At 38.2% G+C, this 134,733-nt stretch overlaps 4 protein-coding genes across 15 annotated transcripts; all 4 read left to right on the plus strand.

Moving 5' to 3' along the window:
* The first annotated feature begins 16,252 nt into the window (after positions 1–16,252).
* TLR3 (toll like receptor 3) lies at positions 16,253–49,717 on the plus strand. 5 transcript variants are annotated; one of them, XM_048941156.1, is made up of 8 exons: positions 16,253–16,318; positions 39,602–39,820; positions 40,957–41,189; positions 41,595–41,692; positions 43,929–44,377; positions 45,221–45,412; positions 46,971–48,799; positions 49,422–49,717. In XM_048941156.1, exons 5-8 carry the CDS (start codon positions 43,937–43,939, stop codon positions 49,648–49,650), a joined length of 2,691 nt encoding a protein of 896 aa, XP_048797113.1. In that variant the 5' UTR covers positions 16,253–16,318; positions 39,602–39,820; positions 40,957–41,189; positions 41,595–41,692; positions 43,929–43,936; the 3' UTR covers positions 49,651–49,717. The 5 variants fall into 5 exon arrangements, with proteins under 5 accessions (XP_048797113.1, XP_048797112.1, XP_048797114.1 ...); XM_048941155.1 differs by lacking the exon at positions 16,253–16,318 and adding an exon at positions 31,655–31,767; XM_048941157.1 differs by lacking the exons at positions 16,253–16,318; positions 39,602–39,820 and having other exon boundaries at positions 39,921–41,189.
* Positions 49,718–52,452: 2,735 nt separating this feature from the next.
* FAM149A (family with sequence similarity 149 member A) lies at positions 52,453–78,435 on the plus strand. Of its 4 annotated transcripts, none has more exons than XM_048941160.1 (14): positions 52,453–52,947; positions 66,563–66,673; positions 67,584–67,716; positions 69,097–69,239; positions 70,127–70,252; positions 70,396–70,572; positions 72,196–72,386; positions 73,119–73,264; positions 74,526–74,629; positions 74,875–75,102; positions 75,437–75,560; positions 76,151–76,276; positions 76,638–76,716; positions 77,189–78,435. In XM_048941160.1, the coding sequence occupies exons 1-14, from the start codon at positions 52,670–52,672 to the stop codon at positions 77,260–77,262; spliced, it is 2,040 nt and encodes a 679-aa protein (XP_048797117.1). In that variant the 5' UTR covers positions 52,453–52,669; the 3' UTR covers positions 77,263–78,435. The 4 variants fall into 4 exon arrangements, with proteins under 4 accessions (XP_048797117.1, XP_048797116.1, XP_048797118.1 ...); XM_048941159.1 differs by having other exon boundaries at positions 52,455–52,947; positions 75,434–75,560; XM_048941161.1 differs by lacking the exon at positions 52,453–52,947 and adding an exon at positions 63,809–63,939 and having other exon boundaries at positions 75,434–75,560.
* A 4,043-nt stretch (positions 78,436–82,478) lies between these two features.
* LOC125691634 (cytochrome P450 4V2) lies at positions 82,479–94,973 on the plus strand. Of its 2 annotated transcripts, none has more exons than XM_048941171.1 (11): positions 82,479–82,837; positions 85,020–85,132; positions 86,496–86,581; positions 88,267–88,457; positions 88,844–88,913; positions 89,264–89,390; positions 90,931–91,125; positions 92,404–92,506; positions 92,871–93,005; positions 93,202–93,381; positions 93,567–94,185. In XM_048941171.1, the coding sequence occupies exons 1-11, from the start codon at positions 82,621–82,623 to the stop codon at positions 93,794–93,796; spliced, it is 1,647 nt and encodes a 548-aa protein (XP_048797128.1). In that variant the 5' UTR covers positions 82,479–82,620; the 3' UTR covers positions 93,797–94,185. The 2 variants fall into 2 exon arrangements, with proteins under 2 accessions (XP_048797128.1, XP_048797129.1); XM_048941172.1 differs by having other exon boundaries at positions 82,482–82,837; positions 94,073–94,973.
* Positions 94,974–100,863: 5,890 nt separating this feature from the next.
* Positions 100,864–117,587, plus strand: LOC125691632 (coagulation factor XI-like). Of its 4 annotated transcripts, XM_048941166.1 has the most exons (15): positions 100,870–100,994; positions 101,387–101,445; positions 103,375–103,537; positions 104,167–104,273; positions 105,366–105,525; positions 106,125–106,234; positions 109,221–109,380; positions 110,183–110,292; positions 110,381–110,540; positions 110,624–110,739; positions 111,103–111,277; positions 113,149–113,324; positions 113,623–113,718; positions 115,489–115,628; positions 117,217–117,587. In XM_048941166.1, exons 1-15 carry the CDS (start codon positions 100,987–100,989, stop codon positions 117,370–117,372), a joined length of 1,896 nt encoding a protein of 631 aa, XP_048797123.1. In that variant the 5' UTR covers positions 100,870–100,986; the 3' UTR covers positions 117,373–117,587. The 4 variants fall into 4 exon arrangements, 3 of the variants coding, with proteins under 3 accessions (XP_048797126.1, XP_048797124.1, XP_048797123.1); XR_007376186.1 differs by lacking the exons at positions 113,623–113,718; positions 115,489–115,628; positions 117,217–117,587 and adding an exon at positions 111,871–111,977 and having other exon boundaries at positions 100,869–100,994; positions 113,149–113,238; XM_048941167.1 differs by lacking the exons at positions 113,149–113,324; positions 113,623–113,718; positions 115,489–115,628; positions 117,217–117,587 and adding an exon at positions 111,871–113,135 and having other exon boundaries at positions 100,869–100,994.
* The last annotated feature ends 17,146 nt before the right edge of the window (positions 117,588–134,733 follow it).

Here is a 134,733-nt window from a genome sequence, read left to right on the forward strand (position 1 = left end):
TCCCATCCCACACATAGCTTTCCCTTTGACAAGCTGACATATCAAATAGCTAACCAATGTAACTGAATTGTAGCAGTTTTAGTTTGTCACCCAGGCAAAAGCTAAGCACTTATTTGATATGAGCTTGGAGACTCAGCATGGTTAAGGGATAGTCTAATTTTCTACATCTTCCAGTAGCACTCAAACCAGCTGATGGTGAAAAATTCTGCAACAGACAGAAACTGCAATGACTATACACTGAATTTTTGACTAAAATTTCAGTTGTTACATCTATTTGAAATAATAATAACTGTAGTTCCATTACTATGATTCCTTCTCACTATTAAGATAATTTCATAGCCTGTCTTAAGAATGAGGAAATAAAAAGCCTGTGCAGAAAAGAAACGTTCCTAGAAATATCAAGAGAAAAATAAACTAGTTCTCGGAGGTCACACATTCGGGGTCAGGATGCAATCTAATTGCGGGAAGGCAAATTCATCTAGCAACAGCGTAGCATAAATGGTTTTGAACTACTTGTAATGGGTTAGCTTGTATGAAGCTAGGTCTGTTCTCTGAATGTATCCAAATGCTAATATATAATGCTAGAAGGTGCTTATTGCTATCAGTCTCAAAAGCACGCATGTTTTCAATCATCTCAATTCAGCAAATCTTTATTCGTGTTTTTATACCTTCTGAGTAAATCATTACATTTCATATGAAAGTTTCTCTCAATCTATTCCTTTTCACAAAATATGAATAGGCCAGACCAAAACTCTGAAAACAAGCCAGTTCCCACAATTTCTGATGTTGTCTCAGGTCTTCTCAGGGGAAAAGGTTTAATAGAAACATGAGAATATCAGTTTACTTCAGCACACAGCATCTTCTGTCCTTGAATCTGTATTCGTTAGTAATAAGCCTTTGCAACATTACATAGCTGCTTAAGGTAATCTGAATCCAACAACTCACAACCCACTGAAAGAAGCAAATTCTTTTCAGCCTCAGATTTTTTGTCTGTTTTTAGCTGATAACTGAACTAATTAGAGTACTTTAAAACACTGCTACAATCTGATACGTACATATTAACAAACATTGTGACACTTAAGTTCTGGCTTTTTGTGTATATTTTGTGGTCAAAAATCCTTTTCAGAACTAGACACATTTGTAGCAGACTGCAAAGTTATTTCTTTCAGATTGAAACATTTCTATTAGACCTTCACAAAAGGATTTTTTTTTCCCCTCATGACTGTAACTGAGTACTGATGGGTCAAGATACTCAACTTTTATCTTACAAATGGCACTAATAGTACCAGATGACAGCTCGATGTGTTGTCTAATTTTGAATTTACTACCAAGGCTCCAACTCTCTCTTATGGACTGTGAAGGCAGACCGAGGGCAGAGCGCTGAATGAGATGGCATTATAGCAAGTATGAGAGAATTCAGTTTTAAGTAACAAAGCTCTTTGTAGTTTTACATTCAAAAATCTATTGCAGAGATAGAAATGAGCTCTAAATTATCTTAGAGCATGCCAATCAATCTGTCACCTACCTGATCTTTGATTCTAGGATTCTAGAACAGGATTCCAGAACAGACAGTTTAGAGTATTTGATTTAAAAAAAAAAAAAAGAAAGAAAAAAAAAAAAAAGGGGGGGGGGGGGGTTTGCTCTGATGCACCTATTTATTGTTATCCATACCTCTTTATTTTTTAAACTAAAACTAAAAAATTCTGGAAAAAAGTTTGCATAAAATTCAGGTATAAAGATCAGAGCACATATACATAGCAATACGTAGCATATCGTCTTCCCTTTATATTCTGGTTTACTTTCTTGGCCAAATTCATCACTTAATATTTGGAACTACATAAAATGTTCACGTACATAAATAATGTAAATCCATATGTGGATGGATACACTGAATCATTTTGATGTTGGCATATCTAACAACACGGCTGAAGGGACAGGACATTAGTACTTTATTTATCTGCCTGCACTTCACAGCAACTGGCAAAAGGCCCTCGTCAGAGTAGGATTTATATATTTTTGCAGGCAGCATAAAGAAAATTATCTTCTTGGAAAATACAGAATAAACAAGCAGCCATTAGTTAAATGTCTGGATAACAAGATGCAGTAAAGCATTTACTATTAATTTTATAAGATGTGGTTATATTCACTGTCAGTGTAGAGCAAGTTACAGAATATACTTTCATGGTATGGATTCAGCCTATTTGAGCTTTTCCCAGCAGTGCTACAGGGATTGTGACTATCAGTAAAATAGTCATTGCAGTTATATTAGGAGTCTGAGCTAACCAAGTAGGATAACTCAGGTGACAACTCTTTATTTCAATGGAGATTGCTTAGTTCTTTTTTTGCTGCAGCAAATTGAGATGCGTATTAAACAAATTCCACCTCTTCCTTGCTCATCCTACTACTTCCTCAGCCCAGTCCTTGAATTCTAGCATAAGCTGCACCTTTTCTTTTTCACCAAGTTACTGTTACACCTTGTGTCTGTACATTTAATTTTTTCTCCATGCCATTTATGGCTCAGGACAGACTCACCAACTTTCACAAGGGAAACTTGAAAGAACTACTACACCATTCACCAAGAACACCATTCATTCACTACTCATCCTGAACGTAATTTTACCCTGCCAGTGCAACTGAGAAAATTGATCCAACAACTGAGAAATATTTTGAGAATCCCTAGACACAGATCATTTCCTGAACAATACTGCAAGCTTCCTCATAGTTTTAATTCTAGTAGGACAGCATTTGTATGGACTACTAAAGCCCATTTTTTCTTCTACATTCTCTTACACTTAAGTCTGCATGATACACCTATTTTCCTGTATATGGATAGTGATACTAATACTGTATTCCCGCAGTTATTGCGTAAGCCATTATTGAGGATGAATTTCTTGATATCTAAATGCCTTTTTGAGTTTCACTATTGTGGAACTGCTAGCACCAAATGCAAACAGGAATTTATGAAAGGACTCTCTGAAGCACTAGAATTCAAGGTCTACATAAATATTATTCACTCACTTTTGTGAAGTATTTAATATGTTTCAAATTTTCTGGCAAGGGCTACAAACTCTACTTCTCCATGTCTGTTGCCATGAAACATAGGGCCTAGTTTTCAAGCTTACATAGCACAACTGCAAGCATTAACTTCATACAGAAAAACAGCTTGGCACAGTATAACATAACAGTTGGAATTGAAACTAGTCATTCTGATAGAAAATGAACTCAATATCCAAATATTTTACATAAAATTTGTATAAAACCACTTCTGATCTTAAGTTGAATGAGCATATTAAAGCTAAAGTAATTTTATAAAAATTTGGCTTCTTAACTGAGCTCATGTGTTTATATTATAGCCTTAAGAGGCATATATGATAACAATTGATTCTTCAGTGATCCATCTACAGATTAATTCTCCCTTCCTGACATCAACCTTCCTACAATTTCACCCAAATAGTAACAGGATAGATTATGGAACCTGCATTGTTCAAGTCAAGGCATATAACAGAATTATTGTATATGATAGATAGTTACTCAAACATCTAAAATCTAGTAAATATGAAGAGTTATAAAGTAGCTATTTTACTCACTTATTTTTAAACACCTTCTAGTAGTGTCTTCCCTGAAGTTTAGCTATCATAAGTCAACAACTGAGATCCACAGCAAAGTATGTATATTTAATTTGGCTATGCAAAAACTTGTCAATGTTTACTTACAAAGCTACTTTTCTAAGCTTATTGCTTTTAAGTACTTAATATTACAAACTGACTTTAACAAAAAACTCAAAAGGACAAACACTAGGATCAGGACTGCAGATAAGTCTAAAACACAAGTTTAGGTGTTGATTTGAGCATATATAATAGATTTGTATTATTTACCAGCTTTGTGATGGAATCAAAATTCCCAAATATGTCTTATTTTCAGTGTGTTAAGTTTAATGATCACTGAAAATTTTCAACAAAAACTAGTATACTCCAGGTCAATCACTTCTTCTATATCCAGATTACTCATACCAAGTAAATGAACGGTTGAAATCACAGAATCACAGAATCACCCGGGTTGGACGGGACCCCAAGGATCATGTAGTTCCAACCCCCCTGCCTAGCAGGGCCACCAAACATACACATTCAGATCAGGTTGCCCAGGACCCCATCCAACCTGGCCTTAAACACGTCCAAGGACGGGGCATCCACAACCTCCCTGGGCAGCCCGTTCCAGGGCCTAACCACTCTCCTAGTAAAGAACTTCCCCCTAACATCTAACCTAAATCTTCCCTCCTTCAACTTAAAACCATTTCCCCTAGTCCTGCTGTTGTCAGCCCTTTTGAAGAGTTTACTCCCCTCCTGGGTGTAGGTTCCCTTCAGGTATTGATAGGCTGCAATGAGGTCACCCCGCAGCCTTCTCTTCTCCAGGCTGAACAAGCCCAACTCCCTCAGCCTGTCCTCATAGGGGAGGTGCTCCAGCCCCCTGATCATCTTAGTCGCCCTCCTCTGGACCCTTTCCAAAATCTCTATGTCTTTCTTGTACTGAGGGCTCCACACTTGGACACAGTACTCCAGGTGGGGCCTCACAAGAGCCGAGTAGAGAGGGACAATCACCTCCCTGTCCCTGCTGGCCACCCCTCTCCTGATGGAGCCCAGGATCCCATTTGCCTTTCGAGCTGCCAGAGCGCACTGCTGGCTCATGTTCAGTCTCTCGTCCATCAGGACCCCCAGGTCCTTCTCTGCCGAGCTGCTCTCAAGGACCACTCCTCCCAGCCTGTACAGGTGCCTGGGGTTCTTCCGGCCCAAATGCAAAACCTTGCACTTTGCCGTGTTGAACCTCATCAGGTTCACCCGAGCCCAGCCCTCCAGCCTGTCGAGGTCCCTCTGAATGGCATCCCTTCCTTCCACCGTATCAACCGCACCACTCAGCTTGGTGTCGTCAGCAAACTTGCTGAGGGTGCACTCGATTCCCTCATCGATGTCATTAATAAAGATGTTAAAGAGCACCGGTCCCAAGACAGACCCTTGGGGGACACCACTTGTTACCGGCCTCCACCTGGACATAGAGCCATTGACCACCACCCTCTGTCTGCGGCCTTTCAACCAATTGCTTATCCATCGGGTCGTCCACCCATCAAATCCACTTCCCTCCAATTTGGAGATGAGGATGTGGTGGGGGACCATGTCAAAGGCCTTGCTCAGGTCCAGGTAAACGACATCGGTCGCCTTCCCTTCATCCACCAATGCCGTCACTCCATCATAGAAGGCCACAAGATTAGTTAGGCATGACCTTCCTTTGGTGAAGCCATGCTGGCTGTCTCGGATCACATGCTCATTCTTTATGTGACCGAGCATGTTGTCCAGGAGGATCTGTTCCATGATCTTCCCAGGCACGGAGGTGAGACTCACCGGCCTGTAGTTCCCCGGGTCCTCCCTGCTCCCCTTCTTGTATATGGGAGTGACGTGACCCTTCCTCCAGTCGTCCGGGACCTCACCTGACAGCCACGACTTCTCAAATATGATGGAGAGCGGCTCGGCAACCACCTCAGCCAGCTCCTTCAGGACCCTGGGATGCACGCCATCCGGCCCCATAGACTTGTATTCATTCAGTCTAAGGAGGCACTCTCGGACTTGCTCTGCCCTTACAGTGGGGAGGGATTTACCTCCTTGGTCCCCACATAGAGGTTTGGGGATGCAGGGTTCAGGGACGTGAAAAAGACTAGAATCCTGGCCACCAGTGAAGACCGAGGTGAAGAACTCATTCAGCAGAAATGCATTACATTTAACTCATATTTCTACAGAAGCTAGATGAGTAAGATCTAGCACCTCAATGCAGAATTTTCATGCCCATCCTCCAGGGATTCAGCTTCAGTAATGAAGTCTAGGAACTCATCTAAGGAAATTATAATCCTATGAAGCATACAAGCCTTTCAAAAACCCAAGTGTACCCAGAAGCAGCCAACTGTTAGGAGAGTAACACCTTATGACTAGTAAAGAAGGATTTTTTCCCATCTCGTAACAGAAGCAAAATGTTATCCATCTTTTACCAGGAAGAGAAAGTTGATTTTATCCATCACTGAACTGAATAGAGGTTTCTCAGTATAAAGAATTTCTGTAGTAGAATTTTTTATATCATGTATGCATAGTCAGCATATACATAACACCATAATGAGAATATCATGGCATTACATTCAAAGGAAAGCAGAATTTTAAAATCTAGATAAACATAAAGCTTTGTGATGTCAGACATCTAAAGAAAACCCAGTGTAGTAAAATTTAGTCTGATCAGCTGCTTTATTTATACGTAAAACTGGCATTTCAGCAGACAACTAGTTTGCAGGACTAGTTACCTTGCAGCATCTTCCATGGGAAATGAATGAAAGCTAAGTATATTAAGCTATCCTAATAAAGAGAACCTTGAGAATCACTGACAGGAACAAAAGTAAAAATACATTTTGTTGTTTTCTTTACAGACCCAGAATCAAGCACCCAAAGCAACAAAGCCAAGAAAGATAGCTTAGTAAAGCTCACATAAGAACAAAAAATTGTTGTTTGATAAAGAAGCTGTATTTTCACTCTGAGGAACGGGTTAAAAAGAATTTGGTCATGACAATCACTCAGGAAAGTAATTAGTGAAAACTCCAAACATACAGGAACAGTCCATGAACTGAAGAGTCTGGAACTGGAAACATACACTCCTAAAAAGGCTATTATACTATCACTAGATGTACAGTATCTCTTTCACTAGCAAGGAGAAAGATCTGTCAAATTCCTTGCCTAAGCTAACTTAAAGTCCATAGATCTTCTGAATTCCCTGGAAGTGAAGAATTCAACATACTAATACCTGCTTGTGTATTGTAACCCTTAGAAAGAATACTAAGACAATCCTTGCGCCCATATTCAATGTTTCTGTACATATTTGAAGCAGTCAGTTTGCACAGAATTTTAATCTACATTGCTACAACATACTGTAGGACAACATGCCTCAACTCAGCTGTTAGTCATCAGTTGCTCTTTCACATTTCTTAAATATACTTATGTAGATCAGCAACAAGATACACTTTATTACCAGCAGCAGCTTCTTATATAAAATATAAGTAAAAGTGTCACATCCTAGCAATAAACAAAGCCAGGATCTAGGAAAAACAAGAATGAGAGAATCCTATGATTAACCAGCTATACCAGATTTAAGAGTCTCAGGAGATGAGATGAGTGAGGAGTTAACAGTTCCTCTAATTTAGCCCTTCAAAAACCTGTAGTTTGCACAGCAGAAATATTTCTTTGAAACTTGTTGTTTAACCTAATCCAGCAATATTATGACAGTCCTCATACCTCTTCTATTTTGAGTGAAGCATTCAAATATAATGAAAATAAATAATCCCTGGAAATTAAAATAGTCCAGCACGTCAGTATTGTAATCTGTCAAATACTGACAAGGTAATAAAGCAGCCTGTTCTTATATTCACCAGCACAGCCCCTTTCCTATCTAATCTGCATGGCAGCCTTCACTAGCCCATCAGGTATTCACAGAACATACAATAAGGCATAAACCAAATCTGTGACTCGCTGTGAAGCACCAGACCTTTAGCTCCTTGCAAGTCTGACCAGCCAGCTGCTGAGCTTGCTATCCCTGCCTTACCCTTCCGCTGGGCTCTCATCTTGCAAGGCACACACGTTCAGAAAATCGACACCTACAGGAACAGTGGCAGGCTAGCAAGAACTGATGTGGGGGAGGGGAGGTTCCAAACAAAGGAAAGCTTCTCAAAAGACTAACCGCTTTCCAAGCTCACGTGAAGACTAAACAAGGACAAGGCCAATAGAATCAACTAGCTTCACAATAGCAAGCTTTGTGTTTATATTCTCAAAACATCATAAGCTGTATCTGCTTAAAACAATATTGGTCAGATGGCTTCCAGTTTTAAGGCATGTTAGCATAATCAGCCTTAAATTAAAGCAGATGGGAATGACAGATATGTTAAGGTTATTAAAGAACTCGAGAGGATAGAGTTAAATAAGGTTACCTAATCCATCTTAGAAGGGTATTATGAATTGCATCACTTAAACAAGAATAGCATTCTTGAATCTATTTTAGATTTTACAGGACTGAATAAATAAAATTACCAACAACATAATTTAAGGTATACATGTAACATGTCTCTGTCTCTACTGGTCTGTTTTAGGCTGATGAACCACAGGTATGTTTCCTGATATTGACAGACATTCATAAGGACCTATTAACAATAAAGATGATAAACCTCCTTCTGATATTGCAGTATGTAACTCAGCAATGATTGTGGTTTATAAACCAGCATATTGTTATTTATTTAGAACAAGGAATCTGCCTCTAAAACTTCAAATATTCAGGTATAGATCTCTCAGAGGTTCCTCTACACCAAATCCAAGAAAAACCAAAGCCCCTCAAAGCGTGCTGCACATCAACATTTGGCACCTGCAACCAGCATGCAATCCCAAACTGAAGTTAATGACCTTCATACACACAACAGTTAATAGCAGACCTTTAAGACTTGGTTCTTGCCACACTGGCTATGTGTCTTTTTTTTTTTTTTTTCCTCAACTGATAGTTATTAGCTGAGATAAACAAATGCTGGAGTCCTGTGTACTGATGCCCTAATTCCTCTCTGTGAAATATTTTCCAGCTCATTTAGGAGATCTCATCAAGCAACCAGAACAGCTTATAGCCTACTAGAGTATGGAATTACAAAGTGGGAAATACAGTTAAGATCCAATGCAAATTGAGAAAGACGACAAACTACACGCATTAGTTAAACCGTTAGCCCACAGCAATCTTGCAAAAGCATCCTTATGTGTATTTCCATACCGAAGGCAACAAAATGTTTAAAAACTCAACCTGTGGGTGGTGTTAAATATGCTTTCAGAGCAGAGGTGGTAGAATTAGTTTTCAGGAAGAGAAAATTTGATTTTTGTTTGCGTTTTGGTCTGAACTGGTACTAATGTGCTTAGCCTTGCCAAAGCTGCAATTCTTTCTCAGTATGCGCAAAAAACATGATAACCTTTTTTAACCCTTCCTCCCTCTATAATCCCCAGACTAACAAATCCTTGTTCCCAAGGTGAACTGAAGATCAAGTAACAGCTGAGCTCTGACTCTCAGCGTCACTTTCCTGAATTTAGATGCCAATACTCAAAAATTTGTTTTGCAACCAGCTGGGAAATGATTTTCAAGTATTCCCAACATCATAGGAAAAGGTACATGAACAAGCTAATCCAGTGCAAGCACTCTGTATCTGAAGGGTCCAGATGATACACATCAGTTTTGAAAGCAAGATAGAGGATCTTTGAAATTCAACATCTCCATTTATGAAAGTAAATGGCTCAACACTCATTTTCAATGTATAATAATATTGGCATCTTTCCTACATTTGATGTATTGAAAAAGTCACAAAAGAACAATTTGTTTTCTCACTTGCCTTTTTAAGATCAAACAAAGCTCAACTACAAGTTACATTCAGCTACTTAAAGAAATTTATATATAACAAAGTTGAATTGCATCAACCACCACCAATTTAATATTTTGGCTACGCTGTCCTAACTGTAGGGCATCGAGAACAGCTAGGCATATTCTAACCATCCAGCAGGGCTAAAAGTAACCAAACTGAAATTTAACAGCAGTACAATTCACTAATCAGACTAAATTAAACAAGCACTCAGAAGGGGGATTAGAATTAGCACACTAAATCTGTTTTGTTAGAGTGATGTACTTTCTTCTCTATTCAGTAGAGAAAGTTGCAGTGCAGAATATGATATTTCCTCAGTGATAAAGCATTATGCCAAAGCAAGGCCATTATGTAAAATTTGAACGTATACGTCAGGTAGCACCAGAATAGATGGAATGGGAAGAAAACATCAGACTCAGTTACACGAGATAGATCAAAGACATTTTAAACATCAAAACAAAAACTTTATCCATAAAAACAAGATTTTTCTATAAAAACAATATCCATAAAAGCTATGTTGTAAGTTTTAGCATAGAAAGTCTTAGTACATCCATCTCTGTAAACTGTTAATTTCCACTACCATAGTTGAAGATTGTTTTTTTTTCCAAGCAGTTTCACAGACGCTAGAAGCTTTGGCCACAGGTATTTCCTAGTCAAGGTAGATATTAAGCAATTTAAGTTATTAGCACACTTGTATAACTGAGCTCTGATAAGCCACACCAGTCTTCCTCATGAAGTTCCCTTAAACAATAACAGTATCTTAAACCTGCTTTGTACAAAAGGAATTTGTTGAGTTCTGCAAAAACCTATTTAATCTTTGTACATGCATGGTGCTACCACTGTTTCTGTATTTTGTGTTAGAGCAATAGCTTTGAGAACAGCATCATTTGAAGAGATCTATAAACATATCAGATTCTGAAAGTACAGAGATAGCATGTCTCAAGTCACAAGAAACGCACAGCAGAAATAAGGAAGACTAGGTACTTAACTTGTACTATAAAAAACTCAACATTGTAAGAAACTATCAGCAGTTTTCCTTGTTCAAACAAGTCAACAGTTGGGAAGCAATAAGTCTGAAATGTTATGCGCCACCTTTACAGGGCACTTTTGTTTACATTCTCATGACAATCATGCAACTAGAAACTCCTTTTTAAGATTGAGACTGTCAAGTGATAGATGTTTCTAGCAGCTTTCGCTCTTGAAAAGAACCTGCTTCCAAATAAAGCAAGATCGATAATTAAACAAGTTGCTGAGTTGATACAAGAAATGATCAAGTAAATATTACAACTCCTTAATAGGAATGGGCTCATTTCCCCTTTCACTCTGCCCTGTGAGTCTCTACTCTTTTCCTTTAAAAATATCATATGTTATTTTGAAGGAGACTTGAGAAATACCATCTAATATGTTAACAGGTGAAAAGCTTGTGGCAGCAACTGGCTACTTCTACCTGGAGCTTCAGTTCTATATCAGAAACTAGTCCTGTTCTTTCTGGAGATCTATCAGAATATAGCGGGAAAGCAGCAGCTGAGCTTCAAGAAAACATCAACCTGCATCCCATTTGTAGTAGAGATTTAGTTGCTTCCCTTTTGCAATGTATCCTTCTCTTGTAAACTCAATCCTCCCAGAAAGTTTGTTCTCCAATACCTTTAGGTATGACTGAGTTGTATAGTTCTTACATGACAAGTTCTTCTAAAATAATTCTCACTTATTCTCATAGTGCCTATCATTAACAGTTTAAATAGTTATAGGGACTAGCACTCTACTATTAAAATCAGTGTTTATGTAAATTTTTCATTGGACTCAGCCTTAAAATAAATCAACCGTGGAGCATCCAGATTTCAACAGTGCTGGAATGCAAAGCCCTCAGCAGAGGTCTGGAGGAGTATATTCACATCAAAATGAAAAACTTCAGGAAAAACAAAAATAACCCCAAGAACAGTAGCTAATTCAATGAACAAAGAGAAAAAAAACACAAGTTTGAGGATAAAAAGAAAACCTGTGGAAGCATTCGTATATTTGGGGGTTGTCACTCTCTTGAGCCTGAGAGATTCTCATTAGCATACTTAAATGCAATACGGGAGCCTATCGAAGGGTATTCTGTAGAAAGCGAAGTTGATAAAGTTTTTAAACTCCATTTTAAAAGGCTTACAATCACAACATCCATTTATTTAATCTGCCAGAGTTTTTGCAAGAAATACAATAAAGAGGGCTTTCAGAGTCAACCAGCCAATCTGGAATGTTACTAGGGAAATATGATAGCATTAAATACATTTGAGTTTCTATTGGCAAAAACGCACTCATTTGAATAATGCTACTGTGCAAACTCACAGTTGTTCATGATATTCCACCACTTACTTTTAGTCACAGCTGAGGACTGTGTGGCATAAAGCAAGTAATTGTCTAAGGCAGAAAAAGCACCTATGTCTTCACTACATACTTCCAGAATGACAGAGCCTTGAAATGCCTTACAGGCTGCTGTCATCTCTGAAGGGATAAGACAGATTTCTGGGAGAGTTGTACTCAGAAAAACCTGCACCGTGCCCTAGAAGCATCTTCACCTCTCAATCCACCTGACAGAAACACCAGATCTGACACTTATCCTCCTCTCAGCTTTGCTTCTGCTACATCAGTTTTACCTTCTAAGAAGCTTTGAGGTTACTCTAGATATATTCCTGGTTAACCCCGGACATTAACTGCACAGTCAGTAGACACTAAACAGCATATATACTACTTGCAGTGCTTTATTCCTTGGTAACAAGTCAAGTGAAGCTGGCAGCCAGTTGTGTCAAAATTCTCTTTTATACTACAAAAGATGATTGGCATTTCTTCCCCCAAAACTGTGCATTACCTAACACAACAGGAGTAACACCGTTGAAGTGCAAGAGATTAAGAAAGTCAGTGTAAATATAAACTTTTATAACATTGAGTCATATTCTAAAAGAGATTTATCTGGATGGCAAAATTTGTTGTCTCCATCTTTACCTCTAAGTATTTTTTACACAAGATCCAAAGGCTTAGCAATAACTTCCTACTGTATGACCAGTAACTTGGCATTATATACTGTAGTTTTAATCCTTTATCTCCAAACCTGTAATTGTGTAGAATATACTAAGAAAATCCTAATTCCAAGTCTGTACCTCCAAAAAGTATAAGTTGGGCAACTAATTTTGTTGCAGAAGTACAATGAAATCAGTAGTTCTGGGAAGGAGTCTGGAAGTTTCAATGAAGCCACACATTCTCAGAAATACCTAAAAATACCTATGTCAAGTGCTGCTACAAAGGCTTTTCACCTATCAGATGGTTTTTGAAAGGTCACTTTTACATTTCATGGAGTATAAACAGTTTTATTCGTAGGTTAGCTTGGTATTTGATTGGCTTGTGGTTTTTTTTTTTTTGTGCCTACACTTCAAAATCTGCCCTGAAAGAGTCACTTTTTATCAGAAAAGGAAAACATTAAAGATGTAAGACTTTCTCCAGAAATTCAATAATAGATCTGCACCTCTACAAAAGCGAACACAGTCTTCATGAAAAATAAACTCCCCTCCAGCCTATGCAAATACATCTAGCTCATTCTCTACTCCACTAGGGTTTAGCAACTTCATTGCTAAATGGGCTGGGCTCTAAATCATTTGCCCTGCCCAGTAGCATTAGGCAAAGAAATTACACTGAAATCTTTCTGGGTGGCCAACTTCTATCTTGATTTATGAGCCAAGCATAGCTCAGAGTTTCACTAACTTGCCAGGGTAAAGTAGTTAGTACTTCATTTGTTTCCTCTCACTTTTGTTATAAGCAAGCATATAAAGCATTCATTCAACCATTCCATAGCCACGGGCAATAAGTGCACCTTACTAGCAATCATCAGCAAGTTTTAAAAAAATATTTGCCACAGAACAAACAACCAGTGCATGCAGCAGCAAAGCTAAACACCGTCTGCAGATTCTTTATCCAGCATCAAGCAAACCACTGATCTTATTACGACTTTTACTATTGCATTTTTTTTTTCCACAAAGTACAGTGGTTTTCTCAATACTAAGCACTTAATAGTGTGAAGCCTAATAATCTTGCTCTGTGCAACATTTTCTCTTCAATATTTACATAACTATATTTTGGTAAGGATCCAATTAGTGGTATTTTAGTTGACTACAACCCAGTATCATGAAAAGCAATAAAATATTTGGAAAAAGACTAGAAACGACACTGAAGCATTTCTTGTCCTTAATAGTATGCACATGAACTGTGCTTGCATTCAAAAATGATATCTCAACTATATTCTGAAATGAATTAAAAGCATCAATCACTAATTAGACATTGAAATGAAGACTCAGGTAGAAATTTCTCTGTGATTAGTCTCAACAGAAGCTTTGATAATTAAGTAGTTAATAGATCATAAGAGTAGAACCACAACAATAAGGCAAAAACTTAATATTATGTACTCTTTTTTATTTCTAACGGCCTTTATCCTCCTAAGGAAAAATAGGACTCTAAGCTCATCAGTAGCTTAGTAGGAAGTAGTAGGAAGGTACAATAATGAAAAGATACAGTGCTAAAATATATATCAGGCAAGGAGAACATGAAAAAAATCATGAAACGATTACCTCAGAAACAAAGCAGGTTTGATTCATGCACATAGCAGAATTTGCTTTTTATCAACAGCAAAAGATACATTTTTAATCATACCTTCTATTCTATTACAAAGTCCTGAATTTTTATGGATTCAAAATAACCTCTTAAATCTATCAGTGCCCTGGAACTTGCACTGATTTGTGGATATTACAGAGAAGATATGAACTAGTTTCTACAAGGAAGACATATTGCAAAGCTAAACGTTCTGCTTTATATGAGCCCAGAACAAGGTTTCTATTTTAATACTGTAATAGCACCCACTAACTTCCTATTGAGAAATTTCTCTAAGGGCTGTTTCACCTTTCCTTAAGGATAGCAAACTACTCTCACGTAATGAGCATTAACAGTTACACATAGCTTATAGAAATTGCTTTGGCCCTTCATCTCAAATAATAGCTGTAATTATAACACTGACTTCCTCCATATTTTTAACATAGTCTCAGCCCCTACTCATCACTGTGGGATTTGATCCTGTATAAGAGGTAAGAGACTAGGAAGTGAATGCTTTTTAACATAAGTCTTTAACCTTGAAATATGGCTCCTAAATAGACAACATAAAAGTTGACAAAATGAAAGAACCTATAAAATAAAACAGCATTTGAAATTTTCTGTTGTAAGATACAGTACCCTCCAAAATGAGCATTGACTCTCTGTCCCAATTTTTCCATATAGTTATGGTATTTTACAGTATAACAGCAGCTGAATAACAGTTATTCCACTCTGAAATTTTCAGACCTTAAATTTTAAGGGAAAGGTATGATACCTTAAGAGTTAACAACTAGGGCCATAAGAAGAGCTGAGAATAGAAAATAGTTTCATCACATCTTGCAATCTCTTATTATTATTATTATTTTTAAAGAACTGTAAATACACTGGAAATAGAACAAGAAAAGTCTTTACATACATACAAACACACATGCATTCAAACAGCCCCTCAATTTCTGCAGCAACCTGACCTCAAAAGGCAAAGAAAAATCACTTGAAAGGTATAGAAAATAACTGTTCACTTATGGTTATTTTTTTTGTTAATTGCAATTGTTTTAATTCAAATAAAAACACAATAATGTAAAATTGAGGAAACTATAAGCATTATTTCTTCAGTAACCACAAACGTGCTAGCAGAAATAGTTCACCTTTCTTCTAATACATGCAAAAAATAAAAAACAGGAGAAAAAAAAGCAATTATTAAATTAAAGCTCCATAAGTTTCTGTACTTACGCTGCTGGGGGGTCCAAACTCTCCCCTAAAATCTCAGGGTAAAAGTTAAGCTTCCCATAAAAATATAACCCTTCAGGGCATTTTGAACTAGTTGATCAGTCTGCTCTCTATATTTTGCATACCTTGTAAAAGGTTTTGTTAGAAACTGCAGCCTGATAGTAGTGTAGGAAGGGATTCTACCCACTTGAGGACCCCTGATGAAGGAATAACGTGGAACACCTGATGGCGTTTGCAATCTGAATGACTCATGTGCTGCAGCTGTCTGAGTAGCTAAGAACCTTCTGGAAAGTGACCGAGACATGAGGAGATTTTCACAGGTGTGAGATATCTGTGTGCGATCTGAGTTTGTTGTGGGGCTTAATGTGTGTGAGCAAAAGCATTTATAAGTGCAGTAAACCATGGTAATACAAAAAGGGAATGAAAGAGTGGAGCTTTATACAGTGATGGTGGATGTGTGAGTGATAGAAGAGGCAGGAGTGTGCAGTAGTAATGTAGCTTATGGAGTAGTGGGGTTAAAGAGCAGAAAATGGTGAGGGAAATCTTCACAAGCAGTAGCATATACCTGTGCATAACTTCCACGTACTGTAGAGGCTGCAGAATTGTGCAATTGTTATCGTGAGTGTTTTAAATATCTCATGTGTAAACTTATTGAGAAGGAACTTATAAATGGCATCTTGCAGAAAAGAAGCAACTCTCCTGTTTTCAGTTTGTTTGCTGTGGTCATGACAGGAGATTTTAAATTGCTGTTGTCCAAAAGGGCATATAACCTTTGTTTTTTTGTGTTTGTGTTTTATAAGGAGGGATGGTGCTATATGTGCTACTCCTGTATACTGTTGTATGGGAACTACTGAATCACAGCCTGAACCTCTGATTGATCACCCGAGGTGAGCAGTGAGTCAGCCACGTGAGCACAGGTGAAGGCAATTCACCTCTCCTAGACCCATTTAAGAGCTGACTACTAATGGGAAAGGATCTCTTCTGGAGATCCCTTCTCTGGAATTTTGTAGCTAGCCCGGAATGCAGGTAAGTATTCTATCTATTCTATTTTTGTTATTATAACCTGCTTAGCTGATCTTTCTTGTTTATTTCATAATTATAGCATCTTTACATTCATTGATTATGCAACTGTGAAGACAACCAAGCTTAAATGCCTCCTCTCTGAGGGAAGCTAGGGAAAAGTAACCTGTGTTGTGGGCAGAGCCTTCCTACAGATTGTCAGTACTTTTCTCATAAGGGAGAGGACTAGTTTTCTGAGCAAGTTTCTGGGTCAGTAGGCTGCTGAAGGGAGTGCTGTGTTGTCTAATAACAGTACATTTCTATGAGCAGTTGTAAATTGTTGTGGGGTTAGCAGGAATACTGTAGCTGCAATAGTGCTCAAAGGGTGTCTCATGTTTGAACAGACTCCGGGGATTTGTGAAGATACTTCATAGAAGCTGGTGAGGAAGCTTTACACAGAAAGTTGTATAGTGGTGCACACCTTTCACTGGGGGTAGATGTGGAGCAGGAGGTGAGAGGCTGTTTCCAAGTAAAGTTCCTGAAGTTTGAGAGGTGTTTGGAAGGGCTTAGCCTCCCAAGATAGGGACTACTTGGAGGGAGGGGAAGGCCTTACTCAGGAGTGGTAGACAGCTGTGTGAATTCCTTTTGCTGTTATGAGGGCAGCAGAAGCATGCAGTTGTGTTTGCCAGCTGAATGCCTTGAGTTTAATTGGACTCATGTCAGTAAAAGGCCCTTGTTGTGAGGAATGAATTCCTGCTGGGGTGGAGGGGTCAGGGGTCTAGCTTGGATGCTACCTTCATTTGTGAAGGTAGTGGGAATGTGTGTGGCTGCAGTGATACTCATGAGCTGATTAGTGTTTGTATTGACTTGTGGAAAAATGTTCCCTGCCAGAAAGGATTAGCCACCATGAGGAGGAGCAGATGCTTATATGAGTTTATGTGGTCTGTGAAGGCAGTGGAGCTGGCAGGAATGTGCAAAGTGCCTTGTGTATGAGAGGCATTTGAATGAGCTTGTGTCTCTGTGGGAGAGATCTTTAGGAGGAGATGAAGGAGGTTTGTCTGAAAGGAGCAGATGCCTTTTAGGATGGCATGGTAAAATGCGTGCTGCAGCAGCATGGTTTTGTGAACAGAGGTATTCAGGCAAGCTTGTTAGCTTGTGAGAAACACGTGGGGAGAGCAGCCTGCTGTAGGACTGACACATGCATGTGTGCAGCTTCCATATGTTGTGAGGGTGGTGGAGGAGGTAGGAGAGTGCTGTGATGATATTCATGAGCTTGAATACCTCATGCTTCACTGGATTTTTCTTCCAGGAGGACCTGTTATGGGGATAGGGTGCAGTATTGCCCTTGAGAAGCAGATGAGAAGCTTCCACATGTTCTGAGAATGTTGTGGGTTTGGCAGCTATGTGAGTGCATTTGGTGGGTGTTGGTGAAAAAGTATCCAGTGGAGGCTGGTGGGAAAGCCTGGCATAGAAGAGGCAAATGCTAGTGCATGTCTTCTGTTCTGAATTTGGGAGACTAAAGGGTATTATGGTCTTTTCACAATAGATTTCTTATGTTTGGGGGAAATTTAGGTAAACTTCCTGTGTTTTAGGAAGGAAAGAGCTGTGCCAAGAAGTGGGAGATATATTTGAGGGAAGATGGAAAGAAGAGGGTACAGAGGTTATAGTGTTTTTCTGCTTCATGCCTAGATGGACCTTTAGCCATGTGAAATGGGAGTCCTTGACCTGGGGGACTCTTATCCATGAGCAAATGCCTCCGTGTCTCTGGAGGGGATTAGTTGGCCCCAGAAGGGGCTGATGCCCCTATGTAATGTCTATATACTTTGATAGTGACATAGGTAGCAGAAATGTTTGACAGAACTGGCATGTGGAAGAAAAAGGAGTGATGATGGAGCTAATAATCTCAAAAGAGGGCCTCTATCAGCAGCTGAATCTTTCCCCAGGAATAGTAGATCCCTTTGAGAGGAGGAAATTCAGATCATGTAGTGACAATGGTGCTAAATGTCTAATGTCCAATAGTGTCTGAATTTTCCTTGTGAGAAAGGAAAGAGCCTTGTTAAGGTATAATTGCCAATGCACAGCTTCCTTTTGGAAGGGCTAGGTGCCTCTTGAGAGGGCAAAACAAGGAGGACGCTCTGTGTCTAGGAGGGGGAGAGGCTTTGAGGGGAGACACAGCTGGCATGAGCTTGCTTTGGTGACATTGTGAGCAAGAGGAAGCCTGTCTGAGCAGACTTTTGCAAAAATGCCATATTCTTTGGGGTGAAGAAAGCCTTCATGGAGTGACTGTTGTCACCACCTGCTTGCCACTTTCTGATTTTATGGACAGTAGGTATGTGTGGGTGTAATGGAGTTCATGAGCTCAGTGACTTATGTTTGGGGGTTCATCTAGAAAAAATCCCAACAAGTGGGAGTGGATGGTAATGGGTGAATGCTTGCTGAAGAATGACAAAGGCCTGTTATGATGGCGTAAGCTACAGGAGAGGTGACATGAATTTTCATGCTTGAGCTTCTTACTAAGGAATTATAAACTCACTGGGATTTCCCACATCTTAAGCATAACTGGGAAGAAATGACCAACAGCCAGAGTTAAAATGTTCTGTCATGCTCCCCCTTCTACAGGCTTTTACAGTGCTATTTTCCTCAACTCCCTTTAGACTGAGGAGGCTTTCTCTGAAGCCTTCCACCCACTCAATTTCCCCACTTTAAAACAAGTTCACAGCCAACCCACCTCAGGCTTTAGCTTATACTTTCCTATATTTCTGACTCCCTGATTCAGAACACCTGTGTTTAGGATTCTCACACTTCATCTTTTCTTTCCTGTCTATCTCTTCCTTATGCCTGGCATAGTTGCAAGCTCTATATTGCCCAATCACACCACAGCCCCTTTTAGTACCCACCTGTTTCCCATTTCTTTAACTCATCAGGAATTTCTGTTGGCTGTTGTCTTTATGCCACATTCAGATGGAACTGAGAGGATGAGCTTGATCAGTTAGACTTTTGCAAGGTGGCTTTCTGAATCTTCAAATCCTTGTGCTGCCTAGAACGTGCTATTAGTGCACAGTGGCCATAATTTCAAGCTTAGAAATCCTGTGGACCATCAACTTTAGAAAGCATGATCTTTCTAGAATTTGAACTGCAGTTAGTTTGGGTTATTGTTTAACTTGATTGGAATGAGATTACTTGCATTCCAAATATTGCCCATTGTGCCAAGCATACTATTATACTGGGGTATTCAGTCAGGGCAAAGGTGACTGATTAATGTTTGTTTGCTGTAAAGGGAAGAGGTGCTGAGCAGAAGTTGAAATAGAAAGGGGAAAAGTATGAAAAAATAGCATAGTACTTCAACATCTAAATTCACCCTATGAGATAAGGGCTTAATCTTTCAGAAAACCTAACATAATAGGTCAGGAGAAACTGTTTGTTACAAAGCATCTTTATACTGAAAGCTATAATTCTTAAATTGTCTGGGTTTATTTTGAAAATATCCTGCACGTGCTGTTATAACAGTTGCTTTAAAAATGCAGTGTTTTAGTTCATTTAGCATTTTTTCATGTCTCTTTAGGAATATCTTAGAGAAAACTGTAACAGTAGTATGATGTAGAAACAGATACAGTTGTGAACTGTCTGCTGTTATAATAATTGATTATAAGGAATGCTTCAGTGTTCTTCTAGTCCTACAGGATTATTTTGAAGGCTTCCCTCAGCCTAACTGGCCATCCTTCAGCTAAGCTGGTCTTGGAGACTGTAAATTGCAGATATTGTCTCAGATTACTGAAATATAGAACTCTGTCCTGCAAGCTGTTAACCTTGATTCTGCATGGTGTTGTGCAGTTTCTGGACTGCTGTGGTGTTTTCCAAGCACAGCTGAATTTTTGTCCCATTAAAATCAGGTTTGTCTTTAAGTGCCTGAAGGTTTATTATTACTAGCCTACTAGTCTAAGAAAAATACTTGAGTTAAGTACTTCTGAGAGCTATAATTATTGTAGTAATTTTACTCATATAGTAGGCCTGAGAGTACACCTACACATGTCTGCTCAGACAAGTTCAGTTGCTGTAGGAATATCTAATGAACCAGGAGGAAGATACGCAGTGATATAACATTAAAAACAAATGGGAGCAGATTACATTGCTTGTCCAGTGTTTAACGTCTGTTAAGGAGTGGAATGAGTGAAACAATCTGTCCCCTTTGTTGTATTCTTCATAAAGATTTTATTTAGACAGGTACAAAGCTGTGAGCCTTTAAGACAGACTGTTGAGAGTCCGCCCCTACATGCTAGGAGGCCAGCGGTCTACAAATGACAGCAAAGAGAAGTTTAGGGAAAGTAATATTGTTGCTATCAACAGTCCTTTCTCAGCAAGGAAGTCAGATGTGAGGTAAATGTGTTGTGTTGGAGGTGCTCAAATGCCTCATCTTTCTAAATAAATAGAGATTAATGACTTGCAACATCCCTTCCTGCTTCCATAGGCACAGAACTGTAGGAGCTTTTTTTTTTTTACTGCAGCTGCAATGAAATACAACTTAGAGAAGGCACTTTTAAACAGTTTTGAGATTTATAAAACCGAATGCAGTTTAAGTATCCATGCTATTTTTTAAGTGTATATTTTCTTCACAGGGAGGTAGTTTCTTATTTTTCTCATGCTGATGCTTGCTTTGTACTAACATGGCCTGTTTTGTCTTTCCCTGAAGTTATTTTAGTTTGTTGATACCAAATAAGATTAAAATAATCCTTTCTGACTTGAGTGATGTTGATTTTTGAGATTCTTTATATATACAGTAGTAGAGATTCCATGGAAAACTGCTTTTAGATGTCTTATACTTCAACTGAAAATTCTCTTATGTTTGGTCCTCTTTAATCTCCTTGCAGCAGTTGAATGCAAAGGATGATTGCCCTCAAGTGACAACTTGACCTTTCCATGCCACAACTAGTGACCCACCTGAAGAATGACTATTGATTACATGGCACCATGGCAATGCTTTTGCTAGCTTGACCTTTCAGTTGGTATGGTGCCTCATACACACAGTGTTATGATGGAGCCAATAGAATCAACAAGTGAGATTGAACTTGTTGTTTGTACTTAAGAGTTTGTGCTTGATTAAAGATCTTTGCTTTACAATTTTTTTTTGTATGAGTCATAACAGAAAGGAAGGGATGTGTTATAATTACAGATATAATCTGGAATTTATTCAGTTACACGTTTTGAAGGAAATTGGCTATTTGCTTAGAATTCCAGATAAGTTTTCTTGCCTTTTCTTGTTTGCTGTTGTGGGCAGTAATAGGAGAGATGCCAAAGGTACATGAGAGAAGAAAAGGAGAGTAAAGCAAACCTTTGTTTCACAGAATGGCCCAGGTTGGAAGGGGCCACGAAGATCATGAAGTTCCAACCCCCCCGTCACATGCAGGGCCACTAACCTCCACATTTAATACTAGATCAGGCTGCCCAGGGCCCCATCCAAACTGGCCTTGAGCACCTCCAGGGACAAGGCATCCACAACCTCTCTGGGCAGCCTGTTCCAGCACATCATCACTCATAGTAAAGAACTTCCCTCTGACATCTGACCTAAATTTTCCCTCCTTCAACTTAACAGCAGGACAAGGGGAAATGGTTTTATCTACCCTTTCAAGGAGTTGATTCCCCTCCTGTTTGTAGGCTCCCTTTAGGTACTGATAGGCTGCAGTGAGGTCACCCTGCAGCCTTTTCTCCAGGCTGAACAAGCCCAGCTCCCTCAGCATGTCTTTGCAGGGGAGGTGCTCCAACCCTCTGATCATCTTTTTGGCTCTCACCTGGACCCTCTCCAACAGCTCGCTGTCTGTCTTGTACTGGGGGCCTGAGACCTAGACACAGTACTCCAGGTGGAACTGCACAAGAGCAGAGTAGAGGGGGACAATCACCTCCCTGTCCCTGCTGGCCACTCCTCTTCTGATGGAACCCAGGATACCATCTGCTTTCCAAGCTGCAAGAGCACACTGCTGGCTCATGTTCAGCGTTTCATCCACCAGGTGCTTCTCTGCAGGTCTGCTCTTAAAGACCACTCCTTCCAGTCTGTATGGATGCCTGGGATTCCTCCGGCCCAAGTACAAAGCCTTGCACTTTGCTGTGTTGAACCTCATTAGATTCACCCGGGCCTACCTTTCAAGTCTGTTGAGGTCCCTCTGAATGGCATCCTTTCCTTTCACTGTGTCAGCTGCACCACTCAGCTTGGTGTCATTAGCAAACTTCCTGAGGGTGCACTCAATTCCATCATTGATAAAGATGTTAAAGAGCACAGACCCTTCTTACCTGTGTTCCTTTAGCTGTCTGTTTCCTTTAAAAGACAGTAGAAATTATAAAAGAGGCATAATGTTTGTTCAACAGCTTGAGTTTTGTATTTTAGTTAGGGTGTATCTAAAAATGGTGTCTTCAGCATTAAGTTGAAAGATATTTAGACTAATACAGTCAGAAGCTGGTCATTATGCACTGTACTCAAATCCTGTAAAACACTCCTTCAGGCGCAATTCTCATTTGAGGACAATATCTGAAATTACTAACTTTAAATCACAGTTGGAAATGCTGTCCTCAAAATATTTTCCAGAACAAAGCTTGACTGAGTATTTGGAGTGTGTTGCTTCTTAACAGTTTTCACAACTTTTTAAAAGTGTTTTATCTTTTTTTTTTCTTCCCAGTTAGAACTGAGATCCATTTCAGACTTAATATTGAATGCATCTGAGCACTTACTTGATGCATATGTAAGGTCATTTTAGGATAAGATACCCAGTATTTGTGTGTTTGTGCACAAGCAATCTGTTTCCCTGAAACTTGAGCAAGATTTGATCTGACATCAAACATTCTGAAATCTTATAAAGATAGAAGAAGCAGGTGGAATGTAACTCAATTTGGTACTTATGTTAATTTTTAAGTTAGGAAAGTTATTCTCTATTTTTTTGCTCAAAAATTTTTATTTGGTAGATGCTACTTTAAAAGGGAAGAGTCATGGGCCTTTGGAGTAATGGAAAGCAAAAGCTTCTCGTAAGCTTTATTACTGAAATCTAATATATTGTAAGTAATGGACAAATAAGAAAGTTAAGTACAGTGAAAAGTGAAAGATTTTTGTTAACTTTTACCAAATGAGCTATGCATGGATGTTTGTGTTCTGAGACTATGACATTAGAGCAGGCTGTGGTCCATAGCCTGCACAGCCAGAACAATTAATTTGCCCTGCTTCTGGCTCTGGACAATCTGAGAATCTCAGCCTGGGAAAGGAGTGGGCCAGGGATGGGATCAATATTCTGATGATATCTGCAATTTCCAGTTGCTATTTTGAGTGAGTTTTAGTTTTAACTCCCTGCCCAGAACTAAATGGAAATCAGGGAGTTTTGTGATCTGTGGAGTAAATGTATTGCCTCTGACAATTACATCTGTTGTATCTACATAATAATTTGTTGCAATGGAGTTATGACTTTGGTCTTCCTAAAAGGTAAATTTACTGGAAAGGTGTGTGCTCAGCCTTTTTGTAGGGCGTGAGGAGGGGAAGGATGCTCACACTTGACAGTGAAATAACTGTTGTTAAACATTTCCTGCTTAGACTAGAGTATTATCTTGAGCCAGACTCTTAATCTCTTTCTAACCTGGTAGAAGTCTATTTGAGTACTGGTATATGAACTGCAGTGAAGACTAGAAGCATTACTTTTAATCAGGATTATAGAGAGACAGATGCCAGGAAAGACTGCTGCCCTAATGAAGATGAGGAAGTTCTAAGGCCAAGGAAGCTGTGACTGCCTTTCACCTAATTCCATGAACATTTTCTGCTGCTGGGCATCTCTAGCTGAAGGCTAGAGCAATGGGGTACTAAGCCACAGGAAGGGAAGTTTAGTCTTTGTGACACATTATGTAATGACTGGAGAAACAGTAAATTTTAAAACAAGTTTTATCTTGTACTTTGTAACATCATTATTTCTTATTATGTAGAAAGCCTATATTTAAATTCTTGAGCAGGTCAGATTTTTCTCAGAATTTTCAGTAAAAAATACTGAATTTTTTTAATTTTAATGAGTTATAGTTCAGTCAACAGTTCAAAAATTAAGACATTTATGTTTGTCTGCTAATATGCTACTTTATCTTCTATAAAAGCATTTGTGAGCAATAGCTTATAGTAAAGACAGCTACTTCCATTGAAAAAGCAGCTATCTAAATTTTTTTTTTTTGCTTTTATTGCCTTTGCTGTTATACAAAGTTTTATTCAGTTACATACTCATACTACGTTTTCCATACTTGCCTCATTCTGGATATGTGATAATTATGAGGAAAATGTGAAAATCAAAGGTATAACTCAAAATTAACTTCAGAATAAATTTGCAACCTAGCATTTTTTTATTTTTACTTAAATAATAATACTCTAAGAGTCTTCTAATTCTGTAACATCATAAATTATTTAAATTTAATGGTTTTACTATACATAGTATCAATTTCCCTGTGCTTTAGGTGAAAGCTAAGAACATTGTTGGAAGAAATGCTTGTCTCCACACTTTTTCTAGTAAAAAGCAGATAAAGTAAGAAAACAGCAGGAGTTGTTTTCTTTTTTAGTGATAATTGCTTGTATTCTAAAATATCTGAATGATGAGTTTAAAGGCTTCTTTATGATGTAGTGTACAAGACAATGTTAATAGTGGTACACACTGCACTGTTCACTGAACCAAAGTTGTTCTAGGTAAAGTAATCTTGGCCTCAACTCTTGCAACAAGGGGGGTGGGCAGGAGGAATAGTTTTAGGTGCTTGAAGTGCTGAGTAGGTTCAGCACTTCAACATCTCTCTCTGAAATTGGCAGCATCTAACTTATTTCCTGTTTTTGTTCATTTAGAGAGATTATGTACTAGGTCATATTTCTAATTCTCCCCTGTTTGTAGGCTCTGGGAAGAGTTTTCCATCTCAACTCTATGCTACTAGGACAGTGGAGTATAAATGGAATGCAGCAAAATATCAGGCCTGTTTGGAGCAGATATTCAGGGTCAGTATCAGAGGATCCGTTCCACTGGATCTTGCTGGAGTATGGCCAACTGCATTTAAAGTCTAAGGGTTGAGTATGTGGAGAAAGAATGTCTTGGCACTACTTCTTTTTGATGGGCAGCAGTTTTGCATTAACTTCACTTTTAGATGTATTTGTTGACAGTGTTTCAATTTCCTTGTAGTGCTACGTGAAGCTCTTCAGCTTGTGGCCATAACAATATTATCACTATTAGAAGTTTTCCAGTATTACTCTTATGGGAAGCCTGAAACTGGTTTTTCTTGTACTTTTTAGTGATTTTTAGTCAGGTTGAAAAGCAACCAAGTGAAAAGCCATTAAGAAATAGTAGATTCGTCAGTATTTGCTGAAATAGATGATGTGAAGACTTTTTTTTCTTCTTTGTAATACCATATGATATCTGAAGTTGTATGAATTAGTCCAAGTGTCCTGCACAAAACGGGCTTACTTAGAGCTGTGGGCAACCTGCTCTACCATCCAGTTTTGAATGTCTCCAAAGGTGGAGATTTCCCTGCTTCTGGGCAGCTTGTTCCAGTGTGTCATCACCCTTGGAATAAAGGTATTTTTGTTTAAACCATTTCCTATATTTCATTTTGTGTTCACTGCCTCATGCTTTCACTGAATACTCCTGGAGTGATGGATGTAGGCTCTTTGTACCCTTTCATCTGATGCTTATGCACACTGAAATCTGCCTTGAGTGTTCTCTTATCCAGGCTGAATGATTATAATGCTCTCAGCTTCATAGTAAGAACAATTCCTTGATTATTTTTCATTTGAACTTGCTCTAGTATGTCCATTTATGTCTTCTGTGCAGGAAGCCCAGAGCTGTACACAATGCTCCAAGAGTAATCTAAACAGGACTGAGTGAAGATAAAGAATCATCCACAGCTTCTTAGGAATTATTTTCCTAATGCAGCCCAAGATAGATTTCTTTCTCCCTTTTTTTCCCTGAGCAGGTACATTTCTGATACTGGCTTGTATCAGGAATGGTGTAGTGAGCAGGGTTGGGGAAGTAATTCTGCCCCTGTATTCATCCCTGTTGGGCCCTCACCTTGAATACTGTGTTCAGTTTTGGGTACCTCAATACAAAAAGGACACTGAGGTGCTGGAGCAGGTCCAAAGAAGGGCAACGAGGCTTGTGAAGGGCTTGCAGAATATGGCCTATGAGGAGCGACTGAAGGAACTGGGGCTGTTTGGTCTGGGGAAGAGGAGGCTGAGGGGAGACCTTATTGCTCTCTTCCAATATCTGACAGGTGCTTACAACAAGAGCAGAGTTAGTCTCTTATCACTGGTGACAGGATGAGGAGAAATGGACTCAAGTTGTGACTGGGGAGGTTTAGGTTGGATATCAGTTGGAATAAAGGTATTTTTGTTTAAAACATTTCCTATACAGAAAAACTTTTTTACCCAAAGGCTTGTTGAGCACTAGAATACCAGGAAGGTGGTCGAGTCACCATCCCTGGATGTGTTTAAAAACCATTTGGATGTGGTACTCAGGGACATGATTTAGCAGAAGGTTGTTAGGGTAGCAGAGGGAGTTAGGGTAGAATGATTAGGTTGTGGTTAGACACGATGATCTTTAAGGTCTTTTCCAACCTGAGCAATTATGATTCTATGATTTGTGATTATTTCTGTTCAAGGTTCTTCCCTGCTGTGCTGCTTTCCATCCAAATGAGCCCCTGGATGTACAAGTACATGGTGTTATTCCTCAAGGTGCAGGACTTAACACTTCTCTTTGGAGTCTTAGATTTACTTTGGTTTATCAGCATTATCCTCAAGTACTTCTATTGCGAATCTCTGCTGTTCTCTGAATTTGCATTACATTTCATAGGCAAAATGGGTTAGACTTTTGGGAAAGATGGGAGTCAGAAAAATGTTCCAATTCTGAAATCTACAGCCTTAAGTTGAAGCATCTAGTCCACCTCCCCTGAACAGGGGATCCATAGTTCAATCAGGCTGCTCAGAGCCTGATCCAGCCTTGCCTTGAATGTCTTCAGGTATGAGGCATTAACCACATCTTTAGAAACATGTTCTAGTGCCTCATCACCTTTATTGTAAAAGACTTCTTCCTTATATCTAACCTAAACCCACCCTCTTTAGGATTGAAATCATTTCCCCTTGTTCTATCTCAATGGACCCTGCTGAAGAGTCTATCCCCTTCTTTCCTGTAGCTCCCCTTTAGTAAGGATGCTATCAGATCATGTCAGAGTCTTTTCTCCAGGCTGAACAGCCCCAGCTCTTTCAGCCTGTCTTTGTGGGAGAGATGTTCTATCCCTTGGATCATTTTTGTGGTTCTCCTCTGGATGTGCTCCAAGAGGTCTGTGTCTCTCCTGTACTGAGGATTCCACATCTGGATGTTATACTCCAGGTGAGGGCCTCACCAGCACAGAGTAGAGGGGCAGGATCACCTCCCTTGATCTGCTGCCCATGCTTCTTTTGATGCAGCCCAGGATACAGTTGGTTTTCTGGACTGCAAGGCCACATTGCTTGCTCGTGTCAAACTTGTCATCTACCAGCACCCTGGGTCTTTTTTGGTAGGGCTGCACTCAATCTTTTCATCCCCCAGTTTGTAATGGTAATGGGAGTTGCCTAAACCTGTGTGGAAGATTTTGCATTTGAATTTGTGAACCTTGTGATGTTCCGCTGGGCCTGCTGCTTGAGCCTGTCTTGGTTCCTATGGATGTCATCCCATCCATCTGGTGTGTTGACTGTGCCCCACAGCTTGGTGTTACCAGCAAACTTGCTGAAGGTGCACTTGATACCACTCTCACAGAATCACCGAGGTTGGAAAAGACCTACAAGATCATCTAGTCCAACCATCCACCCACCTATCACCAATAGTTCTCACTAAACCATATCACTCAATACAAAATCCAAGCATTCCTTGAACACCTCCAGGGTCGGTGCCTCTAGCACCTCCCTGGGCAGCCCATTCCAGTGCCTGACCTCTCTTTCAGAAAGGTAGTATAGATGTCACTGATGAAGATATTGAGTATCAGTGCTGAGACTGAGATCCCTGAGGAGAACTGTTTGTCACTGATCTCCATCAAGATGGGCCACCACTCTCTGGACTCCATCCTGCAGCCAGTTCTTTGTCTGTTGAACAGTCAAGTTCATATTTTTCCAATTTGGAGAGAAGAATTTTGTGGAGTACTGTGTTAAAAGCCTTACTGAAATCCAGGTAGATGATATCAGCAGCTCTTCCCTTGTATGTTGGTGCAGTGACGCTATCATAAAAGACCACTAGATTGTTCCTGGTGAGGCCATGCTGTTTCTCTCATATCACCTTTCTGTCTTCTGTGTGCCTTAGCATAGCTTCCAAGAGAATCTGCTCCATGATCTTTCCTGGCAAGATGTGAGACAGATAAATTGGTAGTTCCCAGGGTTATCTTTTTTTTCCTCTTAAAAATGGGAGTGATGTTGCTTTTTTTTTTTTTTTTTTTTTTTTTCCCCCCCCCCCAAATGCCAGGAACTTTACCTGATTGTAATGACTTTCTAAATAGCATTGAGAGTGGCTTGGTGATTATGTCTGCAAATTCGCTCAGGACTTTTGTCCTGTCTTTACCTATCAACACCTAAAAATATGTTCATAGGAGGGCTGGTATTTTTTGTACCAGAAGCCTTGCACAGACTTTATTTTCTGAATCCTCATTTGTATAGTGCTGTAAGAAGATGGAATTGTTAGTATATACTCCTGGATTCTTGCCTTGAAATCAATTCAAGCAATGGGGTTAAAGAAATGATTTTTGACTACTTCTTTCAAACCCACATGATGGACTTTTGGCTTATACAAGGGTCATGTTAAACTAATCACAAGGCTTAAAATGCCTAAGAAAACAAAAGTCCTTTTGCAACAGAAATGAATTTTAGATATCCAAAAAAGGACATCTACAGGCTGTCTGCTTCCAAACAGACAAAGCCTTGGACTACTAGGAAGGTACTGGTTGAATATGCCATAAGAACTCCTTCCTGTTATGACTGGCTACAGAGAATAGAATTTGCTTGTCATGAAAATATGTACTCTTATATTGGTTAAAATGTTCCTCAAACTTCTGTATAATCGTGTTTTCTTTCTAAGCTGCTGGTGGAATGTTGTATTTGGACTCCTTTCCTTAGTTGCTTGTTCTTAATGCAGCTGCTGGTCATGAGGTTAGGCTATTGCCTCTGCAAGGAATTACAAGCTGCTGTGTTGCTCTTTTCCCAACTTCTCTTTCCATAATTGTACTTGGTCCTGCCAAAAATTCTTGCGTACATGCATCTGCATAGTTTATTTTCCTCTCCTTTATTAGTGCTTTTCACAGGATAATACTTCATCTGGTTGTAGTCAGAAAATGAAATGTTGCTTTCTAGTTGTAAATGAAAGTGTTGTTGGCTATATGTCATTGTGAGAGCATCTGTAATATCAAAATGAGCTAAGAGTTCAAAAGTTAGCTAGTTAAAACAAGTCAAATTTCATACAAATGTGTTTGCAATGAACTTACACAACAATTTTGAGTAGATGGAGAAGACCATGTTTGTATGGCTGTTAAAGCATTAGATGAATTTGGGCCTTGTGAAAAGAGTAGCCCCTCTCAATGCATAACCTATTGAAAAATGTGGCAAACTTGATCAAGTAATTAGTAAGTATTTATATTATTAACTAGGTATATTATATAACTGTGCTTACCAATAAAAGACAGTGCAGTGCCATGTACTGCTGTCCAAAACACCAAAGAACTGTGTAGATAGCTTTGAAGTTGGTTCTGTTATGTAGCTCTCACTTGCAGGCAGACGTGGTCATAATTTCTTTAAAAGCATCTGCTCAAGACAATTATAAAGTAAAAAACACTGTGCAAAGAAAAATGAAAAGTTCAAGCAATTTTTAAGATGCAGAGGTAAAATTTTCAGATTTCTAACAAGCTAATGAGCTACCTTAGTTATGATATCATTTGCAGCATAGGACTTACTGTGATTATTTTCCAAAGAAGGCTAATTTAAATATTCTGTGTTTTGAAGTTTAGGAGGTGTAGTTTCATCCTTCTTGACAGCCTAGTGCTGTAGAATTTTGTTAGCATGAAGTGTTGACTGTGGGTAGTGGTGATCATGGAGGTTTCTCTTCAGCAAGTATCAGGAGCTTGTTGAAGATGACTGTATTTTGCACTACCCTAGCAGGTACTCCAGGGGGTCACTGCTCCTGGTGTTTGGCAGGCCAGTGTGATGAGGCAGCACAGAGTACCTATGTAGACTCTTTAATGTGGCTATACACTCTGCAGTGTCCTGAATTTTGCTTTCCCTAGCCGTGCTCAGTTGCCCATTAGTGAAGGAGTATGCCTTCTACTCTTCTTTCAAAGGATTCTTCTTTGGTCTGTATGAGGGATGCAGGCATAATTGTTCACAAAGCTGTGAAACAAGAAGTAAGTTCTGTCAAAAGCCAAAAAATACCCTCATATAATGTCAGGCTCTGGTGTAAGTTGTATCTGGATGCACACACTGTTCTAAAAAATTGGTAATTGTTATATACAATCCAGTCTTCTCTAGTACTTGTTTGCTTTTTTTTTTTTTTGGTACTGACTCTAAATAGCTACTGCATTTGCATTAGCCTCCTCACTGAATATCATTTGACTTGATCCAAATGAACACTCTGCCATAATATATGTGCATTCCTTAAATTAGTATTTAAAAGTGATTTCACATGGATGAGTGATGTAAGCTGATAGCTTAATGACTTCCAATGGTTAATGAATTTATTATGCAATAAAGGGATATATTAGGAATGGCAAAACATCACATTCTTTCTGGTTAGAAGAGCAGGGCATGTACTTGAGTACTAAATGTATGCATGCAGGGAAAATGCCCTGGGTTGCCCTGCATTCTGCTCACTATCATCACTACTGCTTCTTATTTGACGAATTCGAAGTTTGCTTTTTATCTTGGCAAATAAACATCTCTGTGCCTGGATTTTGTTGCTTATGTTTATTAGAACCCCTATACTTCTGCATAAATCATTAGGATTAATTTTAACGTAACCTAGATAAATAGCATCTTATTGTACATTGTAAGAGATTTCAAGTTAACTTCCTGTTCCATGAATACCTGTATTCATAAGCTATGTGAATCTAAAGCTGCTTGTCACACTCTTTGCTTTCATGTTTTCAAAGACAAGTTTGGAAAGGTATGCATGAGAAACCTATTGCTGAGACCTGGGGTAGCAAGTTTCCCATAGCATTCCTAGAATACCAGAGGAAGAAATATGCAAATCACTTCAAAACCAGACACTTTGGGCACAGCTTACAAATTAGTCTTTTCGGCATAAATCCTAGTTCAATAGCTTAATTATTCAACTGTAGTTTTGCACTCCTGCTACAAAAGAAAGGAATTTCAAGCACATTGTTTGTGAGCCGCTTACAAGCCCTCCTCTATGAACCTTGGACCTTTTTCTGAACTGCTGCAAAGCAGGCTGAGAACATACCACGGATCGGTATGCTGGAATAGTTTTTAAATGGTAATGAATAATATGATCACTTTATTAGAGAACTCTTCCTTGATGTGTTTCCAGGCACTGTACAGGAATGTATTTGTGCACACAGTGTTTTATTTTCTTAAGAGAACAAATTAGTTTTTTTTATATCCTTTAACCTCCTTTTTCCCCTTTTTCAAATTTTAAAGCTGTTTACATAATACTTCTGTGAAAAGGACAGGATATCTGGCAGAGAATGATGTTATAATGACTGCTGTAAGCATTTTTAAAGAGCCATGATATATTTTGTGTCCAAACAATTAAGGAGATCTTTCTGTGCAGCAGCACTAGTGATTCCTTCAATCATTTCCTTGAACTGTTTAGGAGCTCAGATACCTCATGTTTCTTCATCTCATGTTACATGACCAGAATGAAATGTGGCTGTAATTAGGAAGTAGTGCCCACTTTATGTATTTTAGTTCATGGGATATAAGTAAGCATAATCATATTGATATACAGTGATAAAGCTGGGTAATAGTCTCACTTCTGTAGAAGATACAGTAGAATTGGGGCTGGAGCTTTTCAGTTGATTTCTCTAAGTTGGCAACTTTAGAAAATATGCTGTGAATTAAAACTGCCCATCCAAGCAGCTGCAAAGTTTGTGACCAGCACTTAACTCAGCAAATAATTAATTTCATATGGACCTCACCGACCTTGTCAGCACTGCAAGGAGCATTGCTTCCGATGGGGAGAAACTGCTGTTTCTTTATAACAGGAGGCATGAGAGAATTTAAAAACATAAAAAATAAGACATACAAAAAAAAAAAAAAGCTTGTGTTTGTGGCATCTCTGATCCATTGCTTACTTGCTTATCTGCTTGATAAATTCATTGGATTAACATCCTAACAATAGCATTTTATCTCCAAGTTTTACTTCTGATATAAGGTCAATTTAAAAAAATCTCAGGTTTTCTAGGAATCCAAATAATGTTTATGTAACACTTACAGTTGATGTTACTTGTGAAATGTGCTGATCCATGCTGCTCTGGAGCAGTTTTTGTGAACTTACAGTAAAAAATATCTACTGAAAAAAATCTAATTTTTTTAAACATATTTAATGTTGAATCTCTACATTCCATAAAATACTCTTGCTTTTTTTGGTAATTATTTATACTGGCATAAATCACCCAGGTGACTTAATAGACAAAAGAGGTTTGAAACCTCTATTCTTTTTTATATATTTATTTATTTATATATATTATTTATTATATATATATATTTATTTATGGTCCTTTTCAACCCTAGCCATTCTATGACTCTGCGATTCTATGAAGCCGTTAAGGCTACAGATTTCCTTGTCAGTTCCTTTTTAATACAGGTGGAAAAAACATCATAGGAAGAACTGTAACCATAATGAGATTGTGGAACTGTCAATGCCTGATTGGATGCACAAATACAGCTAAAAATAATGCAGTGTATCATCTGCAGATACTCTAGTCCTCTATAAAAATGAAAAACAAGTTTTAGCAACAATAAAGAAAAAAAGTTTTGTAAAATGGCCTTCTCAGGCTTAAAATATATGGGAACATCAAATGATTGAATACTTTCTGACTTGCATACTGTTTGCCATGAAAAACTTGCTTTTATCTCCAACAATTAAACACAAATCTCTCCTACTACACTGTTTGGGACATAAGTATTAATCTCAGATTTTTCATTGCTTCCACAGTCCTTGTCTTTAAGTACAGAAATCTGTCTTAAGTCTAAGTCTGAAAGTGTTCTAATTTTATTTCAAAACAAATTACAACATTTCAGTCAAAATTTCCCAATTAAATGTTCTGAACAAACTTTAAGAATCAATGTAGAAGTCTAGATTCAAATAGTCTTCCAACACCTAGGGCTTTTCCGTTTGCTTTCTAGTTCTGCCTGCTTCTGTATCAATGAGCAAAACACTTCAGAAAGGATGAAGAGGTGACAGGCATTTATCTTCATGTTAGTAAGCAATGTATGAAGATACAGACAGAACTGAATCAGGAGGAGAGAAATGCTTACTTTGTCAGATGAAAAAAAAAAAAGCCTTAAGAGCTTACAGATTCATTTTTGCATCATTTTAATGAGTTGTCTCCTGGAAAACTGTTATCATAAATAGTTAGTAGACAGGCCTGTGGGAGATTAAGACTTGCATGTTAAGAGTAGAAAGGGATGTTTGTCAGGCATCTCGCTACTTTCATAGTGAATTAAGTTTGAATTTTAAGGAATTACTCTTGTGAAGCTGTTGAAATGCAGTTAGGTCCATATGTTACGCCTTATGTTATTTAGATAAAATCTGGTAAACTCAGCAACAGCAGGCCTATTGCTGGCACTAAACAGCTCAGAATTTTCAAGGCTCCAGAACTGACTTCTCTAGTTACAGCTGAATAAAATGATTCATTTTACATATGTTATGCATTCAGTTATTAGGAATATGAATACGGAATTTCTTAAATTTCACCGAATGTACTACAGTCACTTGGGCTGTAATATACTTTGCAGTGTAGATAGCCTTAATGCTCAAGCAGTTTCAAGTTCAGCCTTAAGGCTAGAAACGTTTTTCTTAAGGAGCTTTGGATGTTACGGTCTACCCTGAGGATGTGTTCCTACCCATGAATAGAAATCAAATGGCTTGTTTCTATTTTGAAGAAAGTTAATGCTGACATCTAGTGGTACCCTTGTGCATGTACGAAAAACTGAGAAATCTGATGGACTGCTGAATAAAAGACAGATAGCCCAACACTTCGATATTGCCATTTCAAAATAATCTACTAAAATGTGAGTCTGTTAGAAACAGTCTTTTCTTGTGGAATAACGTCAGTACTTGTAATAATACTGTGCTTCTCAAAACTCTCTTTAGTTCTCAGTAACATCTCAAATTAATAGTGAACAGCAGGCAGTGACACAATACACATTTTCAAACAGATATTAGTAGCTCTTTGGACAAGATTAAATCCTTGTGATGTCCCTCATGGTCGTTTGCATCTTTTCTGTGCTCCTGTCAGTGAATCCTTCCTTTTGATGGACTTGCTCAGCTGCTGTGGGGCAAGATAGCTTTCTGAGTCAGGATTCCTCTGTCTGCTCACAGTTCTTACACCTCCTAGGTTTGTCTGCCTTGAGAAAAGCCCAATTACCACAGCTAGGAATCCATTCATTAAGTGTGTAACTTCCCATACCTCATTTTTCATTCTTTGCATAGATGGGGGGGGGGGGGGGGGGGGGGGGGGGGGGGGGGGGGGGGGGGGGAAGGAGAGGATTTCACTTTGTCTTCTCTGTGAATTTATATCCTTCTCAAGTACCAGCTGATACTTCAGCAGATCAGTCTGAATGTCATATTGTTTTTCCTTTAAATTCCCCTCCGAGTCAAAATTACAGCCAAGTGACCAGGGCATAAGGTAATCAAATCCCCTCTCAGCATGGTTAATGGAGAGCAGCATAGTGATTAGCAAGCATGCGAGTATATAATTTGTGCGCAACTGTCCGTTTGTATTTGCAAACAAATGTTTCCAAATGTATTTTTATATGCTCAAAGCACCTACTGAAGTAGGAAAAAAATCCTCCAAATCTTTTGAGTCAGATCCCGTTCTTTTTTGCTGGATTCCATCCTCCTGTCTGAAATGGTCATATTTCCAATACTTATGTAAGAATTGCCTTGCAATTTAAATGAATTTTAACTGTGCATCAATTGTTAAATGTGTGGGGTTTATTTAGCTAGTTATAACCAGATAAACTTCCCTTTTTTTGTGCCTTTGTTCTGTCTAGAAGGAATTGAAAGATATTGTTCCGTATTTATGGATAAAAGATTTCACAATCTTAATTTATAAATAGCAATAGATTTTAAGTGCTGCATATGAATTTAATAAAAATGTGCTGATACTGATATTCAGTCCTCAGATTTGAACCTAATGAGTATAAAGTCTGGTAGTTTTAATAGTGATTATGATTGATCTTCCTTACTTTTCTTCCCCATAAATGTGGTTTTTGCTCCCTTTCAGCCACTTCTAAAGAGTGCAGGCTATGCAATGGCACTGTTGGAGAAAAGCCTGGAAGGTGGTTAGTTGGAGTCAAATGGCCATAATTCTAGTTCAGAATGAAGAACTGAGATGTAAATAACACTTGTAGAGCAGAAATTTCAGTTCAACAATGCCAGTTCATCCTTCGCTAATGTTCATCTTCATTTCTGTGTTATATTTGTTATATGTAATTTGTGTGGGGACATCTTTACCATTACAAAAATAAACTACTCCAAGTGTATTAAAACAAAATGGACATGTTCAAACAATTTGGTAATTTTTTCTCAAAAGTTTTGGCCAATTAGTTGCTCCTGTACAACACCTCTTGAAGTTTCTTAAGCAAACTAAAAACTAATTACCAAATACAACATGATACAATTTTAGGTAGCCTTAAACAAGTTAAATTTCTTTTGGGAGCAACATACAACCAGTGTTGAATCCTTCACAATAAAATGGAGTATTGCCATCACTTCTTCAACTGTAGGCAGAATATATAGAATTAGGATCATTTTTTTGATCACTGGAGTTACATAATATTTCTGGAAGACTAGCAAAAAAACATTCACTGCGTTTAAAAGCAAACTTTTGATGTGTCTGGCACCTTGTAAGTGAAATACATCACATTGAGTGCATGGTTGATATGAAATACCTGGTGATTGCTGGCATATCCTTTCATTACACTGAGATTTGATACAGTTGAAAATGCATTTATTTTGGAGACAAAAAGAGAACCTGAAGGATATTTTTTCTACTTGTACTATAATTTAATGACAGAAGCAACACTGAATTGGTGTGGGCATCAGATGTTCCTGTGGTCATTTTAAAGAAGTTGTTTTGCAGTTGAAGTAGACTGTCAGCACAGCCACATGTTTCTTAATTGTGAGGAGAAGAAGGGTGGAACGTGTGTGTTTGTCTTCATTTTCAGAATGGCAGAATGGCCCAGGTTGGAAGGGACCACAAGGATCATGAATCCCCAACTCCCCCCCCTCCATAAGCAGGGCCACTAACCTCCACATTTAGTACTAGACCAGGCTGCCCAGGGCCCCATCCAAACTGGCCTTGAACGCCTCCAGGGACAGGGCATCCACAACCTCTTCAGGCAGCCTGAAGCACCAGCACCTCACCACAAAGAATTTCCCCCTGATTTCCAACCTAAATCTTCCCTCCTTCAACTTAAAACCATTTCCCCTTGTCCTGCTGTTATCTACCCTTTCAAGGAGTTGATTCCCCTCCTGTTTGTAGGCTCCCTTTAGGTACTGATAGGCTACAGTGAGGTCACCTTGCAGCCTTTTCTCCAGGCTGAGCAAGCCCAGCTCCCTCAGCATGTCTTTGTAGGGGAGGTGCTCCAACCCTCTGATCATCTTTGTGGCTCTCACCTGGACCCTCTCCAACAGCTTGCTGTCTGTCTTGTACTGGGGGCCTGAGACCTAGACACAGTACTCCAGGTGGAACTGCACAAGAGCAGAGTAGAGGGGGACAATCACCTCCCTGTCCCTGCTGGCCACTCCTCTTCTGATGGAGCCCAGGATACCATCTGCTTTCCAAGCTGCAAGAGCACACTGCTGGCTCATGTTCAGTGTTTCATGCACCAGGTGCTTCTCTGCAGGTCTGCTCTTAAAGACCACTCCTTCCGGTCTGTATGGATGCCTGGGATTCCTCCGGCCCAAGTACAAAGCCTTGCACTTTGCTGTGTTGAACCTCATTAGATTCACCCGAGCCTACCTTTCAAGTCTGTTGAGGTCCCTCTGAATGGCATCCTTTCCTTTCACTGTGTCAGCTGCACCACTCAGCTTGGTGTCATTAGCAAACTTCCTGATGGTGCACTCAATTCCATCATCGATGTCATTGACAAAGATGTTAAAGAGCACCAGTCCTAAGACAGACTCTTGGGGGATGCCACTCATTACTGGCCTCCACTTGGACATAGAACCTTTAATAACCACTTTCTGTCCGTGTCCTTTCAACCATTTCCTTATCCATCGAGTGGTTCACCCATCAAATCCACATCCCTCCAATTTGGAGATAAGGATGTAGTGGGGGACCATGTCAAAGGACTTCAGTCCTTTTTTTGTTCCTCTCTTTCACATCTTACTTCTTTGAGCTCTAAGCAAATCTGGGCTTCTAAGATTTTCAGGACACTGAATATTGAGGAGAAGGTGCAGTGCAAAAAGTTTTAGGTATCTTTGAATACAGAAATTATTGAAAGGACAGATCAACTTCAGATGTGGTTCCTAAGTTTAAAAGCCAGCAGTCATGTTGCCTTTAAAAGCATAATCTTTAGTAGGAAAATATTTCTAAGAGTGATAGATTTATGCTAATGTTTGCTTTCCACGAAGTGTAAAGCAAAAACTTGTACTTTCTTACACTTTAAGGTTTGCTGTGGTCAGTGAAACCAATTGGTGTGGGGACAGTAGCATCTGATCAGAATTGGAATACAATTTATTTTTGCTACAAATACACTGTGAACACCTGCAGATAAAGGAGGAACAGCAAAAAAGGAAGGGATTCTGAAACCAGACAGTTAAATGCTGTAAGGAGATCCTGGGAAATAGAAACTATTGCAAATGAAAATTATTGACTGTGCATGCATGGTAAAGTTGGATAAGAATGAGATTTTAGGAATGTTGTCAACTTCAGTGGAATATTTTTAGAGACAGAAATTGCCATTTTTTTTTTCTACAACATGAGAATGCATGAGAGGTTAAAAATCCAGTCCTTTGAATACTTTGGTATATAAAAAGCTAAAATGTTTCATTTCAAAATATATTTGAAAAAAAGAAATGAAGTTGTACATATATGAAACACCAACACTTCTTCGAAAGTGGAAATACTGAATTGATGCCTTTTTACTTTTTGTAACCTAGACTAAAATGTTAATCTTAAAGTGCCCCAGGCTTCTCTGGAATTAGGATTCCCTGGGTAGGAAGTGAAGTGCAGTTTGTCCTGTGGTAAATGTGATTTACTCTGCAGTTGCAGTTGATCTTCAGTCATTGCAATGCATCAGGAAGGAATAAACCACTGCCAGAGCTGGTTAGCAGATGCTGCAGAATTTCCATGTCCATTGTAACTTGAATTTAGAGGTGATAAGTAGTTCAGTCATATCTACTGCTTACTGCTGGCTACTGGGTTGCTTAAGTCCCAAACAATGGCAGAATTCTCAGCCACCCACCCAGGTAATGTCTTCAGCTGGGAAAAAGAAATGCATCAAAATATTCTCCTGTCTTCAAATAGCACCCAGGAGTTAGGGTATATAGTCTCCTTTTTCAGGGATCTGCATCTTAGGCCTCAGATCTGCTCTATTGCCCTTCTGTAGCAATAAAATTTTAATGCAGTAAATCAGATATTACAGCCTTCCACTGCTAAATAAGCAGTGATAAATGAGTAGCCTTACCAGAACCTAAAGCACATGACCTGTTAGATTCCTCAGCAGCTCAAGTGAACAAAGCTGAATTTGTCTTATAACAATGCCAGAAAAACATCTATTCGTCTATCCCTAGTGGTAGAAAATTGATTTGTATTGCAGAATGTCACTTCTCAAGCCTCGCCTAAGATCTTAACTATACAAGTCTCTGGTTTCCTGCTTTTTTTGTCCAAGTAGAACTACAAATTCTGTCTAAGCTCTACTACAGTATATAGCGCTCTTACCATGAAGCTAATAGGCAGACGTAGTGACTGTGTATGTTTTGTTATCTTGGCTCTTCCCCTTGATGCCCGCGTCTCATCTGCAGGTTATGAAAATGCTGAAGTCACAACTATAATCATGTGCTACTGTGTTAGCACTTGTATGTATTTGAAAGTCAGATTAAGATCAGCAGAATTCTTTTTGCTTTGTTCTAGGCTAAGCTGTGGTGGCATGTTTGTTCTGGGAGTGCTCCTTGAGCACATACATCCCCACACTTCAGTGCTTAGAGCCCAGGGAAGCCTAAACCAGATCTGGTTCCTCTCTGCTGCTAGGTATGTGTGAAATGGCCACCTCTTCAAGATAGTGCCTGGCTGCCTTATGTCATCACTCAGAACTGATTGACTTGAGCTGTTATCTTCAAACACTGCATGAAGGTATTGCTTAATTTTGCCCTGCTTTTTCTCTGTATTTTCTGGGCAAGCAGTGTGCTTGACTTTATGCTGTTACGAATTTGTCATGTCCTTACCAGCTCTTGAAAACCTAAGTATCATTTATTTACACTGAAGTTATGGAAGCTTGAGAACTTTATGTGTTTACAAGCCACTTAAATAAGCATAGGTGTGTCCTCTGCCTCAGAAACCCTGTGCTTGCTGAATTTGCACAATTGTGTTCACTCTTGAGTTTGCCTTGCACATTAGTATCTGCTAGTTCTTGTCAATCATGAAAAAAAAGGAAAAGAGTATTGATCAGGAATCAGTAAAAACGTGAAATAAAGGTTTTGTGTTGACAAAGGGTATGGTCCAGAGATAGAAAAGATGCAGAATATTTGATAATACTGCTCTGTTGGAATAATACTCTCTGTAAGCTGTTAATTATTGTGCTTCATTACCCTCAATGCAGTCTTTTCCAGAGGTTACAGAACAGCAGAGTAGTAGAACACGGGAAAATTCTCCTCAGAGTATTTTAGTGTGACTGCACCGAGGGTCAGCTTACCAGTGCTGAAGGATATGGTGGAGCATGGAACAAATTTGCTCTTCCTACAGTTGTGAAATGGGAATAAAACAGGCCTTTCTGCTGTAAATGAGTATGGTTCTGCTTTCCATTTTGGAATCTTAACACAGAATTAGGACTAACTTCTGTCAGGCTGAAAATGAACTGAACTCAGTGCTATGGCTATATGCTGAGCACCTGGCTGGGTGAGCCCTGCAGAGGGTTCCTGAGGGAGAGGCCTCAGTATTTGTGACACGCTGGTGCAGCAGTGCTGGTACATCAAGCAGCAGCGCCTGCTGTCAGGGCCCTAGGAACACACTGAGTAAATCCTCGCCAGAGAAGTGGTAGCTACGTCACTGGAAAATGTGAACTTACAAATGCTGTTAAAAGCATATCTGAACATTTATTGGGACTTTAAAAAACAACTTAAAAAACAATTGAGAAAAGGTCTCATTGTTTACTTATTAAAATTAATATACTGTACCATCACATAAATTTCCTTTTGAAGAAGTGATACTTATGTGGTTACAAAGGATCCTTACTGAGAACTGTTTTCACAATAAGAGAAATATCTCCACAGCAGCAACATCCCATCTGCTTTTGGGATATTGGCCCACATCTTTCTAGAGCCTTGGGTATCAGCCCGGGCCGTAATGCAGTCTCCTGATGTTGCATACCCTGCTGCCAGCAGCCGCGCCCCGCCTGTCCCCGCTTTCACTTTCGCTTCTCCTTCCGGCCCCGGGCGGCCTCACCTCGCGGTTTTCGTGCTCGAGCGCCGGCGGCTCCACGCTGGAGGAGGTGAAGCCCACCGAGGTAAGTGCGTGTCTTTCTTCCCTTATCGGTAATAACGAGGGTGTCAGACGGCGAAGCTGAAGTTCTGCTCCGGAGTTTGGCGATTTCTTGGCTTGTGGCTTTCTCTTAATTTGTAAAAAGCAAGTTAGCAAAGTCGGTGCCATCGCTTTTTGCTTCATGAGAACTTGCCTCGGTGCTTGTGCCTAGCGGTGGGGTCCCAGCTGGCTGAGGGAGTTCTGCTGTAAAACAAGCAGTAGTGAAGGAGCAGGAATGTCCCTCTCTGTGAGATGCTGAAGGCTCCCTGCTGCAGTTCTGCATTTTTAAAGATCCTTGCTGGTATCACTGAGAAATCCTGTTCTGTCTGTTTTCCCTTAAAAGTTATTCTGTAACCTTGCCTTTTAAATCTGATAATATTTACTTCTCCAGGTTCCCAATGAAAGCATAAAACAGTTCAAGCTGTCTCCAGACTTTCTTCAATGAAAATAGCCAAGCACAAGAAGGCAGCCCTGTTGGCCTTGTTGGAGGTAAGGCAAAGAGCAGTGTCGGGGTTTGCATAGTGAGTGCATTTCTTCTTCTTTCCTACTTAGAGATGAAATGAAAACAATTAGGGAGCAATCTCATCTTCCTCAGATGGATGGATGGGCCACTGTGTTCAGTACCTGCCTGCAAAACTGCCAGGTTGGGTTGTTTGCTGTCACCTCCCCTCTTCTGTTTGCTCACAGGTGAGCAGTGAACCAGTCTGAACTGCAAGAAGCAGGGCAGGTCCATATGCAGTGCCTAGTAAGAAAATTAACTTTTATTAAGACTTATTTTAAACAGTATTTTGCAGTCCTTTGAACACAGCTTTGTAATGCTTTCAGTCCTTCTTTCCCTTATCTCCTTGTTCCCACTTGATTTTACTAAGGTCTTTCGCTATGGAGTCAGGTTGATCCCAAGAAAGCACTCACAAGGTCCCCCTCTGGCCGTTGTAATGCTGGAGCAGTCCTAACATGATCCCCCTGAACAGGCAGGTCCCCTGTGAGGCTGAATGCTACTCAGCCTGACTTGCTGAAGCCTCGTTGCACTGCAGGTTGCAGAAACAGTTCATTGGAGTGTTTTGTTATGTGCTGAAAACTCTTCTCTTTAAAACATCAGTTCAGAAAGCTTTTTCTTTATCACTTCAGAAAGGCTTTTCTGTACGAATGTGCTGGCTTAATTTCATTTCACTGTTTGCAATTTGCCATGGAGTTTGAGCTCGAGACTAGATTGTGTAAATGAGTGGCAACTTTCAAGAATAGATAAATGTGACCTGCAGAACCAAGGGCTCATCCTCAGAGTTTGTCTTTGGAGAGGCTGTTGTGGATTCCCCAAGGCCTAATGAGGTTAAAATCCTCTTTTGTAATCTGCCTTGTAGCAGGCACAATTTTTCTCTTGGGAGCCCATGATACTGAGACTTGAACTGAGGATGGCGGGCAGGTTCTCCAATCTGATGGCAGAAGGCCACAGGAATATGTATATATGAGGACTGTAAAGACACATCACTTTAGAGGGAATAATAGAAGTATTTTTTACTTTCAAGAAAAAATGCAGCAGAACCTAAGCTTACCTCTATCTGTGAAAGCAAGGAAAAACATGCTGGGAAACACACCTGAATTATTTCTTCTTCCATTGTTGGAGATAATTCAGGTGAAAATGATACAGAAGTCACTTGATCAGCAGAAATGCTGTTTAATTGGACAAACTCTGAGCAGGATAGTCACACCATTCTGAGTTCTTACAGCTCTGTTCAGATCAGAATTTGTGTGGAATTAATTTTCACTTCCAGTAAAGCTGTATTACAAAATAGATAGATGAATTTAGGTCTTAAACTGAAATTGAATTAGGGTTAAATTGAAACTGCATAAAATATGAAGAAGTCTGTAATTCATCAGAAATGTAATGTAGTGCCTAAACAGGCAGTACCATTGAAGTGCACTCGTGAGCAGATTTTGATATTGTAATGAAAGTACTTGAGATATTGAGGAATATGTTAATTCTCAAAATTTCCTGGGGAAAAAAAAAAATGTGATTCCATGAAAAAGAGTATGTTTTTGTGAAAGCATTTGAATAAATGCCTTGAATCTATGAAGAGCATTTTCTCTACATCTTGGTTCTCACTTTCCTGACTAGCTAAGTGAGTTATAAGGTTGGTATAGATTCATTTTGTCTGCTCATATGCCTTTCTATAGTCTAGCATTCCTTCTTTTATTTCATCTGCAACTGAAGTTAGACAAGCAAAAGCCTAAGTAAGGTGGAAAGATGGTTTGAATTTTGTGTGGCTGGCTTGTGAAACAAGAACAGGCAAGAATTGTAAAATAAAGAAGAGGTTGCGCATTCTTACTGCATGCATCTTCAAATATTTTAAGCACAATTAAAGTTCAGGGCATTGGTAATTAACACAGAGGGGGCTGTGTACTATTTGTATGTTTATTTGTCATTTATTATTATTTATATGCATAGTAAAGCAATGCAAAATTAATTAGAAAAGGAAGAATTGTTGGAAATTTGTGTTAGTTATAGATAAATGGTTAGTAGCTCTTTAAACATAATTATTTTCAGTGAAGAGTGGTTATTACACACACCTTTTCCATCAAAATGAATAATACCTCATGGGTGAAAAAATGATGTTTGCTCAAACTGCATGATTTTTTTGTGCCTGTCTTGCTTAAGCCTTCAGTTTAAAGTATGAGTTGTGTCAAAATGATTCTGATTTGTTAATGTGTGTTCATTTTGCCTCTGCAGATAAAACTATGGGATGTTCTATTCTTTGCTGGAACAGCTTATCTTTCAAACTGGTGTCTGTTTGCTTACTGTGTGCATCAATTGGAAAGCAATGTCAGATTAGAAATACAATGGCAGATTGTAGTCACCTAAAGCTGACACAAATTCCTTCTGATCTTCCAAACAACATAACAGGTTTGGACATTTCCCATAATCAGCTAAAAATGCTTGCTCCTGAGAATCTGACCCAGTACAGCAATCTGATTTACTTAAATGTGGGATACAACATCATCTCTAAACTGCAACCAGAATTGTGCAAAAATATGCCCCTGTTGCAAATTTTAAAGCTAGAACACAATCAATTGCATGAACTTCCTGATGGAGTGTTTGCTACCTGCAGCAACCTGACTGAGCTCAATCTAGGATACAACATCATAGAAGTAAGAAATGATCCTTTCAAAACCCTGGAGGTAAGCTTTAGAAATATGTTTTCTGGTAAATAAAGTATGTATGGGGAATTTATTGCATGTATGTACAAGGCCTATTTGCATTTGAAAATACCCAGCATATGATCTTTGTTGATTTTCCAAAGAAAAGGCTTAGTGTCTTATTGTGTTAAAATACACTGCAGTCTCAGTTGTCTGGGGAGTCAATGCTCTCCATAGCTTTTTTTCTGCTGCATCTTGTCAAAGCATCTCTCCATACAGGATTTATTCTGGTGAAGTATGGTGTGGTCAGGAATCTGAGTTTCATGAGTCTAATGATGGTTGCTAGTCTAAATTCTCAAGGACAGGCTGTAAACACTCAGGGTGTAAAGATCAATGCTTAGGCTAAATGTACTGTCTCCCGGGGCTTTGGGGATTGGGAAAATAAAAAGGCTTTTAATTGCCTTTGTTTCTCCTGTTGGGTTGGGTGTGGTTAAGTATTATCTATAGCATATCTGTGGGCAGGAGTCATGTAAAAGGAAGGGTCTGAGGAGAAAAGAAAGTGAGTATGCATGTTTTGGATAGGTCCAAACATTTGTTTTACTCTCAGTATTCCAATTCAGTTACATAAAACGTGCTTGCTGACTTCCAACTATATACAAAACAGTGCAGGGAGCAGAACTGAAGTTGTGGACCTCCCTTATCCACTGCCTTGTTGATGGTGTTTGGAGCACACGGAAAGCTTTTTCCTACAGGTGTGGAAAAGCTGCAATTCTTTATGACAAATTTATTTTCATTGTAGTATTGCAACCAATTTCTAGTATAATATTTCAGAACGTTCTTTTTTAATTACATAAAAAGGTTTTTTTATTTACATCTTTTCTACAGAACTTGAATGTTTTGGATCTATCTCATAATCATTTGAAGTCAGCAAATTTAGGATTGCAGCAACAGCTGAAGAACCTTCATGACCTTGTGTTGTACAGCAACCAAATCACTGAGTTAAAAAAAGAAGACTTAAAATTTCTTAGCAACACTTCATTGAATAGTCTTGATCTGTCATCAAACCCCTTGAAAAAGGTAGGAAGCATTTCAGTAGAAATTCAGCCAATGTAAGTATAACATGGAACTATTCTGATTTAACATATGTGATTGTATGGCTTCTGTTTTATGATTATATTTTGAATTTATCAAGATCAAACCTGCAACTATTCTATTGTATATAGGACTACTCCTGATCTTCAGATGTAATACAAAATTATTTTCCTTCCACTGAATAAGAGCTGGTCTCATGTAGACCAGAGACCTCAAGCAAGAGCTAGATCAAGTACCTCTGTGAACCCTCATCAAGTGTATTTTATAGGGTTTGTTTTTTGTTTTTTTGTTTTTTTTTTTTTTAGAACTGAAGATGAACAGCTGAAAAAAATCTAAGCTGGGGAAAAGTATAATATGCAAAACTAGTTAAACAATATAGGTCTCCCTGGTTATCACAAAGAAACATCATTTATGCAAGTGTAGTACTCCAGAGAAATAATCTTTGCAGAAAAATATATCCACTTGTTTGTTTGTTTTTTAAGTGTGTGTTGGCTCTGCCACCTACCTTGTTGCTTTCAATCTTGTTCTCAATTAAAATACAAACCTTTGAAGAGTGATGGTAAGCGATGCATTTCTAAACTTGCATGAATAGTGAATTTTTTTTTTTTTTTTTTTTTTTTTTTTTTGCCAGTTGATTCATCTGTATAAACTTTTACATTGTAATTGCAAGAATATTTTGAGTTGGCGTAAGTTTGTACAACAGTTGAGAGAGGCAATTTCTCTCTCTCTCTATTCCCATTGCTGCTTCATGCCTCCTCCTTACTTGTACAAACCTTAGTGAGGATATAGACTAGATCACCTGGGGAAACTACAGTTTTGTTGGCATGGTTAGCTTATGACTAGGGTAGTTCCCTATCTTGTTCATTATATGGCTGCATGTATAGCCATACTGGCGCAAGGATACAGCAGATGACTAAGTAGATGCAATTGCAAAGGTTACTCTATGTCAGTTTAACTTGCTCTGATTTTACAAGTCTGATATCTGGAAAGCAGCCATATGCACACTGATAAATGGAGTATTTAATCATTCCGCTGATATCTGACACCAAGATGAGGGGCTAGCACTGTAATGGTGACTTCTGATTTATGTCATGGGAGCAAGTGTGTGGTATCCTGTTTCATGAATATAGATTGTGCTCATGCAGAGAAACTGTTTCTTTGTTAACTTTTTCACAGTGTATCCCTATAAGATACGAATTAAAGAAAGTTATATGGAAACATTGTCTCAACTACTAAGATACTTACAGTGAAGTATTTTTACTAGTTGAATGCAAAATTGTAACAAACTCTCATCTCACTAAGAAACCTTTTATCTTGTTCTAAAGGAGTACCACTCAAAATCATGGTGACCATACTACAAATTTTAGAACATGAGATACCACTTCAAGAAGTTTGTCTACACTCAGATGTGGAAAAAGTGTTCAGGAGTTCCAGTCTGTCTGATGCTCTCGTTTGAATAACCTTCCCAAATTTAGGCTTTAAGTTCGACTTTCTTGTATAATTCTCTTGTTTAGGTCAAAATTCTCTTTTCCTTTCCTTTTAGTTTCACACAGGATGTTTACATGCAATTGGAAATCTGTTTGGCCTTATACTGAACAATGTTGAACTTGGTGAAAATAGCACGAAGGAACTTTGTACGGAATTATCAAGCACAGCGATTCAGAACCTCTCACTGAGCCATGTGAAGCTCTCACACATTAGCAGGTTAACTCTCCAGGGACTACAAGGAACAAACCTCACAGTTTTAAACCTTTCAAAAAACTCTCTCTCTGTGATAGAGGATGACTCATTTCAATGGCTGTCAAATTTAGAGTACTTGAACTTGGAGGATAATAACATCTTGAAAGTGTCTTCACGTTTATTTTATGGATTGTCCAGCATTAAACATCTGAATCTGATAAACGCACTTACTGGGAAAATTGAAGATTTTTCCTTCCAATGGTTATACAACCTAGAGTACCTTATAATGGATCATAACAATTTTCCACAAATTACGACTAACATGTTCACAGGTCTGAAAAACCTGAAATATTTAAGTCTTTATAGCTGTAACATAAACTTGCAAAGAATAACTAATAAAACATTTGTATCACTTGCTAATTCCAGCTTGCAAGTTCTCAATCTCACAAAAACAAGGATCTCTACAGTAGAAAGTGGGGCATTTTCCTTGTTGGGACAACTGAAAATTCTTGATCTTGGTCTCAATGAAATTAATCAAGTGCTCACTGGTCATGAGTTTGAAGGTCTCAATAATATAGAATATATTTATCTTTCTTACAACAGAAACGTGACTTTGCAAAGTGAATCATTTATTTTTGTTCCAAGTCTTAGCAAACTGATGTTAAGGAAGGTAGGTTGCAATAATCTGGCAATTTCTCCTTCACCTTTTCATCCACTACGGAATCTGACTGTCCTGGACATCAGCAATAACAACTTAGCAAACATAAAGGAAGACTTGTTTGATGGACTTTACAAACTCGATATTCTGGATTTGCAGCACAATAATTTAGCTCGACTTTGGAAACAAGCAAATCCAGGAGGTCCAGTTCTTTTTTTAAAAGACCTTCCCAACTTGCATGTTCTTAATTTAAAATCAAATGGCTTTGATGAAATTCCAGTTCATGTTTTCAAGGGTCTGCATCGATTAAAAGACTTGGATTTAGGATCAAATAATTTGAATTTGCTGCCAGCAACTTTATTTGATAACCAAAACTCTCTAAATACGTTGAACCTTCAGAAAAATCTAATAACCTCAGTTGAAGAAGATGTGTTTGGTCCAGTTTTCAAGAGCCTGAGAAAACTAGAGATGGATTCCAACCCATTTGATTGCACTTGTGAAAGCATTGCTTGGTTTGCTAGTTGGCTAAATGTCACTCAAGCATATATACCTGGATTGCAGTCTCAGTACATTTGTAACACCCCACCTAAATATCACAGTACTCTGGTGTTGCATTTTGACACCTCAGCCTGCAAAGACAGCGCTCCATTTAAGCTTCTGTTTGTGATCACTACCACTGTTGTGGTGCAATTCATTTTCATCGTTCTTCTCATCCATTTTGAAGGGTGGAGAATAGCTTTCTACTGGAATATTTCTATAAATCGAATACTTGGCTTTAAAGAGCTTGACAGACTACGGGGAGTGTTTGATTATGATGCCTATGTTATTCATGCGAGAGAAGACACAAATTGGGTGTTGACGAACTTCACCTCTCTGGAAGAAAATGAGCAATTTCAAGTTAAGTTTTGTCTAGAAGAACGAGACTTTGAAGCAGGAATATCTGAATTTGAAGCTATAATTAACAGCATAAGAAAGAGCAGAAAGATTATTTTTATTGTGACTGAACATCTCTTACAGGATCCATGGTGCAGGAAGTGAGTAAAATATAAAATACTGTATGTAAAGGGGAAAATTCTTAACAGATTTTTAACAAAGTAATCTTTCTTTTTGCTATTTAAATTAATTAAAAATGCAATGCAAATTCTCCTTTAATATATCCTACTTATCCTACAGTTACAAATTTAATAAACTTAATTGCTCTACATGTAAACTAGTAGATATTTGAACCCTTCTGTATGTATGTCTTTCTTTTTTCTTTTCAAAATGTGAAACCATTACCTTTGCAGATTGCTTTCCTTAAAATTCTGTATTTGAAACAGGGCAGTCAATGGTGCAATCACTAGCATCCGATTTTACATATCTTTAAGCAAATCTTTTCACTACTCTTCAGCAGTGAATTTGAAGGAACCTTGCTAATTATGGCTATGTCAAGACAGTAGACTTAGGTTGTATTTTAAGAGTATGCTTTATCCTTTATTTAAAATTTAACCAATTTAATGTAAGTAATGAGAGTTTTATATCATAAGACATACATTAAGACTTCACTTCAAATTTAGACCCTGATTTTACAGCATGCTATTATGTGCACTATCAAAAGATCTATCTGTCATTTGTTCCCAAACCTGAACTTAAAATTTTGTCTTACTTTTCCTTCAGGTTTAAGGTGCATCATGCTCTACAGCAAGCTATTGAACAAAGTCGAGACTCCATCATACTGATCTTTCTTCATAATATACAAGATTACAAGTTGAATCATGCACTTTGCTTGAGAAGAGGAATGTTCAGATCTCGCTGCATCTTGAACTGGCCAGTCCAGAAGGAAAGAATCAATGCATTTCGTCAGCAGTTAATGATGGCACTTAAATCTAATAGTAAAGTGCACTGAATTCAGTTTTCTGATGTTAGAAAACTAGCAGGTCTCCAGTAAAAGCTGGAAAAAAAAAAAACAAAAACTGTCATATTGGAATAAGACACTGAAAGTTGATAATTTATATTTACTGATATTGTAGTTCACCTATACTGAAGTAATCGCATTTGACAGTCATTTCAGTATGTGCATCAACAATGTGAGATATTCTGGAAAGTGGTGAGAATGACTGAAGTCCTTGAAAAAACATCCATCTGATGTAATGCAGAAAAGCCATGGACTCTACATTAGCAGGGTATATAGAAAAGGATGCAATGACAAAATTTCAAATCCTGTCTAGAAAGCAGAATGGACACTACAACTTGTTTTTAAATCTCAAAGGAAAATAAATAGAAAACAAACCTAAAAATTTTTCTATATTAAGCACAATGACATGGAAATAATTTCTATAGTTGAAGCCTTTGAAAATGGATAAACCCGGAGGAATTCTTTAGTGTAACTTGTTATACTCTCATTTGGTATTTTCTTCCTTAAAATACTTTACAGAAAATTGGGGTAGTTAGCAATTGCATGGCATTAAGGTTCAAACTTGTATGCTAGTAACTTGATCTGGAGAGAGCTAAGAACCAGCAAAGCATGCTCCAAAATTGTCCAAAATGTTTATTATGTTTGATGCTCATTGTGATTCTATGGAGCATTTGAGCACAATTTATTGCAAAGTGGGCTGTAGACAGTCATGTCCCTTTGTCCCTATTAATGTTTAATTTCTCCTCTGATGGTTGTTTTTGTCTTTTTTTTTTAGTTGTTCGATCACTTATTTATTTATTTGCTTTTACTTCTTTGTTTCTCCCTCGCATTGATAAAAATACATAAATGAATAATAATGAAATATAAATTCAATGAACTGGGTTTTGCATGCACTAGAAGAGTTGAAAGCAAAGCAGACGACTTTCACTGGCTCAGGAGGTCCTGAAGTGAAAACAAAAGGTTTGTTTACAGGTGAAGTGATAGATAATGATTCCCTAATTACAGTAATAGGATTATCCCATTGTGATGCTTTCATCTCATCTTTCCGTCCTTTCCAGGTTGTGACAAATTCACTCTTCATGTGTAGGCCATGAAAGCTGAGAAGGCAAGGCGGTAAGGATGGGGTGCCAGGGATGCACCTTGTCAATCGTTCTTTCTCTTATTTAAAGACCAACCCGTGAAAGGGTGCCTATGTTTCCTAACCCCGCAGTGTCAAAATACAGCAGAATTTCTCATTTCACTTGAAAATGAACTGTTTAGAATATCTTAGCATTTCACATGTTGATTAAGATGCAGAGAATTTGCAGAGAAACACTGAGGTGAAACATGATACGAGAAGTCAAATCAAATGATCAAATGGTCTTTTCTGGCCCTTAAACTGATAAATGACAGCTGATCTAAATTCTATGAAGATACACTTGTAAATATAACTACCCCTATAATTGGTCTCTAAACAGTGGATAGATGTGTTATGGATACTTATGCAATACAGCTAATACAAACTTAGTGCAATTGCTTGTAAATGATGATTAATTTTTATGATAAAAGTATGAGTATTCTAAGCATTTTAATTTTGACACTCAGTTTAAAATAATTTACATGAGACAAAACACATTGTAAATGGTCACAATAAGAATTAATGTTTAAAAAAAAAAAAAAGCATGAAAGCATTAAGCACAGATCCAATAGTAAAACATGAATATATATAACATATCTGTATTACTCTTCCCTGTTTGCCTGGTCTTCCTTGTTTTACTCCTACACATTTGTTTGACAGTATTATTGAGGGTAAGTAAACTGGCTTACTTACCATGATGAAGAGTTTTAAATCCTTTCAGGATTAACACTCTATGTCTGAACTGCCTAGTAGGTAGCATCAGACCACTTTATAGTGATTTGCTGAGAAGACAGAGATCAAATAGGTGAAAAGCAGTACCACGTTTGTAGCATAAAAGATACTATCCCAGATAAAGAGGAATGATCTGTATTAAAATCAGGGTATCTAAAGAGGTAAAATGCTTGAGTAAGGTAGAATGTTCAGGTTTGTAGAGCTGAGTTGGAACCTGTCTATTGCTGTGTTTCTTGGATTGTGGAGAGTAATGAGCAAGTTCATGACATTCATAATAGTTTCTGTTCCAGAGTAGATGAATGAATCTTCATTAATCTCTTTTTACTGAAGAAGTGTATTAGAGCTCCAAGTTCCCAAACAAGGGATATGCAGGTAGGACAAATGCTGCGCACCAGAAGTGCTTTGGTAAATTTCATTCTGACAGGGTGAGGGATAGATGCAAATCTGGATGCCTTTTATGGACTTTTTCATGCTAAAGAGTTCCTTCCTTTCTTATAGACCCTTTTAGGTAGTGAAGGTTTTTTTGACGTGTGGTCCTGCTGCTCTCCTGGTTACTGCCAGAGGCCATGTTAGCTGTCACAGTCTAAGCTGGCACATTGTTTGCCTCTACTATAATACTGGCCATCAGTGTGCCCAGGTTGCTGCTGGTACAACCATACTTTTCTCTGTCCAGACAGACAGCTCTACTTTGTTAGTGCAGTGTTTGCCCCAACCTACACAAGCTGTTGTTCCTGACTCTGCTGCTCTCCCAGTCACAGGAGCTGGGCTAGTGGCATCTTTGCACACGGGTACTTCCTGATGCAGCTGCCTGGCACACTGTAAAAGGCTGCTGGTGGAGTCACTCGCCCTACTTGCCCCTTAGTCTTTCCTTGTCCAAATAGGAGTGCAGTGGATGAAGAAAGGGCTTGAAGTGGGGCACTGACGCGCAGTCAGCTGATTTCTACCCCTCAGGGGGAGGTGGACTTCTAATTAAAGGAAAAACGTCTTTTCCATTGCCCAGTATTTCACACCTGACACGAGCACAAGGCATAGGCTGACGGCTCTGCCTGGGCGGTGAACTCCTATTGGGTTTGTTTAGCTTAGCAACGCCGGAGGGGAGGAGAGGACAGGACGGGACAGGGTCGGGCCAGGTTGGGGGGAAGGGGTTCCCGCCTCGTTGCTATGAAGGTGGCGGCGCTGGAGCTGAGCTCCCTCCTGGTCAGACTGCGCCGTTCCGCCGCGGATCCCGGCCCGGCCGCCCCCAGCCTCCGCCCGCCCTCCGGAGGCAGCTGTACGCCGGCTGCCGGCGGGCGTTCCCCGCGACCGCTGCTCGCTGCCACGGAGGAGGCCGGGAGTTGGGCGGGCGGCAAGGCACTGCTCATCACCCTACCCGACATCGGGGAGGAGGCGGCGGTGGAGAGCGATGCCGAGGAGGCGGCGTGCAACTTGCGAAGCCCCAGGTGAGAGAGCCCGTAGGCGACGGGGACGGGCAGCGGGTGGTCTGTAAGTCCCCGTTCTCCTCCGTATGTGCTCCCTTTGCTGAGTCCTGGGCTGCGCCGAGCAGCTCTGCGCGGAGGGAAGCTGCTCAGTCCCAAAGGGAGCAGAGAGGGGAGTGGGGTGCAGCCGGAGCCCAGGGGAGCGTAGGGAGCGGGATCCGCCGCGGAGATACGGCGAGAGTTGCCGAAGTCACTGGGAGAAACCCAATGAATGCGTCAGTAAAGTATGGAAAACCATGCTGGAGTGCTTGTGTATTGAATATTCAAGCTCGATGCTAAAAACACGTTTGTTTTTTTTGTTGGATTTTTTTTGTGTTTATTTGTTTGTTTTGCTGTCGTACGCAAACTAGCTGAGTATGCAGGTAGGACTCAGTTGTCACGTAGAAAGGTTTCTTAGCAAGCTTGTTTCACTGTTGGAAGTACATAGCAACAGTGTCTTGAAAGTCGCTGCTCTGCTTTGTGAGGAAAAGAGGAGGTTGGTTGGTTTGTTTTTCTTCACTGATCTGCTGATTTCAAGGAGTCACTTTAGCTCTTCTTTTGCAAGGTATAGTTAATGAGGCGATCATCTTCCAAATTTCTGCCTCCTCTGTGGCTTGTAAAATGGGAGATGCCATCTCTTAGCCTTCTTCCCCCGACCGAGTAGCCCCAGCCTGTCTAGCCTTCCTTCTGAGGGCACCTCTGGTCCCTAATCCTGTTTGCAGCCTTTTCCTGATTCCAATAAATCCTGGAGATGCAGGACCAGAACCACACACAGTGTTATCTGTGTAAGTGCAGTGAGGTTTTGCAAAGTGACACGATAGTGCCTTTGCGTTCTGTCTTGATATCTGTATCAGTGTGGGCCAGTGTTTTGTTGGTGGCTTTGGTTGTTACTGCGTACTGAGCCCACAACAAGCCTGGGATTGCTTTCTGAGCTGCAGCTGGAGTCCCAGTGCCAGCACCATTTGTTTTGAGTTGTACTGGCAGAGTTCTGTGCAGAACTTCTCTGATCCTTTGTATAAATAATATCAGAACCAAGTAAATGTTATTTGTCTGTAATTTCTCACAAATTGTTCTTTATTTTTTCTTTATTTTTTTTTAATTATGAAAAATAAAGCTAAGCATAATGCTGTTTGAGCTGCTATTCCTTTTAAATGCTGACTCTTATTATTAAAAAAAATTAAGGGATAAAATTAACTCTTCACCAAATTGCTTGTATCGGGATGAAGAATAAACCTTATTACTTTAAGCTGGCTGTGTGCAGCAAAATGCTTATTTCACGTTGCTGCTGAAACATTTCTAACTGAACTGATATCCCCTCATTATTCCTTAACTGCTGTGCTTTTGTATGCATGGTGGCATTTCAAATATTTTATTCATAGCAGTCAAGCTTATTCTAATAAGGCATTGTTTGTCTTCAAAAAGAACAGAACCAGACCAGAAAGATGTAGAAGAAGGAATAAGACCTTTCCTTTGACAAGGAAAGCCTATACCTCCACATTAGCATTTTTTAATTAGGTGGCTTCACTTAAGCTTTTACAAGAAGCATCTTAATTAAATATTGAACGCTCTAGAATTCCTTGCCTACAGTTCAGATTTGAATTTGTGAGCTCAGAATATGGTATTATGTTCTTGATAGCTAGGCTTAGAGAGTGTTTAATTATCCACATGAAATTCCTCTGTGACAAGTTTTAATGGCATTTAAAAGATTCTAGAAGACATTGAAAGTTCAGTGGACATTTACATTGACAATGGTTTAACTAGGAGTTACTGGTTAATAAACAAAAGCTTCAGCATTGTATTTTACCATTTTTTCCATTAGATGCTGATAGTAATAACAACCAAAATACACTGGAAGGAAAATAGCATAAATTTGGTACTGATTTCTTCCTCTCTTTCCCAAGTGCTCTGAATATTTTGTGAGATCTATGATGACTAACAATTAATCCTAGTGTGGTGTAGGGCTATACTATAGTGATTTCATACTCTTCTAATTCCACTGAATGAGCAGCAATTAAAATGTATTTATTTATTTTTAAGGAAAGAAATAGATCTGACTGCATCTTTAAAAATGCTGTTTGGAAAAAAAGTTGCTGTATAAGGTCACAAAATTGCTTTGGAAAATCACAAGATGCCTTATGTTACACTTACCATGATATAGCAGTGACACCAAGATACACTGTTTTCTTTTTAAAGAAACATTATGGCAACCTAGAGGTAGATTGGGCAAAGGTTAAGTCATGTTGCTTAGGAACGGGTAACATTTTGCTGGAATTCGTTGTACTGCTGCTCGTGCTTAAGGACAGCTCTGACACGTGGGAAAACTGTGAACCTGGTAGAACAAGGACAGCTTTTCCTGTGATGTAAAAGCATTGAGGTCTATTGGCAGCTTTTCAGTTCTTCTGTCGCTCAGAACTTGTCCTTCCAAACAATGCTCTGTGAAGATGTGAGTAGAAGCAACTTAATGTACAACTGAAGAGAATGGAAAGTTGGATTCTGTTTCTCCCATTATAACCACTAAAAGGAATAGATCCCTTTCTTGCTGTAATGCATACTAACCTACAGAGAACTGCAATATTACTTAGCTTCCCATTTCAATTGTACTACTCTAAATGAGCAAATGTAATGATGTAGTGTCTTGTTTAGGCCAATTGTTTCTTTTCATTGCAAACAAATGTAAAAGAGCATAGATGTAAATTTTAATTTTATGTAGTGTTACTGAAGTCAGTATTTAAGCATTCTTCTAAACAAATGGAAATAAAAATAATTCCTAACATTTTCTAATATTATATCTAAAATAGGTTTTTACTAAGACCTCAGACGTGCAGTTTTCAGCAAGTAGCTTGTCAGAGAACAAATGTCAGAAATGATAAAACCAAAGAATACCAGGTGTCCTCAAAGTGGTTTCATTGTTTTCAGGTCCAAGAACTGATCTATTGCCTTTGACAGTATTCTTTGTTTTTGTTTTTGTTTTTTATAGGGAACTAGAGTGTTATGTTTACAGTCAGGCATTAACTTCTGAGTTCCTGAGTGGGATCAAGGTGTTAGTGATAGGAAGCAGAAGAGGTAGAGCCCAGAGATGGCTTGTCCCATCATCCCTAAAGGTGGGAGTCAGCTGATGTCAGCCACCAGCCCTCACTGCCAGGCAGGGCTGTAGTGGGTGATGAAGCAGCTCTGAGGCTATCAGCAGCTGAGGCTTGCTGGCGTGCTCAGGGCCCTATTGCTTTCATTACAACATCTCAGTGTGTCAGGACCATCTGTTTCCATCACCTCTCCCTCTGGCTGTAAGATACGTTTTAGACAGGTAAAAATTTTCTTTTTTTTTTTTTTTTTTTAAGAAAACACATCTCTCCTGCGTTACTATAAAGACCAGATCACTCCTTGAATGAGAATGAAAAGAATGTAAAAGAGAATAAAAATGAAGTACCTGGACAGGCAAATGGTGAGCAAATATCCCCAGTGGGATTGGGGAGATAATTGGAAAGAAATCCCAGCCAAGTAGAGCTTGAGGGCTGAGATAAAAATGACTAAGATAGAAAAGGAAGTGAAAAGGAGAATAATAATAGTAACAATAATAACATAAAATACAGCTACAAAAGAAGTGGTGCGCAATACAGTTGCTCACCACCCACTAACCGATGCCCAACCAGTCTTCAACCAGTGGCTGCCCAGCCAACTTCCCTGTTTTTTAAAGGTTTTTCACATGATGCTGTATGGTGTAGAATAACCCCTTGGCCAGTTTAGGCCAGCTGTCCTGTTTCTGTCCCCCCTTGGATTCCCTTGGCCCCCCTTGCTAGTAGGGTTGCACAAGAAATTGAAACATCTTTGGCTCTGTGCAGCGCTGCTCAGCAACAACTAAAACATCCCTGTCTTATCAGCATTGGTTTTCTCCTGAAGCCACAACGTAGCATCATATCAGACACTATGAAGGAGAAAAATCTGACTCTGTCCCAGCTGAAACCAGGACACCCTTGCTGTCACCTCACTCACTCTTCTGGTGGGAGTGATCAGTCTTTAAGGAAACCTAGCTCTCTTTGTCTGCTGAATAAAGCAGAAAATCTGTAGAGGGAAAAAAAGATGGTATATGATGATGTTCAACACTCATGCTCTCAGATATTCCTGTATGTATATATGGCCAGTTGTTAGCCAGCTTGGACAGAGTCAGAGCTCATCTAATCTTATGCTGTTGAAACTGAATCTGTGGACTAGCAGCACAGCCATAACAAATGTTTGTTAAAGGGTGAAAATAATCTGAAAGTAATTATTTTGTTTCATATGAGAATTATTATTTTTTTAAAGTTTGTAAGAAATGCAAACTTTGAATATGCATACTGCAGTTCACCACATTTCATGTATTCATGACTTCTTTCTTCCATGGGGATTTATCAGAAAAATCTGATATAACAAGATTTTCTGAGTTTTTAGGAAAGAAGATGATAACAGACTTTCTTGTTCTTCAGTCGACTTATTTCTTTAATATTGTTGACAAAGAAGCAGCATCTGTGCTGCAGAATGACCCCTTTCTGCAGTTTGCCCCAGCTGATAGACTTCGAGCTTCAGAGCATTTGGCCAGCAAAGGTTTGGCAATTTACTTTGCTTGATGTTTGTAGCTGACTTGTGGTCAAAGTGCTCACAGAAAGTGGCTGTGTACCTGAGGGATTCCTCACAGATGGACAGCAGGAGATGATCCTTTATGGGTAATTCCTCTGCTCTGGCTGATGGGCCTCTATTCCAGTTTATTGACAGACTAAGCACCCGTGTTTCAAAACATATGAAATCTGCTTTTTAATGCTTCCTGCTAAGGAGATAAGGATGTGTTGGAATAAGAATGTGCTGCTCTGGGAATTTGCTGAGGGATTGATTAGTGTCTGAGATAAGAACTGGTGGAGATGGGTACATAGCACTTGCATTTCAATGTATCTTCATTTGTGTTACTAAGGCTGCAGCACTTGTTAATGTTTGATACTGAAAGCTATTTGGTAACCTAGCAGATTAAACAGTGTTTTCAAGATTCACTGTTACTACAAGTGAGTAAAGGTGAAAGTATATTTTCATTGTGTTAAGAGCAGACCAGATTCAAGCTGGATGCAATGGTCATTGAATTTGCCTGTTGTTGGCCATATGACCTGAGCCTGCCTTGGCTGCTATCTGTCCAGTATTCTCTTCTCCCATATCAAAGAAGTGATTTCCCCACTGTATTTAGCTTGGTGCAGCCTCACCTTGAATATTGTGTGGAACTGTGAACACCACAATATTAGAAGGATGTTAATGTTATATTAAGTGACATAAAGAGGGCATAGAGAGCGTGTCCTGGGTGGAGGGGCTGAGCCGAGGGCCTCCAAGTTGACCAGCCTAGAAAAGAGGAGGCCACAAGATGGCCTCACAGTTCTCTGCAGTTGCCTGACAGGGGGATGCAGAGGGAGGTGCTGGGCTCTGCTTCTGGGAACCTATGGTAGGATGGGAACAATGCAAAGCTAACCCTAGTAAGGGTTCAGATTGAAAGTAAGGAAACATTTACTCACCACAAGGATGATCAAACACTGGAACAGGCTTCCTACAGAGGTGGCTGATGCCCCATACCTGTCAATGTTCAAGAGGCATTTGGACAGTGCCCCTAATAATGTGCTCTAACTTCTGGTTAGCACTGAAGTGGTCAGGTGTTGGTCTTGATTATGTTTGTACATTCCTTCCATTGCATTGCATTCTGTTCCATTGCAATCCTTGGTATTTACAGACTAAGATCTTCCCACACTTGTGTCACGTGTACTGCTGCATACTGCAGAATTGCTTCCACGCAAGATTTTTGAAGTCTTTCTTTGGAAAACTCAGTGCTTGGAGCAAGATAGCTTCTTGTTCTGAATTATTTATTGTATGCCTGATTTTCTTCAGAGATTAATGACCAGAAATGAAAAAAAAAATCTGATATTCTGATGAAATAAATCTGTTATAAAAAGACAATATTGATAGAATTAGCAAATGTACATCAATAATAAGATACATGAAAATTCTCATGGACTGCTTCCAGGTGTTTTGCTGGGCTGCTGCTCTCCTTGTCTCTGGCAGACACTTGATACTGCAGCAATAAATGCCACCTGTCAGATCTAAAGAAATAAAACGCTTTTCTGCCTTAGGGCAGTAATTAGCACTCTTTACTATTGCAGTTAATCAAGATGATAGGTAATTTTAAAAATGTTAACTCGTGATTTATATTAAAAAGCCAGATTTGTTTACATAAATAGAAAAATACTTAATAAGCAGATTTTGCTCTCAGAAATTATTTTTGTAGAACCAAGCATTATATTTGTTTTCATTTTCTTAGTGAATCAATATTATGTATATAATGTAAGAATGAAATATTCACCAAGCTCATGCCACGTTAAAGGCTTTGTAATTTTGAAACCATTACCTTTCTGTCAACATAAGGAAAACAACAGCCCTGTGAGAATGGTAACGTGGCCTTCATTTTCAAAGCTAGTGTTTTCACTGCTAGATAGGATTTAAGTTTACTGGGTTCATCATAAAAATATTTTTCTCTATAATAAAATAACTTATAAAGAGTGCCTTCTTACAGTAATACACATAAAGAAAATGAGACTAACTATTTTCTAATGAGACTCTAAGTTAAGGAATTATTTAACACTTTTGTGTATTCAGTAATGTGACCTTTGCAAGTATATAATATTTTCACCTTTTTCTCAAGACATATAGTATGTAGCTGAAAACTAGGGGGCAGCCTTATGTTTTTTAAAGCCATATCCTTAAGCTGAAGAATTTCAAGATGATGAAAACTGTTCATTTTCTTTTTTGAGCTTTTTTTTTTTTTTCTTTGTAGTAGTTTCTGAGCAGGTTGTTGCTAAACTGTAACAATCCTTTCAATAAGGAAATAGTTATTATGACTTGTGTTTACACAAACACTGTTCTCAGTGCTTTACTTTGTTTCACACTTTACTGCTACCAGGGTAGATGTTAAATCCTATGTGTTGTGTAGACTTATTAACCTGAGCCATGTGATGTGTTTTGTTGGTTATGAATAACCTTTAAAAAACAAAACAGACACACAACAGGAAGTGTTAGACTTAAGCTGTCAGTGCAGCCGCACCAGGTTTTGCAGTGAAGCAAAGGAGCAATGAAAGACTATGTGTTAAAAGCTACAAGTACAGAGCTGTTTGTGTTTTAGTACTAATGGCTGGGTATCTGCTGATGCTTGGATCTGAAGGCAGTGGCTGAATTCTAAGACCCACCGTGTTACTCCTGAGCAATGGCTCATAAAGATTAACCTCAGTGATTCTAATGAGTGGTGTGGCTGCTTCTGTAATACAAATGTTTTCTGTGAGGGGGTGATAGTCCTCATTCCTACAAAGTATGAGCACTCCCCAAACAGTCTGACCATCAAGGCGTCACTAATTCACACATAGGTTCAAAGTTAGCAAGTAGTATTTCTGCAAAATTGGGTGGTGTGTTAAAAAGCTAAAAGTAGGAAAAACTGGTCATGTCATTTCTAAGCAAACAGACTGGGTAGATACCATAGCTATCTTAAAATAATTTTCTGTGAATGGCTACGTAAAAGATCTGTTAAATTTCTCGTGATTCTACTTTCTCTGTCCATCAGCTGGAGCAACCTCAGTTAACCTATTTTGGCTTCTTCAGGATTACCACAGTTTTGTTATCTTTGAGAAAGCTGAAGAATAGGGAGCATAAACAGGAACAGACATTGTCATGTGCCTTTGTTTCCTTTAATAAGTAACAAAAAGCTGAGCCAAATTGGGAGATTTCGGTAATTCCTGAGGTCACCAGGTTTGTCTCATAGGAAATCCAGACTGCTGAAGGAAGGACTGGGTACTGTCGTGTTGACCACATGAAAGGGTCTTCGGCTCTGCATGCTGCTGCTACAGCAGTCTTCAAGTACAGCTCCTCTGAGATCCACTAATGGCATTCAATATTGTCTGTTATATGTAGCACTTTGTGGTCATTGAAGTTGTTAAGAGGGTAAAATGCTCTTCTCTTCTTACAAGCTCTTTAAATCTATCCAAAAAGAAACACACAAAACCTCAACAGTTAAGTCTGTCTGGTCAAGTAGTACACGGAGAGTGTGCTGTGACCAAACACAACCTCATTAGGTGGATGTCTGCCTCACCTAGAGGTAATAGAGGATGTGCATTTCCAATGAGCTTTGCACTGCACCCGATATAAATGTTCAGGTAAGCCACTGCACTCCTTGCCTAGAATACTGTTCATCACTTAGAAAGAAGCCATGTCCAGTTTGTTCCTTCCTTGCACCACATGGAGCAGCATTAGCTGGGGGATGTGCAGGAGGACCCATTTGTGTATTCGTGGTAAAACAGCGTGCCATTTTAATGGACTCCCTATGGTCTTTGAACAAGACAGTGACTATAAGTGGCCTATTCACTGCTAGCTAAGCTGCTTTTTGGAGTGGCTGTGTTGGCTTTACAGAGAAGTATTTAAGCATGCTGGGCTCATGAAAGAACAAGTACAACTTCTATGTATTATTTCAGTACAAAGAACAAAGAGGAATAGGTTCCAGTGGTAATTGACCCAAATTAGTATGAGAAAGGATGTTGTGATTCCAAAATCAGTTACTTCCAGTAGATGTGTATCATTTCTAAGAGGGTTATATTTTGATTTGTATAGTCTCATATCAAAGATTTTCATAAATCTGTCATACAAATAGCTGCTATCTCTTGGCTATGCAAACTATGTGTGGGAGCAAAAAGCCAGCAAAAAGTGAAAATATGAAGAAATTAATCATGTTGGGTAATAGGAAACATGTCGTGTTATGGGAGTGTGATGAACTTACTATACTTATATTTAGTTACAAATCACAATTCCAAAATAGAAAAGAACATGCAGAGAAGATGGGAGATCTGAGAAGTTGAACTTTTTAAGACACCAAGGCAGCACCTTTCATAAGAGATACATCATACATTGCCCACAAAATGGCCGTATATAATAAATTCTTTTGTCAGAGGCTGTAGTGGCAGAACTGACTTTTACCCATCTTTTACCCATGTTAGAGTGGTGAGATTAGCATTCATGAAAGTGAGTATGCTTCCCTATCTTTAAGGTCCAGCTGAATGCCTTTTGGCATCTCCTTTTACTACATTCCGCTTTCAAATAGGGTAATAATGATACACTCAATGAGTTATCCTTACGTTTGTCATTGTCTTGGTGAGCAAGGAAGAAGTGACAGTCTCATTTTGAGAAATGCAATTGATATTGTGTTTCTTTCCTAATAACTTTGATATAAATTAATTGTATGTTGTGGAGAGGTGACCAGTGCTTCTTGCCATTACAGTGACAAACAAGCCTTTCCGGAGCAGAAAGGTTATGCAAAATCTAACACCTAGTCTCAGTCATTACAGTGAGTGAATGCAGGAAAAGGGGGAGAAGAGCAGAAGAGCTGAAGTCTGGATAAACAAAAATAGTCACAGAACCAGAGTTGTATGGGCTGGAAGGGACCTCCAGAGATCATGTAGTCCAGCCTTCCTGCAAAGCAGATTCCCTAGACCAGGTTGCACAGATAGGTGTCCAGATGGGTCTTGAAGGTCTCCAGAGAAGGAGAGTCCACAACCTACCTGGGCAGCCTGTTCCAGTGCTCTGTCACCCTCACTGTGAATTTTCTTTGCATATTTGTGTGGAACTTCCTATGCTCCAGCTTATGGCTGTTTCCCCTTTGTCCTGCCCCCACAGACTGCTGAAAAGGGCCTTGTCTCTGACTCCCACACAGATGGTGTATGTATATAAAAATAATGTATCTAGGGGAAAAATAAACTTATGTAGTGCTGACCCTGAAACTAGCACTTAAGAAAAAGGAAAGAAATCATGGCAGTATTTATGGTAGTTCTGTAGATGTTTCTGTGCGCAGTCGTGTCTCAAAAAGCAACAGAATCTCATGCCTTGTCAGGAACAGAGTGAAGAGGATCCTCTCACTGCAGTGTGCTACGTCTTGAATGCTGCATGCAGTTCTGGAATCACCTCTAAAGGAAGGCAGCTAAGATGTGTCAGGTGAAAATGACCTGCCCTCAGGTCTGGGAGTGAGGTGAACTCACCAGCTGTGAGAGGTGGCTCTGGATGGCATTACTATGGGCATGATGCTCAATGTGCCTGAGTGCAGCTTTCTGGGGAAGCAGGGCAAGAGCTACTTGTTAGTAGCTGCAATAGGAAAACTGGAGAGCACACATGGCCATCTAGGGGATTAGTTCAAACAGTGTGGGGAAAAAGTTTATTTTTACAGAGTAACTTTTCTAGAACTTGTTGCAATGAGTGACTGTAGAGGCAAATAGGATCAGTGGGTTCAGGATGGTTTCCAAGAATGTGGTGGACAGGAACTTCTGGAAGGACTGGTCAGGGACACACTCTCCTGACATCACATAACTGAGACTGTGGATACTGCTGGAGAAGGAGGAAATGTACTGCAGATAATGACCAGATTTTCCCCTACGTACTATGTCTGGCTGCTGCCATCACATGAAGTGCTGCAATAGCTGGACTGTCACTTGGATCCCATAGGACGTTCTCAGATTCTGGTCTGCGGAAGCAGTGGTCAATGCCACCTGCAAGGTTTGTGCTGTTGGAGGTAATGTAAAGCTGGAGTTTTGCCACTGTGGAAATGCATTCTGTATGTTTTGAAAAATGACTTGCAAAACGCACTGAAGGAGGAGGAAGCCGAGGCGACCACATCTGTCAGCCGGGACACAAATAACTGCCGCGGTGCTGTTTTCCTCGCGGCAGTGATTCTGTAGGAGAACGAGCGCAGTGACAGCCTGCGCTGTTACCCGCTTAGGACACGGTCGCCGGGGGGAGGCGAAGCACAGCAGGGCGGGCCCGGAGGCGGTGCGAGGGGCCGCCGGGGGCTTGCGCCGAGCTGTGCCGAGCCGGGCCACCTCGCGCTCTCATGCGCAGGGCGAGGGGTCCCGGGCCTCCGGACTACTCCCGGGGCCGCCGGGGGCTCGTGGTGGTAGGGTGAGTGCGGAGCAGCTCGAGGCCGGCTTCTGTCTGGCTGCGGGGGAAGCTGTTCGGGGCCGGGTGGGTTGCGGGCAGCGCTGGAGGCTTGCCATTCGGTGTCTGCCATTGCAGGCTTCAGTGAAGGCTTCCGAGGAGGCTGTCGCGTTTCTCATCGCTGGGGGAGTGTACTGTGGATGTACTGGGAGGGATATATATATTTTTTCTTTCTGTGGCTGATTACTGACTTATTTCCCTGACGTCATGTAGTCCAGGGAGTCAGGAGGCACAGTACCTGTGCGTGCAGGGGAATAATGCAGCAGAAACACCTCCCAGCAGCATCTCAGGCCATGTGCTGTGCCATCTATGTGCTTTGTTTTGCAGAGGAAGTCAGGGGCGTTTTATTGGTGCAATTTATTCACATGTGTGTAAGTCTAGATTGACTTTAAAGCCACTGAAAAGGTACTTGGGAATTCTCTGAGGAATCATAAACCTTGTAGGGCTAGGAGGTCCTATGAGCGTGTTCAGAGCAGGTTACTAGAAGTCTTTCAAGGGAATGAAAGAGCCAGGATGAAGGGGGAAAGGTTCCTTACTCAGAGAAATAACTGGAGGTGAAAGCAGAAGAGGAGCACAAGGGAATTAGCAGTGTCATGGAAGGTTGTTGGTGGTACTGAGCTGTGGAAGGCAAAAGTCACCTATGAAAAAACTGAGAAAGAACTTAGAAAATGACCTGGGCAAAAATACAAGAAATGAAATGGTAGAGATTTGTAAAGATGGCTTGTGAGCCCACTACTATTACGTGGGAGATAGGTCCTGGTGTGGTGAACAAGGGATAGGGCAGGAAGTTCAGAGCAAGCATGTAGAGATGTTTCTTAATGCTGCTGTTCCTGCTTCCAAGAATGTGCAAGTTTAAATGTGTGGTAGCTTTTTGGTGGTTATTAGCCAGGGCATAAGTGTGAAATTGCCTCTTTGAATGGACAGTTAGGTTTTGATGTTCATGTCTTTGCAATCTGTGCAGAGTGAAGAGTAACACAGGAAAGCATAGGAGTATGGTTGAGGAATCCTAGCAGTTGCATGGCCAATATGTATTTTCTGGCTGAAGGAATTAAGCAAGCTTCTAAACAGAGAGCTGTTTCCTTACAGTTACTCATTTACAAATGTACTTTGATGTAACCATGTTGCTGTTTGCAGTTATGACCTGAGGGTTTCACTGGGGTGAAATAAGAACTTCAGCAGGTGAAGTAATCTGTTACTCTAAAAATGCTTCTGAGGAACATTTTTACGTATTCATGTGTATTCTGAAGTGATGAGTGTGAGAGGTAGATTGTGTTTTTGGAAATTTGGTGGAAATTTCCAGTATTCCTGTACGTAGCTCAGGATAATTTATTTTTCATAAAGGAAGTTGCTGAACAGAGTAAAATTGAGGCTGTGGCATTCCGACCTGGGTAGAACTGGCGTAGGCACTATATATGGTAACTATATAGGGTAGGGGAATGGCTAGCACAGGATACAACAAATATGCTATTTTTTGGAAATACTGTCCTCCAGTTACCATAGGAATATACAGAACATACCTAAAACAAATAGGTTGGTAACAGACATTGTATGGAAATGCATCGTAGCAACAGTGTTGGGAATGTTGTGAGCCTGAGATGCTCAACCAATGAGTGCCAGGAGAGGTATTACCTGCATCAGACTCAGGGTATATAACAGAATGGATTTCAATGATTGGGTGTGCAATTTCTCCCTTGTCAGCAGGAGGTGTGTGCCTATTATTGCAATAATGAATAAACTGCTTTTCACAAAGATCTTTGCCTGATTAGAAGTTTTTGATTTTAAGCATGTTTTTCAGAATGGGTTTAGCATATTAATGGCAGAACTTAGTGGAATTACCTAAATTTTAATTAGAAGAATTTTCTTCTATTACAGATTATTCAGTTAAGACCAACAATAATATTGGAGGCACTCCTATGTGTGTGGCTATTCATTTTACTGTTCATATGTGTGGTTTGAAAGGGATGGTTTCAAAATCTGAGCATGCATTCAGGTATTTGGAGATCTAAAAAAGGCATTTTCTAGAAACAGTTATTCTGGAAATGTATAGTAATAGTAAGCTTGTAGCTTGCTTTTTAATATAGTGCTAGAGAATTTTCAATACTGGAAGAACTGATGCATTATGACCTGTAAATGTATTAAGAACATGCACGTTTGCTCTACTAACATCTCAGTTCACTTAAACAGGACAGCCAGATGCAGTGTTCGTAGCCTTGTTAGTAAGGGACATTGTTTGGTTGGCACCATATCTGTACTTTCTTTTTATGCAGATACATTTGAGAAAACTGGCTTTCAGTTAATGATCAAATAGAAATGTCCAGTTAACCAATTACTGCACGAGCAGTTGCTATTTAGTGACTTTCCTCTGTTTCAGGTGTAGTGAGCTGCTGCTGCAGTTTTTGTGCTTCATTTCAAACTTTTAAAGTGCAAAAATGGGTAGAATGCTTGTGGAGTTAAAATATCCCTGCCAATATCAACCATTCTGTGATGGAAAATGTCATCAGAGTTGCTGAAATCTTTCTTCAGTTGAGGTGTAAGTGTAGCTTATTTAATTTTATTAAATTAATTTTTTGTGTGTGTGTGCCTTTAGGAAGGGACTATCCAGAGGTTCTACAAATCGGTATCATTCAGGAAAAAGTGGAGAATCTCTTCCAGCAGTTTTTGAGAGAAATGTGCAAGAAGCCATCAATAACTACAGTTGGTATGCAATAACTTCTGAATAAGTACTTCATTAATGGACCCTTGGCTTATAGTCCCTTCAAGAGTAATATTAATTTTCAGCAGTGGAACTTTATTCCTGATTTGTGCTACAGGCCTGCATGTTGTTAGAGCACAGTAAGGGTACAAATTAAAATTGGTAAAGAAATCAGTCTTGGCAGTTAAATGCAGATGATACTAACTAGCTTTTCAAGTCAGTTAACTGTCAGGGAATTTCATTCCAGCTGTTGGTTAGCCTTTGCTAGGCCTGTGTATCTGATTGCATCCCAGGGGTGGAAGTAGCTGATAGAGACATGCTTGAGCTTTCTGGGAAGTTGTAATCCCAGAACTCACATTTTAAAGTGTACCAGGTATAACAGAAGGAAAGCCTCTGGGTACAGACCCATAACCTGATGCTAACTGAAACATTTGCAGAGGCTTTATGTTCAGTTGTACAGAATCTCCTTGTGATAGCTTCTAATAGAGCTAAAGAAGATTTATGTTATCCTTAATGTGCAGTTTTTTATGTGCCCATTAATTACACAGGAGCACAGACAAAATAATTGTTAGAGGTGGAAATGAAAGTGTGTGTATACTTACATATATGTGTTGGAATATCTATCCATGTTCTAGAGTGCCATTATGGTTACAATGGTATACAAAACCAAATAAATACAGTGGAAGGAATTGCCTTTGAGGCAGGAAATGGTACCAATAGGACCATGTACCCACACCACTCTACTTTAAAGCATGCACTTAAAATTCCTCACAGTGTCTTTAATTTAATGTCCTGAAAATCATGCATCCAACAGGCAAACATATTGCTGTCCTTTTAAGTGATCAGTTAAATTACTTTTAAAATGTTTTTATAGAAAACCATCATATTCCTCATTTTGACTGTTTTCTTTTCACAGTGAAATGCTTTCATCAGTTTCATCTAGTGGACATGCAACACTCACAGACCTGAATAATTCTTGGTCTGGGATAAAAAGCTGTACAACTGGTTTGTCTACTGAAAGAAGTTCTGTTTACTCTTGGAGGGATGATGTATGTCACAAAATCTTTTACAGTACACTTTATCCAAGTATTCTGGAAAAGAGTAATTTTTACGGAAAATGGATGCGTCTTATAGAAGAAGAGTTAATTTCTTTCATCAGCAATAGCCTATTGATTAAAGATATTAATTGAATATTTTAAAACAGTTTTGTTTGCAAGTTGATCATCAGCTGATATGTTTTGTTTCGTTTTTAAAGAAAAGAATAAACAATGGAATTGAGGTATAGGTAGTCTTAAGGTTTTGAGTCCAATCTGTTTTCAAATACTGGATATTTTTTCAAGTACTGTTTTCAAGTACTGGATAACATAAGTGATGGTTTAAATTTGACTATTTTCAATTTTTTGAGTCATTAAGTACATTCATGTATATGCATGCAGACATCCCAATCTAAATAAATATTTAGCTCTTGCCTAAGCTCATTGGGGTTGTAGGTAGTACAGGGATAAGTAAAGCACATTAGTGAGCCTGACCAACCATGGTGGCGGCATTTTGAATAAACCTAAAAACACAGCAGTTACCACCACTTTCATTTTAAAAAGCTATTCATTTATGGTGATGGTGTCTCTTACCTTCTACATCATCTCCTCATTTTTAGGGTACTGCCCCCATCTGCCACTTCCAGCCCTACTGGAGGCAGCCTAATGTGACATTATCTAGCCAAGAATTATTTTCCCATCTCTTCAGTGTGATCCCTGAAGCGGTTGGGGAACTCAGGTGGAAGTGAACAGATGTGCTTTGGACCCTGATTATTTCCATTTCAGTATATCAAAGTATATAATGAATGTAGCACATAGTGCATGAATACGGTGCCAGAATTCTTCAGCAATGTGCTTGTACCTAACTCTCTGGCCAGAGTCTGATCCTTTTCTTTTTTCACATGCTTCTGAACTCATCCAATTCTGGTTGTGCTGAGCTCAGTGAAAGGGTACGTAAGGCAGTTTCTCACACTCAGAGCTGTTTCCCAACCACATGTTATCTCTTTGCTGTTTTACCCGGAAGGGAAAAGCTCCACTTGAAGAAGCAGGATGCTTTGGTGTCTTGTGTCCCAGAGGTGCATGCTGTATTAAAAAGGGAGACAGGAGCTGTGACACCTTGTAATTGAAGTTTTCTGTTGGCTGCTCTCAGGCAGCTCTGTTACCCATTCACTTCATAAGAAACGCAGGTTTCTAGATCACTGCTGCAGCACCTTGATCAAGCCAACTGCCTCTCTTTTTGCACTGCAGCATATTAATTTTGTCCTAGGTAGGTAGTGTAGAGATCATTTTGAGATTCTCAGCCAAGTATCAGTTGTCCCATTCTTAAAAATGTTCTTTTAAATGTAAATGTTTATTTAAATGTTTACCAACAACTATTAATTTTATGATATGTAGGAATTTGACGAAGCCAACACACAGAGAGTGCATCAGCTATTCTGGGATATTGATGAAATGCTGTTTGAAGGAAAAGTGACCTCCCAAACTCAGAGCCTGCAGGCAGAATGCGCAGACTGGGTTGAGCGATCTCTTCATCTAAGGTAAGGAAATTTCTTGCTGGTACCTGTTTTAACTGGTTATCGTTCTGAGTTGCAGTGTGGACTTGAGCTGTGCCACTGTTGTGTGATAAGTCTTAGTAGTGCACTAGCAGCTAATGCTCTTTATGGATTGATACGGTGATGGCAGGCCAAGATATTTAATCAGGATTAATCAGGATCACCATTTTCATGTATTTTTCTAATTAAAGAATGCATCTTGTAATAAAACCACTTGTTTTTACTGCAAGTGAAAGCATGCTGTCAAATCCCAAGAAATTTAGTGTTAATTCTGTTAGTTATTTAGTTTTAGAAAAAACAAAAAATGAAAGCAACCACATGCTTCACCACATGCACTGCACAGCCATCTCACTATGGCAGTTTTCACAAGCATTAAGACACATTTCACCTTTTATAGGGGTGTAAAAATTGATAGAACATTTATAAAATGGAGACAGACTTTGTACTGTGCAATTCATTCAAAGCATTGTCATTTCACAATTTTTAGGATGTTTTAACAAGGTGAAATGTTGAACAAGATGACCTCCTGTATGTATGATTTTATGATTCAAATCTGATGCTGGTGGTACTGAGTTCAAGAGTTTGAAAGTAAACTGAATTAATCTGGGAGCTCTGTGTTGTTTTGACCACGGGGATGTAGTATATCCTGCGCTCTTAATAGATTTTATTTGTCCACTGCATTCATTTGAAAATATTTCTGATGTATTTTGTTTAATATTTATACATTTATAGTGATCTACCAAGTTTGACTTAACTTGATCTTAAAAATTGTATGCTAGAAACTCCTCTGCAATTACTTGCATTTTAATATTTTGACTCAAATGGATTTTTCCCTAAGGTCTCTCTCTCTCTCACTTTTTTTTTTTCTTCAGGGTTCTGGGAAAGCAGATCCTGTCACCAAAGAATGAAGGTTTTCAGCACTTTGAAAGCAGAAATGATAGCTCTGTGGATACTAAGTGTTTACCTGGTCTTCATGAATGTACTAGTAACATAAAAGAGTATGTTCATGTTTTTAAGTTTTCTATTTTTTCAGAAATCTAAAATACTACTTTTACTAAAAATTTTCAGTGTAATTAAATAAATGCTTCTTTCTGCTTCTTTCTTTGAGTATTTACTTCTCATTTTATTGGTAATTTTTCAGACTCTGCATTTCCGGCTCTAAGCTGGTTCCTAAAGTATCTCCAGTACAGAAATCAATAAGTTCAAATTCCACTACGATTTATGGCACTGAGTTATCCACGTATTCATTCCTGGAAGAAGAAATCTATGATGCTGATGGAAAAATGGAAGAATATCTCGCCTTTGACATCAAGGAGCTGTAAATAACAGATATATACATACGTTGGTTTTTTTGTTTTGTTTTGTTTCTTTTTTGTGTTTGTTTGTTTTTTAAAGAATATAATGAAAAATTCTCACTGAGCCCAGCCAGGGTTCATAAACTGGATTTCTCTTCTTAAAATACAGTTTATTTATTCAGTAGCACAGTGATCAGTGCACTCAGTGGCATGTGGAGGACTAGGTTATCATTTTGGTGGTTCCAAACTCACATACCTTATGTCAGAGAAATGTCTCATAACCACTAATTGCTTTGAGGCATTTTTTTGCATGGAGATCCAAAAAAATGTCTATTCAATTTTGAGACAGGCTGTAGAATGGAGGAATCTGCTTTCTTCATGTGAATGTCTTGACCACCAGATTGTTTAGGGTCATCACACTGGATGTGCTTTCAATGTCTGCCCTAATGAATCTTAAATCCTTGTGCATTGTAGAACAGCTTTGCAAGAGGTGCACAGTACAGCCTGCATTTAGAACATTCTCTTGAGTAATGAGTAGTAAAAGTATCTTCTTGAATATGCAAGCCAGTTTTCCAGTGGACTGGTTGAATGCTCCAGCAACTAGGTTGCTGGGCAGAAGAAAGACCATAACATGCTATTTTCTAAAAGACCTCTGTGGAGGGCAGACTTTAGTAGAATTAGTAGGACAAAAAGTTTATCTTTCGTGTTCAAGCTTTTGATGCACTTGCAGAAAAAGACATGCTTCTGAAAAGCTGAGGAACCAGTGAGATCCAGATAGACCATTTAGTCCTGTTTTGAAAAAGCATATGGGTACATGCTTTTTTGGAAAGTTTTTGGGATTAGATGTCCTTCTAGAATTTAAGAATCACTTTGTTTTACTGCATAAGCAAAATGATTGGAAGAGGGATCTCAGTGAAGGTGTGTTTCCCTTCTTTGTGTCTCTTGTTTCTTGTCTCTCTTGTGATTCAGTTCTGAAATACATGGGCTGCTTGGAAAGTAGTGCCTCCCATTTCATTATGTTGGTGCACAATGTCAGAAGTGGATATTGTTGGTATGGCAGTAGAGGTTGCACCTTCCCACCAGTATTCCATTACATGTTGTTGCTGTGTGATGAATGGCAGCAGAGGGGCAGTCTGACAGAATGATGCCTGGCATGAAAGTGCACATGAAGCAAAAGTGTGCCACTGAGTTCTTCTGTGTAGAAACAATTGCACCCATTTACATTTATCAATGCTGCTGAATGTTGATGGAGACCAAAGAGTGGATGTAAGCACAGTGAGGCTCTGAGTGAGTGATGCATTGCAGCAGTGACAACAATGCTTCACCTCCAGTGGTGCAGGTTTTTATAAGCATGGCATACAGGATCTTGTTCATCTCCAGTGAAAATGCATAGTTAATGGTGATGGCTATGTTGAAAAATATCCTTCTGTAGCTGTGAGTGAATTTGCTCTACCAAATAATATAGTTGTGCTCTTTTTATCTGCTGTAGTTTTCTTGGAGGCATTACTTTCAGAGCGACCTATGTATATTTACGCTGTTTAACTTAAACATTGGACATAAAGTTGTTTCTTTGATCACTAGTGGATTGTTGCAGATGTAAACAGGTACACAGGACTTGATGAAAAAGACATGTTATGTTTTATTAGTGATGATGAGTGTTTGGAGCAAAAGAAAATACATCTTGCTGAGAAGAGGAGTAAGAATGGCATTCCTCCTGTTTCTCCAATGGCTTGTATCAGGGATGCTGTGGCTTCTGAAATATTTGATCATTTATGGAGTAATGTAATTGGAATATTGGAGAAACTGATTAAAAAACATTTGGAGACGAATGTCACAGGTATTTGATATTTTTTAGATACTAAGTTCATAACATCTAACTTGGATAATTATTTTTTCCCTGTAAGTGAAACTTGGGAAATATGTATATTTGTAGTGCAGCATTGTTATATATGTAATGTCTTACCAGAAACCACCCTGCAAATGCACCTAAAATGATTTCCTACTAATTTGTAGCAAGTTTTGCTTTAGAAGTGTCAAAAGGTCAGAATATTGACTAGAAGAATTCTGTTACTGGAGATGATGTGCTTTTGTTTTTAAATCACTGCTACAAATTGATGCCGTTAGCGGGGGATTGCTGGCATAGTGTGAATCTGGGAATTTGAGTTTCTAATAGAAGCAAGATGTTGATTTATACTCAAAACAAAAAGAAGTTGGTTGATTCTGTCAGAAAATGATTGGTTCAAGACTTCCGCATTTTTTCTCCTTAAAAAAGATAATCTTTGGGAATTTTAAAACAATATTCCAGGAGTGTTTAGCAGTATTTTCTTAAACAAGCAAACGGACAAAAAAAAAAAAAAAAAAAAAAAAAAAAAAAAAGCATAAACAAATAGGAAATTCTTTCAGAAAAACAACCTTTAGTTATTTTTAGTAGATTTTTAAGTATCCTGGAAACTAAAAACTGTATCAAAGTATTTCCTGTGAAGTTGAATATTGCTAAAATCTCAGAAAATGCTGCTAAAATACAAAATGCATTTTATTCCCTCTACTTTATTTTTTCTCTATTGTGCAGAGAATGCCAAGCAGGCAGAGAAGCTGAAAGCTGTTACAGGTAAACTGCCAGCTGTTCGTGTTACAGCAGATGTTGGCAACGTCCTCCTTTCCAGAGGCTCTGAAGCACGAAGTGTGTCTTTTGGATCTCATTTAGCTTCATCACAGGTAAAGATAACCTCAGGCAACCTTTGTTTTTGAAAGATCAGACAAACAAACAAGAAAAAAACAAACTGAAAACCAACCCAGCCTAATTCAATAAAGTAAGTACTGGCATTTAAAATGGTGGTTGAATGTCCTCACTCCCTCATCACCTATTTGGTTGTTCCTAAGGGCAACATTATCACTAAAGTATTGCTGAGGCTGATTTAAGAATAAAAAGAATAACAAACTCAACAGACCACAGGTTTTTTAGAAATTGAATTTTATGAAAGCATGTATTCCCTCCCTAGAAAATAATTCTGCTTTTATCACAGCCAGAATTGGTAGAATTTAGATAATCAAATCAGCCTCTTCCCTGGTCTGCAGGGATGTGGAACTACAACTCACTTCAAGTGCTTTACACAAAATCCTGTGACTTTCAGGCTCGTTTCTTTTCACCTCTGCTGCCTCTTTCACATGGGGGCTTTGCAGTACTCTTCAGTGCTGGCAGTAGGGCTTGCCTGTCTTTCCAGAAGCTTGTGTTTGTATTGATAAAATGCTTTTTTTTTTTTTTTTTTTTTTTTTTTTTTGGTCCTGCTTAGTGCCTTTTCCCCCTGTCCGTTGGCTCCTGCTTTGCACATCCTGGTTCTTTTCTTTCTAGCCTCTATTTCTTTCTTTCTCTCTTTCTCTCTTTCTCTCTTTCTCTCTTTTTTTCTCTCTTTTTTTCCCTCATCTGTGTATTCAATGCAAGCAACTTCATTCTATCCCATTTGATCTTTCTCCAGCATTGGTTAAGGTAGCAAGATAGGAAACACAGAAGAGATAGCACAGCAGTCTGAGTTCTCCCCATTGGCATCCTTGGCTCTATAGTAGTCCCAGCAGCAAAAAGAAGTAAAGTGCTCAGATAAGTGATCTTCAGGCTCTGCACTCCTGAGTTGGACTGTGCTGAGGGAAAGTTAGATAATTTAATTCCTGTTAAAACTGAATCTTATGTTGCAAATAACAAATTCAGTTCAGTAACACCTCAATTTTCTGATATTTTTCTGAAATAATAAAAGTAATGTATTTGCTCCATTTGCTACTTCTGTTGAACAGTCTAAACAGAAGCCTCTCTAAGCAAACAAATAGAATATCTTTTAAATATGGGCTTTTTAAGGTCTTCTCTCTTTCTCTCTCTCTCTTTCACTCTCTCTCTCTCTCTCTCTCCATATATATATATATGTATGTATGTATGTATGTATGTATATAATAGAAAGAAAGGCTAATGTGCAGTTGTTGCTGTTACTAGGTTCATCATTTCTCCAGCAGCTTCTGTAGTGACTTGAATGGAGTGATGACAATTCAGGCAAAACCACTCCAACAGAGGCACTTTGCTGCAGTACAAAAAATACAGTAAGTATTGATAGGAAACTTTCTAAAATTCTATAAATCAAATAATGTTAAAGATATTTTACAGCTATGAAGAGACAGACATCCTTGTTTGCATCACCAATGTGACTGAATGTTCTGATACTCTGTTAACAGCTCTTTTTTTTTTTCCTTAACTTTTATGGTGTTATCTTTTTTTTTTTTTTTTTTTTTTTTTTTTTTTTTTTTTTTTTTTCCCTCAATCTCATTTTCCTTTCTTTTTTTCCCAGGAATGAACAAGAAGACAAACCACATAGCATTAGCTCCAGTGCTCCAAATTCACTGCACACTAGTCTGGGGAGAATAGCTGATAGCCATGTTCTCTCATCATCTCGGGTACTGCTGGCATCTGCTAGGAAGCTACCAAGCCATCGTAGGTTACCTTCTCTCACTTCTGATCAACTCTCCTCAAAAGCTCCTAATATGTACAATGATGAAATCCTTAGGGGGACTAAATTGTGAGTTTTTTCATTTTATTTTCTGCTTTCCTCAGAACTTTACTGAACTTTCACCAGTGAAGGATTTTGGAAAATACTTGAGAACTAATCAAAGATTTATTATCTAAAATTCAGAGATAAAAATGCAGCAAGCAGAACAGTGTTTTTTGAGGAGGGGCATTTCTTTGATTTTTTTTTTTTTTTTTTTTTTTTTTTTTTTTTGTTACATTAAGTGCTGTTACTTTCTGTGGCTGAACTCTATTAAGAAATGTACTGCTTAATAATTTCACATTACTTCAGTGAAGAAGTCTTGAAAATGAATTTTCCTAAAAGACAATCTCTTAAAATTCAGTAGGGTTGCCAACTTGGATCGTTTATCTTCTGGATCTGCACATACAGCCCGAAACAAGTTACCACCAATAAACTCGGAGGCTGTTAAACAGTATCCTTTGGTTGTACCTCAGTTGCAACAGAGCTCTGTAAGTTGTTTATTTTTGTACTGGTAAAGAACAGCTAGCTGTTTGAAAATAAGTAAATTGCTTGTCATCACTGGTTGGAATGGCGGGGGGGGGGGGGGCAAGGAAGAGACAAAAGCAGCCAACTGACCAGATTTGTATTTCTATGAATATGAATTTAAATAGCTATTTTCAGTGTCTTGCTCTGTCTGTGTGTGTATAAGAAATAAAAAATGATATTGACTGGGATTAACATTTATCAGGTTGATTCTGGCCTATTTTTGAACAATAGAAAAAGTAATAAGCAACAAGAATGGAAGCAAATGGACGTATTATTCTTTCTCTTCAGAATACAGTTTTGAATTTAGACACAAGTAAAGTCATTTTTTCTAATATAGGCCTTCTAGGAATTATGAAGTAGTATAGATGAGTACAGATTCAAATCTATTTGAAAAGCATGAGTAGGTTTAAATGACCTTAATTCAGCACTTGTGGTTAGTGGGAAAATATTTTCCCTTTCTTCATCTTTTGCGCCTTTTTTAACAGCAATGTACAAATTACGTTAGCCAATTCAGTTGCTGTGTTCTCCCAATGTTCTTTTTGACTTTTCTCAGCATCGAGGACAACATGCTCATAGCAGAATCTCAAGTGCAGTACCTGGCAGTACAGAGCAACAGCCAGTCAGAGAACGAACTGTTACTGATCGGTTTTCAAGGCCCAGTACAACTCATACATTCAGGGTATGTCATGCTGTAAACACTCATTCATGCCTATTGTTGGTGTATAGAAGGTCTTATTTGCTGGATCTCTTCTGGTTTCTTGTGTAAGTGGATTTCTGCTACTTCTAGAGAGCAGGATGCTCAAAGTCTTTTTGAGGATATGGATGTTTGCAAAGCAGGACTAATGTATGAGGAAGGAATTTCTTCAAGTCTAATGCAGCAAACAGATTTTTTGAGGAAATCTGCATGGCAGAGTGTAGATTTTAGTACTGTTTGTAGCTTTGCAGGTTGTTAGTACTGGCTGTGCTGAACTAGAACATAACAAGCAGATCATCAAGTAAGAATATCATACTATCAAATAGTATTTCTTTTGTTTTTACAGACAGACAGATCTCAGAAAAGATCACTAACTCCCATGGATTTTTCTAATCACAGAGGAACAAGTCAAGGATTTTTAATAGGTAAGCAAAGTAAGAATGGCTTGAAAGGTGGAAGGCTAGCAAAAGCTACAAACCCATTCTGCAATGCAGAAATGAAGCGCTCAAGGAGAGCCATCTCAGCATGAAAGAATAGGTGTGCTTGGCAGTATCTGCTGGGCCTCATTTTGAAGTTTGCTCACACTGCTTGTTCAGAGATGGTCCCAAAAGTATCTTTTTGTTCTTAGAATTTGAAAGAAACATATTTCCCACTCCTCCAATACTTTAGTAGAGATTTCAGTGTATTTACAGTTACGGCAAGATTATGTGGTGTACAGACTAATTATCTGATTATAATAATTATCTGATTGTAGTCATAATTTATATAAGAGATGCTGTGAGAATAGAGACAGGTTAGCAAGTATTGATCTGAGTAGGCTGGTGGCAGTGGCTCATACATAACACATAAATGTCTTGCTGTTTCTATTGCTATTAATGAACATGTTATATTTTCTAGGCTCACAACATTACTACAAATCCTTTCATAGAAATCCTCTAACTTCACGGAGGAGGTTTCAGATCACTTCTTAATGAAGTCTAGAAAGAAAGAGAAGCCCTCTGCAGCGAATGGAAGACTAAAGCACTCTATTTGCCAGATAGTATCTTGTTTGACAATGAGCACATGCAGTATGCTGGTTACTGATGAACCTTGTGATCCTCCAGAATATCTGTATTACCTTGTTTTGAAGTTGCCTAAATCAGATGTTAGATTAAAAAATAGTGCAATATAGAATGAATGTACTCTTTGCAGAGTTGAGATGCTGCTATACTTTCTTCTCAGGCAATCCTCCTCTTTCTATCTTTCCTTATGGAGTTGTTATTCTACCTGTAGAAGTAAATAAGTTATGTTTATGCTGTGAAGTCCTGTTCCAACTTTTTTTTTTTCCTCAGTGTTAAAAATGTTCTGGTCTACGCAGACATCAGTTCTATATAGAACTTATAAACAGGAGTTAGCTGCATCTCCTATTCAACTCCTGTTCCAACATTTCTGCATTTTTATTGTCTGCTTATTGCAGTTGCTCTCTTGTAAATATTTTCTGCCCTGATTTTTCTTCTTCCTTTAATTCTTTTGATATGAAATAGTTTCACTGCTTCTTAAGCTGTTCTATGTATCATTTGCTGTAGAACTGCTGGGACAAACTGTGGTTATAGGAAACAATGTTCTGTCAGGCCAAATGTATTTGTAGATCTTGAATAATTGCACCTGCTTGCTGATGTGTGAGTAAGACAGTTTACCCCTTCTTGAGATTTCTTATAAAATATTGGCTGTTACTGTACAAATTAGACCTGTTTTTGGTATGCTACCAAAATGGGAAGAAGAAACTGGGGTTATTTTCTGCCCAAAGATCACAGTCCTTTCCAAGTCCCAGGCTATTAATACTGTGTGCATGCAGTCAATGATTCCTCCATCCATCATAGCCAGAAATTTAAGTAGATGTAGTAGAAAAGCTGTTGAAAACAAGGAAGAGAAAAATTTAGTTATTTGTCTGAATAATAATTAATAATAGCATCAGGTTCTTGTACTTGGAAACTAATGCCAGTTCTCATAACTTCTTTTTTATGAATATTTGGAGCTTGGTAATCCAAGACAAAGAGCTTGTAATGTATATATTTTATATCTGTACTGTTAATAAGATTACTGTTTGTATAAATGGTCATCAAATGCTGCATTCTTTTGAGTAAATGAAAGCATTTTTAAGTTACGCTCCTGGTATAGTGTTTCCTTCTTTGGTTATGCTATTTATTCACTGTTGGTATTTTGATATAGTATCTTACAAAGCAGAAGGCTTTTTCTTTGGTATTGCATGTCAGTTTAATTCAGTTTGTTCAAAAATATCAGGTCACAATTCCATGTGAGCTCAAAATTCAGACTTAAGTATTCTAAGTATTAAGTATTCAAAAGCTTGCTTCTAATGCTGTTCTTGTGAGATCTCTCTCCTGTACTATATAAATGTGCACAAGACTGTACAGAAAAGATGGTAAAATATATCTCTTACCATCACACGGCACTCTGTGGTAACCCTGATGTTAGGTTGTGGAATAAGTGAAAAAAGAAGTTGTGTGCTTGTTTAGTTCTATAATGACAGAAATGGAAACTACCTCATTGGAGAGATCTGGCACTTTGTAAAAGAGGGAAGATTGCTGTCACTTGTGGACCTTTGGAATTAGGCACTGGAGAGGAGAGCAGAAAAACATCTGCTTCAGAAGGTTACTATCAAAGAAAAGATCCTGTGAATTACTGGAGGCACGATGGAGGCTATTAATGTGGAACAGGAGAGGGAACATGGAACAAGTGACTGTCAACTGATAATTATAGTGCTTTCTGTCAGATTTTGGGCTTCCGACAGAATCATGAATTGTCCTGCCCTGGTAGTCAGTGCACTGGATAACGCTTTCCACAGTTCCTTTCTTTTTATTTTTTATTTTGGAGGAGGTTGGGAAGGGGAAATGGTTGAAGTAATGAGTTTCACTTCTCATACTAGCAGCACACCTAAGTATTTACTTAGCACACCTCTGCACCAAGCTTTGGGCTTTGAAGCCCAGGTAGCATAAGCTGATTATCAAGTCATTCTGATGATGGAGGATGCCCGAGCTTTTCAACATTGACAGTGTCTTTTCAAATGGAGACATACTATGGTATCATTTTTGTTCAGGTGAGGGCTGTTGTCTGCTCTAAAAGTAATGCCTCCTATGTTATTAAGTTGTCCCACAAGATGAAACTTCCTACTAATATCATGTTACATTTTGTTGCCATGTGTCAGATGGCAGCAGAGGGACATTCTTACAAACTGACATCTGACATGGAAGTGCATTTGAAGCAATGATCTGAAACTGAATTCCTCCATGTGGAAAATATGGCACCCATTAATGTGCACTTTTGCTTGCTAAATGTTTATGGAGACCAACCAGTGGATGTGAGCACAGTGTGATGGTGGTTGGAGCATTTCAGCAGTGATGGTACCTACAGTGTGTCAACTCTGCTGATGCAGATTTTTATGAGCACAGCATGCAGGCTCTTGTTCACTGCTGGTGAAAATGCATAGCTAATGGCAGTGACTATGTTGGAAAACATTGTTTTGTAGCTAAGAATTTGTTCTATCAAGTACTGTTATTGTTCTCTTTGTGTCTGGAGAAGTTTCCATGGAAATAAATAGGAGGCATTACTTTTGGAGCAAGCTATGTACAAAATTACTTGTTTTCCCTATGCCTTTCTACACATTTTCTGCTGTAATCCTGTTGTAATCATGCATGTGGAGATCAAATGCATATGAATTATGGTGATTGCCAAGTCAGCAACTAGTTTATCTTTCTTACCTTGAATGCTGTTTTTTACAATGGATGGCAGAAATGCCCTTGTATGCCTTTGCTTATAGCGAAGAACTAGCATAAAGAATGTATCACAGTTTGCTTTTCAGAATATGTTGTGTACTTCTCTTTTAACATTCTGTTGTACCAGATCCATTTTACCCTTGCTCTGCTATAGGAGTTATTTTTCTTTCATCAATGATGATTCCACTGGTTTCCTCATCTGCAAAAGCCTGTTACCTTAGTTACCTTAGCCTGTGGACTGGCACAACTGATTGATAGTGTGGCAACTCAAACACAGACTTTCACTTAAATGAGAAGGTAGGTAAAAGATTTGCCCTATTACATACATTTAGGAAGGCAAAACTTTGAGAACTGGTAATGTCTACTGAAGCACAACACTGAGCAAATAGCTCTCTGGGCAAAAAAAATTATGGCCCCACAAGCTAACCACAACCTGATAAAAACTGTTAAAAGATATGTGTCTCTCTTGCAGAATATTCTCCTTTGGAGCTCAATGAGCAAAGGTTCATAATGATTGTGAGCCTCAGTGACATAGTTAGGCCTCGGGGATGCCAGATTTCTCATTTCTTCTATTTAGGTGTATCTTCTTGTGTTTGTATCAGCATAACCACTGTCAGTTGCTGACAGGTACCTGCGGTGTTAGCTCTGCTGTATTTCACTGTTTTTTTTTTTTTTTTGTTTTTTTTTTTAAGTTATTTTTCCCTCTGGAAGGAATTGTCAGCAGTCAGAAACACAGATTTTTTTGCTCAGAATCATGATTAACCTTATCTTCTATTTATCACCTTCATGAAAATGAGCAAAGAATTTAAAGAAGAGTGTGTAATTACCTAGATGATCTCCTTGCTACCATACAGGTGTGCGTCTTAGTCCCGCCTACATCCCTCCTTCCCTTCTTTCCTCCTTCTCTTTCTCTCCCTCCCACTTGAAGAAAAGAGGAAGCTGATGGCAGTATAACTCACTGCACTTATAAGACAAGGTACAGTATATATCTGCTTCTTTCTGTAATAAATCATTACAAATAACAGTGTTAGTAGCAAAGTTCATTGCCAGCTGTTTACTGTGCAGAAAAAATGCAAGTCAGCTCTTACGATAATGCAGTGACTAGGAGACTGCAGGAATAAAGTGCTAAAATTTATTCCACTCTGCTGTCAAGAGTAATTTTAATTAATTGTTCCTTCCTTAGCTTCTGATGTTCTTTCTCTATTTGTATTTATTCTCTTAGTTGCTAGTATACTCCTGAGGCAGTAAAAGCAGCAGAGCTTATGACCACAGACACAAAGCCACAGAATGATCTGAGTTGAAAGGGTCATTAAAGCCCACCCAGTTCCAACTCCCTACTGTGGACAGGGCTGCCAAACAACAGGTAAGGCTGCTCAGAGCCCCATCTAACTCAGCCTCTAGGGATGGTGCATCCACAGCTTCTCTAGTCAACCTATGCCAGTGCCTCACCACCCTAAGATTGAATGATGATTTAAAGCCATTTTCCCTCATGCTTTCACTACACTTCGTGATAATGAGTCTTCCTCTTCAGTTTTCCTGTAGGTCCCCTTTGGAAGGTCTCTGTAAGGTCTCTCTGGAAGCTTCTCCAAGTCTGGGCAGCCCCAATTCCCTTACATTGTGGCCTATCATAGAGATGTGCTGCAGCCCTCAGGTAATTCCTAGAAGCCTCCTTGGGACTTGCTCCAACAGGTCCATATCCTTCATGTGCTGGGGCCCCCAGAGCTGAAAGCAGTACTTGAGGAGGGGCCTCATTAGAGTGGAGTAGAGGGGGACAGTTACCTCCCTTACCATTTCTGGTAAAGTGTATTTTACTTCTACCCAAGCACTGTGCAAGTTGCTTGCTGGCCTTAACTACATTCTCCTTAGAACCTCAGATCTCTGAGAGCAGCTGCAGAGAAACAGCCTGTGCCTTTCTATCAGGTTTGTGGTGCTGCCACCAGGTCTGACACTGGTGCTGGTTGCTGTCAGTTATGTTACATGATTTTAGCCAATGGCTGAGCATTCAACAGTGAGATGAGTGAAAGCTGAATGGAGAAGCATATGTGATGCCTCCCTGTGCTCACAACCAAACTAAAAGGGAGGCAGTTCCCATCTCAAGAACTTCAGGCACTGTGTGGCAGAACATTGCAGCAAATCTCTGCCCTGAGCATTTAAAAATGCATGAAGAACAACAACAAACTGTTAAAAGCACTCATCCTCCCCATATCATCTCAAAGATTTTCTCTTGAAGTGATTTAAGGAAAGTTTTGGTCTGTGAAGGCTCCTGTTCTTTGTTTGAAGTGCGGCATGGAAATTGTGCTGTTCCTTGACCCCTGCCTGCTCCGCTGTCCCAAACTGCACGCAGGCAGCTTCTCCACATTCTTGCTTATGTCATTGTTTATTTTTGTGGTCTAGAGCTGTGTCTCTGTGTACTGTGTTAGCTCCGCCTCCTGCTCAGGGACAGATCCAGGCTCTCTGCTCACTACCAAGTGGCAGCAGTGGGAGTAGGCAGTGCCAACTGGACTTGGCTCAGGGGCCAGAGATGCTGGCAGGGAACAAGGCTTGGGCTGGAACAGGGAGATGGCAGCAGAGATCATGCTAGGAACCACAGAGGGAATGCAGCTGCTGCCCTGGGTGGCTGGAGCCATCACCCTGCTGCTGACAGTGGTAACTGTATGCTCCCTACCCTCCTTGCTGAACTACTGGTGGTGGTGGCGGGTGATGAAGCCCATCCCAGGCGTCAGCCCATGCTACCCCTTTGTGGGGAATGCTCTCCTGTTTGAGCGGAAAGCAGAAGGTAAGGATGGCTTACCTGCTAGCTGTGGGGTCTTTGCACTGTGTGGGGCTTGATGCAGGAACCAGTCTTTGGGAGATGTGTGCATGGCCAAGTCGCGGCAGGTGGCAGGATGTGTCATTGCCCATAGGTATCTTTTGGACTATGGACTACTACAGAAGAAAACTGAGAAATGAACAGAGAAGGAGAGAAACAAAACTGTTATAAACGTGGTATTACTTTTAGTGAAAGATTAGTTGGAGGTTGAGTCTGATAGTGGTTTCCAGGTACTAGTACTGGACTTGGGACTCCTTCTTGCTGTTAGAGATGGGGAGTGAAAATGCTGTCGAACACATTTTTGCAGGAAGTGTGCTGGGCTGTCTCCACAGGAAGTACTGTTTCGTAACACAGACCACTGTATCCATAGCACAGCTCATATCTGTAATCCAAACAAAGCTTTTAGCTTGGGAAGCAGAAGCACTTCAACAACATTTTCCTTAGCGAGAAAGTGCAAGGGAATTCCAGCAAGCTAAACTACTAGGTTGTTTTCAGATTTAGCTCTCCGTTAGGTTTCTGCATTTGATTCAAAATAACTTATTTGCAAAAATAGCAATTTTTACTGTGTCTGTGTTGATCACTAGTGCCTTCTTTCAGCCAGATTCTTGAGAGAACACAAATGCAGAGAATTCCCTTTCTGTTAGATATCCTGTCTTGCACAGGAAGGAGCACAATTCCTTCCTGAGGAGTTCCTCTGATGGGAAAACTTCTCCAGCTGTGCTGGCAGTGAAATAGTAGGGTGTGTCTATGCATGTCAACCTGCTCTGTGCACTCACATTCCTGGCTCTGTCAGGCATGATGCAAAAAGGGAGTCACAGGGAGTGCATGGAAGTAATGAGAACAAGCATAGCATGGATCTACACATTGTTCAGTGCTGACACAGAGATGTTCCCTCTGCCTTTTCACAATGTGTACCCTTGCATCCTGTGGAAACATAACGTTTCCTCTATATACAACCTTGCTTTTCCTACATACACAAATGAGAGACCTTGGTTGGAAGTGAGCAGAATCAGAATGTAGTGCCATTAGAACTTTGCATAAGGCTAGGGAATGCTGTATTTGGGTATCTATAGGGAAACCAGTCATCATTCTTTCCCTTCTGTTTTGGGACCTTTGACTTTTGAACTCTACATAGGCAGTGGGAGGAGACCATTTGTTTTTTAATCTGGGTGTGAAAGGACAAAGACAGATTTAATACTAGACATCTTGATAGCAGCCACCTCCTCTAGAAATCTAGAGTTAGCCTGATTGCCTTCTGTGATGAGATACTGGGACCTGTGCGCATGGAAAAAACACAGACACTGTGTAATTGGGTTAAGCAAAGTCTTTGATATCCTATCCCATGCTTCTGTATAGCTGAACTAGAAAGATACTGGCTGAGTGGATAAGAAGACGGGTGGAGTACTGACTGTCTCACTACTCTGAAATTCAACTGGCAGCTGTGCAGTGATGCAATTTCTCATGTGATTCATGGCATAGATGATCATATGAGCATTTGTGCCCTTAGAGATAAGGGCATCTGAATTGCTAAGTCCACAATGTCTTTGTAAACAGCCATTTATCCTTCAGTAATGTTTCTAAAATGATGAGAGTTGTTTAATCCTTTGATAGCCTGCTTTTAAAGTCCTCTGCTACTAAATGTTTTGAGTGATAATGGTTCCTGCACAATGCTCTGCCATTACTGTGTGATGTGTCACTTGAGTGTGTATCACAAATGTACCATCTGTGGAAGAAGTATCAGATGGGAAAAGGTTTGGTGCAATACTTGGGAAGTAAAGTAGTGTCTTGATGCAGCATTTTGGCTAGTTCCAAGCAAATGTAAATTTTGATGATGTTAATTTGGTTCAAAGTTATAATAGAAGCACTGTAGTGCAGCAGGCCTATTCTACAGTGCTCTGAAATAACTTAAGTCAAATTGTCTTGTCTACAGTTTGGTGAGGTTTCTCCAGAATACAGAAACTTTGAGAGCGTGGCCATAAAGAAGTGCCCCTGTGAGCACTAATAGACTGAAGAAAAATATGCTGTTTGGTCATCGTAGTGAGATAAAACTACAGCAAAAACATAATTACAGAGCATAAGATGAGAAACTTCATCACAAGAGTCTTTCATCTCCAGCAAAAGAACACTTTATCTGCTTTTTCAATTCTAGGTTTTTTTAAACAGCTACAACAACATGCTGATGAATTCAGGAAACTGCCAATGTTCAAACTCTGGTTAGGTCCGCTGCCTGTCACGGTGTTGTACCATCCTGATGCTGTGGAGGTAAGTGTGCTTGTCTCCTTTTTTTCAGTTTTACTATCATGCAAATCAAGCTCAAGCTGTTAGTTTCTATTCTGTCAGTGTAATTTTTGCAAAAAAGGGCTTGAACTGATTTAACTTGAGGTTAAACTTGAACTGATTTAACCTCTGATCCCATGCAAAAGAAAAGCTGAAAACATAGGAATAAAAAAGCCTAATCTTGGAAGAATTCAAGAAGAATGAATCAGCAAATGAAAGCATCTAATTAATACATTTTGTACAAAGAAACACCCTCCCTTAGCCTTGTTTTCCTGTGTGGAAGCTTCTGCTCCAAAAAGATCAGAACTGGCAAGTCCATTGTAGGGAAGTCTGAGCTACTGAAATAGATGTAAAGCATTCTGAAATGCTATTTGCAGTGGTTATATCTATTTGACTTTTGCATGAGAATTGATGAGTCCTTTTTGATATCATGAAATGTAGTTGCTAGTTTAGCTGTGGATAGTGATTACCATTGAGCTGGGAAGGTGGAGTTGTTTCCTTGCTGTGATACACAGTTTCCATTGAAACTGGGTGGTAACATCACATTGACAAGTGGGCAGAAGTGAAAGGCAAGATTGAGAACAAAGATCTGGTGTGCAAAAGGTGACCTAAGGGAAAAAAATCCAGAATATGCCACTTGTATCAGCTTGTGCTGAAATAGTACACGTTTTATGAGTGAGTAAATGTTAAGTTTCACTCTATCGTCTGATGACATTATTTAGTGCTATTTTGGTTATTTATGAAAGTAAGGAAAAAAATACCCCTGTTTAGGGACTGCTAGTTGTTAAGCTGATTGCTCTATGATTTCAATGTGGTATTACACAGAATCATAGAATTGTAGGGGTTGGAAGGGACCTCCAGAAATCATTGAGTCCAAACCCTCTGCCAAAGCAGGTATTATTGGAGATGAAGGGGTAATATACTTTTCTTGCTGAAAAACATCTTTGCAGATGCCAATTTTTCAGCAAAGAAATGGTACTTCCTTTGAATTTGGCTGAGTTTGGCAACCACCGGGTTTCTCTGAGCTCTGCTGGTGACTTTAGGGATATTTTATATTTTATTTTATTTTATTTTATTTTATTTTATTTTATTTTATTTTATTTTATTTTTTGAGGAAGATAAGGGGAGTGGAGGTAGTAGGCTCTGAGTATTTCACTGTTTCTTGGGATTTGAGATATTTACGAAAAGACTTGAAGGTGTAAATTTTGTGCTTCCCCTCATACCAGCTGGTGCGTTTTCCTGTGGCTGAGGGTATTTTGATGGACAAACTGAAGCTATGCAATCTTTGCTGAAGATATCTCTCCATCTAACAAGTGATATTTTTTGCCCTCCTCTCATTTTCTGACAGGTTATTCTAAGTAGTTCAAAGCATATACAAAAATCATTCCTGTACAGATTTCTGCACCCTTGGCTGGGGACTGGACTTCTGACAAGGTATAGTAAAATACAAATTTGATTCATTATTGCCACCTCAGAAGTTGCAGGCTATATGGTAGGAAGAGTGCTTAGTGACAGGAATGTTGTGTGCATCTCTGGGCAGGTATAGATAGCAACTCTAGAAATCTTATTTGTTGTGACAGTCTTGGCTACACTTCAGCTGCTAATGCCTGATAAAAATATTTTGGTGTTACGTATTTCTCAGTAAATCTGACCATTGATACTTTTTTTGCCCGAATCTTCAAGCAATCTGTTTTGAAAAGTTGCATCCTGTGGAAAGTGGTGTCCTCTAGTTCGCTGCGCTGTATGTTCAGTGTTTTGACTGTTATGTCAGATAGGATTACTGTGACAATACTGTTTGTGTACTGCTTACTTCAGTAGGTGAAATTGCAGACTTTCTTGAGGAGTCTTTCTTGATGTTGGTGATGCTTTGGGGTGAAATGGGAGAGTATCCGTACTCAGTACATTTTCCTTTATGGAATGGAGACTTATAAGGAGTGATCCTGGCTCAGAGTGCAGGCAAGGAGTGGAAAGAAAAAAGAGCAGTGGTGTAAGACTTTTGTGTTCGACGGTCTTTGGCAGGGTTGAGGAAAGTTTCTGATTTGGATAATGCAGATATTAATTCACCAGAGCAAGGCAAATACAAGTCTGATGCCTCTATGCCTCTTCTTTGTACATCAAATTCCTCCTGTTAGCAGTGGAGCTTTGTTGCCTATTTAGAGTTCTTAGTGAACTTCTGCTTCTTGATGGGACCATGCTGTTTTAAAAGCCAGCTGTGATTGTGTGGTGTAGAAGATGCAAGTATATACGGGAGGATGAGAAGTGCCATTTTACCTGTATTTTGTTTGTGTCTCTTACAAAAGAGAGGTAGTAATCAATAGCAAAGTGCAGAGTTGAGGTTCCTGGGTGTACGTGTGGCATATGCTCCCAGAAACTCATTTTGTCTCCAGGTAGGCTTTTAGGGATATTTTTACTTCCTTGAGCTTGCAAAACATAGAAATATTCTACTCTCTTTTAATGTTACATTTACTCTGCTGGCTAAGAGCAGTTCAGGAAGACAGCAAGCTAAGCTAGCCCAATGGCAGGTTAACTGGAGAACTATTGTGATAATTTGCCCTGTAAGAAGAGCATCCAGTTGTCTGCTGATGGGACGCCCAATTCAGAAAAATGAAGAAGAACCTCCGAAAGCAAGTACCACAACCTGTGGCTCTTTCACAGACCTGTGGATACTTTGTAGACAAATTTTGAGACAGTTGTTCATTGGCATGATATCCTCAGCATTCATTTCCAAGATAGTCAGAAAATGGGCAAGCACAGGTGGTGATCCACAGATACGATGTGAGTTAGGCCTTAATGTTGAATAGCCGGTTTGTCCTATAGATAGATTCTGCTCACTCTCTCTGAATCTGTGCACAAAGTAACTGGCTGCATTGCTTGAAGAACTGTTGCTAACATCTTTTATTGATAGCAGATACGGAAATGGCAGTTTGTACTTCACAGAGAGCTGAAGCAAGAAATGTTTCCCACTTGCTCCTTCTGGTGAGCGTAATAGGGATGTTGAAGAGTCAGCCACAGCATGCCTACCTATGAAGTTTTTCCTGGTGGAAGTTTTTACTATGTGCTTCCTGTAATAGTGAGCAGTTGGAGATTCAGCCTTTCCCTTTCCCCTGTCACTTTTGCAGCACTGGAGACAAGTGGCGGTCACGGAGGAAGATGATAACTCCCACATTCCACTTTGCAATTTTAAATGACTTTCTAGAGGTTATGAATGAACAAGGGGGTATTTTGTTGGAGAAACTTGAGAAGCATGTTGACAAGGAACCATTTAATATCTTTATAGACATCACTCTGTGTGCCCTTGATATTATCTGTGGTAAGTTCTCTTCAGTTCTTGTGGTGGGGCTATGAATGATGCAGATGCTCATAATGGTACTGCGTTGTGAGAGGAGATGAATGTCTCTGCTTACTGCGTGCAAGATCGTCCTTTCTCCCATAGTCCATGTAATGGGCCATTGATCAGGTGAGCATTGAGCTGAGCTTGTGGGATGAGCAAGGCAGAAGCAGGAATCTGCAGCAAGGTTTTCTGAGGAGCAGGGTTTCTGTGCACAGAAACACAGATCAAGATTGTTATCTGTAAAGGTTTGTATGTACTTACTTGTCAGATTGACAGTGTGGTGACAATCAGAGGATGGGAGCAATATTAACACTGTGTACCAGGGACTTTGAACTTGTGCAACAGTGATAATTTCCTCCTTCTAGAAACTGCGATGGGCAGGAATGTGGGTGCTCAGGACAATAAGGATTCTGAGTATGTTCGTGCAGTCTACAGGTAAGTGGAGATTCTTCACTTCTTTGTAATTAGGTTGGAATTGTTGCTGCCAGTGTTACTTAATTTGCTCTGTGAGCCAGGAGTGGAGATGAGGGTGATACAAGTGGAATTAGAAAGCAAAGAAGGCTAGGAAAACTCCTGAAATTCTTCTATCATGAGTATATGCAGTGGGAAGCTGAGGCTGCAAAGAGGTGTCAGCTGCCATTCAGTTAACCTGTGGTACTGGAGGTAATAATTCCTCCTCTGAGGCTCTGTGTCCAAATGTATGTTTGATTTTTGATTCTTGAAAAAGTGCTGTGAATGTAATTTTTGTTGACAAATGTTACAGGATGTACTTTTTGTGCTCTTAGGATGAGTGATCTAATCCAACAGCGACAGAAGAGCCCTTGGCTTTGGCATGATCTTTTGTATCTTCTGTTCAAGGAAGGAAGGGAGCATGAGAGGAATCTTAAGATTCTGCACAGTTTTACAGATACAGTATGGCCTCTTTTTTCTTTTTTTAATGTCACGTCTTACTTGATTGGTTTTGCATTTGGTAGATATCTTCCAAGTAGGACATGAAATCAACACTCCTGATGTACATTTATTAGGAGGACTACTGCTCTGTGTTGCTGAGGAATACCATGAAAAAAGGCAGTGCCTGGTTTTTCTGTCATGTGGTCTCAGTTTTGAGCAAAGGAGTGCACTACTGCGAAGGAATAGTGCAATCAGCCCTTTCAAGCAGAACTGCTGAAATAATACATCCAGGTTCCCACATCAACTGTAAGGCACTTTGGCATGGAAATCATTGAGCATACATTACTAGCTTTGTATAAAATGCAGTCTTATTTCACTGTTTTAGGCTGTGAAAATAACACCCATTTCTCCCACTGAGTAGAAGTTGTGCTGTTTTTGCCAAAGGCTGCCCTTCTAAGCCCACTGTTACAAGATGTTACCAGGAGGCTGTTTTCCTGGAAATGAGTGTATATAACCCTGCAATGTCAAGGTATCAGGTTCCTATAGCAGATGAAATAGTCCCAGAAATTTTAATACCTCCAATGAGCTGTATTGGCTATATACAGCTATGTTATATAGAGAAATGGGCATTCCTATCATACTGGGTTCTGTCAGAGTGAAACTCAAATGAGAGTTATTTTTAAGTAGCTCAGGTTGTATTTTGCTTACTCTTAATGGAAATTACAGCAGTGAAGGATGTGAGAAAAGGACTTGAGATAATAATAATTCTGTCTTCTCATGTTGGACTGATGCATTAGATATAAGAAGTGAAATATTTGTAGAAGATGACAAAGGAAGTAAAATAATATCACTTAGTGTTGGTGCTGACAGAAAGCAGAGATAATTTTGAGTGTATGTTTAGTGTGGGAAACAATGGGTGTGTAATTGTATTCTTCCACATCCAGTGTTTGTTCTGAGCAGAGTTATGTACTGCACAGCCCCTTTTCTTGTGTTTTTCCCTCTCACTGATTTTTTTTTCCTGCTCTTGTTGATTTTTATTTTTTTTTCCTTCTTGTTGTTGTTTTTCTCTCTCCAACAGAAGCTCTCCATCTGTCACACTGACCTAAAAAGAGTGAGGTCAAACATTACTCTAATACCAAAGAGAAGCTAGGAGCCTTCAGTGTAGTGTTTCCGGTCATGCTATATATAATTCTGATGTGGTCTTGAGGAGTGCCCTGGGTTTTCTTCCATCTTCTGGGTTTTCCTGAGGCTGGAAAAATGGTCCTTTTATTAGTGATTGTATTGGGTTAGATTTCTTCTTGGTGGTTGTTCTGTTCATATTTTTATAGTCTTCTCTGACTGGGACAAGAGGGACATAATTCATCTAATATTTTATATTTCATCATTTTTATCGTTCATAAAGTCAGTTAAGGTTTAAAAGCTGAAGCTAACAGCTATTCTAATTAAGCCTACCTAATGTGGACTGCTACAGATGTTAAAACATGTTGAGACAATTCTGTGTGGTGTAGACTGTACGTATACACTGCATGCATCATATCCAATATAATGTTTTTAATTTCAGGTCATTGCAGAAAAAGTTGCAGAACTTGAGAACACCAAGCTAACAAAACACGATACTGACATGAACAGTGAAGAAAAAAGTGGATCCAAAAAGAGAGAAGCTTTCTTGGATATGCTGCTGAATGCCACAGACGATGAAGGGAAAAAACTCAGCTACAAGGACATTCGTGAAGAAGTAGATACTTTCATGTTTGAGGTACCCAAGAAAGCTATTGTGTTTTGTTTTTCTTTTTTTCCAGAATGCAAGATTCACCTGTTATAGGTAGTGATCTTTCTTTTTCTTAGTTTGGGAAGCTGCTTTTAGTATCAAGTTATTTTATCCCAAGAAGCCTAAGAGGAAACACCTGTAGGAGATAAATTATCTATCTAGAATTTTATGCCTGGACAAAATGTGGAACAGTACACGTGGCAGGTCCTGTCTACACAAACAGGCTCTGTTTATACAAACAGATATGTAATAAGACATAATAAGAACTTGATGACTGAAATGGAGCTTCTGCTACAAGTCTCATCCATACTAATGAGAACTCTAAATGTTTTCAATATTATGCCTCACATCTTTGTCAGTTCTTTCTTGCCATGTTGGCTGTAACTTTCTGTTTCTGTCACAATTGTGTCTCAGAGGAGCTCAATTCAGAATTGTATTAATGCCATTTTAACTTAGAGAAACTCTTGCTGTTTTACCATTCCTGAAATACTCCATAGCATGCAACATTACATAATAAATGGAATTCTTTGAAGCCAAACAGATTTGATGGTCAACCTTTACTTTTTCTGTTTCCATCAGTTGCTTTTCTGTTTGTTTCTTTTGTTTCGTTTTGTTCCTTTTCCATATCCTTTCACTATGCAGTGCTGAAAGCACTTCTCTTAGCAAACCAAATAGTATCTTCTCCTCTGTCTACTCAACTTTGTCTAATTAGACCATTCTGGGTAAAGTTTTTGAAGATTACAGACAGTGTCCCTGGTACATTTACTGTATCAGTTACCAGCACTTGATGTCATAGACTGGACAATAAAAGAAACGATGACTATACATCTATTTCATTGCCTAGATATACAGAGACACTGCTCTGATCCAACACTTATCAGGAAGGGGAAAAATTGCAAGAATTACTGACCTATGTAGAGCCATAGGAGCCAGTCACTGGATTCCTGAAAAGGAGCAAGCAACAGGCATCACCATCTGGGACAACATGCAATTTTCAAGAAGCAGAGTAGAAAAAAGGATTTTTGCTGGGTTGTTTCAACACTTTTTCACTTTTAGTCAGTCTTCAGGCACACAGTATGAATCCTGAATCATCTTGTGTGTGTAGAATAGAGTTCACTCTTTTTTTTTTTTTTTTTTTTTTTTTTTTCTCCCCCATAAGGTTGCTGGAGTAATAGAGCTCACTTACCCTGCTAGCTGTATTTATTTAGCATACTTGTGCCCAAGTACAGAGTTGAAGTGAATGTCTTTGTAAATCTTGATTTCTAGGGTCATGATACAACAGCAGCTGCTATGAACTGGGTCCTATATTTGCTTGGTAATCATCCTGAAGCCCAGAAGAAGGTTCATCAAGAACTGGACGAGGTGTTCGGTATATTTTCATTACTCCTTCATTAGGGTTATGGTGGTTTTTGCATTTGTGGATGGGGCTTTGATAGAATCATTGTTAGCCTAGAGGTAGAATTGCATGTAGGAACAAGTCTTGTGGTCATCCTGGAGATTTCAGTATCTGGGTGTGGTGGGCATTGGTACTGGATAATCTGTAGGAGAATACAGCCTAACTAATACTTATGGGTCAAGGCATATATTCAGTGTCTGTATTACCACCTACCTTTTCCTGTTTGATGCTTGTACATTATGATCTCAACTGCTGGAGGGAGATGGGATGTGCATGTTTATTCAGAGCAGAGTGAACCCATCTTGTTCCCCTTTCATCCCTATTTTCTTTTGGGTAGGCAACACAGAGCGTCCTGTTACAGTGGATGATTTGAAGAAACTTCGATACCTTGAGTGTGTTGTGAAAGAAGCCCTGAGGCTGTTCCCTTCAGTTCCTATGTTTGCACGTTCCTTGCAAGAGGATTGCTATGTTGGTAAGCAACATTCAGTTTGCTGATGTTTGCCACTTTCATTCCAGCAATTTTAGTGGAAGTGTTTCCCAAGTAAAGGACAGGTGTTTTGTTTTTCTGTGTGGTTGTTTATAGGAAATCACTTTTTTTCCCTGCTGTTTTTTAGTCTTGTTTTGTTGTTGTTGTTGTTTTATTTCCTTCTCTCCTTGTTTTCTTCCAGGTGAATATAAGCTACCAAAAGGCACAAATGTCATTATCTTAACTTATGTGCTGCACAGAGATCCTACGATCTTCCTTGAGCCAGATGAATTCAAACCTGAGCGCTTCTTCCCTGAAAATAGTAAAGGAAGGCACCCGTATGCTTATGTGCCCTTTTCTGCTGGCCCCAGGAACTGCATTGGTACGTAGCTGAAGATGAAGACCTCATAATGTACCAATGCTGCTAGTAGTGTGGTGACCCTGGTACCAGTGAGTGTATAAGAAATTGGAGACTTGATGTGACTGTTGCTGGCCCCCCAAGGTTCTGAGTGTTGTCTCCCCTGTCAGCCTTGTGCTTGAGCTGCAACAATTTTTTTCTCTCCAAAGGTTTCCTTTCTTCCCAAGGCCCAGTGCATATCAGTCTGGTCTTTCCCCTTTACTGCCTGTCTGTCATGACAGCTGCTGTGTCAAGACAAGATTGCTTCCAGCCTTCTGTTCCTTGCTTTGGGATGGCAAAGCAGTTCACCGTGGAGCAAGATAAGACTCTTCCTGCTGTCCTTATGCTGCACCGTCTCATGCTGTGTCATTCTTCCCTTTCCTGGTCCCAAGAGAAGTGATAGGGCTGTGTTTTGTTTTAGATCCATGTAAACTTTGGTTAGTCTCCTGTTTAGTGTTTGAGTCCCATGGACTATGGGAAGAAAAATGTGCCGTAAGTTGGCCAAGAAATGACAGAGATGCCATGCAGAGAATAGTAACTCAGTAGTATCTGTATGACCTTAATTTTAGCTCAAAAAGTCCTTTCTGCCCTATGTTCCTAGGGGTATCACTGTGAACAGGCAAGTGTTGCTGCACCTTGACAATAACATATTTTTTTGCTGCCCTGTAATCCGTAGGCCAGCGCTTTGCACAAATGGAAGAGAAAACTCTTCTAGCCCTCATCCTGCGGCGCTTCTGGGTGGACTGTTCTCAAAAGCCAGAAGAGCTTGGTCTGACAGGAGAACTAATCCTTCGTCCAAATAATGGCATCTGGGTTCAGCTGAAGAGGAGACAGAAAACCATAACAGACTGAAAGGAAATTCAAGATTCTATTTTTCCAGAAACTTCCAAGCTACTTGAACTGAGATGTGTTTTAAATCAGATGTTTTGATAGCAGTCCTGCAATTTGTTGGATTTAAATGTTATTGCTGATTGTTTAATCAAATATGATGTTCTAATAGACAGAAGTTACTCTACTTTTCTTAGACATGAGAATTTCATGCTTATTTTTGAGTTTCAAAACTTTAAACATCATGTCTTGGTGCCTTATCTCCTCAGATGAAGCTACTCTATTGCAACAACGCAAAAACCCTGAAATTAAGGTGCTAACAACAGTAATGTTTTTGATGGAGAGAGCTGATTATTTTTCATAGCACCTGTGAAATAACCAGTAGTCTCAAACTTTCTGTATGTTTCAGGGGGCTTTTTGTCTGTTTTTGCTTTAAGAATACAAGTGAATAATTCTACTTGCCACAACTTTTTTTCTCTTTTGGACTACATCTATGAAAATGAAGCAAAAATCTCTGATAAATGTACTCCTCCTTTGTAAACATTTACAGTAGTTCTTAAGTAGAACTGTTCTGGATTATTTTTAGCACAATCTGCAATAAACAGCAATCCATATAGTCATAACATGAATGAGACAGTGTGCAAGATGTACAATTTCATATTAGCAGATACAACGTATTATTACAAGTTCGGAGAATAAACATCTATTTTGCTTCAGAATTGAATAAAATTTTATTTGTAAAAATTATATATCTGGTAAATCACTGGTGATTTATTAGTTTCTATCATCGGTTCCTGGGTGGTGATGAATTATCTGGATTTTATTGTATTAGTCAAGGCTCAAAAAATGAGTCATTCTGCTCTTGCCTTCTGGAATCCTGAATTCAGTGCAGAGAATTTAGTGCTTATTGGTGCTGAAGAGAAATTACAGAGGTGGAATGAAGTGCCTGCAGAAATTTGACTGTTCCATCTTTAAGGAATCTCAGGTAGAATCAAAAAACACTCAAGCAACTCTGTGGGGTGATGCAATGACAGAAGAGTATAGGTCCTCTTTGGTGAGCAGAGAAGTAAATGTATTGTTATGTAGCTAAAAAAAAAAAAAAAAATCTCAAGCATTTTTGTCAGCAATAATCTCAGTTAAAGTTCATAAAAAATCTAGTTTTCTTTATTTTTTTTCTACTTTGTATAACTGCATACATTTGAGAAACTGAGAGAAGTGACTAGCCAGCCTGAAGGCATCCATTTGATCTTTCTTTCCTTTGAAAATGAGACAGCAGCTTACCTCTGCAGAGACTGCTGTATTTGTTTCACACCATATGAAATCAAGGGAGACGTATGATTTGTTGACTTATTCAATGGTATTAAGGTTTCATAACTAATCTCAACTTTGAATTCATAGTTGTATCCAGAGGCATCCCTAAGAGGTTAATTGAACTTAAATAATTTCTTCCTTCTTCCAAATTTTGTCACTAGGAGGCTTTGCCTTTTGAAAGAATAGGCAATTGTAAAATAGACGAAAGCATACTTCTATTAAGGATTATCTATTCCTGATTATTCCTCTAGTCATTCTGGTATTCTAATGATTTAATGTGAAAACATGTGAAAGCACAATATTAAAACCACCTCTACAGACTTTTTTTCTATGAGATCTGTTTTGTGGAAACAGTTTTCAAAATTTACCACTCTGTAATAGTCCTTTCAATAAGGAAATAATCTGTCTACTCAAACACCATTTTCTGCATTCTTTGCCAGGACTGATGTAGTTCCCTGTGTTCTCCAAAAAGACACTGACCTCTCATCTTTTGCTGTGAAAGCTGCTCTGAAGAAAAATGTGGTTGCTAAGGAAATAAATCTTGAGGAAATCAATGCTGAAGGAACAGGAATTTTCTGCTGCCAAGGTAGATGTTAAATCCTGTGTGTTGTGTGTAGCATGTGCTCTTTTTAACATGAGTCACGTGGTATGTTATTGTTGGTTGTGGATAGTCTTTTAAAAAGAAAATCAACAAAACAGACAAAAAAAAGTCTAAGACTTAAGCAATCAGTGCAGCCGTGCCAGGTTTACCAGTGAAGAAAAGTGAAAGATTATGTGTTTAAAAAGTACAAGTACAGAGCTGTTTGTGATTTGGTTCTGATGGCTGGACATCTGCTGATGCTGGTATCTGAAGTCAGAGGCTGAATTCTAAAACCCCGATGCGTTACTCCTGGAAAATTGCTCATAAAGATTAATCTCAGTGATTCTAATGATGAGTGGTGTGGCTGCTTCTGCAATAAAACTATCTTCTGTGAGGAGGTGATAACCTTTGTTCATACAAAGAGCCCTTTCTTATGTTGGGAGAAAGGACACGACTTTCTGCAGGTATGACTAAAAAAAATTGTGTGATTATTTCTGAATTGGCGTATGTGACTTTTACAAAGAAAACTGGCTACAGACCCTTCATGTGACTTCTTAGTTCTTATTAAGAGTGCCTCCAGAGCTGATTTTTGGGCTGCTGACAATTGCTTTTGGGACATGTGCTGGAAATGGAAAAGTTGTGGGTAACTGCACGCCTTCTTGAACTTAATCCTTGTACAGCAGAGGACAGAAACTGATGTGTAGAAGTTAGTACCCTGCTATATAGATCCTCTTGCTTTTTTGTGATTTAAAATGGCATCTTGCTGTTGGTCCTCTGCCAGCAGGTAAACTCGAAGAGCCTTGGGTGGAATCTACCTCAATTCTCTTCCTAGAATTGATGTTGGTGCCAACCATTTGCAAATGTCTCAGCCTATTATCTCAATTCATATGCAGGTCATATTTGAAGATGATCTTCTTTGTTTGTATGGATTAGAAGCTAAATTAACTCACTTTTCTAAAAAAAAAAAATTATATTCTTCTGAAAATAGGAATTTTCTGCTCAGTATAATTATTATCTTCTCCTAGACAAATGAGCTTTTCTGATCCATATTGAGAGTATAAGCTGTGGTGATGCAAGCTATTCACTGGAAATGCAGAATACGTTGAGGGAAAAGAGACATGACTAAACTTGCAAACCTGATTGCAGAAACACACAGAGCCAAGAGTTATTATTTGATGACTGTCATTGGCCATGGTGTACAGGGCCTGGTCAAGTCACTGGGACCCTTCAATATGTTGAAATGTTCTGGCTCTCTACGTCAGTGTCTAACAATGACAAACATCAGGTGTTTTAGCTGCAAGAAGGAAAGACTGGGGTAGCTATGTAATTCTCTGTAAGAAAGAAATCTCATCTGTTGTTAAATTCATCGAAATCTATGGGAAGAATTTTACAAAGCAAACTTATAAGTGATTTGCTATTTGTTGTTTCTTGCTATTTTTTTCTGTGATCCTGAATTTGGTCTGCATTGTTTTATTTTTTGACATCTGATGTGCAGATATTTCTGAGCTGTACATCTAGGATATGTAATTTCAGTAAATGGACTTCCACACTGCTTTTATTTCAACATTATCTGCAATTCAGCACTTTCCACAAATGGAAGGCTGTTATTCTAGCCAGTATTCTAGCCTTTCAAGTGGGACCAAATCAAACATGAGGAAAGTTTGGCATAGTGAGAATGGTTCTGTACTTAAGTAATGCATTGGTACAGATGCAATTTTTCATAAAAAGAAGGAGAATTTGAGTTTTAATTGTTAGAGCTTGTTTTAGCAGCTTTTGCTATTACATTTTAGCGTTTTTAATTTATAAAATGCTTATTACACAGAATTAAAGATGCAGAGGGAATATTTTAGAATACTCTATTGCTTTTTTCTGCTGCAGCATTCAGAACCATATTTGTTACACTATTACAGCATCCTCTTTCAGGTAGGAGAATGTGCACAAAGGCATGTGAAAATGTGACTTTGTGCTGTTTCTGTTTTTCTGGTGCCTTCTCTCATTCTCTCTGAGATTCTCTTCATCTTGTTCCAGATCACGTCTATACGGTGTCCCATCACAGAGGCTAGATACAGAGGCATATCCTCTCTGATCTTGAAGATGCTTTCTGAGTTATAATATTGGTACAAGAAATGTGTGAGGGAACAGATGCTAGCCAGAGGGACCTGGAAAGACTTGAGATGGCCCATGCCAACTTCTTCAAGTTCAAGAAGACCAAGTGCAAGGTCCTGCACCTGGGTCAGGACAATCCTAAATACAGATACAGGTTGAACAGAGAATGGCTTGAGAGCAGCCCTGAGGGGAAGGATTTGAGGATGCTGGTTGATGGAAGAGGCAACGTGGGCTGGCTATGTGTGCTTGCAGCCCAGAAGGCCAACCGTGTCCTGGGTCACATCAAGAGAAGTGTGACCTGCATGTCAGGGGATGGGATTTGGCCCTCTACTCCTCTCTCATAAGACTCCACCTGGAGTACTGCATCCAGTTCTGGGGCCTCCAGCACAAATGGGACACTGAATTGTTGGAGCAGGTCCAGAGGAGGGCTGTGGTGATGATCAGAGGGAGGGAGAACCTCCCCTCTGAGGACAGGCTGAAAGAGCTGGGACTCCTCAGCCTCGAGAAGAAAAGACTCCATGGAGATCTTATAGTGGCCTTCCAGTACCTGAAGGGAGCCTACATGAAAACCGGGGATGGACTTTTGAAAGGGCAAGTAGTGACAGGACAGGGGGAAATGGTTTTAAACAAAGAGGGTAGATTTAGACTAGATATTAGGAAGAAATTCTTTACCGTGATTTTGGTGAGACACTTGAACAGGTTGCCTAGCAAAGTTGTGGATGACCCCTCCCTAGAGCATTCAAAGTCAGGCTGGATGGGTTTTTGAGCAACCTGGTCTAGTGGCAGGTATCTCCAGCCTATAGCAGGGGATTGGAACTAGTTGATCTTAAAGATCCCTTCCAACCCAAACCATTCTATGAATTCATTCAGGAGTAAGTTGTTCATAGCACATTTTCTCTGTACAGAGGTACATCTCTGTCAATCTGAGTAAAAGTTCACCAGAGTAAACAAGGCAGTGTTGGTCATGTGGGTACAAGAGGTCCCCTGAGAGAAAATGTCTTTTTATTCCAAAGTGAACATGCTTGTTGTGATTCCCTTTGAATAGCATTACTGTCTTATTTTTCAGTTTCACCCCATCCCCCCATTAATTTGCTTATGAAACAAGCAACTATTACCAAAAGGTTACTTTTCCCAAGACAAATTTATTAACTACAGATTACAGGAACAAAATAATAGAGAAATTTTCAACGGATGTATATAATTGCATTCTGTATGACGAGACACATAGACTTGGTGAAATTCACCATGATTCTTCCCTCTTTTTCTGCCCATTTGAGTTATATGTCTGTATTTTCCAAAAGTGTTTATTTTATTTATTTTTTTTTTTAATGAGATGATAATGAACTGAAACTGAAATAACACTGCACAATTTCTCAGTTGAAAATTAAAAGCCCTTGGAGAGAAGTTTTAAAAACTTTTGGCCATGAAGTTTAATGCCTCCCTCAGTATGCTCAAAAAAGGAATCAAGCATAATTATTTTAATTGAATATGTTATTTTTAATTGAACAGACGTGAATTGTTTACAAAAATTTGGATACATTCAGAATTGTGAAAATTATGTCTTAAATGTTTGAAAGTCTCATCTGACCTGAAGAAGATCAGAGTTCTACAGGCATTATAAACTCCTCATGTTACAGAAGTAAGTTATCATGGTGTTTTGCAGTAAAGCCTTGCACCACTCTCCCTTGTCATTGTGGCACACAAGCCAGAAGAGAGCAGTTAAATACAAGTGCAGTTGTACTGAGAGTGTTTGAGCTCTCTTCTACAAGTGTGTGATGACAAAGCAAGCTGATGCGCAGGAAAGTATGAGGTGTCCTTAGGACAGCTCTTCCTCTGTAAGGAGGACCTGGAGGCCTTACTGGCATATCACCACATGGAAGTCATTTCAGTCACCCTGGACGTGTTCAAGACCAGGTTGGATGGGGATCTGAGCAACTTAATCTAGTGGAACGTGTTCTTGCCCATGGCAAGGGAGTTATAACAAGATGATCTCTGAGTCCCTTCCAACCCAAACCCAAATCATTCTATGATCAACATGCTTAAAAGTATTATGGCTGTTGTGATTTTGGCACATTTTTCACAGCACATCTGTGTTGCTAACTTATTCAGTCTAAAAGAAGAGAAAAAAGAGCAAGAAAAGGGAACAGTTCTTCCTTTGGAAATTTTACTTAGAAATGAATTTTTTTTAGATTTGGTATAGTTTTCTTATTAAAGTTTATTTTCTTTTTGTTTCAAATTTAAAAGATTCTGGAAATAAAATAAGTGATTTAGGTCAGCTATAAACTAAGTCTGACTTCTGGTTGTTGCGCTTACGTTTCTTATCTATGAAATACGCAAACAGTTGTGGATTTATTTTTTGTTTTCTGGCAAACTGAAGAATCTGTGAGCTGCACCTAACAACAAAAGAGATAAGCAGTGTAGAAAGAGCCACAGTAAAAGTAGGTTCTAATGCTAATAGCAGAGGCTGACTGTTCTGCACCAAGGAGTCACCTTTGGTTTTACAAGGTCTTCAGAAGGGAAATGCTTATATAGTGTAAACTCTGTGCTTTGATTTCAATGTGGTGCTGGTTATATACACTCTGAAAATGCTGCCCAAGGTCAGTAACAATATTGACAGAATGAGCACTCATTCAAAGTAAACATCAAAGACAAGTTAGCATTGCAGGCACAGTAATATTTAACACAAACAGTTAACAATATGGGTTGTTTTTTTTTTTGTTTTTTAAGAGGAACTTAAACCTTACCCATTCACACAGACTTGCTGTATGTTCAGGTATGTAACAAGTATTGCTTCTGATATTTTGAGGAAGGTTTTCATGTACACAAGAAAGTGTATGTTGGTCTTTGTGGATTCTGTGGTGTGGTTGATTTATTTGATTCTTTCTCAGCTTAAATATAGCATGTTAAAAAAAAAAAAGATATATTTGAAATTTGTATAGTGTACACTGAAAGTAGTGTGTGTAAGCTATTTATTTGCTGTGTTGGTAATAGCACATACTTAACTACCAGCACAGAGTTGAGATTGATGATATTCTAATGGAATATTGTTCCCCTGTCTATGCAAGAATAAATATGCTGCTGTGAAACAGAGCAGAAATTCTCCAAGTGTTAATAAATTTATTGTTGGTTTTTTAATTATTATTATTACTTTTTTTTTTTTTTTAGGATGATTTGGATTTATCAGACTTTTTATTTCATTTTCTTACTTGCTTCAGTTTACAGTGGTAAGTCAATATATAATTCCTAAGACTGGTATAGATTAACACAGGTCTTCTAGGAAGGAGCAGTTAAAAAGAGTAATATTCAAAATGACCTGAATATGTATTTGTATGCGGAGTGAAGTGGGTAGAGCAGCATGATTTTGGAAGGGGGACACACATTTGTACATGCAACCTGGTCCCAAGAGAGCAGGGTTGCACTCTGTTAAGTCTGGGTAACTCATAGGTGTGTGGAAGTTTTTAATTAATTTTTTGATTCCTATTATTAGGCATGGAAGTTTTTAATAGTTTTTTTTTTTGGCGCTGAAGCCTGCAATGACTGTGTTTTTCAATGTCAGTATGTGTTAATGGTTTACTTTGGCTAGCAGAAGTCAGCTACAAAAACTCACATTCCATTTCCCTGAAATTCCCTGTGCCAAAGGATCATAACCAATGCCTAACAGAGTTTATGTTTAGCAATGTATTAACCATTCTCAGTGGACAATGAGATAATTAAGGCACTTTGTTGGGTTTTTTTAAGCAAAATCTGTTTGACAATTGTACTATTATTTCAGAAATATTTTACCTGGATAGAAATTTTAGTAGACTAAAATCTTAGAAAATTTCTGAGGCTCCAGCTATTTTTCAAGTTCAAATTTCATATTCATAAAATATTAACTTTTAAAAAAAACCTAGCAAATTTTACAAACATTCCCAATAGTTCCTTATTTTGTCATTTTTTGTTGATATAGTTTACCTTTTTGCAGGAGACACTGAATTTCTTAGTATAGATTATAAGCGTATTTACTAATAAAATCCACTTGTAATATTTTAAAATTGTAAAACCCAATGTGATTTTTGCATTTGTTTTAATCTTAGGTAGCTTTTGATACAGTATGGTATCTTCATAATGACGGACTAGGAAGTTAGATTAAATCTTTTCAGTGGGATTTCTTCTCAGTCTGTAAAAATAGAATATTTCTTCTTCATCTTTTAGCTCAGAAAGAGAACTTCTATAGACCCAATAATAAAAATTAGTGTATTTTCTGCCAGCAGAGAGGGACAAATACAAGAAGTGTACGGGCTCCTCTGAGAGGCCAGTTCTCTTGTGCTTTAACATGGAAATCTGAATAATTCCTGGTTTAGAAAGATGGGATGTGGTTGCCAATTAGATATCTTCATATCATTGACAAGGCCATGCAATGTGAATAGATTTGATTACAGAGAATTCAGCATGGGATTGACAATAAGTTCCTGCAGATACAAGGTGGTAATCCAACATATTTTGGTTCTGGATGATTCCTGAGATACTGCTCTTGTCGCACTATATGTGTATATATATATGTGTGTGTATATATAATTTTATATATAATTTTTTGGGGGGGTCATGTACCAAGTTGGACAGGGTTCAAGATGACTTGAAAGGTAGGAAGTTTATAAAATGCTGAGAACCACTGAAGTTGTTTCACACATGGCACCAGCTAGGAATTTGGACTGAGAGAATCCCTCAACAATTGGACAGCAATTGGACACGCACCCTCACATATTTTCTAACTCTTTTTGCCATATTACAACCTTCTCTTGATTTTTCTCTTAATGGCTCCCTGTACCGGTCTCCCCTTGAAAATTCTTCTGCTCCTGAGATCTGCTGTGAAGGTTCCTCACTTTATGGCCTATACCTATACCTTAGGGCATCTGCCACCACTCAAGCTGCATTCTTACAGCCTTGAGCATGGAGTGAGGGATACCAGAGGGTTTCTGTTTTACCAGGCTGTAGAGCAGGGATGATACGCTCAGAGGAACTGTGATACTCACCCCACTTACTTTTCTTCTCCTGCCAAAAGGGTCTTCTCTTGCCAAAGCATGGTAAATAAGGGGCAATGTCTTCACCCTCTCCTAATGAGCTGTCCACACCTGCATCTTCAATAATTTACTCGTTTTGTCATTTCATATCAGAATGTGTGACACAGATCTATGAAAATACTTACTTCCAAGGAGGAGACCTCACTACAGTTTTCACACCAAGTGCCAATTACTGTCAAATAGTTTGTACTTACCATCCTACCTGCCTGCTCTTCACATATTTGCCGGTGACGTGGACTAAAGATCCTGCACAGAGGTAAAATGTTCATACTCTTGTGGCTTTTTGCTGTGATAATTTTAGGAATTTGGTAATATTCTGACAAAACTTGGGCATGTGCAGAAGGTTACAGGGATGCTTTGGAAGACTATGTCATGTATGTTTAAAACTGATGACATAAAAGGATATTTACTATACTTTGAAAGATTAAGTTTGGCAACATCTAATCTTTCATACTTGCTTACCAACGCCTCCAAGGAATTAGCACCAACTGTGCATTCCTTCCTCCATGGCACTTACTTATTTTTGAGGGACTAAGTAGCCAATTTCATGTTTCAATTTGCCACTTCTTTTGCCCGTCATCCCATCCACTCTCTTTAGCATATTTTTTTCTCTATTAAGAGATTAGGAATTTCAGTAGCCTGAGGTGAGGCTGCCTTCTCTCTCTGTGCCTGTTGTGTTTCTGTCCCCAAACTGTATTGGTCCCACACACACCATGTATGCTCATCTATCACCAAGCATAGTAGTACCAACTTTGTCTTTATTTAAACTCAACTTGTTTTCATTTTCACGTTGAAGAATAATGTACAGCCTGTGTTTTACTTGAGAAACAATGAGGGAGTACTGTGTAATACTGCAAAACTGTAAATTACTCCTTTTTAAAACAGGTTCTCCTGCTACTTAAAAGACAGTGATACTGAAATGCTACCAAAAGTGAAGGTGGAAGGAGCTATTTCTGGACATTCTTTAAAACAATGCAACGTCAAAATTAGTGGTAAGGTACAGTTATCTATATGTTTGAATTCTGTGTTCTAACACATTGCAAATGTGATAGAGAATCAGCATCTTGAAAACAGAAACTGAATCAGGAGGTGGCCAAGCAGAGACTTTGCCCAGATGTCTTTTGCCCTATCTCTTTCAAATGTAACACAAAAATCCTTTGCTGATTTCATGCTTCAATCTCAACTATCCTCCAGGGAAGCTTCCCAGTCAAGGCAAGTCCCTGCTCTCAGGATTTCATTTGCTAGAGGCAATGGTGGGAGATATTTAACTGATACCTTGAGCTCCAAAGATGAATTTGAAGGGTTAAGTGGATCTTACTTTATGCAAGTTTTCAACTGAAGTTATTGACAGATTCGTTGTGTTTGCTTCTGATTGGAACACGTGTTCCAGTCATTCAAGTCTTTTGAAATCCCTTTTCTGTCTGCTTTCTCTCACATTTATATTTCTGCATAGATTTAGACCAGAATAGTAAGTTTTAATGAGATGTTATTTTTCATATTCTTTAGATAATTTATGTTATGAGAGTTACTTTAGAATCATGCAATTGTCACCAAAATAAAAATCTATTTATATGTGTTTAAAATCCCCACCAATGTTTGGCTGACTCATGTGTTCTGTGAAGAGACCCTACTGCCCAAAAACCTTCATCCTTTGTAGGAAAAGTATTTCAAACTCCATGTTCATAGTCCTCCCTCTGTGGAGTATAAATTGAATCTTCTGTTTCAAATGGGAGATGGCTATTGCTTAAAAGGACAGATTTGGTATTTTAAACTGGTGTATAAATTTGGAAATAGAATAGTATACATTTTAGTGTTGATCCTGAATTTTTGTATGATTAACCTCACCATGGTCTCGGTGTGGATAGTGTCACAGCTTGTTAGTTTTTTTCTCTGACATATTATGCCTGTACTTCTGATTTTATTTTTAGTAACTATGTGCAAAATACAATGTGACCGATGTGAGCACAGGAAGTGACATCAGGATAATGGCTGTGTCTTATAAACTGCTATTGTTTGGGAAGTTTTGGGGGAGAAGAGAGTATGAGAATGTTTTTGGACCTTTTCTATTCCTTTTTTTTTCACAGCTTGCAGTCCAGATGTCCACTTAGGATTGGATATGCAAGGAGTAAATTATGACATTAGTATGGCTGACAGCTATCAACAGTGCCAAAAAAGATGCACCAATGACAAGCACTGCCATTTTTTTACATATGCCCGAGGAACATTCCATGATGCAAGCTTTCGGTAAATACGCATTTGATCCCTGTACTTAGATTTACTTAGATCCCTGTGCTTTACACTTAGATGCCTGTACACTAAATCTCAGACCAGTCAGAGGTGAAAGAATTTATTCAAGGAAATGAGTTTTAATTTGACTAGTTATCCTTGCAATGTTTATTCAGGTTTACAGTAAGGAAAATATCTTCAGTATGTTAGTTTTCATTTGTCCATTTATGAGAAAGGCAAGCTTAATTTTCATATAACTGAAAACAATTTAAATGTTCTGGAGATATTGAAATGCAAATTGTACTGGCAATTGTGCAGTGATATTGCTTTGTAAAATCTTACTCTGATTATTGCTCTGAAAATGGCATCATTAATGCAGTCAGGGGAATTCTTTCATTTGTACTTGGACGATTTTTGAGCTGTCAGCTTGCTTGATTTTACAAAAATGTTATTCAGTTGCATCCATTCCTTATTTGAAGATTTTTCTGGAGGCTGGATATTGCTCTGGCCTATGAGCAAAGCGGGCATTATGGTAGGACTCAAGGAAACAGAAGAATAATGTAGACCAAGGAAGATAACCTGTTGTCTTACTACTTTCTTTATTCTTTATCACTCAGTGAAAAATGCTTCTTGAAACATACCAGTTTAGGAACTCCAACCAGCATAAGGGTGCTTGATGAGGTTGTGTCTGGATTCTCCTTAAAGCCATGTCAGCTTTCTGAATTAGGTAACTGCTTACAATCTCTGTTGATTCAGTTTAGGTTCAAGTATTATGGACGATGAGATGCAGTCTCTCTGACATGCATAAATGTTTTGTGACATAAAATAATTATAATATAAACTTATTCTTTGAAGTATAGTTAGCACTCTCAGGCACAAAACAGACTTTTTCCCATTCTATTATTCTGTCTTACAAAAGGTTTTGTTTCCTTTGATGATGTGAAGAATTCTTTCATAAGATTAGCCTGATGACTCTTAGCATTTTATCTTTACATCATAGATACAAAAAAAAAAAAAAAAAAAAAAAAAAAAAAGACACACAGAATCCCATCTAAGTCAAAGGACAAGAGAAATATAAATCTTTCTAAATTCTGTTAGTATACCAGATATACTTCAAGAAGTTTTTAATGAGGATGTGCAGCTTTGTGATACAACTGACTAATATGAAGGTACAAATTCTGTTTGTTGGTGTTTTTGATAAAAGCAATGTTTGTGTTCATTCTTGTAACCATTACTCAGGAAAAACTCTCCAGAGTTCATGATCAAGCTGTGTGCATTATATCTTATTTTTAATTATTCAATGAAAATTCAGTTTTATTGAGGCTCTTCTAGTCTCACAAGATGAATAATCATTGCAAAATATTGAAAAAGTAATTGATTCAGATCCTTACAATGAAGACATTTAAAGAAAAATGAATAGTGAGGAAGAAAAAAGGAAGAAACATCTTTGTAAAGAGAAGAAAATCTGTTTTTTCTCTCTCCTTCTCCCTTGCTCTCTGAGAAAGAACTGGGAGAAGATTTTCATCCAAACTGCTTCATTAGATAAGCTAGTAAGACATGTATTTATTGTTTGAAGAAAAATCACAGTAGCCAGGAGCATCCTATTGACAGACTTTGAGAAGAATCAGGGGACTGTAGCATAAGCACAAACGATATGATATTCAAATTTTATAAAGTTAAATCAAAGACCATAGGAGAATTTATCAAAGGCATGTGGTAACATGAAATTAATGATCCATGAGAAAGAAAGTAAAAATTTCTGAATGCATGTGAAAGTCAGTCTTGTTCCTCTTTTTTTTTTTTTTTTTTTTTTGTGTGTGTGTGTGTGTGTGTGTGTGTGTTTGTTGCAAGATAGGCAAGGATTTAGAGGGAGAAGGGGAGAGAGAGAGAAAGAATAAATCATAAATCATGAGACTATAAAATCCTAGACAATGCTATCAGGTAATGAGATCATTTGTTCAGACAGAGGGATGTCTAATAAATTAGAAAAATCTCAGTGTTATCTTCTGCCTTATTGTGTTCCAAATGCCTGAAATGTGTTTACTTGAATATTTGTTCTTGTTTATTTCTGACTACTTAGACTGACTAATCCTACATTATTCATGGTCCAGCTTCATCATTTTAAAAACGGATACTAGGCTTCCCTTTCAAAGCCTTTGGAATCACAGCAATCCTCTGTACATACCAAAAGCAAAGCTACCAAGAAACTTAGATTCCTTCAATCTAAGAACACCAAATTCATCAGTTTTATGAAATTTCTCTATTTTCTGTTCCTTGTTGTCTTCCTTCTGCTCACTAATGTTGACCATCTAATTGCAGTTTGTTTCCATGAAAATGAGATGTTAAAAAAGGTAGTTCTGTAGCCTTTCTTGTGTCCACTGTCATTAACTTCTCCCCTGAGCAGAACCCAGGCTCCTTTCCTAATCCTAATTCACTGACACTAAATACATACTTGTGTTTTGAGAATGGCTCTTGCAACTTGCCCTTCCATTTTCTGTCTTTGCTCTTGTGCTTTTGTTCTTATGCACTCCTGCTCTTACTTGTCCATAGCAATTTGTCATACATTTTGCCTTTCGCGAAGTTCCTTTCTTGAGGTCACTGAATATAGAACTGGTGATCACTGAAATCATTATTAGTATCCATATACTTGCAGATTCACATTTCTGATTTAAATATCATTTCCTGAAAATGGTATTTGTTCTCCTGAACTCTATTTAGCCCTTAACATGAGGTCTTGCCTAATAATTGTCAGAATTAATTGACCTTTATTTTCTGATCTTCTCTTTGCTCTTCCTATTGTGTAATAAATGACCTCTATTGTGGTCTTTTCATGTTTATGGTTTTATTTTTTAATTTTTAAATCACATCGTACTAACAGAAGTCACATTAAGATTTGCTTCTCCATTTTGTTTTTTTCCCTCTTTTGTAATAAGATGCTCTCAGTATGTTTCTGTAACTAACTGGGTGGTGTCAGCTCAGCTACTGTCCTTTCTCAGCTGTAGAGGTTATCTGCTTCCACCAAGTCCAGTCCTATGGTTTCATAATTCTAAGAGTAGTGCTGCATTTTTTCCTCCTTTTTATTGTTGCATAAGTATTTTAACTAGGAATTCAAGTGTATCATCAAAGAGGGCAACACACTCATTTCTGTTAAACGTGTTGGTATTTCCTGTGACTTCCATATCCATAGTCTGGTTATGGGAATTACCCTGCCAACCTTCTGTTATTTTTGATCCTGTTATAGGGAAGACTGCATGTTACTCACACTTACTCTGCCTACTTTTTGAAATAATATTTAGATAAATAAAATTAAGAAAATCATCTTGTTATTTTTCTCCTAGTCTTCCCATTATCCTCTTAGGTATACAAGTTTTAATAATTTTAGGCCTTGACAGTATTAATAAGTTTTATTTCTAATTATGAATGTATATCTTGATTTCTGTTCCTAATTTAGATCTCTCCATATTAGATCAGCAGATTTGTATTCTAGCATGTAATTTGCAATTTTCCCCTGCTCTAGCTCTCTCTATGAGTTTACATACTTAAAAAAGGTTTCAAGAAATAGTTTCTGGTTAAAATAAGATGATGTCTTTCCAGTTTACCAGGCAAAAAGAAGAGAAAATGTAAATTATGGGAATGTATAATCTGTAAACCTTAACTCTCTGATATAAGATAGAAGCTTTGGAATTTTGATATTCTTTTCTTGTTTTATACAGATTGTCAAATGGACATTTTTGAACATGAAGAATTTTCAGGAATGAATGTTACAAGTTTTTTCACTCCTGACACATTCGTCTGCCAAACTATTTGTACTTATTTTCCAAACTGCTTGTTCTTTACATTCTTCACCAAGGAATGGCAAATAGAATCCCAAAGGTGAATTTGAAGACTTCTAACTCTCTGAAAGATATTTATTAATAAACAAAAACAAAAACCAAACAGAAACAACCCCACAATCTCAGCCTTTTTAATCACCATTTTATTATATTCTTGGAAATCATTGTTAAAGGTTTATTTTCTGCAAAACAGCTTTTTTTTAAAATAATTTTTAATGTGTTGCATCTGTACGTTTATAATTTCACTTATTGTATGGTATGAGCAGGGATCTTGTACTTCAGCTGCGTATTTAGTATTAATCTGAAAAAACATATCTGTTCAGTAAGGAGACAACCTTCAGGTTGTTTTGATAACTTAGAGCCGAATTTTATGAAATTGTTAATATGTCTGGTTTCCTCACAGAATTAGGTTACTTACTTTAAAGCTTTTGAATCAAGTTAACAGGTTTGAAAGTGTTTATTTTTAAAGATCGAACTTCTTTCTTTCGTGTTTGGCAGTGAAGAGTCAAAAAGTTACAGTCCCCTGAAAACAGAGGTGGAATGAAGAATAATGCTTCAATGAAATTGAATTAAAACTGAGATGGCATATATAATCTAAAGTTATCTCTCCCCTGTGTGTATAAATACCATACAATCTTCAGTAGTACATCCGTATGGCATTTCACGTAACTACAAAATCATTCTCAGTTAACTTAGTGAATACATTTTCATATGAAATACTTTTATAGATAAAATTTTGGAAAAAAAAAAAAGCAAGTTTAAGACAGAACTTTCCCTTACCTGAAACATAAATGTTACAATGTAAGAACAAATTCAATGGTTGTTTTTGTTTTTTATTATAGAAATCTTTGCCTCCTGAAAACATCAACAAGTGGAATACCAGAGGCACTTACATTACGAGAAAATGCTATTTCAGGTTTTGGTCTCCTAAATTGCAGAAGATACTTTCCTGGTAAACAATAAGTTACAATAAAAATACGACTCTTGAATTAATGAAATGAATAGACCTACTGATGCTTGGAACACACTCATTCTTACAGCCTGCAATTCTCGCACTTATGTGCATATGAATTTTGTGGGAGATGAACTCAATGTCACTTATACTAAAGGACCCAGAGCTTGTCAGCAGGTTTGCACAGACATGATCCGCTGCCAATTTTTTACTTACTTTCCCCTCCAAGAGTCGTGCAATGAGGAAAGGTGAGAATTTTTATGGATGGCATCTAGTGTGCGTGTTCTGTATAAGAAGTATAAACTGGATCTTTGTATTTATTTATTGTCAGAAAGTGTGAGTGTCATCTAAGAATGTCCTCAAATGGATCTCCAGTGGAAATACAGCATGGGCCAGGAAGAATCTCTGGATACTCACTAAGACTATGTAAAAAAAAGGCCAGTACTGGTAAGTAAAACTTTCCTTTTAAAGAGATTTTTAGACATGTTTTTGTACAGGAAGCCTAAGCCCTTTTTTTTTCTCTTTTTCTATTTTTTTTTTCTCTTCTGAATATTGCTTGCATAGAAATTAGGCAGAGGCAGATTGTGAAGATAAAGAGTATTCTAAAAAAGTGAACTCTGCACAGCCTGCGTAGCAGACAGTACCTGTAAACTTTTTTAAACTGGATTTTATTGTTTAAAAAAAAAAAGTTATAAATGGATTAGAATGTCTGATGTTCTTTGTTCCTATTTGCAGGGTAGCAGTAGTTACATCTTTTTTTCATGGTCAAATGAAAATTATCTGCTTAGCAGTTTTCAATTATTTCTGTAGTATGTATGCAGCATTCTTCAAGAAATATTAGGATAATTGGAGGGACGGATTCTTCCCCTGGTGAATGGCCATGGCAAGTAAGCTTACATGTGAAGCTATCTCGCCGGAGACACCTCTGTGGGGGCTCTATCATAAGTAACCAGTGGATCCTTACAGCTGCCCACTGTTTTGTGAGGTGAGTCCTAAATGTAAATTTACACATAAAAATTGCATCCAAGATCTGCAATTAGTTGAGGTTCACCTTTCAGAAAGATAAGTCTGTGTGATTAAAATAGCTAGAACAGAATCAACAATTTTGATATAATCAGAAGGTGAAATTTTATGGTTGTCTGTTCATACTCTTGACATAATTGGCCCTCCACACTTTGCCCTTTGTAGCATAGTGCTGTGCTACTGATTATTTTAACGCATCTAAAGTAGATGATAGGTACCTACAAGAGTGTAAACTTTCTCATGCAACATGAACTTTTTCTTACTGTGATATCATATTATCAAGGAAAATCAGTTGTTAAGTTAGTCATTCAAAAAACATGAAATGGAATACATCAGAGATTTCGCTGTGGTACTTAGGGAATGGTACCAATCTGACAGGGTGCTCGGCAAAGGCCTGGACACAAGGTAAATCTCTAAGGGGTCCAATTAGGCTGACTCTTGAATGTGCACTACCTTTCTCTGTAACATTCAAATCCTAATAGGACTGGTTTTCATTTAATATTCTTTATTTTCTAATGCTATCAACTACCCAATTAACACACTGTTTTGATACAGATTTCAGCCCTGGGAATAATATCTAGACTTCTGAGTACTCAAAGCTTTGCTAATTTGCATGGATGTATACATGGATATGGACTATATATCACATGGATATATAGTAGGTACTGTTAATGACCACAAAATTGTTATCACATTTAAGTCGTGAAATCATGTGTGTTGTGAAAAGCTGTTATAAGGATCTTGCACATGATTTATATCCTCGCTAGATGATCACACCCTGTAAAGCAGGTAGGCCTGCCATTTACAGACTGAAAATTGTAAGGCTGTTTGTTGAGTCAGTGTAATGTCAGAATGGCACAGGTAGTGTAAAATGCTTTAAAGAATAAAAAATTATTGAGGCTAAAATCAGATGCTTTTATGCAAGCATTTTTGTACATTATCCCTTATTGTTTCTGTGTAATGAAATATTGTCAAAGCCAGTTGACAAACCTTATAAAAGTGGATAACCCCACGTAAGACTCAGAAAAATCCAGTATAGGGAATATCATTCTCTACCTTCAATCCAGTATTGTAGAGTTACCAGCATTTTAAAGGACAAAAGGAGAACTTGTCTAAAGAGTAAAAAAGTGTAGACTGTGTTCATTAGAAATGACTAAGGTCAACTGATATTTATGAATATACACACAAAATGTTCAAAACAATTTTTTAAATATTGAAGACAGGTTTTGCAGCTTCTTTGATGCATGTATCAAAAATTTTAGGTTGCCCTAATAATAGAGCACCACAATGAAATAACCCTTAAATGGACTCAAAGAAAAGTTTTAAAATTATAAATATTAAGTGGAACGTTTTATATTGGTCTGTGGTATTGTATTTTCTATTTTCTTTTATTTTGGTGTCTGAATAGATTCTACTTGAGTTTGTTTTTCCACCTCTATTTTGGTTACTACAGATGTTGTACTGGAATGAGAATGGAAAGAATCTCTTTTACTTTCTCAGGATTTGTGTTAGACTCTTGAAGATAAAAATAGTAAGAGCAGAGTGAAACAGAAAATGAAAAAAGGCAGAAGGGGAAATTGGGTTAAAAAGGGTCAGAACAAGAGTCTGACTGTAAGGGAGAGGAAAGACTGGTGTGGTGCTGAAAATACAGATAAAAAGAGGAAGAAAATAAATGAAAAGTGGGAGGAATGGATAAGAGAAATCTGTTTTTAGGTTTGAGAATGTGAAAATACGACTGGGAAGAGTAACCTCAGTGCTGTTCACTGTACACTCAGAGGGTGCTGGCACCTGCACCAAACTAAAACAGTGCAAATCTCTGTCTTTTTCCCTCAGTGTTCAGAACCCCAACATTTGGCGTGTTTATGCTGGTGTTTTAAAACAATCAGAAATAAATGAGGATACACCTTTCTTCAGAGTGGAAGAGATTATTATTCATCCTCAGTATAACTCTGCGCAGACTGGATATGACATTGCTTTATTGAAACTTGATAAGGCTATGAATTTTACTGGTACGTATTCTATCTCAGGAGGAAATTTTTCAGGATGATAAAGGCTGTTTTTTTGCATGGCAGTTCGTGAAACTTGGGTTGTCATCTTTTAATATGTAATCACTTGGTTTTAAGGAAAATCTCATTTTGTTGGCTTTTTAAAGATAATTTGGGGCTTTTATTTATGTGACTAGGGCAGTATCTAGTAAAATGTACAAAGAATAACAGGGAGGATATCAGGTATTATGTAGGTGCCCAAAAAACCTTAATATTTTATTTCTTCCTACTGGCCAAACTAATATTTTTAATCATATTTTAGATCTTCAACTTCCTATTTGCCTGCCATCAAAAGAAGAGGCTAGTATGCTCTATACTGACTGCTGGGTAATTGGATGGGGTTACAGGAAGGAAAGAGGTACAGATAAGTATTTAAACTGTGACTTCTTGTATTTGTAAAATGCATTGTGTTAAAAGAAAATATCCTCAAATGCCTTCTTAACTCTTAACCAGGAATGGTGTTTACAGACTATGCAAAGAATGTGCATTTGCTCATATCTTTATTTATATGAATTCAAAGCAGTAATAGAATCATAGAACCACCAAGGTTTGAAAAGGATCAATCCAGTCCAACCTTCAGGATCATCCAGTCCAACCTTCCACCTATCATCAAGATATAAGCTAGGATGTCATTAGCTTTCTTGGTCATCTGAGCATACTGCTGGCTGATGTTCAGCTGAGCGTTGAATAATACCACCAGGTCTGTTTCTTTCACACACTCTTTTAGCCATTCTGACCCAAGCCTCTAGCGTGGTCTGGGGTTTTTATGACCAAAGTTCAGGAACTGGCACTTTTCTTGATCTTCAATCCATTGGCCTCTGCCCAGCTATCCAGATTGTCCAGATTGCTTTGTAGGACCTTCCTACCCCAAGACACAACAGAACTTCCTCTCAACTTGATGTCTTCTGCAGACTTACTGTGGGTGCACTCATTCCCCTCATCCCGATCATCATTAAAGATAAAGAACAGGACAGGTCCAAGTACTGACCCCTGGGGACCACCAGGCATGACTGGTCACCAGCTGGATTTATCTCCATTCATCACCACTTTCTGGGCCTGGTAATCCAGCCAGTTCTTTACCCAGCAAAGAGCTTATCTGCCCAAGCCACAGGCTGCCAGCTTCTTAGGAGAATACTGTGGGAGACAATGTTGAATTCATCAGAGTCAATGGGCATGAATATAATTATTCCTATAGATGGATTCTCTACATTCTTTCCTGCTTTCCTGCTCCAGGTAGATGAATGCAAGTTGCCTAGTTAAACATCACCATGTACCATTCCAAATATACTTTGAGTTATGTAATGATATGTTACCGATACAGATAATAGACTAATTGCTGTACAGTTGGATCTTGAACTGCAGTCTGCACATAACTTTTTAAAAATATGTTATTTTGTTCATATGACTTCACTTCAGAAATTGGAGATCAATGCACATTGCTTTCATGATTCTAAAGGTTGTTTATGATAAGTATCAATGACCTTTGTGTTTTAATAGTAGGTGTGATTTGAACTCTGATCTTACCCAGAAGCCGGCCAACTAACTGTTAATTATTAAACTCTATTACATTACATATACAGATGAATCTGTTTAGAGTTTCCTTCTCTGCACACTTCCCCATTTGAGAGTTAGAGATTAATGTGAAATCTAACAGAATTCTAATTTCTTCTATTAATTTGTCAGAAAAGACTGCTCTCTACTACTTTTATTTACTTTACATGAAATTTTCACTACCCTGTAGACAACTGGGGTATTGGGCAGCACACATCTGGAAATTGTATTGCTTCCATTGTATTGCAACACATTACTAATAAATAATTATCAGTAACACAAAGCAACGCTCTTCATGGGAATACAGGCTCCAAGACTCAGTGCCCACAGCAAATCACTGGGGAGTTTTGAAACATTCTTGGTCATAAGTCATACTGTGTTTTCAGAACATTCTAAAAAACCCAGACAAGCAACACTGTTTAAAAAATGAAAACAAATGTCATGGCTGTATAAGTGCACACTAAAAGCAATGAACTCTGACTTTTTAGTATCACCGAATGGGGACTTTTAGAGTATAGTTTTAACTTATACTTTGCTAGAGCTGAACATCTGTCTGATCATAATGTGTATTACATAGGTCGTGTAGAAGATATTCTTCAGAAAGTTACTGTTCCACTAATGTCAAAAGAGGAATGCCAGGCAAGATACCGGAAGCGCAGAATCGATGACAAAGAGATCTGTGCTGGCTATGATGAAGGTGGAAAGGATGCCTGTAAGGTAACAGAAAGATGTCATATATTGTCATACATTTCAATAATTTGTTTGAATGTATAATTGAATAACATAAATGCTTAATTTTCATAACAAGCATATATTTATAAATAGAACTATTTTTTAGTATGTTACTTTTGCTTGCTGAAAGCACTGACAGTCAACATGCATGTATAGCACCTATTATGCGACATCGAAATCCTTAAGGATAGACTTTCCATATTCCATTGTGTTTACAAATAAAGAATCTCCAAGTGGGGAGAGAGAGACACACACACACACAGAAAGAGAGAGAGAAAGAGCGAGAGAGGCAGGCACGCATACACTTTACATCTCTGCACTCTCCTATTAAGGGGACAAAGTCAACTTCCCTCTGGGAGTTTCAAGTTAAGAGGCAAAACTCATTGGTTTGCTAAGAATTATACAACTTTCCCTTAAAAAACAAAAATGTGAAGAACATATAAAGAGATCGTAAAGTACAAGTTCCAACTGTCATATGTTTAGGGAGTAGATCAATATTCCTCTGTAATAGTGGAAAACCAAAGAGAGCCACTATAATATCTCAGATATTATAGACATTTCTCCAGGAACACAGATTTCCTCTCTCATGTTTTTATTTCTTGATATGAAATACAGTACGTAAAAGCTTATTTTGAATCATCCACTATCCACAAGCATCTAGAGTGGACAGTGTTAGAAATGGAATATGGAAAGCTATAGACAACATGAGCAGACTGGTCTGTTCATTATTAGAATTGGAAATGTCACAACAGCGTGAGGTCAGTGAGCCAAGTTCTCTGCTTGAGTGTAAACTCACTTACTGTTAACTTAAATATTTTAAGTCAATTATAATAGACAAAAATAGTCACGTTAATAAGATTAAATTCTCTGCCAAATATAGTATACATTTAAAGCATTTAAGATATGTTCCCTATTAATGTACTGTTATTATGATCACTGCTGAGTAACTACAAATAAAAATTCTTGGAGCTGGGAAGTAATTTTTTCCTCAATACTAGTTAAGTTCTCTTTGTATGAAACAGCATCAGAACATGGTGATAATGTTATATAACAGTGACACACTTACTATTGTCTCAGCAGCTCGTAACAGCTATATTAAAGAACTTTATGTTCAGAAAGATCAATTAGGAATATGAAAAGAAAACAGACGTGTTTTATCCCAGGGAAGATGGTCAGTCAAACAGGATAATGCATGCATAAAGCTGAGGTTTGCATATCCAAACAAACAAACAAAGACACTGGCAAATTTACTAATTTTTTTACCTGTACATGTTGTAGTCCTCACTGAGGGTTAAACTGGCAAATACAGATAAATAAAAAAAGTCAACTGAGCAACAACAACAAAAAAACCAGTAACATTGAACTGTAATGGAACTTACTTGCAATGACTGGAAAGTATTTAGACACCATTCTACCAGAGCTTCTTTGACACTGTGAAAAGCAACTTTAAGTGAGAGTAATTGAGCTCTACGCAGTTATTGTGTTGTTGACATTGGATGATGCTGATCTTATCATGGCTTTCTTTGAGAGAGAGATTCTGTTCCTTGTGAAGTCTTTCTGTCCTGTGACACAGGGAGATTCTGGAGGACCACTGTCGTGCAGGCACGAGGAAGTGTGGTATCTGGTGGGCATCACCAGTTGGGGTGAAGGCTGCGCTCGGCCCCGGCAGCCAGGAGTCTACACAAAAGTTGTTGAATTTTCAGACTGGATTTTGGAAAAAACTACGTAACATGAACATAACTTAATGACTCATAATGTTGTTGTAGAGAAATAACCCTGGGAGCAACAGGATGATGTTTAATGTAAAAAAAAAAAAAAAAGTATTAAAGTTTTAAAAATGGTGTTACCTGTTAGTCGGAGCATAAAAGACTTGATTAAAGAAGTAGAAAAGAAAAAATGAATGAACTTTACAATGAATGAATTAAAATCAGTAGCAAACTTTCAGACTTTCTGATCACTGATTTGTCAGAAAATATTATACATCTGAGCCATTGACTTCTTCTTTCATCTCCAGCATAAAATATTCTATGAGACATGTTTAGGGAGATGGGGGATTTTTTGTTTACTTCACTGATGACAGGACCTCCTCATCTTCTGTACATGTAGCTGACGTTAACAGTGATTAAGAGAAAGTATTAAAAGGCCAGGAAAATCTGGCATCTAGTCCAAAAGTTCACTGATGACAGACCGCAACTGACATTATAATCCTCTTGATTAAATAAATTATCTCAGCTACAGAATAATATTCATGATTTTTACCTTGATAATAACTTTTCCCTTTTTGTTTTTCTCCTTTTTTCTTTTGTTCTTTCTACTCATCTACTTGTTACTGTCAGTTAACAAAAATGTTTTGTAGCCAAAAAAAATACTAATATAAGAAGCAGCAGTCAAAATATTTTTTTCCATAGTAAGAAGTTTTCCAGAAGTATTTCTGGATCAGAAGGGAACACACATTTTTCTTTTGCTTTTGTCTTTGCTAAACTTGTTTCTTAATACTCTACATTGCCTTAATTGCTGAAAATATGTTCCAGAATTCTGCTTATGATTGCCTCACAGCCACACTGAGTGTGTTGTTGAGGTCTATGCTGGCAGTGTCTTAAGGAGTAAATGAAGTAATTAAATAAAATATGTCAAATTTATGGAAAAATACTCAACAAGCTGCCATAAATGAGTTCAACATTTATTTTTTTAAAGCATTATTTGCAACTATCACCAAGGAAAAATGAAATTCCACAACTACAAGGTTACGAACAACTGTACAAATTCTTAACCCTACTAAGAGCCCCTGTCATGAGTGAGCTCTCTTGGTGTTCTAGATCCCTGCTTTGAGAACCTTTGTGCTGGCTGCAGCTGTTCAGAGGCCCAAAAGGCAAAGGTGGGAGACACACATTAAAACAACAAAATGCAGGTGTAAAATGCGAGATAAAATTGAAGTTATCTTCATGCTCTGATTAATCCAAACCTGGTTTAAAATATCAGCAACCCTCTGACGTACTGTCAAAAACTCATGGACTTAAAAAAGAGGCTGGGAGTGGACAGGAAAAAATAGAAAGCACAAATGCAACACAAGAAGGAGAAATATTTCTGGCATTAAAGTGTAGTTCTATTCTCAAGGGGAATGAATGAAGACTCTGGAGAAGAGCTGCTGAAGAAACAAAGGAAATATGTCACTGTGAAAACAGAGACTAAAATTCTCAAATAAAGAGCCAGCAGGAGACCATCTGCAATATTCATCTACCAATCCCTGAGCTAAATTCATACTTGTGAAAGAAATATCAGCGCCGAACTGAGAACCTCTAATGCTTTCTTATGATAATAATATAATCAGAATCTGTGTTAATAAGTGTGATCCTGCTTAATCTTTCTGTTATCAGTAGGTACCTTACAGTAAATGAGAGGCAGTCTATGGCCTCTTTTTCTCCTTCCTTTTCCTCTCCCTTGTTTGGGAAAAATAACTAGGAAAAAAAAAGCAACATCTTAAAACTTCTTTTAGTCTCATTAAAGAAAAATCTGGCCTTATACTTCAAATCTTCCCCTCCTTGTGCTATCACAGAACATAAACTTCAGTGCTTTAGTTGTTATTTTGATTAATGGCAAGTGTCTCTGGCGGTGTTTTATATTCTGTTTTGTATTCTACTTTATTTTTACTGAAAATCAATGAAGCACATCATCTCGCTTATACCAGATCAGCAGAAATCTTTTGGAGGAATGTTGGCATTAGTCTGCCCTGAGGCTTTGTTCAAATAAGGTCCCTGTTCTGAGAAATTTACAGTCTTGTTCAGGCACAGAGGAGACACTTCATACACACAACGATATTCTGGAGGGCAGTTTGTTCATTGTAAAGTAAAGGAGGCTGTGGAGTTGCTTCAGTGGACTCTTCAGTTTGTAGTCATTTTAATAAGACTGTAAACTAAACAAAACCAGTTTTCCATTAAATTGATGTTGCAATGTGTTTTCTTTCACAGCTGATGCTCTGCCTTATGACTGAGTCTGAAATGCATTGTCTTATTCTTGAAGGTGTTCAAGAGACATTTAGATGTGATACTAAGGGGCATGCTTTAGTGGAGAAATATTGGTGGTACGTGGATGGTTGGACTGGGTGATCTTGGAGGAATCCAAAATTCTTATGGTATAAAGATGTACAAAATTCATGCTTTTAGAGAGGGAGGGAAGGGAATCATTTGTTATAAGCTTTTTAGTATAAGATTTATTTATTTTGTGAAAAAGAATTATTCTGACATGATGAAAGCTGCATTGCAGACTCTGAAAAGCAAGGAAGGATCTGGATAGAATGAAATTCATTCACACTGACAGTCCTTCCAGTAGAAGAACTGTAAAATTAAAATGTGGATACTTATTCCCTGTCTAATTTCCAGTATGTATGAAGGTTTCTTTTTGAAAATTATTATTAACTCATATAATTTATGAAATATCTGCATTATAACATATAAATTTCCACCTTGTATAAAAGGTACCAATAACAGCAGATGTGAATTTTTACGTATTTCTAAGCAAGCATTTTTGGGAGCAGTAAATTAATTGCTTTTTCTGCAGTCTTTGTATTGAAAAATGTGTTATATATATCTATAGGTTTATTAGAGTTATTTAAAGATATGTTATAGTTGCTGAGGTTTATTGAATTTTATAAGAGGTTTTTTTAGTGAAGTTGTGCAGTGGAGATGTGAAAGAGTTATTTTTCATCATGTGGGTAGGAGAGAGGAGAACAGTGGATTACTATGAGGGGGTTGAGAAGAAACAGAAGGAGAAAGGCAAAGATGTGTCAACTTGAGGGCTGTTCCTCTCTTCTGGACTTTCTGGGACCTGACTGCTTTGACAGGTGCCTTGAAGACATAAATCTGTGGGCAGTCACTGAATGCAGCTACTTTTCTGAACTATCTTGTTCTTAGAACTCTGGTGAGCAGTTGATAAATTCTGCATACCGGACATATTGTATGAACCCACATATGCCAAAACTTTGGATTTCGGGGAATCCAAAACTTTAAGATGGGCAAAATAAAGTGATGGGAGCAACTGACATAGCTATAAACATGAAAAAGAAATTGAATAAAGAAAAAGGATGTATACTTCTCTACAGTGAAGTTTTTCTATATGTCTACAGAAATATTAGGATGGCTTTCAACAAGCCTCTGATTTCTTTAATGCCCACAGCATGACCAGCTAATATTTCAGGAAAAGGAGAAATACTTTCATGAATACTAAAATATCTCAAATTTCAAGAGATTAGTCACTAGATGGCACTTTTGCTCTAATTTGCCTTGCATTCAGTAGCCATCTGAGAAAGTGTATGCTCAATAGATCTGAGAAAAGATACTTTAACCTTATGTGCATAGCTGAGAAATAATAATAAATAATTAAATTAGCATCTTCTTTTGTAGATTTCAGAGAGTTCATCACTGGTAAGCATGTTTAGCTACACTTTTCCATGTGACAAAGGTAAGGTTAAGACAACAGCGGAGGAAAAAAATCCTTACCTGTAGAACTCCACGATATTTCACATAAACATGCACCACAACCTTTGAATGTCCCTGTAAAGGCCCCGAACACTTTGGCTCACTCTTGAGGGTGAGACTTAAAGCCAACTTGGGTTCTGTGGTCTGGGTCTGAGTTAAGGAGCTGGAGGAGAATTCATCTTGAGGAGCTGTAAGAACATGGCCCTGCACATGGTACCTTTGAAGCCAGCTTAGGCTACACTTTAATAAAGTGTGACTATTTCCTTCCTGCTTAAATTGCTCAGGATTGGACAGGGTGAAATTCTGAGTTGTTTCTCTCCAATGTTTGGTCAGGATGCAACCGAAGTGGACTGTGCATAATAATGTCCCAGCTACTATGGGCTCTTGCGGAGCAGAGGATAAGTAATATCTTATTATCCTACTACAACTCCATAATCTCCAGGTAGGTGTTGGTCTTCATAAAACTTGCAGCAGTCAAGCAGGTGGAGAGAGATGTGCACCAAAGATTTAGAGAAAGTTATGGATTGAAAAATGGCCTCCATTTGCAGCAAGAGACTAAAGCAGTGGGAGGATACAGTCAAGGAACTTCTGTCTCTGTTTACTGCTATTTTGCAGCATGATATAAGCGGTCCTGTCTTGTGCACACAGGATAGACTGGACAGTCTTCTATCTGCTGGTTTGATCAACATCAGCAATACAAAATCAGGGTTTGTAGTATGAGTGATTTTTCAATCTCAAAATATCATCATCAGGCTTTTTGTTTGTTTATTCTTACTCGTTCTTTAGCTGGTTCAGTCATTCCATTCTTCTGCAAGTACCAGAAATTTATACTAGGAACTTTTTTTTTTTTTACTTTTCTGCAGTTGTTTTTGTTTAGAAATCTCAAATCCAATCAAAATCATAATAAAGCTAAAATAATGAAGAAAAATGCAGAGAAGGTAAAACAGGCAGAAAAATGACTAAACGTAAAGGTGTGAATAACTTGTGCTAGCTTATTAAGTGTGACCTTTGATATCACTATGAGAAAGTTCTGCTCTGTCCCTGGCAGTGCACTTGGTAGTTGCCACCCTGCAACCTGGCTGCAGCTTGGACTAACAGCAGGGCAGAGGGCAATGACTAAGCCTGACAATTGCTTGGATAGTGAGATAGCACTGTGTAATGAATATTTTATTCCTATAATATTACTATTTTCTATGAATTAGACAATTTGGATTTTTAATCTATTAAAACGTTAACTATGTTAGCAGTAAATTTTGAATGTTTTTGATGTGTTCCCTTTTGCCCTTAACAAGGTTTTCAATGTGACATTAAGTAAATGGAAACTCACCTTAGGTTACAGAGGCATACAAGGAAAAAAGTACCAAACTATCCCAAAGTGGTAGCACAGCTTCTTTTTGGAGAATTGCCAGCCATTTATTGAAAGCAAAAAATGTACTGCTTTTGCAACTCATTCTACTGTTTCTGAGCTCTTACATTATATTATTCTGCATAATACAATAGAAACTCATCTCAGTTGGCTTTCAGGTACTACCTAATGAAAAAATGTCAGTAACATAAATAACTGATAGCATCCTCAAAAATACAGTTGATATTGACACACAGATTTCATACTTGGTTCATATTGATTGTCTTTTAGTTTTGTACAGGATTTTCTTTGTTTGGTATTGCTTCTAAAGCTGCATCTGCTAGATTCGTAGGACTGGAGGGGAAGGTCACCTTTATACATAAAAAGTACATTTCTGTCTCTAGTGGTTGCAGGAAAAAAAGCTGAAAAACATGACCCATGGCCATCCTACAGGGTACAGGCTACCATTAGTATTTGTAAGTAGTTTTTTTCTGAACAAAAATCCTCCTGATATTAAAGCTTTTTTTCATTATTTCCAGCAATCTGACTCACAGCTGTCACATGTGTGGGACTGGCTGTACTATGTAAACCTTCACACAAGATGAAGGATAAATCTACTGAACTAAAAAATATAAGTCAGATGTTCCAGCAGAACTTAAATCATTTTATTTTAAATCTAGTTTATAGATAAAAGGGACTGCAAGAAGTTCAGGTCAGATTTTTCTGAATTTATGTCATTGACACTGGTTTCTCAAAGGTCAATGTGCACTGGTGAAATACTCCAAAACCAAGAGCAGTCTCAGCATACAGGCCACAGAGGGTATGCCAGGACTTGCTGTTTCTTTTCCATTCCATAAGAGATTTTTCTGTATCAGTGTAATCCAGACCATCTGATGCAAATTAATTTATCCTGGGAGAAACACTCGGAAAAGAGATGGGTAGGGTAATCTTACAATAAATACTGGGACTTGAAATTGCAGCTTATTTGGAACACATCACTCTGTTTCAAGACTACCACCTGTGAAGACCCTCTGCACTTTGGTCTGGTCTGGCTATGGGGAAGTCTCCAACATAAACAATAAGAATACTGTTAGATCATTAGGAAATTACAGCAATGTTTTCAGTTGCTATTTCTGTGCTCTGATTGATAGAGAGACCCCCAGTTGCATTATTTCAGAGGCACACTTACAACACTGTGATGACCATCTACAATCTGTTAGTGCAAACAAGATTATGGACAGAGAACTCATGCCTCTTAAATGTATTTTCTGAGCATGAGGGACACCTATGGTGGAATGACTCATATCTGCCTGGTAAGTGAGACACACATTTTTTCAATAAATTTTTTAAACACCTTTACTATTTACAGAAAGCAGCCCATTAATTGGTATATGCTTTAATACAAAAAGTTGCTTTATTAAGCATCTAACAAGTGCCATTGGATTTATTCAACCAAAAATCTAGATTACACCCTGTGAATTTAATGAAAAGGATTTAGTATGTTTTTAAGAATGTAATCTTTTGGTAGTACTACAGAATAAACTGCCGTTATGAATGAACTAAGCTTTATTCTTGGACCAGACATTCTCCTCTTTCTGATAGATTAAAAAATATAGTTATGGGATGGACTTGGATACTGCATAAGCAGAGATCTTTTTATTAACTATAACACTCTTGAAGTTTTCATTTCTACTTGTAGCACTGTAAAACATCTTAAGGCCACTGGATACATGGTATTGGTGAGGTAAGAATGTTTCAGATAGAGATACAGTTATATTTCTTTCCTTAAGCTGGATTGCAGGAGCAAAAGAAACAAGTAAAATTTCTAAGACATCATATAGTAAGTGATTCTACACTGAAATGAATTATTTCTTTGTAGATGAAATGGAAGTGACAGATGAACACAGAGGTTAAAATAATAGGTTTTACACATGCGTGTGTTGGCTTCTTTCACAGAAAAAATCTAGTCTATATTTATTTTTTAGCAAATTAGGTAAGAATGTACAGTAGACTTTAAATATTAAAACCAACTGCTAGCAGTTTACTACACTGCAATGCTGAAATGGTTTATGGACTTGCGTTCAGATGATAAGATCAGTTTTGTAAAGTACAGATCTGCCTTTTTGAAGAGTGTTGCTTATGCATCTTCTTTCTGAAGTGCAGTCAATAGGCATTTTTGACTGATTGGGATAATTCTGTTGTCCAATTTGTTATCATTCAGTGTATAAAATGTTCTGCATGAATCAAAGGCTTTTCAAAGCATAGTAGATAGTAAGAAAGAGTATGTCGATTTGCAGAAAGTACGCATTCTGCTGTTAGCTATCAAAAGTGTGGACCAATTTTGTTTTGAAGGAATACTTGTTAAATTTATAAGAATGTAAGAAATAATTTTAAAAATATCTCTAAATAAGCAATAAGTACACAGAGAGATATCAGTAAAATTAACGTACTTGGTAATTCTTTTAGTTATGGCACTGTAAGAGATTTAGCTGTTGTGTTTTGCAGTTTTTCTGCCAACATAGAAAGTAAAGAGATATGAAACAAAGTGGATTTTTAAAATGTTCTTTATTTTTAGAATGTAAACATTTAAAAGGAGAATGAATAATGTTGTGTTCACTAAGGATATTTAAAAAGTACAAATATGTTAGGGAGTTTTTTTTCTTAGCATTTGAGCTGAAGTTTTTAAAGTTTTAATTTTTAAGGTCAATGGGCAAATCAAAATTTTGAAAAAATATTTTTTGACTAAATGAATTATTTTTGAAAGTTTGGAAAGTATTCATTAATTTCTCTTGATAAAATGCAGATCAATTTGTACAAAAGCTCTACTTATAAACAAAAAATTGGAAAGTTCTGATTCCAAAATGATTTTTTAAAACTTTTTACTCTATCTTCTTTCTGGTTGGGGCAATTAGATGGAATAGAACATTCTGCACTTATTAAAACAAACAAGCAAACAAACAAACAAAACCAAAAAAAATACCCGACTGTTCACTTTTCAAAGTAGGAAATACTTGACATTTCCAGAGTGTCATCCAAACCTTGTTTTTAATGCACCTTGACAAATTTTTTACTCAGGTGTTTATTTTTGTGGTTGTATCCGTTACCCTCAAGTGAACATATCTGTCATACCTGTGAACCCTTTAGAGGGTAACAAAACCCCCTGAATTTTCTATCAAAATATGGTTGTTATAGACATAAAAAGTTTCTGAATGTGGGTTTCTACACTTTTTGTCAAGTAATCTGTTGGAACTGACTACTTCTGTTCAGTGGTGAAGCACATTTTGTACTTGCCTTTCCATCGTTGGGGCTGGGCTTCTTGTATCTGAGGTACACAGGACAGGAGGAGAAGACAGTGGTGCTATTGACAGCTGACTTCTAATGAAAGAAAACACAGAAAGCACATTTACCCAGACAATGTTGAATCTATATTGTAAGTCAGATTCCCCATGTCAGGTCTCAGTTTTGATTACATGTTATTCTTATTTAATTAGCATTAGTCCTAAGCCATAGTGATGTCTAATAATCTTCTGCACACTATGCAGTTTTAAGAATGCAAGTCTAGTTAATTACATTAAATAACAATTCAATCATCTATGGTTTTATTTATCATCCCGTAGACTCTTAGGACTGACATCCTCTCCTCGGTGACTGCTTATGCATTGTAAGAAATGGTTTTTATAGCAGAAAGATGAAGAAGAATTTTCCCTGTTGTATGAGTATACAAGTAAATAATGCAGCAAAAATCTTTAGGTAAGAGATTAGATACATATAGAGTGGGTCCGGAGGAGGGCCATGAAGATAGTCAGAGGGCTGGAGCACCTCCCCTATGAGGACAGGCTGAGAGAGTTGGGAGAAGACTCTGAGGAAACCTAATAGCGGCCTTCCAGTACCTGAAGGGGGCCTACAGGGAAGCTGGGAAGGGACTTTATATAAGGGCATGTAGCCACAGGACAAAGCAAAATGGCTTTAATAGAAAGATGGTAAATTTAGAGTAGATATTAGAAAGAAATTCTTTACTGTGAGGGTGGTAAAACACTGGAACAGGTTGCCAAAAAAGGCTGTGGAGCATTCAGAGTCAGGCTGAATGGGGCTTTAAGCAACCTGGTTTAGTGGGAGGTATTCCTTCCTATAACAGTGGGGTTGGAACTAGACAGTCTTGAAGGTCCCTTCCAACCCAATTAATCTATAACTGCAGAAATAATTATATGGGATAAACTGAGACGTTTGAAGACTTCTGACATAAGGGAAGGAGTTAGATGTATACGTAGGTCATACTCGTGCTAAGCAGGGCATTTAGAAGAACTGACCATCTCACTGCAATTTTAAACCACAGGCAGATCAAAATTTATGGCTCAAGGGAAGATTGATGAAGGAGCTTATGCAAAAATAATGATGAGAAAGAGAAAGGGGATAGACTGAGAAAGCTTAATATTCTTAGGCAATTGAAGCATGAAAATATCTAATAAGTGAAGCAAGAGAAGAAAATGAAGTATTGCTGACTTTCGGACTTTCAACTATTACATAAACATGAGAAAGAGCAATACTTTAAAAAGAGTGGAAACACAAAGCCCCAGTTCTGTCCATCAGCCATGTATGGCAGTATATATGATTATGTATTAGAAGAAAAATAGAAAAAAGAGTAGCAGTACAATTTATACTTGGTTGATGGATGGTCAAAGTTCAAGGAAGTGCAATAAGGAGCTTTGCAATTTGACTCTGATACTTTTTCAAAGTATATAGATTTCCCAGGGCAAGTTATCTCTGCTGAATGGTAAGAGTAATTAGCCTGGATTCAGCACAGTTCTACTATAAGTATTTGATTCTTTATTTTGCTTCTTTATTTTGCTTTGGAGCTTGTTCAGAGATTTGGTGCTTTGTGGTGCTAAATTGCACTTCATGATCGTGCATACAAAGCACAAGATTTACTTGGTTGTCTTTCTCTGCATATGAGCTTGCATAACTATTTATTCAGGCCGAGGTTTGTTTTCTTGTTGAGGTTGTGTTGGCTGAGGGTGCTGCATGTTCTTTTAGTTGAGAGAGCTTTCATTAGCCATTACAATGCATTTCAGTGCAAGAACCATTTTGATGAATTCAGAGAAAAGCAAATGAAAGTTGCTCCATAGGAATTTGTTGTATCTTCTGTTCTTAATAGACTTTTACATCAGTGGCCTATTACCTGATTGCAGAAGATGAGCTCTATTTTACAAGGGGGTAGGTTTACAGAACTCTAAAGTAAGTTTTGCAATTATGTGCTTAAGTAAACATTGAATTACCATTCCATCTCCATTGTTGACACAGTGGTAATACAGATGAATTGTAATGCAAAAACTATAGGGTGTCAGCCGTATAAATCAAAGTCATTCCAAAAAATGTGCTTGGTTTAACTTTAAATATACTTCCAAGTACCAAAAGATATGTAAAATTCAGATGGATTTTTTCAGAACAAGCAACATCTTCTATGTGCATTAGCTGCTACATCCTTTCTGTCACATGAGACTTGTGGGTGAACAGCAGAAATAAGAACAATTGAAAAAAAATGCCCTGTATGAGTATGGGGTTTTCAGATTGTCCATTTAAGTGTTCTATTATTGCATGAATCCAGAGGGTTTATATCTACCAACCATGAGTCAAACTCCCTGCTTGTTTTCAAAATGTTATCTCATGGCACAGGAGCCCAGATGACAGTTCTTAGTGAGATAACTGAATTCTCACTACTTAGTTAACTGTTTCCCTTACAAATCAGTGGAAGCTATAGGTTGTGCAGTTAGCCTCTCTAAATCTTCCCCAGCTACACAGTATAGAAAGCAATCCTTCCACTCTTGAATTCACATTTTATTTGCCAAGTGGGAGATCGTATCTGAAGTACACATGTTCACCTAGAAAGGAGTAGTCATGTTCTTCCATCTACATATACACACAGGGAAAGACAGACTGCATTTCCACTTCACTCCACCGTATATTGCTTCTTGAGTTACTAGGTTTCCTTGTTTGCTAGTGGAAGAAACAGACAATTACACACTTAAAGTAACCATCTTAATCAAATCTTAATTGACAATAATATGAATAAAGCATAAGAGGAACAGCTTTTTTTCCCCAGTCTGTCTTGATTTCTTTGATGTGGGGACTCTGGAGTTTATTTTGGCTTGAAAGCACCTCATCTCCTGAACACATTTTTGGAGATATAGAAAGTCCTTGATTATTAGAACCTAGGGTAGAAAAATTACACTTGGATAAGCATGACTTTCAAGGCTTACACTTAACGTGGTGTTTTTTCTATAATCCTGCAGAATGGCAGGCTAAAAATAGGGCAAAAGATTTTTTTGTATCTCAATTCAAAGCAAGAAATAGCACAGAAATAATGAGTTTAGTTTTAAAACAAACCATTCTTTTCCTCATTTGCAATTTGATTAATTTTTATGTTCATATTCACATTTAGGTAACATTAAATACTGAGTTGTGAAAATGGTTAACTGTAGATTACAGCCGTGGTGGGACACATCCTGTGTTCTTAACAGATAGTTTTTTGATTGTACTTAAGCTTAAGATTTATACAAATGATCCTGACAATTCAGGCCTTAGTTCTACAGTCTCAAATTCAGTAGGATTTTATTTCTTTGGCTGAAACTGACTGTTTCAGCTCAATATTACTTATCTAAATACCTCAGTCAGTCCCTCTTGGTTGCCCTTATCAGGAAATAGCTTCTTGGAAATACAACAGGAATATCTTTTTACAGTTCTTCACTGGGAAGAGGTCCCCTCCAACCTCAGTGATTCTGTGATTCTATGAAACAACATTGTGATCAGAGCACTCTTCTGGAAACAGGAAACAGAATCCATTTATTGCTATTGATGAATTGTTCAAAATAGTGTCTCCTATTCTGTGAGGAAAATCCAAACACTACATGGGAGAAATGTTCTTTTGCTTATTGTAGCTTGTCAGTACAAAGCATCCAGAATAAGGGAGATGAGACCAGAAGTTTCTTTCCTCTGGTATGAGAAACAAAGGAAATTTTAGTTTCTGTCTTCACCTTCTCTTTATGCATCGTATACAGGGACTGGGTATTGTAAAAAAGTCAAGATTTGTAAGATCATCTAACAGCCATTGTTAGAAAGACAGCTGTACCTGAAAACTTCAGACGGATTTTCAGATATAGCTCTTTTCAAATCTAAAGCAGAGACACCAAATACCAGTTAAATAGGACCAAATGTCCTGGTTCTAACCATGCTGTGTTGAACTTACACAGTTTAGGGGATACTGATGAGGAATTCAGGTTTGTGAGAGAGAGGGGTGGTTAGTAGAGGTGGGAGAAATTGCTATGGATACAAGAGACAGTTTTTCTTCCAATTGGTGCAATTTAGTTAGAATTTTTTCTCCTATACTTGCCTTAAAAGTGTCAGTAAGTGCTTTTGGAGGTCCAGCTGTGAGGCTCTGGCTTGAGATCCTGCTTGGCTGTGTAGAACCATTTCTGTGCTACCCCTAGGACTGTGCTGTTGTGACTGGGACTCTGTAGTGAGCAGTGTCAGAGGATACTGCTGAGATGGAAACAAAAAGACAGAGGCAGAAAAAAAAGTGGCAATGGGGGAGGGGGCCTGGGTACATTTTGAGTCATGTAAGTGCAGAATTGAGATCTGACAGGTCAACAATGGTATGATTGCTGTTTGAAAATTGTTCTTCTGGTAGGCGTCTGTTACTTTGGTTGATTCAGTGGGCTGAAACTCTTTGATGCTTATAGTACTTAGTCATTATATAAAACAGATGTATTTTATTTTCTTGAGGGATGCTGGAAGCCAGTCAGGAATCAAAGTATGCATTTCTCATGAAATGTGGGGGTTATGTCAGGTCCTTGGAACTGAGGGAGGAATGCATGTTTTCTATTTTTGGGAAGTTAGTCATGCATTATTGTGACAACAAACACAGTAAAACTGTGTGAATAACTGGTTTTATCTATTGGCAGATGATCCAAACCTAAAACAATATTCAGGTCAATATCTAGTGAAAATTTAACAAGTCTCTTTGGTAATTATGTTACATTTTTATGCTAGTGACATTTAGAAAACATGAAAAAAGAAAGTTGGAAACAAAAGTGTGAGATCCTGGGGTTCTGTTCAGAGAACAGAGAGGAACAGAGACTTGAATGCCTTGGAAGTTCTCCCATGTCATTAGAAAGCATTGGAGAAGGGCTGCCTCACTTTGTCATCTCAAGCATATACTACCTCATAACAAATAAGAGTGTTTCAAGCAGAAGTTAGAAAACCTCATTGAGGCTCTTGCCTGTGGCCTGACCTGCTGCACTTTTATGTTCTAATCACAGAGTTTGAATGGATGATAATACCATACTTGGAGCATATGTTATATTTATTCCTAGTGGCTTGCTTACAAATTTCCAGTCCTAATGAATGAAGTTCACAGAAGTAATGAATATAAAGAGAGGAGGAATTTAGGGAAAGAGGTTTTGAATATTTCTAGTTTTATCCAGGATGTAAAACCAGCTTTATTTGACTCTCCCAGAAAGAAAGAAGCTTCTTGGCTTGTTCTGTAGGTGGCCATAGTGCTACTTGCTATATATTATGGAGGAAAGCAAGAGCGACATTTTGCTGTCAGAGCATGTTTGATATATAATTCAGCTCTGACAAGAGCTGGCAAAGTACATCACATTCTAGCAGGACTTTTTCTGTCCCCGCGGAAGAGATAAAAATGACAGACAATTTTATGGTACTCTCTTTTTGCTATATAAGATCTGTATGAAACCTTCTCCATGAAGAGCCCTTATGCTGTTTATACAGTTACAGGCATGATACATAAAGGGAATGACAGTGAATTTTAGCTCTCTAGATCAGTTTTAAGTATGAATGCTTTATAATTAAAAAAAAAAAAAAGCCAGGAAATACTTTGGCTTAGTGCTAACTTATACTATCAGAAGATGAAATCTTCAAAATATGTTCAGCTTTTAACATACGAGTTGTTGACTTGAATGATTAAAAATCTTCTAGCAAATGTAATTAAACTTTACTAATTAATAGGCAGTTTTATTTTTGTAATTTTCCAAACTATGATAAGAAATGTCTATTCTCAGAAAGTTAAGTATATAGAATCTCTTTCAGTACCTGTATTAAACTTGTAATTCACCTCAACTGATTAAGAATATTTATGCAAGAGCAGGACAGCAGGGAATCCATTTAGGTAAAACACTCTGAATAACTGTATGCTTAAGATTAAGCTGGTATCTAAATGCTTGCTACATCCAGACCAAAGAACATAATGAGATATTTAATGATAATCTTCAGACTAGAACGTGAGAAAGAAGCATTTGATGCAGAATGAAAGAAAGGGGTTATTTTTGCTTTTCTCTTTTCCCTCCTCTCCAGCAGCTCAATTTTATTCAGTGCAAGTCATCTTGCAGTGCAGGCTGTTCCCTGCAGGATTTGCGGAATTGTGATGCTCATGCTCTGTATCCTGATTAAAAAGCAATAGGGCCACCCAAAGTTAAAGTTAAGGTAGAATCTGAACAGTGGAAGTTATTCTGAAAGAACAGAAGACAAAGAAATAGATAAAGGATAAAGAAGAGATGAGTGAAAAAAAGAATAGAAAAGAGAAAAAAAGTATGGGTCTGTGAGAAAAGAGAAGAAGAGGGGTGCATGTGTATTAATGGTTATTCTGAAAGCAAAAGAATAGTTTGTAAAAGATCCCAAGAGAAAATCAGAAAATCATTTCTTCAAATCTTCACAGCCAGCACTTTAGTGAAAGTAATCGATGGAGATTTTCTTCCCTTCCCTTTCTTCCTTCCTTTCTGTGTAATATGAATAAGTTATTAATTCTACAGATGTTTTTATGAGTTTCTGGGGAATTAGAAATGAGCACAGCTTGAAGAACATTATATATAAGTAATTGCATGGCTCTGGCAACAAAGAGGGAATTGTATCTCATGTTCAGAATAACAGTTTTATGCCATAAGATATAGATAATGAAAAGGAATTAAGATGATGATTTAATATCCTTTAATCCTGGTGATTGAATAAGTGAGGTGGTGTCTTGCAAGGCAAGGAATGACAACAGAATATGCTCACTGTAATTCCTGAATGGATGTAGACACTTCAGTCTTTGATAGCACTTTCATGTTTGTTTTTCCCAAGTTACTGCATTAAATGATGTAAAGGCAACTGAATAGCAAAGAGCATTGTAGCAAAAAAAGTATAATTTATCTTGAGAGAGATGAGAAGGATTATGTCTTAGAATATTACACTGGGTAAATGCCCAGTAAAAAGAGGACTGTAATCACTGATTGAGACCTCCATTCAGTGAAAGTTAACGACATAGTAAGAAGAAATGCAGATGATTCCTGGTTTTCATTTCTGCAACATAGGGATGGGTTATTCTAGAGAGGCTGAAATAAAAAGTCACAGGCAGAATGACTCACTGAGGAGTAACTTTGATGTAACTGTCTTATTCTGATCGTGTCAGAGGTTTATTAAATAAACAAGACCCTGACAAGGAGGAGTGCCAATGACAAATTTTTGATTTGTCTTTTGAAAGACAAATCCTGTATTTTAGTTGGAAATATCCACTACCAAATGGAACTTTTCGTTAGTTCAGTTCCCTCAGTGGAAAATTATGAAAAGCAGGTTATGTGCATGTGTAAGATCTGTGTATATGTTAACTATCTCACATAAGACTGGCATGGATCCTAATTTCTGTTTTACCACAGTAAAGGAGAAGACAGGTGCATTCCTTCTATGTGTAACTGAAAAATGTTCTTAGGCTATCAGTTTTTTCATTAGAGCTCAATTTTCCATTTTGTCTCCACGTTTTCATAGTGTTTTGCCTTCCATATTTTGTCATTTGTTGTGGATAGAATGGTAGTCGTAACCTAAAATTTTCAATGTTGTGTTTGACTTTCAAGAATTAGCAAATTCTTTTTCTTATGAAATGTTCCTAAGTTTCTGCATATTTTCATGCAACATGTGTTTTGAGGCATGCTACTTATGTAGCATATGTAAATAAAAACTTGTGCATTTTTGTTAATGTTCATGTATAAAGTTATTTAATGTTTTCTTCTATTTTATCCAGGAGATGCATATACGATTAACTACGTGGAGTGTTCCATATCTCCTCTCAAACAGATCAAAGAGAGGATTGATTTAGGTACAAGTGGCCCAGAGGGAAGAAACAGCTGAGGTGTAGTACCTCTTTGAAGAAATATCACAGACAACAGAATTAACATGGGCAACAAGACACGATTTTTCACTTGCTTCATTAACATTGCAGATAAAAATAACTATGCAATTTTGATTTTCAGCTCTCAATCTGAATTGTTACTGCAGTATGGATGGTATAAAGAAGATAAATCAGGTGACCTTGTTCTTCGTCGTATAATGGTCAAAAACACACTGTTTAAGCAAATAAATACTCAAGTTAATTGCATTTTGGAATTAATTGTATCATGTAAGCTAAAGAGAGATTTGGTATAAAGCACGCATATTAATTTTGGGATTCTCTTAAGTCACAATTGTTTAGCAGACCGGTTTTTTTCACACAGGATGTGTCCATGTGCTGCACTATCTCAAACAAAGAACAACATCTGAATTTTTTAGAAGGAAATATAAACTCAATAGGGAACATTTATTCCTTTACAAAGTGATTTGGTTGACTCATGCCCTGAAGAATGACGGCTTGTATTAGATAACAGTAATTAGTTATAGCAAGTCATTGTCTTTTAAAAAGAAATATCATTTCTTGCAAGACAGAAACATCCAATAAATAACCAATCTGAGAGTGGACCTTAAAACAAATCAAGGTCAAATCATGTTATACGTTTAGAAAACTTAGATTATGGAATACAAGTAAAAGATTCTATTTTTTTCTCTTAAATGAAAATGTGTATCAGACAGTAATGTAGTTCTTGACACATAAAACTTGGCCCCCACATCAGGAATGTACGTCACAGACAGATTGGATGTTCCATTGTACTGCCACTCCCATTCCACTGGTTGCAGCATTCAATTTTTATGTTCAAATGTCATTATGAAACAGCTATTTGTTTTGAGAAATTACTAACGATGGGCGTATTTTGCTCTCAGTTTTCTAACAGAAACACCGGAGAGTGGGAATGGCAGCAGGATAGGAGATTGTTACAACTGGAGTAATCCTTACTTGCAAATTTCTTCTGCCTTTTGATCTGCCAGCAAGTCCCTCTTCACAGCAGATGTGATTTCCAATATGTTAACAGCAATAGAGATCTCTGCAGAAGTTGAAAATGAGCAGTACTGACACTCTAAT

Source organism: Lagopus muta, chromosome 4 (genome assembly GCF_023343835.1).
Source record: "Lagopus muta isolate bLagMut1 chromosome 4, bLagMut1 primary, whole genome shotgun sequence".
Lineage (NCBI taxonomy): Eukaryota > Metazoa > Chordata > Aves > Galliformes > Phasianidae > Lagopus > Lagopus muta.

Coding starts and splice junctions, on each gene's coding strand:
- LOC125691634 (XM_048941171.1), top strand. CDS start 82,621: ATGGCAGCAGAGATCATGCTAGGAACCACAGAGGGAATGCAGCTGCTG. Junction 82,838..85,019: donor GTTTGAGCGGAAAGCAGAAG/GTAAGGATGGCT, acceptor TTTCAATTCTAG/GTTTTTTTAAACAGCTACAA. Junction 93,006..93,201: donor GCAAGAGGATTGCTATGTTG/GTAAGCAACATT, acceptor GTTTTCTTCCAG/GTGAATATAAGCTACCAAAA.
- LOC125691632 (XM_048941166.1), top strand. Junction 101,446..103,374: donor ACTTGCTTCAGTTTACAGTG/GTAAGTCAATAT, acceptor ATTTCATATCAG/AATGTGTGACACAGATCTAT. Junction 109,381..110,182: donor TGGCAAATAGAATCCCAAAG/GTGAATTTGAAG, acceptor TTTTTATTATAG/AAATCTTTGCCTCCTGAAAA.
- TLR3 (XM_048941153.1), top strand. CDS start 41,803: ATGGATGGGCCACTGTGTTCAGTACCTGCCTGCAAAACTGCCAGGTTG. Junction 41,891..43,928: donor CCTCTTCTGTTTGCTCACAG/GTGAGCAGTGAA, acceptor TTGCCTCTGCAG/ATAAAACTATGGGATGTTCT. Junction 45,413..46,970: donor CATCAAACCCCTTGAAAAAG/GTAGGAAGCATT, acceptor CTTTCCTTTTAG/TTTCACACAGGATGTTTACA.
- FAM149A (XM_048941159.1), top strand. CDS start 52,670: ATGAAGGTGGCGGCGCTGGAGCTGAGCTCCCTCCTGGTCAGACTGCGC. Junction 67,717..69,096: donor TTTACTCTTGGAGGGATGAT/GTATGTCACAAA, acceptor TATGATATGTAG/GAATTTGACGAAGCCAACAC. Junction 72,387..73,118: donor TTTGGAGACGAATGTCACAG/GTATTTGATATT, acceptor TCTATTGTGCAG/AGAATGCCAAGCAGGCAGAG.